The sequence below is a fragment of the Globicephala melas genome, chromosome 1 (assembly GCF_963455315.2).
Source record: "Globicephala melas chromosome 1, mGloMel1.2, whole genome shotgun sequence".
In the NCBI taxonomy this organism is placed as follows: domain Eukaryota; kingdom Metazoa; phylum Chordata; class Mammalia; order Artiodactyla; family Delphinidae; genus Globicephala; species Globicephala melas.
Window position 1 is genome coordinate 74,380,003 of NC_083314.1, and position 115,971 is coordinate 74,495,973.

General features: G+C 46.3%; 1 protein-coding gene across 8 annotated transcripts; it reads left to right on the forward strand.

Moving 5' to 3' along the window:
- The first annotated feature begins 5,305 nt into the window (after positions 1–5,305).
- ARHGEF11 (Rho guanine nucleotide exchange factor 11) lies at positions 5,306–115,193 on the forward strand. Of its 8 annotated transcripts, none has more exons than XM_060297721.1 (43): positions 5,306–5,565; positions 64,729–64,761; positions 65,936–65,950; positions 66,280–66,368; positions 67,359–67,457; positions 70,938–70,987; positions 71,333–71,390; positions 71,964–72,142; positions 72,988–73,059; positions 78,662–78,781; positions 80,477–80,522; positions 81,136–81,212; positions 82,687–82,824; positions 85,979–86,053; positions 86,259–86,360; positions 87,455–87,553; positions 89,095–89,137; positions 90,250–90,346; positions 90,507–90,629; positions 93,253–93,276; positions 94,379–94,523; positions 94,792–94,891; positions 95,679–95,708; positions 98,698–98,824; positions 101,515–101,694; positions 101,783–101,830; positions 102,053–102,240; positions 102,493–102,639; positions 102,921–103,000; positions 103,105–103,230; positions 103,795–103,912; positions 104,792–104,970; positions 105,544–105,619; positions 105,939–106,106; positions 106,936–107,026; positions 108,152–108,277; positions 108,724–108,785; positions 109,728–109,946; positions 110,289–110,645; positions 111,698–111,826; positions 112,736–112,983; positions 113,230–113,419; positions 114,007–115,193. In XM_060297721.1, exons 1-43 carry the CDS (start codon positions 5,534–5,536, stop codon positions 114,063–114,065), a joined length of 4,764 nt encoding a protein of 1,587 aa, XP_060153704.1. In that variant the 5' UTR covers positions 5,306–5,533; the 3' UTR covers positions 114,066–115,193. The 8 variants fall into 8 exon arrangements, with proteins under 8 accessions (XP_060153704.1, XP_060153712.1, XP_060153717.1 ...); XM_060297729.1 differs by having other exon boundaries at positions 94,795–94,891; XM_060297734.1 differs by lacking the exon at positions 95,679–95,708.
- Positions 115,194–115,971: the final 778 nt, after the last annotated feature.

Genomic DNA, 115,971 nt, shown 5'->3' on the forward strand with positions numbered 1-115,971 from the left:
TCCCATCTGAAAATGAGGATAATAACCACCTCAAAAGGTTGCTGAGACCATCTAGTGGTTAATACTCATAGTTTGTTTAGAACAGTATTTACATAGTAAGCACTATGTATGTTTTGGGTATTATTATTTGATATTTCTTCATATTAAAATTTTATTGGGAACTCAACAGGTTGAATGATCAGAATGTTCTGAGTGACAATGAAATGATATCTGTAATAGAGGTTTAATATTGGTTATTCTGGCTACCCAGAAGTACTCTAGAGAAATCTAAATCAGCTAAAACATAAACCATAACATTTTCTCACCCTTAGGACTAAACAATATCTTAATTAAGCAAGTCTCTCTGCATCATTTTTCCAACTGATAAAGGTTGAAGAGGGATAAAGGTCTTCAATAAACAGTAGCACTGTCCCTCCATTGGTGATTTTATTTGCTAGGCCTGTCTCCTAACGGCATCCCAGAAGGAGAATGACTGAAACCTGGAGTCTGTCTTTCTAGACTTAACTCCTGGTTTGGGCTGAGGCTGTCTCTGCATGAAAAAGTTGTTTCTCTAGAACTCACACTGGGAACCATTCAAGTTTCTCCATCACAGCTCTCCCTCAGCTATGCAATTAAGTATTAAGTTTCTAGACTCCCTCTCAACACACACACACACACACACACACACACACACACACAAAGTTTTTTCCTTTGCTTCTCTCACCTAAAAATGAGGAGGTATGAACTCAAGCCTAAATGTATCAAACTAATGGGATTTCATGCAAATTACCTAAAACTTCTCTGTGCCATAGTTTCCTTAAGTGTAAATAAATTTAACCTAACAACTAATGAATATAACAATGAATGCCCTACCTATCCCACAGGATGTTGGGCAGAGAGAGTTCATTTATTAATAGAGCTCTTGGAAAAAAGGTAAAAGGACTCTGTCGATTCAAGATATCACTTCTTAACGTTTATCCTGATTTTCCTGCCCAACAATCTGTAGTTTACAGAGCCCATGCTTGACCTTACTTAATCCTTACAACCTGCAAACTGCAGGTCACAAAGCTAGAAAGGAATACAGCCCCAAACAATCTCTGTTCTTTGGATTCGTAGTCTAGTGCTCTTTTCATTAACCAACAGCTGCTTCCAGATTCCTACAACCTAGTCTGTCTTGGGTACAATCTAATATATTTTTTTCCCTGAACTGAGACTGCAGTTCACTTAAATGACCAGCAAACTTCAGGGAGTTCTATCCTGCTAAGGTCACCCCTCCATCCCCACAGTCTTCAAAGTGGAGTATACAAAGAGATACACTGCTCTGCAAGAGGAAAATACTTAAGTGCATTCACAATAGTATTTAACAATAGTAAAAATAACTATTTAAGCTCTATATTAATATTTATTATTATTTATCTTTAATATACGGTCTGACGCCTGACCTAGCACTCTCACCGGGTCACTACTTCAGAGGTCATCTGTCACGTGCAGTATGTGAGATGTTTCCAGGAACCCACAGTAATGCCACACACAGTTCAGACATTCAGTTTCTTTATAATGTATGCCATCCACTGGATGAAAATAAGCCTCTTAATTGCTACAAACTTTACAATTTTTAGTAAAGACAGGGAAAATGACCATGAAAATTCTTGTTTTGCTGAGATTCATTGGTTATCTCCTGGGAGAGGCCTAAAAAGAGATATAGAACAAAGCAGGGATACACATTTTTATTTTAAAAAGTTCTATCAAAAATGGCTGGCAAGAGTATACTATCTAGCACTTATTTTCAAAAACAAAAAACAACAAAAATCCACTTAATCTGTCCCTTCAAGGTGAAGGTGACAGTCTATTAATTAGTGGGAAGGTTACTGCTTTTCTAAAGAAACTCATGCTTATTGAGAAAGCATTTGGAAAATGCCTGGCTGAAATGGTTCCAAAACTGTTACTTTAAAATTTATTTTTGGGTGGCACTGCGTGGCTTGCAGGATCCTAGTTCCCTGACCAGGGATCAAACCCGCACCCCCTGCATTGGAAGCTGGGAGTCTTAACCACTGGACTGCCAGGGAAGTCCCTGTTATTTTTTTAATCATCAAAAACAGTGTATTTCACCTGTAAAACTTTTGTCTGCACACTTGAAAACTAAGAAACAAAAATTTTAAATCTGTTAAAAAAATCTAAACGACACTTCCAAGGGGGTTTGGACCCATTTGTTAAAAATATAAAATGTAAAACCTTCCAGTCACTCAAGAAGGACTGATTGACTTCAGCTGTAAATTTACTAGTTGAATTTCAATTAAAAGCCTTTGCCTCGTGGTGAATGGGATAGGAAGATGAGTTATCATAATTTAATAAATGCAATCAAGAATGCACTCCTTCTGCTTGACTCTACCTCTTTGACAAGCATCTTTTCCAGTCATGACAGCCATTAACTTCCACTAAAAAGTACGATTTTAAAATGCACTTCACCTTTATTTTAATCTTTTAATATTTCTACTCTAGAGCAAGATTTATAACGTATGTAATAAAATACATGTAAATAATTGTTTAAAAATATTACATAGATTAAGAAAGCATGATAAGAAAAATGTTTGGTGACCACTGGTCTATCACCATAGAACAAGTGTCCACATTTGGGAACATCATTTTTGCAGGTAGTATAGGAAGGGAATAAGCAACAAAGTCAGTAGAAATTTGAACTGTGGTGCCTCAGATTCCGGGCAGACCACCTGTCTTTGGGGATTCTGGCCTAGGGGTTGGTGGAGATGAAGTGAAGTCCTTTCTTTTATTTACCAACTTGTACCTGGTATAATTCAGAGGAAGGTTCTAGTTCATTCTGGGTCCTCAGCGGATGCTTGTTAGTTTCTTTTTCCTCTTGCTGTTTGCAAATTCATCACTTCTAACACTGCTGGGGTCACTCAGATCCCGCTTTACTGCTTATGGATGTGTGTGGGTAAATACACATATACGTGTATCTTCCCCCAGAACAATCAAGGTGGTGTGGAAGGGAGAGAACATATGCAAACACACCACCTCCGCAGGGTATTTTACAATAGCATTTACCCAGGCAAGAAGACAAAGTTCACTCCCCAGTCCTAATGAAAAAATTTCCTTTTTGTCTTAATTATTTTTAACCGTAACGCTTGGGACCTTCTGACTAATGTCATGCTACTTGGAAAGATTTAGAAACCGTGATTCTTTGAGAGGGGGTTATGAAAATAGAACTGTCCTTGAAAGGATTTTCCATCGAGTTCAAAAACACTTTACCCAGCCTGGTATTAAGATGCCCAAACAACCGGAGCGGGAAGAGCAGAAGGGTCTCTTCCCGCAGTGTCGGTGGGTGTTAGAAGTGAGGAGGACCACCGAAACGGGAGGAAAAGGTTAAAAGAGCTCCTGGCATCCAGGCAGGGGGCCGCGACAAATTTTTGAAAAATAAGATGAGAAAAGAGGTGGAGGTAGTGTGAGCAGAGGCGGTGGGAGAGCAGGCGTTAACGATGGTGAACGCAAAAACCAGTCCACGTGGGGAGGGGGCCTAGGAGCGCCGGGCACCGCATTAGGGTGGGAAGAGGGGGAAGAAACAAAGGTCAGGTCTTGAGCTCAGGGCAGTAAAAGGGGGAAAAGCACCCAAGGGAAAGCAGCGAGAAGGCGGCCGGGGTGGTGACGGCGGCGGAGGCGGTGCCGTGTGACTCGCGGGGTCCGGGCCGGGGTCGCCGGCGAGCCAGGCCGGGAAAAGCCAGGGATCCGGCTAAGCTCGGGATCGGCTAGGCCGCACCGAGGGGCAGGGCCAGCGACTGTGGGGCCGCGGAGGGGACCCGCCGAGAACCGGCGGCGAGGGGTCGCGTCGGGGTAGAGCGCACACGGAGACCTAGAGAGGTGCCGGGGGGCGGGAGCCGCGGCCTCAACACTCAGGGAAGGGAAGGGCGGTCGGCTTCCCGCCCCCGCCCCTAGCCGCGGCGTGGGGGGAAAGGCCGGCGGGCAGCGCTGGGAGGAGGAGCCTGCGGCCCCGCCCCCGCCGGAGCGAGGGAAGGAGAAAGGCTCGCGGGGAAGGAGGAGGGAGGGCAGCGCGGGGAGGGGGCGGCCGGCCGGGCCTGCGCCCGAGCGAGCGGCGAGCCGGGGGGGAAGGGGCCCGGAAGGAGGCGAGCGCGGCCGCGACGCCGGGAGCCGGACGCCTGCCCGTGCCGGCCTGCCGCCGCCGCCGCCTTCCCTGCCTGCGCCCGAGCCCGGAGTCCCGCGGCCGTCGAGACCGGAGCGCGGCGGTCGGGCGTGGGGCGAGCGGGCGAGCGGGGCCGGGAGCCGGAGGCCGCCCGCGGTCCTGCGCCAGGCGCGGTGGGCTTCTGCCTGCGAGATTAGGCGAGGGGCGGAAAGGGAGGAAAAAGAGAGGCCGAGCGAGAGAAGCCAGGCGATCGGATTGTCCGGGAGGCTGGTGTGGAGGAATATCCCACCTCGAACTCAAATCCACAATAATAATCTAAACTATTAATAATAAGGGAGCAGTTTTTCTGGCCAGGCGAGAGGGAGAACAGGGGGAACGGGAAGAAGCGAAATCTCCGTTTCATGGAGGCTGAGGCAAGAGAAAATTTCGGATCCTGGATGTGGAGGAGCAAAACAGAACTAACTCAGGAAATTGTCTTTCAGAAAAAGGCCGAACCTAGGCTGGGAGTCAGGCTGGGGTAGGTGGAGAAACCTGCAAGTTTAAAGGAAAAAGAAAAGGAGAGAATATTTTCAGAGATTTTTCTCTGGTTTGTGGTATTGCTACCATTTTAAAGGTAAAAAGCATTGCATTTCAGGTGTTCTTTGATTTTTTTTTTTTTTTGGTGCGATTGGCTCATTTAAGAATTTCAAAACCTTTCATATAAAAGCTTTTTTTTAAGGAAATTCATAATTTTGGTTCCCAGGGTTGCACTGGACTTGGAAGGAGTGCTGTTGTGTACATACTAGTGTATGGTTTTATTTATTTTTTTACTGTGCAAATCAGCTGGAAGATTTTTTCCAGGTGTCAATTTGGATTTTTTTTTTTTTTTTTTTTTTGGTCCCTCAGTATATTTGTTGTCGTTTTAAGCATTGGAGACCAGAGCATTATTTTTTCCCCCTTTGGAGCTTGAGGCTGTCTTGCCAACAGAAGGACAGCTAGGAAAACTAGATTAAAAGGATGGTTTTTATCTATATTTTGCAGTTAAGATTGATATTTTGAAGGCACATTCTTTCTGTGATTTTTTTTTTTTTTTTTAAGCCCATAGCGCTAACCTTGAAGAGATTTGTGGTTGGGTTTTTGGTTTCTAAGAAGGTCATAGTTTTTTCTCTTCTTCTTTCGGGTTTTTTCTGGTTTTTTTTTTTTAAGGGGGGGGAGGGGAAAAGGGGGCTAAGAAAGGAGACCATGTTAACTGGTAGAAGTAGAATGGAGCTTCAGTTACCAGGGTCCTGAGAGCTGGAAGAAAAAGGATTCTGTCTTCAAGTTGGGAGGCCATCCTCTCACCTTTCTTAAAAATTGCAAGCGATTCAGTCCTGATCAAGACATCAAAACTACAGGATTCTGGAACTGTGGAGACACTGAGAAACCATGAGTGTAAGGTTACCCCAGAGTATAGACAGGTAAGTTTGCTAATAATGTGGTTTTTCAACACTTACTTAAGGAAGGACTGGGAGGGAAAGTGTTGCATTTTGATAAAGGGTTTCAAAAGAAGGGTCTCTGTTGGGCTGTGGGAATTGGTGGGGTCTCTGGGGGCTCTCCAGGCATGTGTGTTTATGTTCCCTCTGTGTGTGTCCGTGTTCAAAACATATCTCCTGATTCAGTGTTTTTTAAGTATAAACAGTAGGCAGTGACGCCAGAAGTGGGGAAAGAGGGGGAAATGCTTTCCAGCCGCCTTTGACTTTTGCCAGGCCAGAGGCTGAATTTGAGTCCCTAACTTGCCAGCCTAAGGGTGGGAGGCGGGCACAGGCCTGGTCACGTGAGACCCCAAGGGTGATTGGGACCGGCTTTAGGTGTCGGAGCTGCTGGGGGAAGGGCCCTGGCAGGGGCGTGGGCCTCCACCGGCTGGTTGTTGTGGAATGGTGGGGCTTGGTGATGGGGTGGATCCCATTTCTAGAATGAGGAGGATGTTCTTGGCCTGAATGATGGGACAGAAACAGCCTTTGCACCCATACAGGTCTGGATTTTTACCGGTGGTTGATAATGGCCCCCAAAATGCATAGGTCAGCACTAGAATTTCTTCCTCTCCAAGCTTGGGGTTTAATGAAATCTGCCAAACAGCTGATGCCCTAGGTTAAATCTTCCAAGCCGTTTTTAATAAGCTTGACTCTGCAAAATAGGCCTTCCCTCTGCCTAGAGCCCAAAGGAGTTGCTTTAGGCTCTTAGGCCTGATGGGCAGAGGCACTGGCCCTTAGAGTCGGAGCACAGGATGCCCTCCCCCACCCACCTCCCCCAAGAGTCTGCCCAGTCGCCCCATCACCGGTAACACTACAGTTTACAACTTTGTAAGGTGTCTGCCTTTTCCCTTCCTCTCCTGCTCAACCTTTTCTCCTTGAGAGTCTTTAGGGTAGTTTTGTGGGTGCTGGATGGATGGTTGGTTGGAGGACTGAACAAGCAAATGGAAGGACTGGGCCTGGAAAAAAAGAAATATATTGGAGAGATAGGGAAGAATATTTGCAAGGGAACAATTGTTTTCTCCCTGTCCAGTTAACCTCTGATAATAATTTCTTTTGGGCTGTGGAATGTGGCCTAAAATGATACAATCTCTCTCTCCCAAACACTAATCTCTGTATTGCCTCAGAGTCCCGTTTAGATTAGTTCAGGAGTCCCCAGATGGGGACCTGACTTGGCAGTGGAGAGAAGGCAGATAGCCACAAAGGACAGATAGTATATGTGGCTGCTTGGACCTCCATCCCTTCCCCTTTTTGTTGGCTTCTCTCTAGTTTGACTCTTGTAAAGGGAGAACTGAAGCGTGTGTCAAGGCAAGAAGTTGAAATGGTTACATGGCTGCCCTTCTCTTCATCCTCTTGGAATTCGGGAATTAGCGCACTTGCCTTTTTGAGATTTGGGGGTGAACTGTTTCTCTGAATTCAGAGATATAAGCAGATGGAAACCCAGGTGTTGGGGGTACAAGAAAAAGGCAATGAAGGTTCCTGGGCTATAGTGTAAGATGCTCCTCTGGGAGTTTGCATACCCTCACAGTCTCTCAGGATTTGTATAGCGTGGTTTTTCTGAGTGCTTTCATAGGAATGTATCTCATTTGAGCCTCCCAATATTTCCGTGAGGCAGACAAATCAGAGGTTATTCTTCTCATTTTACAGAAGGGGTGATTGAGGCTCACAGGGGATACCTGGCTAGCCCAGTGCCACCTTCCCTGACTATTGGCAGAATCTGGACTCAGTCGCAGGTCTTCTGATTCTGAACCCGAGGCTCTTTCTCTTGCCCCACCCTGTCTAAGTAGGTTTGCATACTGGTCCTGTGGAATAGGGGCGGGGGCCCCGTTTTATTCTTTCTGGCAGTAGGGTAAGATGCTTTTCAGAACCCCCTTGCACTTGGGATAATGGAGCTTCGCAGGGTGAGAGTGTTCCTCACCTCTACCACTACCCCAATTCTCTTCCCCATTAAAGGATCAGTTCTGGGACTTGGGTCCCCTTCACGGTATCTCCAGTTGTATTGGATGGTACCCCTTTAGCAGTAGGTTCATTCTATGGGCTATTTTGACATCTCAGATTCAAGACCCTGTGGATTTTAAATAATTTACAGTTTTACACAATTTTACACCATACTGGAGAGATTGAGTGGAGGGATTTCAGATTATAGAGTCAGGGATTCTCTTTTAGTTTATCAATTTGCTGTTTAGAGAGCGTAGTGTAAGGTGCTGTGCTCAGTGTTTCAAAAAATTTAAGTATGCAGTTCTTGCTTACAAAGATCGTGCAATCTACTTGAGGAACTAGGAAAGGTTTAAGACTCCTGAAGACCACATAAAAGCAACACTGGACTATAAGCTCTGTAAAGGTAGGAACTGTGTTTTGTTTGCTCAGTTATAGCCTGCACGCCTGGCTTAGTGCCTTGCATGGGGTGAGTGCTCACTAAATATTTGACAAACGAATATTGGATTGAGTGAACATGTCAGCCTGTATAAATTCATCCGTTTCAGATTTTTCAACATTCATGTGTTAATTTCAAGTGTAGTCAAAGTAAGGTCAATTACAGAAGGCTTCCTAGGTGATGCGTGTTTTCTAGGACATATGCATGGAGGACCATGTCTATGGAGAGAGATTGTGGCTCGAAGAATAGAAGGCTGTGGAATATTTATCCAGCAGAGTCTTTAATCCTCTCTTGGGAAGTGACTTCTGGGTCCAAAGAAACATGAAGTATTTGCAGCTCATCTTGATCTTACAGTGTTAATCAGTTGTTAGCGAAAGATGGGCTAAATTGTAGCTGTTCATGTCCTTTTCAGTTTTTGTCCATGGACAATTTATTGCCTGTTAATGTGTGTTTGATAGTGCAAGCAGAGGTAATAATACTGACGTATTTTTATAGGAATGGTAATGAGTTTTGCTAAGCCATCTATATCCATTTGCCTAGTTCTCCATGGCAAATGTTTTTGAGATGGCCAGATGGGTTAGGAGTTTGCATCCATAAAACAGCTTTTCTCTGTTCAGAGGTAGTTAGCTTATGTGAGGACCAAAGCAAATGGAGAAGTACTAGATTTAAGCTGAGAGTTCTTGGTTTGAGCCCTGGCATTCCCCTTAACTGTGTGATCTTGGGCAAATCACATGCCTCCTTTGGTTTCCTCATATGTAAGGCAGTAGCTCATTTATATGAAATGCTTTCCGGTTCACAAACATTTTCACATAGCTTGTCATTTGAGGATTGTAACACTTATTGTGTCTTTCTCACGGTGCTATTGAAAGGAGCAAATCAAATTAGATAGGGACTTCCCTGGTGGTCCAGTGGTTAAGAATCTGCTTTCTAATGCAGGGGACACAGGTTTGATCCTTGGTGGGGGAACTAAGATCCCACATGCCGAGGGGCAAGTAAGCCTGTGTGCCACGGCTACTGAGCCCACATGCTCTGAAGCCAGCGTGCCACAGCTAGAGAGCCCGAGCATCACAACTACTGAGGCTGTGCGCTCTGGAGCTCATGTGCCACAACTAGAGAGAAAAGCCCGCACGCCACAACAAAAGATCCCGAGTGCCGCAACTAAGACCTGATGCAGCCAAATAAATAAATAAAATATATTTTAAAAAAAACAACATTAAAAACAAATCAAATTAGATGATATATTTCAAATTGCTTTCTAAACCAAAACTCTATAACTTTTAGATGGTAAACTCATGGATTTGATTTAACATCATGCACTACTTTCTGAACTGGCCCAAAACAAATTAAGAGTGACTGAAAGATCTTTCCATTGTTTTGAAGAATTTAACCAGAGCGAACAGGCATTTTTGTTGCAGAAGTGCATGAGGTTAGAAAGAAGGCATACTTTTCTAGTGGTCAGGGTTGGGTGATGATACTAGAATATGAGAAGGGGAAGGTTATTGAATCTCCTTCCCAGGAATTTTGATGAATGGGAGAGGCTTGAGCTACCTTGGCTTCCTTAGATGGGGATAGAAAGGATTTGTTTTATGATCTCTGGCTGTTCCTTGTTTTAGAAGCATATGACTTGCCTAATTCAGAATAAACCCAGAGCCAGCAACTGTTCCTTATCAGGGATCTGAGATTGAATGTAACTTTTCCCTAGCCTGTAGCCTTTTTTTTTTTTTTTTTAAGAAGAGGCAAAATCTTTCATGAAGTGTATGGAGGAGGAGGGAGAAAAAGGCAGAGGAAGGGGGAAAGAGCCTTCAGGCTGAGTGGATGTTTGTAGAGAAGAAAAGCTGGTAGCCTAGGCTGAGGAGACTGGGCTTGTCTGAGAAGGAGGTGGGGGGAGGTTCGTCCCACCTCAGGCTCCCCCTTTGCACTTCAGGTTCTTACTGAGCCCTGGGAACAAGAAACCCCCAGACATTCAGCTGAGTTTCTGCCTAGTTTCGAGGTTCGCCTCCCAGAACAGTGACAGGGATCCAGAACTACAAAGAGTAAGTCCCCTGAAATGCTGAGTCTTCTCCAGAATGTACCCTTGTGCTCTCCAGGCGTGAGATGAGAGATGGCAGTGGATTTGCAGATGAAACATTTGGTGATTAATCACCATTATGAGCAGGAAAAGGCTGAGCTTACCTTCACATACTCAAAAACATTTCTGAAAGAGCACCCTTTGATGAACAAATTGATTTAGCTTTTTTTTTTTTAAATAGTCAGAGTCCCTTTTGTTCTGTTTAGGAGGGTAGACAAAAAATGTGACAAGTTAAATGACAATGAGTTCATCAGAAATAAAAAAGATTCTGTGAAGGTCACATGGCTAATTCCCAAATTGGTATAAAGACAAAAGAGTTCTGGAAGCTCGCAACCTTCGTGGAATAGAGTTTGGAAACTTTTGGATAGTGTCTTTTGGATAGCAGTGATACTGCTTTAAAGATCTGGGAATCTGATGTATGTGAAAGGGCTGAATGCTGAAGTTCCATAAAACGTAAGAGGAATGGTTTTAATCTATACTGACTGAATTTGCTTCACATCTTCATAGTGGCACTGCCTTTAAAAATCCATTTTATTGGTTTATTATTTTTAAAACTTAATTTCAAGATTTGTCATGTGGTTTGGAAACCCTTTTCCCCATGGACTGTGCATTCTTCTTTCCTCAATCACCGTATTGGGAAAAGACCCAAGCATAGACCTGCTAGTGGCATCCAGGGTCACTCCTTTGCCCCATGGAGGGAAGCAGGACTACAGAAGTTGCAGATTGTGGTCTCAAAAGAAAAAAGTAATCATTACTTTATGAAAAGTTGTGTTAGATCCCCTATGAAAAGAGGTTTGGAGCCCTGATGGAAGACCCCCAGCATCCAAGTAAATAGATGAGTGAATTAGGGTAGCCAACTTCTCAGATTTGATTCCTTCTAGCTGTTATGTTCTTTGAGCCTCTGAAAACATAATGCCTGTGCCCTTTCCTTCAGTTAGCCAGGACTTTTTTTTCAGGAATCCTATCTGCCTTCCTGAAAACCAGTGAAAACGAAAGTTTGAAAAAACCAGGGAACAGAGCTGTCTGATGAAATGGGAGGGGAAAGTGGAAGAAGCACAGTGATGTGGAAGTGTGGGGAGAGGCGGGGAAACCTGTGGCCCCCAATAAAATTGGAGTAGGATTTGGAAGACATTTTCAAGGCCTGGAAGAACACCCAGATTTATGGTCCTAAAACAATTGGACAGATTTGAGGGGAAAATCACAGAAGTCTTAAGTCTTAGGGGATCCTCCTCTTCCCTTTCCTCTTGACTCCAAATAGGGCATCTCCTGAGCTGGTCCAGAAGGTTGAGGGGCTCCCATTTTCAGTGATCTCTTGTGGTTCCATGAGTTGAACAGTTGTAAATTCTTTTGAACCCCAATTTTTCCTTTGCTACAATTTTTTTTTTTTTTTTGGCTCCACTGTGTGGCTTGCGGGATCTTAGTTCCCCGACCACGACCAGGGGTTGAATCCAGCCCAGTGAAAGCGCCGAGTCCTAACCACTGGACCACCAGGGAATTTCCTCCTTTGCTACAATTTAAGTCCATCTTCCTGTCTTTTACTTCTGATTTCAACATAGGCCCTAAAGTCACTGGTATCCCTCTGTCGTCCTCATTGACTTCTTCAGGATTCTCCTCATTCTAAAGAATAGCAAACTAAGACGTGAATGTGTGAGAAGGGAGCTTTGAAAAGTTAGGGTGAAGTGATTTCAGAGGGCTGATTTCCAGCACTTTGTCCTCCAGTGTTTAAAGCTACCATAAAATGGTGCAATGGGATCTATAGTCACCAGTCGTGGACTGGCATCAAATCACAGAGGGAACGGGACCAGTCTCACAACCTTCCAGATGATGACCTATGATCTGTGGCACTTGCAATCAGTCGGTTGGACGGCCGATATTTATCAAATAGCTCCATGCACAGCTCAGTTCTTAGTGTTCTGACAGATAATTTGCAAGAATGTGGAGCTTACATTCTTGTTGGGAAATGTAATTAATGAAGCAACACAAAACAATAAAAAGGTAGTACATCATTACTGAATCTTGATGTAGACCAAAAAGGTACATTTAGAGACAAGTAGAAAGTTGGCGCTAGTGAGAAAAGCCAGGGGAGGGGTGGTTAGAAATTATTTAGGTTGAAGAAAGAGAGGAAGCTGTTTCAGACCAGGGGAACAACATAAGCAAAGGTTCTGGGGCAGAACCAAGCATTGGGTGGTCTCAGGATGGTAAGAGTATTGGTCTTTGTAGAGCAGAGAAATTAGGCTGTCAAGGTGAGTATGGTGGGAGCGTGGGGGGGATAAAGGTATTCAGACTGGATGTGGTAGGAGAAAGGGAACCAGCAAGGTTTGTGTAATATATGGTGATAAAAGGAATGTTTAAGGAAAGAATTCTAATATTATTATGTAGGTGGGAAGAGAACAAAAGATAATGTGAGAACAAAGAAGGGTAGGATTTGAAAGACATTTTGGAAGGAAAACCAACAGGATATGTATGTTAAGGCTGAATCAGATTTGGTTCCCAAGTTTTGGAGACTGGCTATTGCTTGAGAGATTAAGACCATCATTAAAAGTCATTCTGCCTCCCATTGGTACCCAGCAATTCACTGAACATAGCATATCGAATGATACTTATCTTGCTGAGGGCCTTAGGTTAGGCTGTTTCTACCAAATAGATTTAGAGGTCTTCAGTGCAGTCTTCTAAAGAGAGGGAGAGAGGCAGTGAGTTCCGAGAGCTCCCTTAGGAAATGGGGTCATGATTTGAGGAGATTAGCATATATTTGATATCCTGATTAATTAATCATACCCCACTCCCCCACTGCAGACCAAACTCCAGGGCTCAAGGGATATCTCTGCAGAAACCATCCTAGTAGCATGATTATAGAGAGTATAGGACTTGAAGTGAGAAGAGCTTTGTGTGAGTCCCAGCTTTTCCGCTAACTAGCTGTGTGATCAGGACGATTTGTGTAAAAGCATTTTGTGAATTCTGTAGTGCCAAACATTTGGTGAGTGTTGTTGAGGCATTTGGTTTGGCAAGGACCCCAGATTGGCCTGAACTCTCCTCAGCTGCCGCGAGAAGACCTGTGCTTGGGTGCTGAGACCTGTGCTGATTCTAAACTGAGGACTGACAGGCATGGCTCTGGGAACACATTGAGCAAACACAGGACGGTACTAGTTAAAAATAAGGTGCGGAAGATCTCGTCCTAAGTCGATCCTTTTTCACTGGAAACCTTCTTTGCACAGTGTCTTTCCTTTCCAGCTCGAACTCCCCAGCTTGGAATCCATGTCTTCTTGCTTCAGTTCAGCCCACATCTCACTAATTGTAGGTCTTATTACTGTCCCCTACCATCCCGCTTCAGGTAGGCTAGCCTGTTTCCCAGGCCCACATCACTCTTTCCACATCTTTATATGAGTGTTCTCTTTCTCTCCCCAACTCCGGCTAGTCTTAATTCCTTCAGGGTGACCTTTTCTGGTTAATATCATCAAACTCTATAGTATATTTATATTATTCAACATTCCTTTTGCACATACATATAGCAATTGGACTCATTATCTTTCGTATGTTGGTATAAAATACTTTATATAAAAGATCTAGCAGAATCCCTAGCACGTGGTCGACTATTATAAATAAATGTTGGTGTTCTTCCATTCTTTGCATGTTTTATGTTGGTTATTGTGTCTTATCCTGTTTCTCAGGGTTCAAAAGCGATGTCTCTTCATTTTTCTAGATTGTCTTCTCGTGCTCAGTAGAGTTCTCTCTATACGAGGTATACTCCTCCCTCAGTTACCTGACTTGAACTGTAGTTCATTCTTGACATTTCCAATTTCCTCCATGCCTACCCAAGGGATTTCAAGAAAGCAACTCTAAACATTGCTGCTAGGAAGGGAGACCAAGAATTCCCCTTGTTCTTACTGGGTGCTAGGTCTTGGGCACTTGGTATTTCTTCTTGGGACAGAGCAGCCTTGTTGCGGTTGCTTGCCTTCAGCTTCTCCCAGCTCTCGGGGGGATTTCCCCATTGGCGGCCTGGTTTCCGGGCTGCCGTTCCCTGCAGGGGTCTGACGGGGCACAGGGCCCGCCCTGCCATTGTCCTGCCTGCCCCAGGCTGGCCCCATTCATTTCCCAGAGCACAGCCCTCAGAAGCTTCCTTCCAAGAGACTGCTGCTGCAGAGAAAGGCCACTGTTGTTCTGGGGGGAGGTGGCTGGAGAGAGTGTAGTAAATAGCTTTGTGAATGGGACCTTGTATGAGACTAGAACCGCAGACCCTTTTCTCCGAGCCCTAGGGATGGGGGCAGAAAACCACTTGGGCTTCAGTGGGTTCACAGGAATAGGGTCTGAGGTTTAGAAATACTCATGCTATCCCTCAAATAAGGGGATTGGTCCATTTAACAAGTCTTCACTGGCTGGTGCCCCTCAAGCCACTAGGATTCAACGTGAATAAGTTGCTTACCCTGCCCTCTGGGAGCCTGTGGTGTTTTTTTTGTTTTTTGTTTTTGTTGTTGTTGTTTTTATTTAGCAGTACGTGGGCCTCTCACTGTTGTGGCCTCTCCCATTGCGGAGCACAGGCTCCGGACACGCAGACCCAGCGGCCATGGCTCATGGGCCCAGCCGCTCCGCGGCATGTGGGATCTTCCCAGACCGGGGCACGAACCCGTGTCCCCTGCATCAGCAGGCGGACTCTCAACCACTGCGCCACCAGGGAAGCCCGAGCCTGTGATTTTGTGTGGGGAGCCGGCGGGCAAGCAGGAGTTGTATGATACCACCCTGAACTCTTCTGTGATATCAGTTGAAGCAAATGGGAGGGACGATAAAGAAACTTTCCTGGAGGAAGTGACCTTTAATTGAGGCCAGAAAATGAGAGCCAGGCTTGAGCGAAGGAAAGTCCAGGCAGAGGGAACAGCATGTACTGAAGACAGAAGAAAAGGAAGGACATGGTGTCGCGGGAGCTGAAAGTAGCTATGGTCTATAGCGAGACCTTGGAACAGTTAATTAAATGAAACAGGAGCGTACAGGAGCTAGAGCCTGGGAATCATGTAATCCTCCCTATTAGGAGTTTTGGACTTTATCCTGAGAGCAGTGAAGCACCATTGCAATACAAGTAGGGAGTGACATGGTAAGATAGGCTTTTAGAAAAACAAGATCACCCGACTGCAGTGTGGACATTTAAATTGAAAGAACAAAAGAATAGAGAGGGAGGACAAATTAGGAGCCCATTGTGGTAATCTGGGCAGGAGGTGAGGGTGGCCTCTACTAGGGAAGTGACAGTGGAGATGGAGAAAAATGAAGGATTAGAAGACTAAGTAGTTGGTTATGGGACGGGGAGGGCGAGAAGGCGGGGGCAAGGCTGACAGCCTTTTCCTTGGCTTGGGCTGGCGGGTAGTACTATTCAATGAAAAAGGGAACTGAGGAGGAAGAGCATGATTGAGGAAAGGAGTCCCTTTTGGACATGATGAGTTTGAAGCGCCTGTGGGAGATCCCAGGGAAGCTGTTTGGTAGGTTGGCAGCCGGTTATACAGGCCTGGAGGTCAGGAGGGCGTGCTGGGATGTGGGTCATCAACATCTGGACCGAGTGGTGGAAGTGTGAGGCTGTCCAGGACAGGGTGTAGAGTGAGAAGAGGGCCTTGGACAGAGCCCTGAGGGACACTGCATTCAAAGGTGAGGCAAAGAAAGAGGATCCCACACAAGAGACTGGTGGGGAGTGGCAGGAAAACAGGAGCCAGGGCAGTGTGGAATCTCAGAAATGAAGGGAGGGAGTGGCCAGCAGTGTCAAGTGCTCCCAAGAGGCAAAGGATGGAAAGGATAGAGAAGTGTCTGGATTTAGTAACTAGGAAGATTTTCACGGCCTTGGGGGGACATGGGGAGGAGCCAGTTTGCAGTGAGTTTAAGAGGGAAGAGGCAGTGAGGAAAGGGTGATAGTCTGGTCAATTCTTTTATGAAGTTTGGTCAGAAAGAAGAGAAAAAAATGGAGCCCCTTAGTCCCCATCAATAGGCCTTTGAGTTCATTTTTTTCCAGGTAGAACTAGGTTGTCTTAAGTCAGAGGTTAGCATACATCAGAGTCTGCTGTGGGACAGGCAGGAGGGGAGATGTGTGACAGAATTGAAGGAAAGATTAGACCCAAGAGAAGAAGTCAGCTTTTAAAGTAGGGGCGGACACAATTGACAGGGAGAGAAAGATGGAAGGTTTATAAGGCCGAGATAACAGTGCCATAATGACGCCGCTTCTTTGTATTTCTGCGGTATGATATGTAGTTTGCAAAGTGTTTTTGGTCTGTTATCTTATTGAGGTAGTCCAGGCAAGTATTTGCATTCCCATATTAGAGGTGGGGAAACAAGCTCAGGGAGGCTTTAATGATTTGCCTAAGTCTGTAAACTAGTAAACAATGGGATTGGGATTAAACAAAAAAAAAATCTGTGTTTACGGAGCCCTAGCCTAGTGCTCTTTCCATTTTCCTGTCCCCCTGGCCAGGTTCACTGGTAAAAATGTGTAAATCTTTGAGGGAGCCAGACATCAGGTTTGCTTGACACAGGTGAAGGATGTCCTCCAGGAAAAGAGATTGGTAAATCGGGAATCAAGACTCTTGAGTATGTAATCTCTTCCCGATAAGCTTTCCTTGCCCATGGCCTCCCCATAGGACCTGAGGTTTGCATTCACTGTCCAAGAGGAAGGAAACTTCCCTCCCTCTCTGCCTTCTGGTTGGTTAATGATGGGGAAAGAGTGGCACTCTGGGGCCGGGTAAGTTCAGTGACTTTGGGAAGAATAAAATCTCAGAAGTGACTGAGCATTCTTCCCCTAAGCAGTGTGGCACCTTTAAACTACTCAGGGGCCTTATCTGTGTGTACCCCGCGGTGCCTGGACTGTGTAGTGAATGGATGCTCAGTGAAGTTTTACTAAATGAATGAATACAATATTTATTTGGCCACAGTGCACAGCATGCAGGACCTTAGTTCCCTGACCAGGATGGAACACACACCCCCTGCAGTGGAAGCGCGGAGTCGTAACCACTGGACCACCAGGGAGGTCCCTGAATACAAGTTTTTAATTAACAGCTTTATGATATATAATTCACATACCATAAAATTCATAACTTTAGAGTGTACAGTTCAGTGGGTTTTAGTATATTCAGAGTTGTGCAAACATCCCTATTATCTAATTCCAGAAAATTTTCATCACCCCAAACTAAACCTCCTATCGGTTAGCAGCCACTCTCCACACCACCCAACTAGCCCCAGGCAACCATGAATCTACTTTCTGTCTCTGTAGATTTGTCTGTTCTGGACATTTCCTCTACATGGAATCATATAATATGTGGCCTTTTGTGCCTGGCTTCTTTCACTTAGCATGATATTTTTCCAGGTTCATCCATGTTGTAGCACATATCAGTACTTTATTCCTTTTTATGGCCAAATAATATTCCATTGTATGGATACACTACCTTCTGTTTATGCATTCATCAGTTGACGGGCATTTGGGTTGTTTCCACTGCTCGGCTATGATGCATAATGCTGCTATGAACATTTGTGTACAAGTTTTTGTGTGGATGTATCTCTTCATTTCTCTTGGGTATATACCTAGGGTGGGAGTTGCTGGATCATATGCTATGTCTGTGTTTAGCATTTTAAGGAACTACCAAACTGTCTTCCAAAGTGGCTGCACCATTTTACATTCCCATCAACAAACTGTGAGAATCCAGTTTTCCCACATCTTCACCAATACTTGTTTTTTTGTCTGTCTTTTTGATTATAGCCATCCTAGTGGGTATGAAGTGGTACCTCATTGTGATTTTGATTTGCATTTTCTTAATGACGTTGAGCATCTTTTCATGTGCTTATTGGCGATTTGCATGTCTTCTTTAGAGAAATGTCTATTCAAATCCTTTGTCCATTTTTTGTTTGTCTTTTTTTAATATTTATTTATTTATTTGGCTGCGTCAGGTCTTAGTTGTGGCACACGGGATCTTCGTTGCTGCATGCGGGATCTTTCACTGCAGCCCTCGGGCTTCTCTGGTTGCAGCATGAGGGCTCTAGAGCGCACCAGCTTAGTTGCCCCACGGCATGTGGGATCTTAGTTCCCCAACCAGGGATCGAACCCGCGTCCCCTGCATTGGAAGGCGGATTCTTAACCACTGGACCACCAGGGAAGTCCCTGTTTACTTGTCTTTTTATTGTTGAGTAATGGATACAGTTTTAAGCTAAGTCACTTAACCTCGCTAGGCCTCTCAGTTTCATCAGTCGTAAAATAGGAAAGTTGGATTGATCTCTGAGATCCATCCAACTCTCATGTTAATCTGTGGAACTTCGGTCACTCCTTTAAGGTTCTACTCACCATGTTGCAGTACAGACTAGTTGTTAGGAATATGACTTTTGTGTCAAATAGACCTGGGTTTCCTGTTACTCCGTCCCTCTCAGCCTCAGTTTTTCCTTTTGGAAAATGAGAAAAAGTGTATTTCTCTCGTAGGGTTCTTGCAAAAATTAAGTAAAAGTAATGCATGTAAGGTGCTCAGCAAAATACCTGACATAGTTAAGAGTTCAGTATATGCTAGCTATTATTATTCTCATTACTACCTCCTATCTTATAGTCTCTAGTTGGATGAGCCAGGTCCCCATCCCTTAGGTGTGACTTAGCTGTCCTGGTCATGGAGGCTTTGCACAGATCAGTAGTGTTCAAAATATCCATTGCTGCATAACAAACCACCCCAAACATTGGCTTAACATAATACTAATTATTTTGCTCAAAATTCTGGGGGTTGACTGGGTTGAGCTAAGCAGTTGTTCCCAATTGGGATCTCTCAAACAGGTGCAGTTATATAGGGGCCGACCTGGCCTGGGCTTCAAAGGTCTCTCTCTCTCTCTCTCTCTCTCTCTCTCTCTCTCTCTCTCTCTCTCTCTCTCTCTCTCTCTCTCTCATCTCTCATCTCTCATCTCTCATCTCATCTCTCATCTCTCATCTCTCATCTCTCATCTCTCATCTCTCATCTCTCATCTCTCATCTCTCTAGATTCTTAGCCTCAGAGATCACATAGTGTCAGTTTTGCCCTACTCTTATTAGTGGAGGGAGTCACAAAGGCCTGGCCAGGATTAGGGAAGGGATATGGACGCCACCTCCTGATGGGGAGTGCATGAAGAATGGGAAATACTGTCGTGGTTACTTTTGGAAAATTCAGTTTGCCACAGTCACTTAATTTCTTTATGGTTAATTTTTGTCCCTCCTGTCCTTCAAATACCACTTCCAAACTTACTTCCTAGTGAGGTCTTACCTGATTAACCGCGTGATTCAGGTTTCTCCTTTTTCCTGTATCTCTCACCACATAAATCCCTGTTGATTTTTATGTCGTATCTGCTTATCTTTTCTGGCATCTGTAATACTCCTGTAGTACTTACAACTGAGCTCTGTCCTCTTTACGTGGTGCCCGCTAGTGCCCTAAATTCTCCAGTTGGGGTGTTTCCAATAACTTTAATCGGCGAGTGTTCAAGTGTTGACTGGTTCTCTCTTGGTTAAAAGTTCTTGCAACTTTTCAGACTTACTAACTGCTAACTCTAATCCATCTGGCCCTGTAGGGAAACCCAAGTCCTACACCCTTTTGTTCTCTCATATGACGCTACATCCAACCGTATAAGTATATAGAAGGGTGGATAGGGGAAGATCCGGAATAACAACTGGGGTTTGTCCAGCACTTTACTATTTTTTGGAAAGTGCTTTAACAGTCATTCTGATATATACTTATTACAGTTGTTTTTCTCCTTTATATACGAGAACACGGAGGCTCACGGGAGTTGAGACTTGAAATCACAACTGTAGTGAACCTAGGTCCCTGGCTCTAAATCCTGGGCTTCCTCTCCTTGGTTGAGGAGGGTGTCTGGTTTGGGCCCTGTTTAACACTCTTAATCACCCAGAGCTCCGGGGAGCCCCACAGGACTGATCTCAGAAATCGCTTTCCACCTCCTAGTCTTTGCTGAAGGAGGTAAACGCAGACAAAATCTTCTACCATTCTAGCCCTACCTTCTCTGTAACAGCCATACAGTGATCTGGGACTCGGAGCTGTGTGTTCCTCCCATGGTCTCGCCCCTGCCGCTTTTATTCTTTACACCAGAGATTGAGTTCCTTGGGAGCCCTGTGAGCTTGGTTACTTTGGAAAAGGATCCTCCCAGTTGGGGAAAGTGTGTGTGTATGTGTGTGTGTGTGTGTGTGTGTGTGTGTGTGTGTGTGTTTTCTAGCAGGAGGGTCTGAGAAATAGTGCTTATAGGCTAGGAAGCATGGAATGAGCAAAAGGATGGGAAGGTAGCTAGAGAAGATAGAAAAAAAAAAATCTCCCAAAGTGGTTAAAGTTCTCTTGTCTTCAGTTGAGGGAGAGTAAAGTCAGATGCAAAACTGATGCTTTCTCTGCATCTGACCCTGCTGGTGATCTGCCACGGCCTCCAAATTGATGCTTGTGTCATCAGGGGCTCTTGAGTGAGAGTCTGCTTCATTTCATTTCCTGTCTTGGTGATCCAGTGCTTGGGGAGTTTTATTAGGGTACTGTTGGAAGAACTAGGACACAAACCAGACAAAGTAAAAGAACCACTTAATATAATAATCCTTGCAGTACCAACCATATACAGTGCTTTTATTCCTCAAAGCACTTGCCATCTATTGTTGTACTCTAACCTCACTATATACTTGTGAGGAAGAGCCTAGGGCATGAGGGAGGCATCTCTCTTCAGCTGGCTTAGTTTCTGTTTCTTCCTCTCCCTCCTTGGAGGCGGGTTCCCCCAGGACACACTGTTTCGATAGCTCTTTCCAGCTTTTGGAATTGCCTCCCCTCTGATACAACTTAGCTCGTCCGTCTTTCCCTTGAATGGGGTGCCTTCCCTCCCTGGTGTTTATTAACAGGGGAGCCTGCTCATCTGTGGGGCCATCCTGTCTGTCACCATCAATCTCATGGAGAGCCTTTTATATGAAAGCTACAAGATTAGAAAATAAATTGGCTGAGGCAGGATTACTGACTCAGAGGGCTAGGAGCCCACAGCTTCAGGAGGGCATGGAGAAGGGGTGGTGAGGAGGGAAGGATGAGATAACAAGCGGGCAGCATGAATCCCACTGGAAACTGAGGTTCTTCTTGCCTCTGTAGCAGATTTATCCCCCATCTCATTCTGGCTGCCATCATCTCCATCAGCATCTACTCCTGCCCTGTATTATGTGCTTACCCCTCTTCTAGATACCTTGGGGAAGATAATGGAGACTGGTGGTCCCTGACTTTAGGGAACCTAAAGGCTAGTTGGGAAGGCACCTGCAAAAGATCTAAGCACCCTTAAGCAGCAAGGGTGGAATAAAGGCATCACAGCTCACAGCCAGGGAGCTTACTGGCAGCTTGGTAGAGATAAGGAATCTCCTCTGCTTCCTGATTTTACCTTCGAGTCTTATTTGGCAATTAATTGACTTCAACAAGAAATGTGTATTGATCCCAGGTTGGTATGTCAGCATTGTGCTAGAGGTTATGGGGATTTAATATTTACAGGCAGATATTTAACCTGAGATATGTGTTCAAAAACTATGAAATGAATAATAAAGGAATAGTCACTCAAGATGCCAGAGAAGTGACGTATCTGATGCACCTTTTAAAAGATTTTCTCTGGTATTACGAATAGACTAGGGGTTCAAGAGAAAAGCAGGAAGGACTATTGAGCTCTTGCAGTAATCTAGGCAGGAGATGATGGGCATAATTACTGAGTTAAAAATCACTACTGTTTTTACTGTGGCACAGATACAAACATCTTTTTTTCCCCCTTAACCAACAGACTGTGCTTTTATTTTTAAAATTGAGGTAAAATTCACATAATATAAAATTAACCATCTAAAATATATAGTTCAGTGGCATTAAGTACATTCACAGCGTTGTACAACCATCACCTCTATCTAGTTCCAAAACATTTCATCTCCCCAAAGGGAAACCCCTTACTCATTAGCCGTCATTCCCCATTCTCCCCTCTCCCTTACCCCTACAAACGTCTTAAACTTAGGAATAGGGTGGGTTTCTATGGGATTTTGTTCCCTTCCCCCATACATCTTAGCTTTAATATATCTTTATTGGTCAGAGGTGAAAAGCGAATTGTTTATAAATGTACCCTAAAGTCAAGAGATAAATACATTAGATGTAAAATACATAGCAGGCTGGGCACCTCCCATACCTGCAGACAAGATTTTTGAGGGTTAGTGAATTGGCTGATTTAATTGCTACTTCATCTAACCTTCATGACTTCACAATCCACAGCCATTTATTTGCGTCATAATAATCCCTTGTGTTTGTGCATTACTTTGCAGTTTTACAGTTTGAGTGTTCTCACATATATTCTTTTTTTTGTAACAGATTTATTGAAATATAATCCACATGCCATAAAATTCACACTCAAGGTGTGGAACCATCACCATTATCTAATACCAGACATTTTCATCACCCCCAAAAAGAAACCTTATACCCATTAGCAGTCACTTTCCATTCCCCTCTCCCCACACCCTCGGGCAACCACTAATCTACTTTCTGTCTCTATAGATTTGCCTATTCTGGACATGTCATGTAAATGGAATCATACAATATTTGTTCTTTTGTGTCTGGTTTATTTCACTTAGCGTATTTTCAGGTTTCATCTATGTTGTAGTATGTGTCAGAGTTTTATTCCTTTTTATGGCTGAATAATACTGTATTCCATTGTGTATATATACCATCTTTTGTTTATCTATTTACTTATTTGGCTGTGTTGGGTCTTCGTTGCTGCATGTAGGCTTTCTCTAGTTGCAGTGAGCGAGCGTTACTCTTCGTTGTGGTGCGCGGACTTCTCACTGCAGTGGCTTCTCTCGTTGCAGAGCACGGGCTTCCGTAGTTGTGGCTCACAGGCTGTAGAGCGCAGGCTCAGTAGTTGTGGCACACGGGCTTAGTTGCTCCGTGCCATGTGGGATCTTCCCGGACCAGGGCTTGAACCCGTGTCCCCTGCATTGGCAGGCAGATTCTTAACCACTGCGCCACCAGGGAAGCCTCACATTTTGGTTATTTATGAATAATACTGTTGTTAACATTGGTGTACAGGTATATGTTTGAGTCCCTGTTTACAGTTCTCTTGGGTATATACCTCATAGGAGGATGACTGGATCATAGGATAGCCCTGTGTTTAGCATTTTGAGGAACTGCCAAACTGTTTTGCAAAGGTGGCTGCACCATTTCACATTGCCACCAGCAGTCTGTGAGGGTTTCTAATTCTCCACATCCTCTCCAACACTTGTCATTATTTGTCTTTTTTATTATAGTGGGTGTAAAGTAGTATCTCATTGTTTTGATTTGCATTTTCTTAATGACTAATGATGTTGAGCATCTTTTCACGTGCTTCTTGGTCATTGTATATCTTCTTTAGAGAAATGTCTTATGCTAAACCACCTTGCATTCCTGGGGTAAATTCCACTTGGTCATGGTATATAATCCTTTTTACATGTTGCTGGATTCAGTATGCTAGCATTTTGATGATAATTTTTGTGCATATAGTCTTATTTAATCTTTAGACTAGCACTATGAGATTAGGGTTCCCATGAAAAACTGAAGCATAAATTAAGCAGTTTTCCTGTGACTGCATAGTGTCAGGACTAGAATAGGAAAGTAAGACTTGAATTTAGTCTAATTTTCTTACCACTGCTTTACTTTGCCCCTCTTTTTAGCATAGATAACCAACAGTTGTTTTCATTTATTTGGGCTGTTTTCCTTTTTTGAAATCCTATCATTATTGCTTAGATTGAAAACTCCCATTACATGGCCACACAATTAAGACTTAATATTAGATGCATTTTGAATGATAATGAAATTTATATCCTTGATGGTTATTAATTTGATTTTAAATGTGTCCTTGTCATTGTCTCCTTTTTGAATAAGAAACATTGCAGAGGAAGGACGTATCTGTGATTCTTCTCTCTTTTTTAGTGCTCAGCATTTGCTGTGCCCAAATAAATACTAAATAAAGGCTTTAGGACTGGAAGGATGCATCTCTATAGTGCCCACCTGAAAGCATCTAAGAACAGCTTATTCTGCTGGCCTAAAATCCTCTTGAACAGCTCTCTTCTACCTGAATTGTGTACCCCATCACACCTGTCTCTCTCCCTCCTTCCTAAGTAGCAACTGGCTCATCAGAGACTGTAATTGCTGAGAATTTACTGACAGAATCTCAGCATTAAATCTTTGGCTTTTGCCACCTTTCACACTGAGGTACAAGCATTTAGAGACCCAGAAAAGCTCTTCTGGAGAGCTCATGAGAGTGAGTGGGGAGCACGTGGGCAGACATTTCCCTGTAAGTATATAACATTGGTGGATATGTGTGAATGCTTTTAATTCAATTGCTTTATCCATGTCAGCATTGTAATTTATCCTTGCCGCCTCTGAACTCCTTAGCTCCTGCTCTAGTAAAAAATAGGGGGGGAAAAGAATTTATTTTAACGTTAGTCAAAGCCCAACATCCCTAGATATATCTTCTGAAAAACAAGACCACGTGTTCGATTACAAAGGCAAATGAAAATGCTTTTTGTATTATACGTTTTTGCTGAATACTTGTGCTGCCTCTCCATTAATGTGGGTATTTAGGACTTGCCTGTGCACCAATTGATTAATCATTTGTGTGTGTAAAGAGATAGAATGCAAGTGTGTATGTACATATTGCGATTTTCTCCTGTTTTAAATCCAGAAGCCATTGCCTCATTTTACGGTCTAGCAGCACTGTGACCCGGAATAATGAACAGAATGTCTTGGGACACACTTGTGTTACCAGTTAATAGAGACTGCCTGCATCTCTATAATTGAAAAGGGCAATGTTTAGTTTCCAGTGTGGACTCAGAATTTTTTTTTCCCTTAATGCGTTTTTTTTCCTTTTAATAGTTCTATTCTGGTATATTTGATCTACAATCAATGTATACATTTACAGTATATAATTTGATGCATTTTGCCATTGTGTACATCTGTGGCACTATCCCCACAATTAAGACAAGAAACATAGCCATCACTCCCAAAAGTTTCCTTATGCCCCTTTGTAATCTCGTTCTCTCTCTTCTCTTCTTTCCCATCCCCAGGCAACTATCCTCAGGGATTTCTTTTCTATCACTGTAGATTAGTTCACATCTTCTGTAACTTTATATAAATGGAATTATACTCTATGTCCTTTTTTCTTGCCTGACTTCTTTCACTCAGCACAATTATTTGAGGTTAATCCATGTTGTTGTATGTATCAGTAATGTATTTTTTTATTGCTGAGTTTTATTTCATTTTATGGATAATCTATGTATCCAGTCTCCTGTTGATGGACATTTGGGCCACCACAAATAAAACTGCTATGAACGTTTATGTACAAGGCTTTGTGTGGACACATGTTTTCCTTCTTCTTGTGTAAACCCTGGGAGAGGATTGGCTGGGTTATATGGTAAGTATATGCTTAGCATCATAAGAAATCGCCAAATTATTTTCCAAAATGGTTTTACAATTTTACATTCCCACTAGACAATGTATGAAAGTTCCAGTTGTTCTACATCTTGGCCAACACTTGGTATGGTCAGTCTTTTTAATTTTAACCATATTAGTGTGTATGTAGTAATATGTCTTATTGTGGTTTTAATTTGCATATCCCTCATGACTAATGACGCTGAACATTTTTTATGTGCCTATTTGCCATGCTTATGTCCTCTTTGGTGAAGTGTTTGTTCAGGTCTTTTGTCCATTTTTTAAGTGGGCATAATTGCTCAGTATTAACTCAGTTATTAAATTGTAAGAGTTCTTCGTGTATTCTAGATACAATTTCTTTGTCAGATATGTTTTTGCAACTATTTTCTCCCAGTGACATGCTTTTTCGTTTTTGTAACGATATCTTTTAAAACTTGTTTCACATTTGCATGCAGCAAAATACAGTGTCTTTGAAGACCAAAAGTTCTTAATTTTGATGAAAGCCACTATATCAATTTTTTCTTGTATAGTTTATACTCTTTGTATTGATTAAGTAAATCTTTGCCAAATTCAAAGTAAGATCTTCTAGAAGTTTTATGATTCTGGCTGTTACGTTAGATCTGTGCTTTATTTTTTAGTTATTTTTTGTATAGGGTATAAGAATTGAGGTTATTATCTCTTTTGGCTTATGGATATCTAGTTGTTCTAGCACTATTTATTGAAAAGAGTATTCTTTCCTCATTGAGTTGCATTGGCACCTCTGCTGAAAATCAGTTGATCATATGTGTGTGGCCTGGACTCTACTTTGTTCCCTTAATCTGTCAGTAACACTGGTTTGGTTATTGTCATTTTATAATAAGTCTTGATATCAGATGATACAAGTTTTCTAGCGTTGTTGTTGTTGTTGTTTTGGTCGCGCCACACGGCTTGTGACAGCTTGTGGGATTTTAGTTCCCTGACCAGCGATCAAACCCTGACCCTCAGCAGTGAGAGCGCGGAGTCCTAACCACTGGACCACCAGGGAATTCCCTCTAGTGTTCTTTTGTTTTCAGAATTATTTTGGTTATTCTAGGTCCTTTTCATTTTTATGTAGATTTTAAAATCAGTTTGTCAGTTTTTACAAAAATGCCTCTTTGGGGTTACAGTTGAGATTGTGTTGAATCCATAGATCAGTTTGGAGAGGATTGGCATCTTAACAATATTCAGTCTTCCGATCTCTGGACATTGGATATTTCTCCATTTAGGTCTTTAATTTCTCTCAGCAGTGTTTTGTAGTTGTTAGTGTACAGGTCTTACACATCTTTTGTCAAATTTATCCCTAAATATTTCATATTTTAGATGCCATTTTAAATTATAGTTTTTAAATATCAATTTTCAGTTATTTTTTGTCAGTATGTATGGATATTCATTTTTATGTAGTTATCCTGTATCCTGCTACCTTGCTAAAGTCAATAATTCTCATAGCCTTTTTGTTAAAAGATTTTAGAACCGCTTGTTTGATTCTAAATCATGTTGTTGGCAAATTATGAGCTTTGCCTCTTCATTTCTAATCTGTATATTTTTTGAGTTTGGGAGAAAAATCAGGATTTTATAACTTTTTGCTAGACATGTGAAGCATATGTTGGATTCTCCCTCACTAGGGATTCTTTAAAAATAAATAAAAAGGGGATTATTAAGTCCTTCTATCCATTCCTTTATTCATTCAGTGAACATTTAGTATCCACTGTGTGTCAGTCACTATCTATTGACTAATGGAAGAGACAGACATATAAACAAGTAATTTTAATTTAACAAGTAAGTACAGTAAGTGCCATAGTAGTTATGATGCAGAGTACGTTGGGAACTTCGAGGCAAGGCGATTCAGAATCAGGGGAGAGAATGAAATGATCTCTGCAGGCCTGCTGCTACCCTGGATGGGTATGATTGATAAAAGAATACTCAGAGATTATTGATAGGAAAATGTTTAAACTACACTGTCCTGAGAAGTTCTACATCCTCCCCATCCTGATTGTTAGTTACAGTCGGCCCTCTATGTCCTGGGTTTTTGCATCCATGGACTCAACCAACCTTGGATCAGAAATATTCAGAAAAGGGCTTCCCTGGTGGCGCAGTGGTTGAGAGTCCGCCTGCCGATGCAGGGGACACAGGTTCGTGCCCCTGTCCGGGAAGATCCCACATGCTGCGGAGCGGCTGGGCCCGTGAGCCATGGCCGCTGAGCCTGCGCGTCCGGAGCCTGTGCTCCACAACGGGAGAGGCCACAACAGTGAGAGGCCCGCGTACCGCAAAAAAAAAAAAAATTCCGAAAAAAAAATTCCAGGAAGTTCCAAAAAGCAAAACCTGAGTTTGCTGTGCACCAGCAACTATTTACATAGCATTTACATTGTATTAGGTATTATAAGTAATGTAGAGATGATTTAAAGGATATGGGAGGATGTCAGGGGTTATATGCAAATACTTTGCCATTTTATATTAGGGACTTGAGCTTCCGGGGGTGGCAGGTGGAAGAGCCCTGGAATTATTCCCCCTTAGATACTGAGGTACAACTGTATTTACTTTATTATTGAAAGTCTGAAAGGACTACATCTTTATCTATAGTTAGTTCTTTTTCTCTTTCTTCTTCTTATTTTTTTTTTAATCTTACATGAAGGCAACAGCCTTTGCTTCTAGCCTTAAATCTCACTGACCTGAGACCAGGAGCCATGGGAGCAGGGATATTTGATACCATGTTACTCTTAATAGTAAATTATGCTGCTGTGTTCTTAAGAACCCTATGAGTTCGGTACTATTGCCCCCATTTCTGCAGGTTTTTTTTTTTTTTAATAAACTGAGCCTGATCTTTTTTTAAAAAAATATTTTTTTTATTTAGTTGCACCGGGTCTTAGTTGCAGCAAGCAGGCTCCTTAGTTGTGACACACAGGCTCCTTAGTTACAGCATGCAAACTCTTAGTTGCAGCATGCATGTGGGATCTAGTTCCCTGACCAGGGATGGAACCCGGGCCCCTGCATTGGTAGCGTGGAGTCTTAACCACTGGACCACCTGGGAAGTCCCAATTTCTGCAGTTTTGTTTTGTTTTTTAAAAAGCACTTTAGCATGTATCCTGTTATTTTTTAAATTCTCATAGCAGCTCCTGAGGTCTTTACATTTCTCCTGTCATGTACATTGAAGGAGAAGTAAGCTTCTGACTTCGTAGCCCCAGCATATTTCTCGGAATCTGGTGAGTAGGAGGTGCTAAATAGACACTGATGTGTGTGTATTGGCATAATTTCTCTTTAGCCTAGTTGTCATGCTTTAGGCTCCTCTAAATAATATAGGATCATTCCCATTTTATAGATAAGGAAATTTCTCCAGGCCACCAGAGAGTAAATGATCGTAGGTTCTTCTTCTTCTCCTCCTCCTCCTCCCCCTCCTCCTCCTCCCCCTCCTCCTCCTCCTCCCCCTCCTCCTCCTCCTCCCCTCCTCCTCCTCCCCCTCCTCCTCCTCCCCCTCCTCCTCCTCCCCCTCCTCCTCCTCCTCCCCTCCTCCTCCTCCCCCTCCTCCTCCTCCCCCTCCTCCTCCCCCTCCTCCTCCCCCTCGCCTCCCCTCCTCCCCTCCCCCTCCTCCCCCTCCTCCTCCTCCCCCTCCTCTTGCTTCTCCTCCTCCTCCCCCTCCTCTTGCTTCTCCTCCTCCTCCCCCTCCTCCCCCTCCTCTTGCTTCTCCTCCTCCTCCCCCTCCTCCTCCTCCCCTCCTCCACCTCCTTCTCCTCCCTCTCCTCCTCCCCCTCCTCCTCCCCCTCCTCCTCCCCCTCCTCTTGCTTCTCCTCCTCCTCCCCCTCCTTCTCACCCTCCTCTTGCTCCTTTTCACCCTCCTCCTCCTCACCCTCCCCCACCCTCCTCTTGCTCCTCCTCCTCCCCCTCCTCTTGCTCCTCCCCCTCCTCCTCCCCCTCCTCCTCCTCCTCTTTTTTCCTCTTCTTCTTTCTTCCTTCTCCTTCTCTTCCTCCTCCTCCTTCTTCTTCTTCTTCTTCTTCTTCTTCTTCTAGAATTTAGTATTTTATTCGTTTGTAAAATGATATAACTTAAGAAACACTAACAGCACTCTTCATTTTAGAGGTGAGAAATCTTGCTTGCTATCATAGAGGAAGGCTAAAAACTTAGACATATCCACACTCCTTATTTGTTTCTGAAATGAGTCATGACTTCATTCTTCCTGTCACCCTGGCAAAAAGAATCTCTCACTTTCCTGAATTGAGAACTCCCAGAGGGCAGGGACCAATATAGCAAAGCGACTGGCACATGGTAGGAATTGAGTAAACATTCTTGACTGAGTAAATGAGTGTATCCAGCTCACCATGGGAAACACGCCCATCGGACCAATGCGCTAAGAATCTGGTGGCCAATTTTCCATTCCAATGCTTCTTCCTCCTTCGGGGGTAAGAAGAAGTGAACTGCACATACCTATGCTGCATGTGTTAAAGCCCTCTGTGATTTTATGATCGTTAGCAGACACACCCTACGCCTTAACGGAGGGCTACAGTGCATGTGTGACAGTAGACCTTCAGGCTGCAAGAGTGAATAAGACAATCCCTGCCTCAAGTAGCTGACAGACTATTAAATAGATAACTTAGTGCAGGGTGAGTGCAGTGATGGGGATGTGCACTGTGAGTTAGGGGCACAGAATAAAGATAACTGACCCAGTCATGGGAGCAAAGTGAGGTTGCTTTTTGTTTGTTTGTTTGTTTACTAAAAACGAATACAGTGTTTGTATGTGCCAGGCACTGTTCTAAGCAATTTACACATAAGAACCCCTTTACTCCTCGTAAGAAATTGTTCTGAGCAATTTGCACATAAGAACCCAAGCTAGGTTCTGTTAGTGTCCCCATTTCACACTGAGGATAAGGAGCTACAGAGAGTTAAGGTCACACAGCTGGTAAGTTGTGGAACTGGGATTCAAACTCAGGCACTGCGGCTCTAGCGTCTGTGCTCTTAAGCACAGTGCCAACTGGGTCTCTTGTAAGTCCTGAAGTAGAGGGGGAAATAATGAGAAATATAAACATTTGTATCCAACTGACAGGATTTCTTGTTTGACTGGCTATGGGGTTAGAGAAAAGGAAGAGTCGAGATTGATTGCCAGAGGCTCTACGTTGGGTGAGAGAGAGAATACAGGAGTGGTAAAGAGGTGAGGTGTACGGAGATGAGGTTTTCAATGGATTGAGTTTGAGTGTTTACGGGTCGAGGTGTCTCCCCAGAAAGTTACATATAGAAATCAGAAACTTGAGAGAGTCTAAGGGCTGAAAAGAAGCTTTGGGAGTCGTCAGTGTTTTGAGAGCTGGTTAAAAGTACCAGAGTAGACACTGTCTCCTGTGAAGAGAGTGGCAGAGCCGAAGGAGAAAGAGAGAGAGAGATCAGCATTGTCAGATGCAGAGAGAAATCCAGTTTGATGAGATCTAGAAAAGAAAATCCTTCAAACTTTCAGTTAAGGGACTATTAACAGTTCAGGGTCAGCAATCTTACTGAAAACAATCCCATCCGTGTCCGGAGGTAGAAGTCAGATTACAGTGGGTTGAAGAGTAAGTGGGAGGTGAAAACGTGAAGATAGTAAGTGTAGACTACCCTATACTTTCCAGAAGTCTGGGTGAGGAAAGAGGTTGCTTGGTAAAAGCTAAAGGAGCTTTCTGGGTGAAGGAAATACTTGCTCCTCAGGTTAAGAGAGATTTGGATACATTTATGGGTTGAGGTGGTAGAGCCAATAGTATTAGAGGGATCCTGAAGATTTAGGAGAGGAGGAGTTCCTGAGGAAGCAGAGGGGAGTGGAGTCAGGGACCTCGTGAGAGGGCCTTGACTAGAGGAAAGTAGCTAAGATGTGTGTGAATGTTGATTGAGGAGCTCATAGGTAGAAGTAGGAAATTGAAGAAGAATATGCCTGAGGACTCTAGTTATTTCAGTGAGGTCAGAAGAAAAACAATTTTAGGATAGCTTGAGGGCAGGCTTTAAATACAGAACTTGAGGAAAGCCATGAATGTTTGGAGTGGTGGTGGAGAGGGTGTGAAAAAGAGAATTGGGCTAATAAAGCCCTGACTAGAGGCACTAAAGGCCTGACAAAGGTTGGAGACCTTGGATCTGCACGCAGGATTGCATGGCAGTGTGGTTTTTCCCCAGCTAACTGGCAATAGGAGCAGAGGCCACAGATGGGAGTTTTGCTGCAGTGCTGGTTTGCTGGACACATTTGATGGAGGATCGGAGGTACAAAGGAATCAGGACTGTGACTTCAGGTGATCAACTACAGAAGAGAAGCCAAGAGGGGGCTGACACCTGGAAGGAAAATAGAAGGGTCTGGTGAGGTCACTTATAGGTGAAAGAGCAGATGTAGCGGGACTGAATGTGAGAGTGAGGGAAACTGGAGTTTGTGTCTTTGAAGGTGGAAGTATTCTGGACATAGTCAGGATCCAAAGTGTGTAGTTCTGGGAGTGAGTAGAGGAGATTGAGTGGAGGTGAAAATCTTAGGAATTAAGGGATGAAAAGAAAATACATTCAGGGAATTCAGTGTGTTGTATGAGACCCATAAACAGATTTGCTCTGCAGAATAAGAGGTACTGTAATAGAGGGAGGGAGGATGTGAGCAACTGTGCTGGGGAAGAGGCAGGGAGATGCTTCACCAGGGTATTAACATGTTTGATCTGAAGCTTGAGGAATGAGCAGGAGTTTGCTAGGCATTCAATGAGTGAGCATGGCGAGGCATGGCTGTGCTATGTAAAGCAGGATAGGGAAAACCAAAATGACTGCGCCTTTGAAATAAACCCACCCACTGGACAAGGCTTCTGATGTGTGTGGGTCGGAATGGGAGATGCAAGGAGTTGGGAACAGACCCAAGTACAGGTGATGGCAGGGAAACGTAATTCAGTCCTGGAAATAAACCCCATTTCTCTAATGTAGAGCAACCATGGCCAGTGATCCAGGCATGTAGTTAATTACAGACGTTCAACGCTAGATAGCAGAGCATAGGATGGGGAGTCCACATGAATATTAGCCTGTAAACTCCAGGTTCCCCCTCCCGTATCACTGCCTCATCAACCACCCAAAATGGCACCCTTATCTAAAGACCCTCAGTGACTTTGCATCAGACAAGGAAGGAGAAACTGACTTGTGTCTTATTTTGCTTTTGAAACCTAGCAGTGCTTCTTCATACACATTAGGCACTCAATAAATTCTGTTGAATGAATGGCTCAGAAATGATGATGATGATGGTGATGATGATGATAGTAACTTAAAGCTTAAATAGCGTTTACTATATAAAGCACTGTTCTAAATAGTGCTTAATATTCAACAATAGTACTGTGAAATAGGGCTTCCCTGGTGGTGCAGTGGTTAAGAATCCTCCTGCCAGTGTAGGGGACATGGGTTTGAGCCCTGGTCCCGGAGGAAGATCCCACATGCCATGGAGCAACTAAGCCCGTGTGCCACAACTACTGAGCCCGCATGCCACAACTACTGAAGCCCCTGCGCCTAGAGCCCATGCTCTGCAACAAGAGAAGCCACTGCAGTGAGAAGCCCGAGCACCGCAGCGAAGAGTAGCCCCCTGCTCGCCGCAAGGAGAGAAAGCACACGTGCAGCAATGAAGACCCAATGCAGTCAAAAATAAATAAATAAATCTATTTTTTAAAAATACTGTGAAATAGGTTCTCTTTTTATCCAGATTCAACATAGATGATTGAGCAAAAATATCAAATTAATACCTAGACAGAGAAACTGTTTACTTTGGATATATGAAGGATACATATCCATCTGGAGTAGAGGATGTGGAAAGTAGTCATATGAGAGTTCTAGGAAAGATCTTTTCTTCTAATCAGTAAACCCAGGAAAGTGTGGGGGTGGATGGCTGTTTGTTTTTTTGTTTATGTTTTTGTTTTACACCTTTATTGAGATATATTTCACATACCATAAAGTTCACCCATTTAAAGTATACAGTTAATTGGTTTTTAGTATATTCACAGAGTTGTAAGACCATCACCACAATCTAATTTTAGAATTTTTCAGTACCCCAGAAAACACCGCCCTCTTCATTAGCAGCCCTTCCTCTTTGCTACTCCCCGCCCTTCACCCTAGCCCCAAGAAGCCACTAATCTACTTTATATCTCTATGAATTTGTCTATTCCGAACATTTCACATAAATGGAATCATACAGTGTAAGGTCTTTGTGACTGGCTTCTTTCACTTAGCATGTTCATCCATGTTGTAGCAGGTATCAGTACTTCATTCCCTTTTTTCTCGCTGCTTAATATGTCATTGTATGGATACACCAGCTTTGTTTATTCATCCGTTGATGGACATTTGGGTGGTTTTCTCTTTTTGACTTTTATGAATACTGCTGCTATGAACATTTGTGTACAGCTTTCTGTGTAAATATATGTTTTCAGTTCTCTTGGGGATATACACCTAGGAGTGGAATTGCTGTGTCATATGGTATTCTGTGTTTAATACTTTGAAGAGCTGCCAAATGGTTTTTCGAAGTGACTGCACTGTTTTACATTCTCACCAGCAATATCCGAGGGTTCCAATTTCTCCACATCCTCACCAGCACTTGTTATTTACCATTATTTTGGTTCTAGCCCTCAGGGTCAGTGTGAAGTAATATCTTACTGTACTTTTGATTTACATTTCCCTGATGGCTAATGATATTGAACATCTTTTCTTGTGCTTATTGGCCATTTATATCTTTTCTGTAGAGAACTATCTATTCAAAATTTTTGCCCATTTTTTTAATTGAGTTATCTGGGTTTTTTTTTAATTAATTAATTAATTTGGTTCCGCCGGCTCTTAGTTGCTGCAGGTGGGCTCCTTGGTTGCGGCAGGTAGACTCTTTAGTTGCGGCTCCAGGGCTCCTTAGTTGTGGCTTGTGAACTCTTAGTTGCGGCATGCATGTAGGATCTAGTTCCCTGACCGGGGATCAAACCCAAGTCCCCTGCGTTGGGAGCATAGAGTCTTATGCTCTGCACCACCAGGGAAGTCCCCTGGTTTTTTTGTTTGTTTGTTTGTTTTTTATTGTTGACTTATACAAGTTTTTAAAAAATATATTCTGGTTACAAGTCCCTTATCAGATATATGAGTTGCAAATATTTTCTCCCATTGTGTGGATTGTATTTTTAGTTTCTTGATGTTGCCCTTTGAAGCACAAGTTCTTAATTTTAATGAAGGCCAGTTTGTTTTTTCACTTGTTGCTTATGCTTTTAGTTTTATATCTAAGAAGTCATTGCTTAACTCAGGATGACAAAGATATACTCCTATGCTTTCTTCTGAGAGTTTTACAGTTTTAGCTCTTACATTTAAGTCAATGATCCATTTTGTTAATTTTTGCGTGTGATGTGAAGCAGGTCCAACTTCATTCTTTTGTTATGGATTTCCAGTTGTTCTAGCACCCTTTATTGAAAAGACTGTTCTTTTTCCATTGAATTGTCCTGGCACCCTTGTCAAAAATCAGTTGACCATAAATGTGAAGATTTATTTCTGGATTCTCTAGTTTGTTGACCTATATGTCCATCCTTAGGCTAGTACTATTCTGACTTGATTACTATAGTTTTTGAAATTGAGAAATATGAATCCTCCAACTTTTTCAAGATTGTTTTAGCTGTTTATTTTCATATGAATTTCAGGATCAGCTTGTCAAGTTCTGCAAAAAAAAAACAAAAACCCCTGGGATTTTGATAGAGATTTTATCGAATCTATACATCAATTTGTGGAGTATTGGCATTTTTTTTAAAGGTTTCTGTTTATTTAGAAGACACAGACTAACATTATTAGATGGTAAGGTTCACAAATGGGTTCATTTCTTTCCTTAGCTTTTTTTGGCTGCATTGGGTCTTTGTTGCTGTGCGCGGTCTTTCTCTAGTTGCGGTGAGCAGGGCCTACTCTTCGTCATGGTGCACGGGTTTCTCACTGCAGTTTCTTATTGTAGAGCACGGGCTGTAGACGCAAGGGCTTCAGTAGTTGAAGCATGTGGGCCCTAGAGCACATGGGCTTCATAAGTTGCAGCACATGAGCTCAGTAGTTGTGGCTCTCAGGCTCTAGAGTGCAGGCTTGGTAGTTGTGGTGCATGGGCTTAGTTGCTCTGCGGCATGTGGGATCTTCCTGGACCAGGGATCGAACCCGTGTCCCCTGCATTGGCAGGCGGATTCTTAACCACTGCGCCACCAGGGAAGTCCCGAGTATTGCCATTTTAACAATCTTAAATCTTCTGACCCACGAACATGGATATCTTTTCACTTAATTTCTTTCAATGGTGTTTTGTATTTTTCACTCTACAAGTCTTTCACTTCTTTTGTTAAATTTATTCCCAGGTATTTTATTTTTATGCTACTATTAAAAAGGAAATGTTTTCTTAATTTCATTTTTGTATTGTTCATTGCTGGTGTATAGATATATAAATGTTTTATATCAGCATTGTATCCTGTGGCCATTTATTAGTTCGAATAGTTTTTTGTGGATTCCATAGGATTTTCTATATACAGGGTCACATCATCTGTGAAGAGAAGTAGTATTACTTCTTCCTTATCAATCTGAATGCCTTTTATTTCTTTTTCTTGCCTGATTGCCCTGGCTAGAACCCCTAGCTCAATGCTGAAAAGAAGTGATGAGACCAGACATCTTTGTCTTGCTCCTGATCTTGGGGAAAAGGCAGCCAGTCTTTCACCTTTGATATTAGCAGTGGGTTATTTGTTTGCTTTTGAGGAAAGGATGAGATAGAATTTAATAGGTGCTCCAGGAAGCAAATTCATGTTGGGAGAAGGCAAGAGAGGTTGAGTAAGATTCAGCCACTGAATATTGAACTGGGGGTGGCATGCTTTTGTAGTGGAATGAAATGGCTCAGAGCTGGACTACTTAGCGTGTTGAGGACTTTGTAGCCAGGTAGACGAGCTTCACCCCTGTAGAAGTTTTCCACCAGCTAGCTCAGACTAGCTAATGAATTTGCGTTGATAAGGAGTCCCCTTGTGTTTAGGTCAAATCATGGTTCACTTTGGTTTAGAAGCTAGGAGAAATAGAAGAAGGGTGTTTATCCCTTCTGGCTGCCCTTTAAGAGTTTAGTGCAATACCAGTGACCTCAGGTTACTCTTCTTGAAGAGCCCCATCTTCTGAACACTGTATTTGTTACTCAGTACTGTTTGTAAACAGTTGGCTCTTTGTGGATTTGCACTTAACTTCTCTTTTGCCTTTGTCTTCCTAACTCCTCAGATTGTAAATTTCCCAAGGACAAGAATCATGCCTCTACCTTAATATATGCCTCAGATGTCTAAATCACTTCTGAGTACCAATAAATAGTTATTAACTATCGATAAAGATAAATGTGATTATAAATACAAAGATTTCTGAGCCGTTTGGGAAGCATATTAAGTATAAATCCATTTTATACTCTATAAGTGGACTTTTGGAAGAGATAAAGGAGGTCACCTGAAAGTCACGATTTTAAAGTTTAATATACACCCACTTGAGTTTTTAAATATGTGCACAAGTGATATTTCTAACCTGCCCCTAGAATTTATTTCAGTTCATTTCCACTTACCTACAGGTGACATACCAGGCAATCTGACTTTTCACTTCCTATGGACTTGGCCTTTACTAACTCCCACTCCTGAGTGCAACTTTGTGACTCAGCAACAGCTGGGAGGAAAAGCCTTTGAAAGCAAAGCTGTGCCTTGCCTTTTGTTCCTTTCCCCACCTTGTGAAGGAATGAAGCAGGACTTAGGAGAGTAGCTCTCTTTTTCTCTCTCCCAGAGGCGAAGCCATTGGCTCTAAGTGTAGAGTGAGAAGCTCTGAGGAGTTGAATAAAGGGTGAGATAGAGATGCTGCTGAACCCATTTTTCTGGCTTCTCCCAGTGTTGTTATCTCCAAAATGGCCAACACCCCTACATTGATGTGCAAACACATTCCAAGGCCTTGGTGTAATAGAAAGCACCAACCTGGGATAGGAGCCCTGGCTTCTAATTCTCACCCTGTCACTAGAGGACCCAGAAAAATTCAATTAAAGGCCTTCTTACTCAGCATAGGCTGCCATAACAAATACCATATATTGGGTGACTTAAAACAATAGAAATTGATTTTCTCACAGTTCTGGAGGCTTGAAGTCTGAGTTCAGGTTACCACCGTGGTTGGCCTCTGGTGAGGGCCTCTTCCTGGCATGTAGACAGCTGCCTTCTCATTGTGTGCTCACTGGCCTTTCCTTGGTGTGTGCACCTGGAGAGAGAGAGGGGGCCAACTCTCTGGTGTCTTTTCTCATAAGGGCACAAATACCATTATGAGGGCCCCACCCTCATGACTTCATTCAACCTTCTTTATCTGGCAAAGGTGCATCTCCAAATACCATTACACGAGTGTTGAGGCTTCAAAATAATAATTTGGGGTGAGGGGGGAACACAGACATTTAGTCCATAACAAAGGCTCCAATCCTCAGTTTTCTTGTCTGTGAAATGAGGATGTTGAGATTCTTTCTAGCCCTTAACATTTATGATTCTGTGAGGTTGCATTTGCATTATTTTCTATTTTGACTTATTTATAATGTTCCCCGTTACATTCTCTCAGGCAGCTGAATGGGTTTAGATTTAAATGGAGTTAGGTTTATTCTTTTATTTAATAAGTATTTTTTTGAGTATCTGAGCATCTTCTTTGTGCCAGGAACTATTGTAAGCACTGAGACTATAGCAGTGAACAAAAGAGACAAAACTTCTTGCATTCCTGGAGCTTACATTCTAGGTGAATTAAATAAGGAATAAAAGGATAATGTGTTAGGTAATAATTGCTAAAGAGAAAATAAGAAGTATCAGAAACGCAGGGTTGCAGTTTTAGATATGGTGGTCGGAGAAGACCACCTAAGGTGGCATTTGAGTAAAGAGGGAAGAGAGTGTGTTTATTTTATTATTTTTTTAATTTTATTTATTTATTTATTTATACAGCAGGTTCTTATTAGTCATCCATTTTGTACACATCGGTGTATACGTGTCAATCCCAATCTCCCAGTTCATCACACCACCCCCCCCCCACCCCTGACGCTTACCCCCTTGGTGTCCATACGTTTGTTCTCTACATCTGTCTCAATTTCTGCCCTGCAAACCGGTTCAGCTGTACCATTTTCTAGGTTCCACATATATGCGTTAATATACTATATTTGTTTTTCTCTTTCTGACTTACTTCACTCTATGGCAGTCTCTAGATGCATCCATATCTCTACAAATGACCCAATTTCGTTCCTTTTTATGGCTGAGTAATATTCCATTGTATATATGTACCACATTTTCTTTACCCATTCATCTGTCGATAGGCATTTAGGTTGCTTCCATGACCTGACTATTGTAAATAGTGCTGCAATGAACATTGGGGTGCATGTATCTTTTTGAATTATGGTTTTCTCTGGGTATATGCCCAGTAGTGGGATTGCTGGGTCATATGGTAATTCTATTTTTAGTTTTTTAAGGAACCTCCATACTGTTCTCCATAGTGGCTGTATCAATTTACATTCCCACCAACAGTGCAAGAGGGTTCCCTTTTCTCCACACCCTCTCCAGCATTTGTTGTTTGTAGATTTTCTGATGATACCCATTCTAATCTGTGTGAGGTGATACCTCATTGTAGTTTTGCAATTGTTGTTGCATTTCTCTAACAATTAGTGATGTTGAGCAGCTTTTCATGTGCCTCTTGGCCATCTGTATGTCTTCTTTGGAGAAATGTCTATTTAGGTCTTCTGCACATTTTTGGATTGGGTTGTTTGGTTTTTTAATATTGAGCTGCATGAGCTTTTTATATATTTTGGAGATTAATTCCTTGTCCGTTGATTCATTTGCAAATATTTTCTCCCATTCTGAGGGTTGTCTTTTGGTCTTGTTTATGGTTTCCTTTGCTGTGCAAAAGCTTTGAAGTTTCATTAGGTCCCATTTGTTTATTTTTGTTTTTATTTCCATTACTCTTGGAGGTGGATCAATAAATATCTTGCTGTGATTTATGTCAAAGAGTGTTCTTCCTGTGTTTTCCTCTAAGAGTTTTATAGTGTCTGGTCTTACATTTAGGTCTCTAATCCATTTTGTGTATGGTGTTAGGGAGTATTCTAATTTCATTCTTTTACATGTAGCTGTCCAGTTTTCTCAGCACCACTTATTGAAGAGACTGTGTTTTCTCCATTATATATCCTTGCCTCCTTTGTCATAGATTAGTTGACCATAGGTGCATGGGTTTATTTCTGGGCTTCCTATCCTGTTCCATTGATCTATATTTCTGTTTCTGTGCCAGTACCATATTGTCTTGATTACTGTAGCTTTGCAATATAGTCTGAAGTCAGGGAGCCTGATTCCTCCAGCTCCGTTTTGTTCCCTCAAGACTGCTTTGGCTATTCGGGGTCTTTTATGTCTCCATACAAATTTTAACATTTTTTATTCTAGTTCTGTAAAAAATGCCATTGGTAATTTGATAGGGATTGCATTGAATATGTAGATTGCTTTGGGTAGTATAGTCATTTTCACAATATTGATTCTTCCAATCCAGGAACATGGTATATCTCTCCATCTGTTTGTATCATCCTTAATTTCTTTCATCAACGTCTTATAGTTTTCTGCATACAGGTCTTTTGTCTCCCTAGGTAGGTTTATTCCTAGGTATTTTATTCTTTTTGTTGCAATGGCAAATGGGAGTGTTTCCTTAATTTCTCTTTCAGATTTTTCATCATTAGTGTATAGGAATGCAAGAGATTTCTGTGCATTAATTTTTTTAACATCTTTATTGGGGTATAATTGCTTTACAATGGTGTGTTAGTTTCTGCTTTATAACAAAGTGAATCAGTTATACATATACATATGTTCCCATATGTCTTCCCTCTTGCGTCTCCCTCCCTATGTGCATTAATTTTGTATCCTGCAACTTTACCAAATTCATTGATTAGCTCTAGTAGTTTTCTGGTGGCATCTTTAGGATTCTCTATGTATAGTATCATGTCATCTGCAAACAGTGATAGTTTTACTTCTTCTTTTCCAATTTGAATTCCTTTTATTTTTTTTTCTTCTCTGATTGCCATGGCTAGGACTTCCAAATCTATGTTGAATAATACTGGTGAGGGTGGACATCCTTGTCTTGTTCCTGATCTTGGAGGAAATGATTTCAGTTTTTCACCATTGAGAATGATGTTTGCTGTGGGTTTGTCGTATATGGCCTTTATTATGTTGAGGTAGGTTCTCTCTATGCCCACTTTCTGGAGAGTTTTTATCATAAATCGATGTTGAATTTTGTCAGAAGCTTCTTCTGCATCTATTGAGATGATCATATGGTTTTTATCCTTCAATTTGTTAATATGGTGTATCACATTGATTGATTTGCATATATTGAAGAATCCTTGCATCCCTGGTATAAATCCCACTTGATCATGGTGTATGATCCTTTTAATGTGTTGTTGGATTCTGTTTGCTAGTATTTTGTTGAGGATTTTTGCATCTATATTCATCAGTGATATTGGTCTGTAATTTTCTTTTTTTTTTTTTGTATCTTTGTCTGGTTTTGGTATCAGGGTGATGGTGGCCTCATAGAATGAGTTTGGGAGTTTTCCTTCTGCAGTTTTTTGGAAGAGTTTGAGAAGGTTGGGTGTTAGCTCTTCTCTAAATGTTTGATAGAATTTTTCTAAAAATGTTTGATAGAATTCACCTGTGAAGCCATCTGGTCCTGGATTTTTGTTTGTTGGAAGATTTTTTTTTTTTTTTTTTATTTGCGTTACGTGGGCCTCTCACTGTTGCGGCCTCTCCCGTTGCAGAGCACGGGCTCTGGACGCTCAGGCTCAGCGGCCATGGCTCACAGGCCTAGCCGCTCCGCGGCATGTCGGATCTTCCCGGACCGGGGCGCAAACCCGTGTCCCCTGCATCGGCAGGCGGACTCCCAACCACTGCGCCACCAGGGAAGCCCCTGTTGGAAGATTTTTAATCACAATTTCGATTTCATTACTTGTGATTGGTCTGTTCATATTTTCTATTTCTTCCTGGTTCAGTCTTGGAAGGTTATACCTTTCTAAGAATTTGTCCATTTTTTCCAGGTTGTCCATTTTATTGGCATAGAGTTGCTTGTAGTAGTCTCTTAGGATGCTTTGTATTTCTGCAGTGTCTGTTGTAACTTCTCCTTTTTCATTTCTAATTTTATTGATTTGAGTCCTCTCCCTCTTTTTCTTGATCAGTCTGGCTAATGCTTTTTCAATTTTGTTTATCTTCTCAAAGAACCAGCTTTTAGTTTTATTGATCTTTGCTATTGTTTTCTTTGTTTCTATTTCATTTATTTCTGCTCTGATCTTTATGATTTCTTTCCTTCTACTAACTTTGGGTTTCTTTCTTCTTTCTCTAATTCCTTTAGGTGTAAGGTTAGATTGTTTATTTGAGAGTTTTCTGGTTTCTTGAGGTAGGCTTGTATTGCTATAAACTTCCCTCTTAGGACTGCTTTTGCTGCATCCCATAGGTTTTGGATCATTGTGTTTTCATTGTCATTTGTCTCTAGGTATTTTTTCATTTCCTCTTTGATTTCTTCAGTGATCTCTTCGTTATTTAGTAACATATTGTTTAGCCTCTATGTGTTTGTGTTTTTTACATTTTTTCCCCTGTAATTGATTTCTAATATCATAGCATTGTGGTGCTTGATGCTTGATATGATTTCAATTTTCTTAAATTTACTGAGACTTGATTTGTGACCCAAGATACGATCTATCCTGGAGAATGTTCCGTTCGCAGTTGAGAAGAAAGTATAATCTGCTGTTTTTGGATGGAATAGCCTGTAAATATCAATTAAATCTATCTGGTCTATTGTGTCATTTAAAGCTTGTATTTCCTTATTAACTTTCTGTTTGGATGATCTGTCCATTGGTGTAAGTGAGGTGTTAAAGTCCCCCATTATTATTGTGTCACTGTTGATTTCCTCTTTTAGAGCTGTTAGCAGTTGCCTTATGTATTGAGGTGCTCCTATGTTGGGTGCATATATATTTATAATTGTTTTATCTTCTTCTTGGATTGACCCCTTGATCATTATGTAGTGTCCTTCCTTGTCTCTTGTAACATTCTTTATTTTAAAGTCTATTTTATCTGATATGAGTATTGCTACTCCAGCTTTCTTTTGATTTCCATTTGCATGGAATATCTTTTTCCATTCCCTCACTTTCAGTCTGTATGTGTCCCTAGGTCTGAAGTGGGTCTCTTGTAGACAGCATATATATGGGTCTTGCTTTTGTATCCATTCAGCAAGCCTGTGTCTTTTGGTTGGAGCATTTAATCCATTCACATTTAAGGTAATTATTGATATGTATGTTCCTATGACCATTTTCTTAATTGTTTTGGGTTTGTTTTTGTAGGTCCTTTCCTTCTCTTGTGTTTCCCACTTAGAGAAGTTCCTTTAGCATTTGTTGTAGAGCTGGTTTGGTGGTGCCGAATTCTCTTAGTTTTGCTTGTCTGTAAAGGTTTTGATTTCTCAATCGAATCTGAATGAGATCCTTGCTGGGTAGAGTAATCTTCGTTGTATGTTCTTCCCTTTCATCACCTTAAGTATATCATGCCACTCCCTTCTGGCTTGTAGAGTTTCTGCTGAGAAATCAGCTGTTAACCTTATGGGAGTTCCCTTGTGTGTTATTTGTAGTTTTTCCCTTGCTGCTTTCAATAATTTTTCTTTGTCTTTAATTTTTACCAGTTTGATTACTATGTGTCTCGGCATGTTTCTCCTTGGGTTTATCTTGTATGGGACTCTCTGTGCTTCCTGGACTTGGGTGGCTACTTCCTTTCCCATGTTAGGGAAGTTTTCGACTATAATCTCTTGAAATATTTTCTCTGGTCCTTTCTCTCTCTCTTCTCCTTCTGGGACCCCTATAATGCGAATGTTGTTGCATTTAATGTTGTCCCAGAGATCTCTTAGGCTGTCTTCATTTCTTTTCATTCTTTTTTCTTTATTCTGTTCTGCAGCAGTGAATTCCACCATTCTGTCTTCCCGGTCACTTATCCATTCTTCTGCCTCAGTTGTTCTTTTGTTGATTTCTTCTAGTATATTTTTCATTTCCGTTATTGTATTGTTCACCTCTGTTTGTTTGTTCTTTAATTCTTCTATATCTTTGTTAAACATTTCTTGCACCTTCTCAATCTTTGCCTCCATTCTTTTTCTGAGGTCCTGGATCATCTTGACTATCATTATTCTGAATTCTCTTTCTGGAAGGTTGCCTATCTCCGTTTCATTTAGTTGTTTTTCTGGGGTTTTATCTTGTTCCTTCATCTGGTACATAGCCCTCTGCCTTTTCATCTTGTCTGTCTTTCTGTGAATGTGGTATTTGTTCCACAGGCTGCAGGACTGTAGTTCTTCTTGCTTCTGCTGTCTGCCCTCTGGTGGATGAGGCTATCTAAGAGGCTTGTGCAAGTTTCCTGATGGGAGGGACTGGTGGTGGGTAGAGCTGACTGTTGCTCTGGTGGGCAGAGCTCAGTAAAACTTTAATCCGCTTGTCTGCTGATGGGTGGGGCTGGGTTCCCTCCCAGTTGGTTGTTTGGCCTGAGGCGACCCAACACTGGAGCCTAGCCGGGCTCTTTGGTGGAGCTAATGATGGACTCTGGGAGGGCTCACGCCAAGGAGTACTTCCCAGAACTCCTGCTGCCAGTGTCCTTGTCCTCACAGTGAGGCACAGCTACCCCCCGCCTCCCTCCAACACTAGCAGTTAGGTCTGGTTCAGTCTCCTATGGGGTCACTGCTCCTTCCCTTGGGTCCCAATGCACACACTGCTTTGTGTGTGCCCTCCAAGAGTGGAGTCTCTGTTTCCCCCAGTCCTGTCGAAGTCCTGCAATCAAATCCCGCTAGCCTTCAAAGTCTGATTCTCTAGGAATTCCTCCTCCCGTTGCCAGACCCCCAGGTTGGGAAGCCTGACGTGGGGCTCAGAACCTTCACTCCAGTGGGTGGACTCCGGCGGTAAAAGTGTTCTCCAGTTTGTGAGTCACCCACCCAGCAGTTATGGGATTTGATTTTATTGTGATTGCTCCCCTCCTACTGTCTCATTGCGGCTTCTCCTTTGTCTTTGGATGTGGGGTATCATTTTTGGTGAGTTCGAGTGTCTTCCTGTCGATGATTGTTCAGCAGTTAGTTGTGATTCCGGTGTTCTCGAAAGAGGGTGTGAGAGCATGCCTTTCTACTGTGCCATCTTGAACCTGGAAGAGAGTGTGTTTAATTTTGCACAGCCAGATTGGAAACTGAGACCTTGCTAGGGAAAGCTCTGTAATCCAGAAATCCTGCAGCAAACCTGGTTCTTGTTTGCCAACTACCCACTTCTCTCTCCACTAATCCTTCTCCCCACCACCGCGTCATCCTGTTCTCTGCCAGACACTCTGCGTTAATTAATGATTTCACAGCCCTTTTATAAATCTCAACCCGAAGACTGTAATGAGTTCCATTTAACACCCCTGCTGTCACAGTCTGGGAGAATCTGGCTGCCTTAGAATCTCTACCAACTCCTGAGCTAGTTTGATGTTTAAATAGTTCTACAACTCCCTTCTCTCCCCTTTTGAATGCTTTTTCTCTTTTGCCCTAATTTCCCCTCTCCTTTCTCCACATCTTTCCACATAGCCCTTGATCCCAAATCCTTTTATCCTGTCATGCTCTTGCTTTACTCTCCCCTTTCTTTTGTAACTTCCCTACTTCCTCCCCTTCTTCACTTTTGTTCATCTCACATCTGCATTTATTCCATCTCTGACTCTTCCCGTCTGCCTTGTATTCCTTCCCATCCTCTCATTCTCACCGTGCCCTGTGATGTGTGCAGAGAACAGGCTAACGCAAGGTGAGGAGCTCTCTCCTTTCCTCACAGAGTAAGTCACATCTTGGCCTCTCTCCTGTCTCCCCCTCACTGCTGCCTGAGCGCACAGGACCTTATAGGGGAGAAATTCTAACACAAGTCAGTTAGGATTTAAAGGGCTGCTAATCTCAGCCAGGCTGTCCCTGCAGGAACCCCATCCTCACTAGGCCTGTGGCATAGGCCTCATCCTACAGGTCTGTGGCTGCCACTTCATCTTCTGGCTCTGGCCCTTGGCACATTTACAGTTAGTGGATTATGGGGGTGGTTTCACATATCAGTCAGATCATTAAAGGTTCAGCATGATCCAGGGAAGGAGGTGCCAGCAGGTGGTGAAACCATTCATCGGTCACTGCCATCTTCACTGCCTTTCTGACCTGACCCCTGTCCAAGTGCCTCCTGACTTCCGCTGTGTTTCCAAGAACCAGAGCACTGAGTCCCATTCCAAAGCAGACTGCTGCACCAGAGGGCAAAAAGGATCAGAGAGGTGTCCACTTCTTGCCCTCAGAACCCTTTTTTTCTAAGCCCTGCAAAGAGTGACAGAGAGACTAAATTCTATCCTGTGGTTATAGTGCTTTTGATGGGATGCATCCTTGCTCCCCACCTCCCTCCCTCAGTCCCACTCTGTCTTCAAATCAGAATCAGCCTCAGGATTGGAAGGAATCTTGGTAGTCATCTAATTAATCCAACCCTCTGATTCTTAGCCCGTGTGGTTGTGTAGCTCCATCTTGAATATCTCTAGTTTTTCTTTGGCTATCTGGTCCCTTAGATATTTGACTTGTGTCAGTGGCCATTTGTCAGCTGGTTTGTCAAACAAGTGGATCAAGCAGTGCTTTGTAGAATCCTGTATTTTGTAGTGGATGCTGTGTGTGTGTGTACGTATGTGCTTGTGCAAAAAAACCCACCTATTTTATCCAGGTGGCTGACAGAGGGGAGAGAATACAAAGATATTTCAAAAGTGGAAGACACATCCTTTCCTCTTAAGGAATTTACAGCTTAGTTGGGGAAACCAGAGATGTGGAAGTATATTGATTGAAGAATACTTAGAAAAAGAGTGTCAAAACAAGTGTCATTTAATGCACAAATGAGGTCTTTGTGGAGTGAGTTCCACAGAGGTGTTCGTCTTTGGTCATGCTGGATATGACAAATATAACTTGAAATAAATGGTTTGAATGGCTGTTTGTTTTTCACCGAGGTTGTTGTAAGTAACTAACCAATAATACAGAGTGAATTTATGAAGGCTTAGGTTACGCCTGCCAAAGGGGAGAGGTTGGTTAGGAGCAAATCAAGGAAAGCTTCTTGGGATTAATATGTTTTCTTTTTTAAACATTATTTATTTATTGGCTGCATTGGGTCTTCGTTGCTGTGCGTGGGCTTTCTCTAGTTGCGGCGAGCGGGGGCTACTCTTCATTGCGGTGCACGGGCTTCTCATTGCAGTGGCTTCTCATTGCAGAGCACAGGCTGTAAGGCGCGTGGGCTTCAGTAGTTGCGGCTCACGGGCTCTAGAATGCAGGCTCAGTAGTTGTGGCGCATGAGCTTAGTTGCTCTGCAGCATGTGGAATCTTCCCGGACCAGGGATCGAACCCGCGTCCCCTGCATTGGCAGGCAGATTCTTAACCACCGCACCACCAGGGAAGTCCCAGGATTAATATGTTTTAAGTACGGTTTTGATGGGTGGAATTGGGTCAGTACCGGTCTGCTTTGGGGCTTTTCTCGGTTTGCTCTGTCAACCACAATTGTGAGGGCTCTGGACTGGCCTCAAGAAACTGCCCTGACAACCTTCATTTCTGGCCTCTGAGCCATAACTGTTCAAAAGCCCTCTAGGATGTTGAGGTCCACTCCCTATTTGGGATACCACCCCATCCCTATCCTCTGCCCTATGCCACATTCACTTCACCTCCTGAGAGTTCCTGGAGGTGATTCTAGGGTACTCAGACCCAGTGAAAGCCTTCAGCATTGTGGGGGCAGGAAGTAGGGACAGCCCTGAGACCACTGGCAGCAGTAGGGGACAGCATTCTGTTCTGTAATGGTGTATCCAGAGCAATCATCAGAGCTAAGCTGAGCAAATCCACCACCCAAACAATGGACGGTGACAACAGAAGGGAGAAGGAAGGTACTACATAAAGTACCCTTGTGCTGGAGTTTGAAATAACTGGAACATCAGTCCCATGTTTCAGAATAGAAGAGCAGCAATTTTAGAAAAGAAGGCGAGGTCTGACGTTCTTTCCTGTTAGCCAAGATTAGGAGGCACTCTGGGAGCAGTAGATTTCCTACAAGACTTTTCTAGGATCTTAGAGATAAGAGTTAGAGTTCTAGATCCCTTTGGCCTTCTAGATGTCATCTTTTTTTCATTCTGCGTCCAGCCAAGATTGTTCCGTCTGGAGAGATTGAGGTTACTGTTTCCTATTCCACAAGATCCCCTTCATTTTCACATTTGGGGGTCTCACCCACAGAATTCCTTCCCGACGTCACCTTTGTGGGAAATTGGGGATGGATTGAGGGGAGGGGCCTCAAGAATGCTTCTCTTTCTGTGAAAATAACTTTCAGCCCTTGCTGCCATTCAGCATTAATTATATCCATGAGATGGCTTCTTTCCCCCCTCACCCCACCCTTCTTTGGTTTTCTGGAAATGGAGCAGGGCTGGAAGAAAGAGAGGATGGAAATTCCCATTGCATCTCTCTGCACTGAGCAGTGGTTGAGATGAGATTTGGGTGAGGGGGATGGGAGAGGTAGAGAGATGGAGTCAGCCCTGGAGGGAGAGGCCAAGAGACTGCTGAGCCGATGGTATGGGCGTAATTACTCCTCTGCCTTGAGCTTGCCTGTAATTGTGGTTTCTGGGAGCCAGCACGTCCTGGAAATCTGCTGGAACAGCAGAGATTTGGGGTTTCCGCCTGGGATGGAGTTGAATTTTCCACTTGGAACAACTTGCCCAGCACCCGTGTTTGCTTGGGGGGTGGGCAGGGTGAATCCCTAAAGCTCTAAAGGGGCAATTAGGATAGTCTTAGGACTACAAGGCCCTCCTTTGGAACTGAACGAAAGGTTGTATATTCTGAAATTCTGGACATTAGAGAGGCAGCAGATAGCCAGATCTGGTGAAGAGTTGTATGCCGAAAGTTAGGAGATGAACTCTGTTCCTAACCTTGGGTAAGGGGCTTAATGTCTCTAGACCTTAGTTTTCCCATCTGTCATTTGATTTGAACATGTCTTTTTTTTTAAAATAAATTTATTTATTTATTTATTTTTGCCTGCGTTGGGTGTTCACTGTTGGGTCTTCATTGCTGTGCGGGCTTTCTCTGGTTGTGGTGCGTGGGGGCTTCTCTTCATTGTGGTGAGCGGGCTTCTCATTGTGGTTGCTTCTCTTGTTGTGGAGCATGGGTTCTAGGCATGCAGGCTTCAGTAGCTGTGGCATATGGGCTCAGTAGTTGTGGCTCGCGGGCTCTAGAGCTCAGGCTCAGTAGTTGTGGCGCACGGGCTTAGTTGCTCCGCGGCATGTGGGATCTTCCCGGACCAGGGATTGAACCCGTGTACCCTGCATTGGCAGGCAGATTCTTAACCACTGAGCCACCAGGGAAGTCCGAACATCTGTCTTTTTTACAGGGATCTTCCTAAATAATACATGAGGAAATGCTAGACTAATGTAAGGGAGCAACTCATGGTGTGTTGATAAGAGTAAAAGGTAATAATGCATTTTTGGTATTTATTGTGTACCCTGTGCTAAATGCTGTAAGGAATGCACCATTTAATCTCATAACAATCCAGCAAAGTAGTTACTAACCTCTGTTACAGATGGGAAAACCTGAGGTTGAGAGATTAAATATCTTGCCTGAGGTCACAGAGCCAGTGTCAGCGTCAGGATTACTAACCCTGGGATCTGATTGCAAAGCCTGTGTGTTTGGCCAGCAGAAGTATAAATGGTAATCCGCACTGTGTTTTACGCTTGTGCCAGGAAAAACCCAGAGCCAGCCGGGCTTAATGAGGACTGGCTATTGGACTTGGAGACAGGGAATCTGAGTTCCAGTCCTGGCACGAGCCATCACTAACCTTGGGACCTCAGGCAAGTCCTTTATCTTCTCTGAACTGTAGCTTCCTCATCTGTAAAATACTTACGTTCAGAGTTCTGAGAATCAAATGAAATACTATTTAGCACTACACCTGCCACCCAGCAGATGCTTAATAAATGTTAGCAGAATCTAAATTCATATATGGAAAAATAAGCAGCCAATCCCTGTCATCTTGAATCTGTGATCTGAGATTTCAAGAGAACACTGACGTAAGTTAAGGATGGATCTGTGGCAAAAACAAACTTATGGTTACCAAGGTTCGGGGTGAGGATAAATTAGGAGTTTGGGATTAGCTGATACAAACTACTATATATAAAATAGATAAACAACAAGGTCCTACTGTATAGCACAGGGAACTATATTCAATATCTTGTAATAAACCATAATGGAAAAGAACATGAAACAGTATATATATCTGAATCACTTTACTGTACACCAGAAACTAACACAACATTGTAAATCAACTATACTTCAGTTAAAAAAAAAAGGATCTATGGTAAAGTAAAATAGGCGGTAAAAACTGTCTCGAACTAGAAAGCAAAGCATTAGCAGAGAACAGGCTCTGAAGTTAAACTGGTTGGATTCAAATACCAGCTCCATCTCCCTCACTGGAGGCATGAAATTAATCAGGTTACTTAACCTCTCTGTGCCTCAGCTTCCGACTATAAAACCACAACATTAATAGTACCAATTCATAGGGTGGTTGTGAGGATTAAATAAATAAGAATGGCTGGGGCTTCCCTGGTGGCGCAGTGGTTGAGAGTCCGCCTGCCGATGCAGGGGACACGGGTTTGTGCCCCGGTCCGGGAGGATCCCACATGCCGTGGAGCGGCTGGGCCCGTGAGCCATGGCCACTGAGCCTGCGCGTCCGGAGCCTGTGCTCCGCAACGGGAGAGGCCACAACAGTGAGAGGCCCGCGTACCGCAAAAAAAAAAAAAAAAAGAATGGCTAATATTTATTGATTATTCTTACTGTGACCAGGCCCTGGCCTAAGCATTTTAGTTTTACATTTTAAATAATTAAGTCCTAACAACAGTTCCAAGAGATGGGTACTATTACTATCCCCATTTTAAGGATGAGGCACAGAGAGGTTAAGTAACTTGTCAGGTCACGTAGCTAATAAGTGGCAGGACCAACATTTACATCTGAGAGAGGAGCTCAGGAGCCTACACTCTTAATCATACTGTCTTGTCTCAGTAAGTGCTTGAGAAACATTCTAGCTCTCATCATTGTAGTCATCACTGGTATCTCATCTATCAATCAGTTACCTCACAATTAGTATTTACTAAGAGTACATGGTTGCACTGTGCTCGTTACTGTGGGCTCTGTCAACAAGGAATATAACAGGATTTCTGCTCTTAAGTTTATTATCTATTTGGAGGGAGACATGATCAATATGGATGAAAAAATTTGAAAACAATCAAGTGCTAAGTGATAGAGTATGGACTCAAAATGCAGCAGAAATGAATTTAGTAAATAGTAAAAAGGTCATTGGAGAAGTTGCACTAGTTAATGAGAAAGCTTCCTAGAGCAGGTAATACTTGCCTTCAGCCATGGAAGACTGGGCCAAAGGACAAGGGTAAGCTATTTGGAGCACTGGAGTTTGGGAAGAGTTAGAATTTCAAGGTCGGTCATTCACCGTTCAACACATTTTCATTGAGTATATACTACGTGCATGGATAAAATCAACACTAGTTCTCAGTTGCCATTGTTTCTCTCCTGGTCAGTCCAGGTTGGATTCCTAAAGATTATGTTTTGGAGACTGGCGATTTCCAAGTTGAAGTACTGTTACTGCCCTGCTCAAGGTGGTCTCTTGTTGACATAATAAAACTTCATTATGATATGACTTGTGCCTGGATAGAATAAAGAGTATGTTTTCCAGGCCCCTGGAAAGGCGCTTCAGGGAACCATCTGGTTCATCCATTCCTCTCCGCGTTGCTCCCTCCACATGCGCATGCCACTACACTCTTTGCTCATAAGGAAACGAAGGCCTAGAAGTACGATTATAATCCAGAGCCCCCAGGATACTTTATTTAAACTACCCTGTGCTGCCTGATAGTAAACTGAGTCAAATTATGTGCTCTAAAATGTAGCTGTGTAGAACAAATGCTTATCATTTCTGTTCACCTACACAGGGAGTTATAGTTACATTTCCCAGCGCCAGTGATTTTTGTCTTTTTTTTTTGGACCGTGCCGCGAAGCTTGCAGGATCTTAGTTCCCCAACCAGGGATTGAACCTGGGCCATGGCATTGAAAGCGCCAAGCCCTAACCATTGGACCACCGGGGAACTCCCTAATTTTTGTGTTCTTAATATCTCTTCCACTGTTGTGCAGCTCCCCACCCCACCCCAGTATGAAAGGTTTCATTCAGTAGGAAAGGGTATAAGAGGCAGCAGCACTTGCTGGAAGTGGTTAACAGCCATTGCTCTAAAAACCCTTGTCTTCCCACAAAATGACCTGGCATCTCCCCCAACAGAGAAGGCAGCAGCTGGTTTCCTCTCTTTGCGTGTATGAGCTAGATCAGCAGACTCAAGAAGTACCCAGCTAGGCAGAGCCAGTGGAGTGTTCTCGTTTGTGGTCTGCCCATTCTACCTCCTTTCAGGCAGGCATATACCTGAGTTGTTGCTTGGAGTTGTCTTAGGCCAAGTTTATGTTTTAATAACAGTGGCTGGTCCAGCAGTCCCGGTCCCATCAGTCAACATGAGGGGAGGGAGTAAGGGTCAGAGAGGTCTTAAGTGGATCACTTGGCGATGAAACTGCGACGAGAGCTACGGGGATCTGGCTACTAGGGAAGCTGACTCACATGTTCTCTGGCTGGCTTTCTATCAGCTTCCTACCAACTATGTCTGTAAAGTACCCCTTGTAGAGCTCAGTTATTGGTTGGGGGGCCCAGGTTAGGTGGCTGGAGATGCAGGTGCTAACGAGACACAAAAATAGAAGATAGTGAGTCCTTCCTTCAGAACAAGTATTTTATTAGACAAAACACAGAATACTTGAGTTCCCTTTTAAAGTAATACGGAGGCAAGGATATATGTGTTTATAGCACAAGTCAAATGCTTAAGGGCTAGCAGGATGCAAAGAATAGGAGTGGTCATCATTAGAGAAAGCTGACACTTAGAGGTGTTATGTGGCTTGTCCACTGTCACACAGTGGGCATGATGTAGGCAAGGAAGAAACCTCCTTCCATAGATGGAGGCCCTCTCCACTCCACCCTCCTAAGCCTTGGGCCTTATGACAGATGCTTCTTCTTTACCTTGTGAATTCTAGGCTTTGCTTCTTGTTCCTTTGCTTTTGTGAAAACTGGGAAATGAATAAAAATATTCTTAGCCATCTTGTGGGCCTCATTACCAGTGCAGACCTTGAAGTGCTTCTAGATGATTGTTGGTGAGGGTGTCGACTGTCTTCTCCCAGTCGAATGAATTTAGTTCTACCTGAGCCCCCTCTGGGTGCAAAGACCTGATATGCCAGAGAAACATGGTGAGGGACAAAGAATCATGCAACGTTAGTGTGAGAAAGGACGAGAGATAATGTGGTCCAGCCCCTTCATTGCAGGAGAGGAAGTCAAGGTGCTGAGAGGGGAAGACTGGACTTTGGTCAGGCCAACTTAAGCTCATGTTCCTGGCTCTATCGTTTAGCACCTGTGTTCTTGGGCAAACTATTTAACTTCTCTGAATCTCATTTTCTCATCTGTTAAGGAAAATAACAATGTCTACCTCACCAGGTTATTGTGAGGATTAAATGAATGCCTGTAACGTATTAGGTGCTTGTTCTATATAATTTTCTTCTCCTTTTTCAAGGGTAAACAAAAAAATAGGGGCAGATTTGGTCTAGAACCCAGATGTCTAGACTGTCAGTCCTGCCCTCTCACCACTTTGGCCTGTTCCCTCCCTGCTGCTATGGCAGCCTCCATGATCTCCATGATTTCCCTTTCTGTGTGCACCGCCACACCCCCAAACCACACACACACACACACACACACACACACACACACACGGAATTACACAGCTAGTGAATGGCAGCATTAGCACTGGTATCCAGGTCTCCTGGTCTCCTCTTTCTGTCCTGAAGCACATTATTTTTATCAAAGGTAGCAGTTTGGAGGATACTTAGACAAAAGCAAATGAATGTCAACTGATATAACAGCAATAGGTCATTTGCTTCCGAGGAGATCGGTGAGATGGTTGCGCCTGTATTAGATAACTCAAAATTTGTTTATTTTGTGCTGTGAGGCAGGATATGATGGCTTTAGCAGTAGCTTACTAATTATGTTTGACTTAGGGTCTCATAAATAACAAGAATAACAATCATTTTTTGAGCATTGCTCTGTGCCAGACATTGTGCTAGAGACTTCACTTACATTACACCAGTTCTTACAACAGCCCTGCAGGACAGGTAGCTAGTACTCCAGTTTTGTGGATGAGAAAACTGAGGATCACAGAGAGCAGCTTTGCCTCGGTCACACAAATGATCAGAGACAGAGCTAGGACACACGCCCGTTCTAACTCCACACTCCCCCACGCCGCTCCTCAATATCAGTTTGAATTCCTGGGCATAGCCTGAGCGTTGAGCTTTTCCTGAGGCATGTGTGACAACTTGTAGACATCAGATGTGCATCTATACCTGTGCTGGTAGAGCCTGGGAGGCTAGTGGTTCTGAGTGAAGAGAAGGGTGCACAGCCAGAGTCGTGTGGCATTGTTCTCTGCTTAGCACTGCAGACGGCCGCCCCCAGAGCAGGGCTCACTGCTTCCTCACTGGGGCTCCAGAGATGCCGTGGCGCACCCTCATGGGCTCACAGTCCAGCAAACAAGGGAGAAAGGTCGGTGCCCATGTACGAAGTGCTTTGGCAGAAACGTGTAGCAGGTGCAGTGGGAAACAAAGGAGCGTGGGAGGAGTGACTCTGGGCAGATTTCTAGCTTCCTTTGACTGGTCTGAAGGGCACGAGGCCCTGCCATGGGAGAGAAGGCACAGTGCAGTACAGCTGTGGCCAGAGGAGGCCAGACCAGCACTGTCCAATAGAAATAGAGTGCAAGCCTCGAGTGTAACTGAAAATTTTCTAGTAGCCACATTAGAAATAGTAAAGAGAAACAGGTGAATTAATTTTAATGTGTATTTCATTTAACTCAATATATTCAAAATGTGTTATTTCAACATGTAATCGATTAAGAATTATTAATATTTTACATTCTTTTTTTTTTTGTACTTAGTCTCTGAAATCTTGTGTGTATTTTGTACTGACAGTGTCTCAGTTCAGACTAGTCACATTTCGGGTGCTCTGCGGCTTCCCTGTTACATAGTGCAGGGCCGGAAGGTACTCCTCATGTCAGCCTCCAGCAGCCACTCTCAGTGGTCTCTCTCTCTCCTGCCTTTGCTATTATATCCCAGCAGCTGGGCTCTCATTCAGGTACACATCATCTCTGCCCCACCTGTTCTCTGGGCCTCCAGCCTTAATCTCTTGTCCACTCTACTCACTGCAGTCAGACCTGTCTTTTTTTTTTTAAACATCTTTATTGGAGTATAATTGCTTTGCAATGGTGTGTTAGTTTCTGCTTTATAACAAAGTGAATCAGCTATACATATACATATATCCCCATATCTCTTCCCTCTTGCATATCCCTCCCTCCCACCCTCCCTATCCCACCCCTCTGGGTGGTCACAGAGCATCCAGCTGATCTCCCTGTGCTATGCGGCTGCTTCCCACTAGCTATCTATTTTACATTTGGTAGTGTATATATGTCCATGCCACTCTCTCTTTGTCCCAGCTTACCCTTCGCCCTCCCCGTATCCTCAAGTCCATTCTCTAGTAGGTCTGCGTCTTTATTCCCGTCTTGCCCCTAGGTTCTTCATGACCTTTTTTTTTTAGATTCCATATATATATGTGTTAGCATACGGTATTTGTTTTTCTGTTTCTGACTTACTTCACTCTGTATGACAGATTCTAGGTCCATCCACCTCACTACAAATAATTTCGTTTCTTTTTATGGCTGAGAAATATTCCATTGTATATATGTGCCACATCTTCTTTATCTATTCATCTGTCAATGGACACTTAGGTTGCTTCCATCTCCTGACTATTGTAAATAGAGCTGCAATGAACATTGTGGTACATGACTCTTTTAGAATTATGGTTTTCTCAGGGTATATGCCCAGTAGTGGGATTGCTGGGTCATATGGTAGTTCTATTTTTACTTTTTTAAGGAACTAGATCTGCTCCTGTTACTCCCTTCTAGAAAACCTTCAACAGCTCCCCTCTGTGAAGAATAAAATCCGTAACCTACCCTAACCTTTTCCTCTGTCTTTGTACTTCCTAACATGAATATGTTGTTTCAGTTTTGAAAACCTTTGATATACCCTATCTCATTTAATTCTCACAGCAGCTCTATGAGATAGGTAGAGCAGGGCAGGTGAGTTATCCACATTTTTTAGGTGGAGAAACTGAGACTCAGTGAGTTTGAGAGAGTTTCCTAATGTCCACCAGCTGTTAAGTGGCAGAACCAGGACGAGAACCCATGTCTTTTCAGTTTTATCTCTTGTTCACTCCTCTTGTCTGGCCCTTTCCTCTTTTCTCCCCTGTGATGCACTGACAACCTCACCAAATTCGCTGTGTTCTTGACCTCCTTCTGTGCCTCTGCTTATGCTGTTTCCTCCCCCTAGCATGTCCTTGCACAGCACAGCTTCCCATCAGAATTCCACCCTTCCCCAGGCTCTGGTTAAATGTCTCCTCTCTGATTCCTCCTTTGGCCATCCCCTCAACCAGATCTACTCTGTAGTTACCAGCACATCCTAACATGCATTTTCTTGTTTAGTGAATGCTTCGCTGCTTTGTGTACAGAATTGGATTCTAGAGATCTGAGAGATGGAAGACTTTAGGAGCTTAACCAGTTCTTAGAGCCAGGTTGATGTCACTCCCTGCTGTAAGTGTATGGAGAGGCTAACACCTTCCTACTTCATTTAGCCTTTGTTAAAACTGTGAAACTGTGGGTTTAACCCTAACATACATGCGTTGTGGAGGTTACTCAGAACACTTTTGATGGTAAGTATGTGCTTACGATATTTTGATGTCTGTAAAGTTCTTTTGTGTGTATTATCTGATTTCATCTTTCAACACGTATTTATTGAATGTCCACTATGTACTGTGTTCTGGAGCTGCTGCGTGCTCTAGAGAATAAGAGACAATGAAGTTTATCATTAAATGAGGAAAGTAGACATTAAACAATCAGGAAAACACCCAAATAACTAGTTACTCTTGAGTTAGACATTGCAAAGGGAAATTTCAAGGGAGATTCAGCTTCTTGGGTATCGGAGAGAGCTTCGCTGAGAAGAAGCATTTACGCTGAACCATGAAGAATGAGTGTGAGTTAGCCTGGCTGAGGTGGGAGAGAAGGCCCCTAGGTTTGGAGTATAGTGAGCAAGGTGGGGGGCAGCGGGGGAAGCACAAGAGATGAGAACCTGCCAGGCCATGCAGAGGATTTGGAACTTTATACAAGGACAGCGGGAAACCACGGAAGAAACCCCCCTGACTGTGTGTAGAGAATGGGTGAATTCTAAAGGAGTGGAGGCTGGAGGAGATGTGAGGAGACCAGTTGTTCTAGGTGAGAGGTGTCTTCCAACAGCGTGTGACAGGAAGGGGCAAAAGTAAGTGGATTCCAAAAATAATAGTAGGTAATATCAGTAGGACTTGGCGGTTGGTTAGATTTGAGGGGGTGTCAAAAATAACTCAGGTTTCTGGCATGAGTGACTGTGTGTGGCCCTGTTTCCTGAGGAGGAACTATTTGCTCAGGAGCCAGGGTCAGGCTTGGGCTGGGGAGATTGATTTCAGTGTGAACATTTTAGCTTCGAGGGATCTGTGATGGTGATTTGGTTCCGCCAGTCACCCTTTGAGGAAAGTGGAATTACCCACATTTGTTATTGAGAAACTGAGACTTGGAGAGGTTGGGTGGTTTGCCTGAGACTACACAGTGAGGACAAGGCTGAGCCTGAGCTGGAGCCCATACTTTACCCCTAAAGCTGTGCTTTCCAGACCATGCCACATGGGCCGCGTGCTACCCTGTCGGCATACCAGGTCTCTGCCTCCACACAACCCCGTCTGCCAAGTTGTCTGCCCTGATCGTCACACAAGTCCCCAAGCCTCTTGTTCTCCAGGAGTCCTTCATGGAAGTGCAAAGGAGAGCTTTCCTGGCTCTGCCCTACCTAGAATTAGAACACACCAGGAGTCATCCCCACTTTTCCACGTATTGTTCACTCACTCAATCTTGTACTGTTCCGCTCACCTCTGACACCTGGACCTGGACAAGACTTCAGAAAACACAGTAGAGCCATTTGCATAGGACTTTACACTTCCAAAGAACTTAACAAATATTACCTCTTTGATCCTCACCTCAGCTCTGGGAGAAAGAAAGGACGTGTACATTACTTCAGCAAACATTTTGGAGCAGGTGCCCACCACACACAAGACACTTTGCTGGACCTTGGCCGGTGTTACAAGGATGAGTAAGATGCCGTCCTTGTTCTCAAGGGGTTTAAGGTCTACCAGGGAAAATAGATGATAGACTAAGAAGTTAAGGAACTTGTTTTGAGAGTTCCTCAAAGTTACTGTCCTCTAAATAAGGAATCACTTGGACTGCCTGTTGAAATAAAAATAGTATTCATACCACAGACCTGCTGAGTCGAACCCGCAGGGTTAGAGCCTCAAGTAATGCATATGCTGCTCCTCAGCTAGTAAGTGATCCACTTGAGATGTGAGCCTTTTCTGGCTACATTGCCTACTTTCCCACTCCATTGTTCTGCCCTCTGCTTTTACAGATGAGAGAATTGACACGTGTAGAAGTCAAGTGGGTGGTGGCCCACAGTGAATTAGAGACAGAATTGGAATTAGCACCTGAATTTCCCTGATTTCCAAGCCCAACGCTTTTCTGCAACATCATTTAAAGTGTTAACTCTGCACTCTGGTTCTGATTGAAACCACTGCTTTTACTTGATCTGTACCCTTTCTTCCCTCTTAATGTCTTCAGTTATATAAGCTCTTAGGGAGCATTTATGTCATATTCTGTCAGCAAGGATTGTCTGCAAACTGGCCTCTTTTATTTACTATAGGGATGTGCTATGTTTCCAGCCTCAGACCATGGGGAAAATTCTACCCAGAGGCAGAATCCTTGGAAAGTTAGGGTGCCAGGAAGCTGCTTAAAGCTCCACCCTGGCAGATAAGGGAAACCAGACCAGTAGGACCAGGTCAGGGTTCAGTGAGTGTGGACTTTATCTAGAACTAAGGTCCTGGCAAGGTAGCTCTTTCCTGGTTACTACTCCTCGCTTTGGGCAGGGATTCAAGAACATTACTTTGCCCCAGACTCAAAACACCTAGGTCAGCCTATGTATGGTGTACTTTTTATATCTATCTGTCTATCATATGTGTTCTATATCTTTATATACATGTATCGCATATATGTATTATGTATTTGTATCTCATGTATATATCATCATATATATTATATATGTGTGCACATGTAAGATGTGTATATTATATGTGTGTTTGTATATGTGTGCATGTGTGTACGTATGTATGTAAAAAAGAAAATAGAGAAAGCCCAGTAAAGACCAATTAGGTCTGCATACGGGCACAGGTCATACAGCTTTTTGTTTAGGAACACAGACCTTGAAGTCAGTTACTTAACCTCTGTTCACTCATCCGAGAATGGAGATGTACTACCTGCCTCACCAGGCTTTTGTGATGGTTAAATAAGATAATGTATGTCAAATGGTTAGCATGGTACCTGGTAGCTAGTAAGAACTTAAATAATTATTATCACAGAACAGGGATATTCTCGGCTTTTCCCTCATTTACACATTTGTGGTGGAGTGGGGCTGAGGATGAAGAGACCTCCCATTGGAAGGGGCTGATCCCACCCAGCTTAAGCCAGTTGTCACCATATGAGACTAAAGCCCCAGTGATGCCAGAACTTCTGCCTTTTCAAGAGAAACCAGAAACCTGTATTTTTAAATATGAAATTGCCTGATTTTTAAATTTTTTAACAATTAATTTTAAACACACATATATACATATATGTGTGTGTATACACACACACACACACACACACACACACACAAATACCATAGGCCAACAGCAGGGACTTGTGGGCTGGTACCAGTCTTCAGCTTTGCTGTCTGGAAGGTCACCAGAACTTTCCCTGCTTCCTCACACACCCTCTAGGCTGGGATGAGGAGGCTGTTTCACCATGTATTTGCAGAGCGCCCATCCTGTGTCTGGTGCTGGAGAGCATACCAGGAAGAACACCCTGTAACCATTGCCCTCTGGCAGAGAGGCAAGACTAACACAGCAGATGATAGGGAGCAGTGTAGGAAGGAGGAACATTTGTGAAAGAATGTGGGTTGCATTGTAAAGAAAAGGATGAGGAAATGGAAGATTTCTGGGAACTGATACGGAGTTTCTTTGAGGGTATATTAAGTGAGAAATCAAAGTGTAAAAGGTGTAGGATACTACCTGTTGTGGAAGCAAGAAAGGAAAATAAGAGTATTTATATGTGTTTGCTTAGTTTTTACAAGAAGAAACACAGAAAACCAAAAACAAATGAAAGTGGTTACTTGGTAAGGAGTGGGATGAAGGGACAGGGACACTTCTGAATATACCTTTTAAATTGCATTTTGAGTTTTCAACCATGTAAATGTTTGACAGATTCAAAAAATAAAATTAAATAAATAAGCCTGAAAAAGCAAACCCTAAAATTACAGACAAATATAAAAAGAAACCTAGGGACTTCCCTGACGGTACAGTGGTTAAGACTCTACGCTTCCACTGCAGGGGGCGCAGGTTCGGTCCCTGGTGGGAGACTAAGATCCCACATGCTGGATGGTGCAGCCAAAAAAAAAGTAACCTAAATGCATTTCAAATTGATAACATAAAGAAGAATTAATCCAAAGTAACCTTCACACACAGTACTGGCTGTATACCTTTAGTGGGATATAGTCTAAGGACAGAAAGAATTGCAAGGAAATGCTGAACTTTGCTTAATAAGTTTGCTGTTGCCGGTGTTACTGATGTAGGAACTCTGAAAACAGTATTTGATGTATTACAGAAGAGAGCAAATGAGTAAATGTATTACTGTTGTTTGTGAACAAGGTTCTCACTATGGGAAAAGGAAGATAAAATATGGAGTTGGGGAAGATGAGGAAGAACCCTGTAGTGTTGGAGTCGAACAAGATTTTATTGTGAACTCACAATTTCTTAATCAATTTATTTCCTGGCTCTGTCCATTGAAAGGGCCTAGAAGCAGTGACAGCTTAGCAGCAATGAGCACCTAGCATCCAGATCTTGTTTCTAAATACATTTCCTACTAAAAGGAACCAGGGCTCCTTAGAGAAATGTTTGAGTCAAAGTCTGACATAGGGAAAATACAAGGTGAGCCTGGAGTATTTGTGTGTGTGTGCCAGAAAATAAGGATGCACTCAAAGACAGATAGTGACCTTTAAAGGACACAGCTGGCTAGTAGAAGCTCCCACCAGCCAAACTGGGACAACTTTAACATTTTTTTAAAAGCAGTAATGGATTATAATGCATTGCATTGGGGGGAAAAAATTCGTGAGTTCATAGCACTATTCCAGAAAAGGGACAAAATGACCTTCTTTACAAGTTTGCCTGCTAATAGATATAGAAGGAATGATAGAATTCCTTCACCTCATCATGCTGCCCCTTCAACTTTAATGTAGGTTTGAAAATTTTCCCAAAATGCCATTTTGCAGCCACCAGTGCAGTAAGTGGTTCAGGCCAGGATCATCAATGGATAGTAAAACTATTGGGTGGGAAGCTGTTGGACAACAGGATATTCACCAGTCTCAAAATATCACCCCACAGATTTCCCACTAATTCAAATGGGAAAATATACTTTTACCATTGAGAAATCTTAGGAGCACCAACTTATCTAAGTAATCAAACATAGGATCACCAGAAATGGGCAAGTTATGCTACATCACTTATCTAATATTATTTTAAAATGTTTAATCTGAATCTAATCCTGAGGAGACAGGCAGATCTGTTACAGGCCATTCAATAAGACAACTGGCCTGAACTCTTCTACATGTCAGTGTTAGGAGAGACTAAGAAAAGTGGGCAGGCAGGGGGTGATATTCTAGATTAAATGAATCTAAAAACCATGAATGAATGCAATTCTGAGATCTTTGACTGGATCGTGTATTGAGGCAGTTGGGGAACAACTATGTAGGAGATTAATGAAACAATTAGGGAAATTTGAATAGAGACTATATATTAGATAATATTATTATTTTTTGTTTTTATTTTTTGGCTGTGTAGGGTCTTCGTTGCTGTGCACGGGCTTTCTCTAGTTGCGGCGAGTGGGGGCTATTCTTCGTTGCAGTGCGCGGGCTTCTCATCGTCGTGGCTTCTCATCGTTGTGGCTTCTCTTGTTGCGGAGCATGGGCTCTAGGCACGCGGGCTTCAGTAGTTGTGGCTCGCGGGCTCCAGTAGTCGTGGCTTGCGGGCTCTAGAGTGCAGGCTCAGTAGTTGTGGCTCACGGGCCTAGTTACTTTGTGGCATGTGGGATCTTCCCAGACCAGGGATTGAACCCGTGTCCCCTGCATTGGCAGGAGGATTCTTAACCACTGCGCCACCAGGGAAGCCCTAGATAATATTATCGTATCAAAGTTAAACTCTTTGGGTGTGCTGATGGCATTGTGGTTATATAGAATTCCAAGGGTCTTGGGGGACATATGCTGAAATATTTAGGGGTAAAATGTCATGATGTGTGCAACTTTCAAATGGGAAAAAGTGTATAATCATAGAAAGATAAAGCAAGTGACAAATGTTAATTGGTGAATCTAGATGAAGGGTATATAGGTGTTCATCATGCTGCCCCTTCAACTTTAATAATAGGTTTGAAAATTTTCCCAAAAAATGTTGGGGTAAAAGAAATGTGAGCTGCAGTGGCCAGGGAATACTTCATGGAATCAGTGCCGTTTGACCAGAGCCTTGAAAAAGGAGTAAAGGAGGGATAGAGAGGAGAAGGGATGGAGGGCTTCATAAAGCAGAGGTGAGAATGAGCACAGAATCTTTTAGGATCCAGTAGAGGTAAGGAAAAGTGAACAAGTAATAAGAGTGAATTTGAAAGGTACTTGGATCCACTTGATGAAAGGCCTTTAACACCAGGCAGATGCACGCACATCCGATCATATAGAGAGTAAGAAGGGAAATCATAGGTTCTTGACCGGGGGGGACCCAAAGAAATATTGTTTGGGAAAGTTAGTCCCTTGTGGTAGAATGCTGGAGGGACTGGAGAGTGAAAACAAGAGGTGGTTTTTTTTGTGGTTTTTTTTTAAGTCATCTAGACTTGAGGCAATGGACATGTGGCTTAAAGTGATGGATATCAGTGATAATGTAAAGGAAGGAGCAACTCTGGGAAAACATAAAAGGACTTACCAGTCTCCATAACTGACTGGATAAATATGGGGGTTACTGAGAAGTTGATTCAGAAGATCTATCTCAATGATGCTGTTTAGAGAGCCACAAATTTTGCGAGAACTTCTCTACTCTCCTGGGCCTTCTCCATGCCCATCAAATTTAGGCTGATTGGAATCTGACCTCTGCTGCCCAGTTTTGATGGGAATATCATCAGGAAGAGGGAGAGCCCACCATTAAAGTCTTGATCTGCTGGTACAGGCATTTCTTCCTCCTCTAATTCAGTGGTAGTTTTTCCTCCTTTAAGCTCTCAAAAAGAAAACAAAATTTTTTTTGCATCTGTTAAAATTATACTTATGTTGTAATCCCCCATGTCCTCCACTGTCACTGCCCTAGCCTGTGATTTTTTTTTTTTTTTAGAGGAACTTTCAATGGCTGCTGAAATGATCCTTGTCTTTGCCCCTAACAGTCCTCTACAGCCAGGTACACAAACCTTGGCTTCATGTGCCTTGAGTTTCGTTGAACAGCTCACAACCTAGCTCAAATGCAAAACCAAACCAGGTTAAGTTACCAGACCATTCCTTCTAAGCTTAAATGTGGGCATAGGAAACCAGTTTCCTGCAGAGTCAAGCAGAACAAGGCAAGGAGGAGGCCCAAGCTGTCCCAAGACAGAATGGGCTTTCTCCTGAAGTAGTAAGGAGGGAGAAGTGCAAGCCCATTCTGGGTAACCCAGGGGTGGGATGTTGTGGATCAAGCCAAAGACAGCAGATGAGCAGCTGGAATAAAAAGCCTTTAATAGTTCATTCTGAGAATCCCTCACCGATGTGGGGAGTGGAGCTGTTGCCCTTCAGTGTTTATACTAAAGTTCTCTATGTATATCTCATCCATTACCTGCAAGTGACTGTATCTTATTCATTTTTGTACCCCGTAGTGCCTGGCATAGTATGTAGTGCGGCGCTGTGCAATTGAACTTTCTGCAGCGATGGAAGTGTTTTATTCTGCACTGTCCTGTATGGTAGCCACTAGCCATAGTACAACTGAGAAACAGAATTTTAAAATTTAAATATCTACATGTGGCTAGTGGCTGTTGTATTAGATAGATAGCACGGGTCTGGAATCTAGGACTTCTTTTTTTTTCCATTTTATTGAGGTATAATTGACACACAGCACTGCCTAAGTTTAAGATGTACAGCATAGTGACCTGGCATCCATGTATTGCAAAATGATTACCACAGTACGTTTAGTTATCATGCATAGATTCTAGGACACTTACTAAATGATGAGCTAAGTTGAATCTTTACCTTGGATGAGGAGGTGGGGGGTGGCAGGGCATGATGGACTAGGGTAATTTGAAGAAAGCCAGAACTTCTGGAAGTTCACCTTCTTGTCTGGCTGCCAGGTGTAGTAATGGGGAGTAGAGTGAGAAGAATATCTAGGAAGAAGGAACAGTATGGGCAAAGACAGGAGCCGGAAACCATGGCAAGAGAAAGAACAGTGAAGAGCAGGGACCAAAAATAGGACGGAGCATTCACTGTGCCAGGCACGGGGGTGCTGATCAACAAGACCACCCTGACTTCGTGGACCTTACGGCCCTACGGACAAGCGCACAAGCAGCTCCACTGATTGTATGCAGTAAGGATAGGTACTGGGAGCTGTGGGAGACAGCGGAGGGGCATCAGGCAGTACTTCCTTTTCGATGCTGTGCCTAATGGCTTCGCTTGAAGACAGGGTGACCTTTCTCCCAAGTACAATGGGGAAGCTCTAAAAGGTTTTAATCAGCAAAATGGCATAGGTAAATCTGCATTTTAGTAAGGTGGTTCTACTGCATTGGCCAGTTTCCACCCCGGGTCCTTCTTAGCTTGATTGTGGTTTTTCTTTTAAACCAACCACCTCCAGTGTCTTGTCTGGTTTATGTCTTGTTTCGTTTTTCTTCCCTGCTTCCTCCTTTCCTGCGTCACTCTCTCCTGGGCCCCACGCTCTCTTCTTCCTTGATGTCCTTCTCTCTCTGATCCAAAGATCAGCCAGTAAAAAGCAGTCTCACCTGTCCAGGTAAGTGGGGTGCCAGGGTGAAGGGGGAAGAAGACCCCTCTTTTAAATTTAAAAGTTATTTATTTGTACTGTGTTGTATTTATTATTTGAATAGTTAGTACCTTCACATGACTCAGAATTTAAATGGTACAAACAAGAAGATAAGGAAAAGATTCCAACTCCATCCCTTTGCCCCGGCACAGTTTCCTTCCTCAGAGGCAACCAGTGATCTATGTTTTCTTTTGTACCCTTTCAGAGGTATTTTACACATTTTATATATATGTAAGCAAACATATAAACAAATCGTTCCTTCTCTTTTACCGTCTACATAATTCTGCATCTTCCTTTTTCCACTCAACAGCATGTCTTGGAGACTATTCCTTATCATATGTAAAGAGCCCCCTCATTCTTTTATATGACTGAATACTGTGTCATTATATTGATATACTGCAGTTTATTTAACCAGTCACCCCTTATGAACACTTAGAGTCTTGGCAGTGTTTTGTCACTGCACACAGTGCTTACATGAAGCCCCTTCTACATAGTCATTTGCTAGATACGAATAGGAGACACCCTCTGGAGGGGCAGCAACTATTGATTAGGAACTGGCAACTTGTACACTTTTCTGAAAAGGAGAGGCATAGCAATGATCTGAGCTTCTCCTGTTCCTGCAGGGGCCCTATTATTCGATCTGGTTTGGTGATCCGTGGTACCTTGAGGTTGTAGGGCCTTAATAGTTTCTAAGCAGGGTGCCTCGAGCTGGCTGTAGGAATGGGGTTGCAATACTACCAGCAAACAGACCAGATTCCTGTTCTCCCATGGTACACACAAAATAAATGGAATTTCAGAGGCTTGGGTCATCATTGTACGCCTCCTTTCTAGAACAGGGTACAAGCTGCCAATTATCCAACAGGTAAAGTTGCCAATTACCCGACTAAAGGCCTAGTTACCCTCCTAGAGACACTTGTTTTGGAGAGGGACGAAGAGACGAAGCTAAAGTGAGAGTGTCTCTGATACAGCCACTGCAGTCCTCTGCTGTGTCCCTGCAGGCTTCTGTGTGTTTGTGACCCTCCCATCCTTGCCTTCCAGTCCCCCCTTCCTTACAAATCATCACCTAAAACTAACTAGCTGTTTGTTTTTTTCTTGTCTTTTTCTCGCATTCATTTTCTCTGCTGCCTCCGTTCTGTTCCATCAGCCCCATTGCAGCCTGGTAAGACCCAACAAGCATGTATATTTGTTCACACCCTGTTCTTGCTATTGTCTCTTTGTCTCCTGACTCCAGGAAGGGCTATTTCCCTTCATGCCTTGCTGGGTATTAAAGAGATCATGCTTGCCTTGCCAACCTAGGATTCCAGATAGGTGATGTTGCCAGTGGGGTAGATGTGGCTGATCTCCCACCAGATTGAGCGGGTTACAGGGTGAGAGGGTCGGTCTCTTGTTACCCAAGACTCAGGGCCCCTTTGACAGAGCTTCCTTCTGCTACAAGGCTGGTCCCTCCCTGCCCAATTCATTGTTGTGCTTTTCTTACTCTTTCTCCAGGTTAAGTAGCCTGTCTTTGGGAGATTCAGCACCTGAACGCAAGTCCCCTTCCCACCACCGCCAACCCTCCGACACCTCTGAGACAACAGGTAACCTTCTCAGGGCATTAACACGTAGACACAGAGGTGTTTACTCATACAGACAGATCTGTATACCCCAGATGTAAAACAACTTAGCCTTTATATTGAGCTCATAATGTGTGCTAGGTATTGTGTTATATGTTTTATACAGATTACCTTATTCAGTCCTTTTATCAATTGTGGAAAGTAGATTTTATCATACCTATTTTGTGGATGAAGAAACTGAGACACAGAGTGGTTAAAAAATTTGCCAAGTGTACAGGCTTGTAGGAGACAAAACCAGGACCTAAAACCAGTTGAGTTTTAACTCTAGAATTCATGCTTTCTCCATCACAGGAAGCAGTCACACATACCTGCAGACGTGCACGATGTCTAGTACATGCCCACAGGGATGGAGTCAGTTAGGAGTTATAGTCTCTCTTTCTTTTTTCCTACGCTCTGCATATGGTTGTATGTGTGACAAACAGGGTTTTCTCTTGTCATTTATCCTTCCCTGGATTTTGACAAGGGGCCAGCCCTCAGTCACCCCACATGAGTTACCCAGCTCTGCAGGACCAGCAAGCACTGGTGTCCCACCTGCTGTATTCATTGGACGTAATTTGATGGAAAACTTCCAGTCTCACTTAGGCTTCAATCCCAGGGCTGCTTCTCTGTAACACTAGCCTTCAGGCTGGAGTTGGCCATGCCCCTTCTTCGACCAGTCTCACCCAAACAGGCCTAAAAAGACAGACATACATGAGAGAGACAAACATCTCAGCACCTCAGAGAAAGGAATTTCTTGTATAGCATACAGAGTAGATGACCGGGTTTTGTCGATCCCTGAGGAAGGCAGGCATTGCAATAGTGTGTGTGGGCAGGAAAAGTCTGGGGAACCTGGAAAGGCTTTCTGGAGGAAGAAACACACTGGGACCTCCCTGGGTTGGTCTGGCTTGTGTGCACTAACTTTCTGATGACAGTTCCTACCGAACTCCCTTCTTTCTCCTCCTTACCTCTCACCAGGTCTCGTTCAACGCTGTGTCATCATCCAAAAGGACCAGCATGGCTTCGGCTTCACCGTCAGCGGGGATCGCATTGTTCTGGTGCAGTCTGTGCGGCCTGGTGAGTGTTGCGTCCCTGCCACCTGCAGTGTACAGTTCTTACAAAGCCACCATGTATGCGACAGTGCCATAGGACTTGAAGGACTTGCATGTGCTTTCTCTGGAGGCCTGGGCATCCTGGGGCATGAATGATTCATTCTAGAACTGGTTCCCCAGGGGCATCTGGGGAAGTCTCCACAATGCTAAGCTTCCAGGCAGAATTTCTAGGGATCACACTCCAGGCTTGTTTCCCCTGTTGGAAGTGTGAAAATGGCAGAATAGCCTTCAGGTCATCAGTCTGGTGCCTGATTGCCCTCCAGGGGAGCTCCTCGTCCTGGGTTGGAAGATGCCGTGGAGAAATCGAAGACCCGCTTTCTTCTTTCTCACCTTCACATGACCTTGCTCCGTGCACGAATGGTCACTGTGCTGCAGCAGTTCACAGTTGAGACAGGCACACTGGTCTAAATGTATTTGCAGATATATTAACACTAAGTAATAAATGACCTAAAGATGTGTGTTGGACAGTACGTGGGAGGAAAGGGTGTTTGTAAGTTTGTATTTGGGTAGTTGGTGGTTCGAAGCTAAGTATTTCCCTTCTGATCAGTTTAGGAAGCCTCCTTAGAAGAAAATAGGATTTCAGGAGTAGTTTGAAAGATGGCCATGGAAAACACATTGGCAGGATAGAAATTTGGTGGGAAGGGAGGGCATTATAAGCAAATCGATTGAGTAACCAGTGATGTGTGAAAAAGCTTCAGATATTTCAAAGCACTATCATATGTTAGGTGGTAGAATCATTGTTGTTAAGTGACCCAGACTGAAGAAGATGATCAGGAAGGAGATGGGAGTAGGGGAAAGTATGAAGCAAGTATCCCTAACACAAGCAAGTATCCGTAACAGGAGTGAACTTCAGTGTAGCCAGTGGGATTGGGCCTGGCAACGTGGTGCGTCATAGGCTTGAAGAAGAGTACAAGGAAAGGGGTAGGGGGCAGGCCAGCATTTTCCCACTAAGAACAGTGCAAAATGGGAAGGAAATATACTTACATAATTTGGGAGAAATATTTGGGATTTATTTAATGGGAAAAGTGAAAAGAGTATTTCAAATTTATGACCAAAATGAGGTATGTGGATCATACAGGGATATAAATAATTATAGCTCCTTATGTTTGGTAGTTAACTTTTGTCAGTGAGAGGTTTGTTTTTCATATCCTAGGGTAGAGCTCTGAAAAGATACTTTTATTCTTTGCTTCCATATTCTCTCAAGGTTCCTGGACTAGGGTGAGACAGAGCAAGTGGGACTGCCAGTAACTTGTACTTTGCCTCTATGGTCTGTTTGATACAAAAAGTATGGGGACCCCCTCCAGTGAAGTGTGAGTTCAGCACTCTTCCAATTTTGCCTCCTCTCAGACCTGGAGAGGAAAGAACAAAATGATGGCTTGCAGTAAAATACGAGTTTTGAAAAATCTGTGTATGTATGAGTACTTCGGGCAGGAGAGAAGAAGAGACTTCATTTGGATTGGCATTGAAATCACAAGAGCAACAAAGCAGTTGTTGTCTTTTCCAGATTTTAGGCTTCTCAGTTCACTGTTTCTCAAAGTGTAGTCTGTGTTCTGCCTACATCAGAATCACCTAGGCCCTTAGGATGATTGAAATCCTCATTCCGGGGCCCAGTCCCAGAAGTACTGAATCACTTGCTAGCAAGGGGGTCAAGGAATATGCTTTTTAACAAGTTCTCCTGGTGAGTCTCATGCTTACTGAAGTTTAGAACTTCTGCTCTAATTCCGTTACTCTGAAAAGTTTAATTTCTTTTAATCCCTAAGTTATTAGAAGTCACCTCATGTGTTTCATACATTCAGGCAAAATAGCTCTTTCCTCTCCACCTTTAGTTTCTAGATGACAGTGTAAAAGAGAGTTTTCAAGCTACTTGCAAGTACTTTTCCATAAATAGCACACTTAAGGTGAGGGTAGTCTGGGTCCCAATACTGAAAAGCCAAATTGGAATGTAGTCATCACTGTAATTTCTCTTTTCAGACTAGAAACATCTAGATGTGCTTTGTCGGAGTTTTGTTTTGATCAGATGAATGCAACTTACAGATTTAAGGATCATCTTGGGGCAGATTTACAAGAAACATAATTTTTATGCTTCTCGTGAACTTCTTTCTTTCTTTTTTTTTTAATACGCTTTCTGAATGAACGTATTTTAAATATTTATTTATTTATTTATTTAGCTGCATCGGGTCTTAGTTGCATTACGCGGGAACTTCCATTGCAGCTCGCAGGCTCTTCGTTGTGGCACACAAGCTTCTCTCTAGTTGTGACGTGCAGGCTCCAGAGCACGCAGCCTCAGTAGTTGCGGTGCACAGGCTCAGTAGATGAGGCATGTGGGCTCTGTAGTTGTGGCACGTGGGCTGTCTAGTTGAGGCAGACGGGCTCAGTAGTTGTGGCACGTGGACTCTCTAGTTGAGGCACGTGGGCTCGGTAGTTGTGGTGCGTGAGCTTAGTTGCCCCGTGGCATGTGGGATCTTAGTTCCCCACCCAGGGATCGAACCCGAGTCCCCTGCATTGGAAGGTGGATTCTTTACCACCGGACCCCCAGGGGAGTCCCTCATGAACTTATCTCATCATTAGTGTTTCTTATGCTTCCTGGGTATAACTTAAACTAGGACTCTAACTTATTTAAAACTACATTTGGCCTTCCATATGCACGAGTTTCGCATCTGAGAATTCTGCATCCATGGATTCAACCAGCTGCAGATTGAAATTTCCATCTGCAGTTGGTTGAATCCACAGATGCGAAACCTGCAGGTGTGTACTACTCCATTTTAAGTAAGGGGCTTGAACATCTGCAGATTTTAATATCTGTGGGAGGTACTAGAACTAATCCCCGGTGGATACTGAGGGATGACTGTACGTGGTGATCAAAACCACTGTAGCTCCAGAACAATTTTTTAACAGAAAATAAAGCAGTGATCATTATCATCCGTAATGCTAGGAACCCCCATAATATCCTTGTGAACTTCTCAGGGCTTAGGGACCACAGTTTGAAAACGCTTGTTGTAATCCTTTTCTCATATTCCTCTTAAAAATGATTATTACTTCAGCAATTATTTAATACAGTGAACTCGTTCTTCCCACTGGATAATAGAAATAACTCTTATTTGACCTTGGAACATCTAGACACATTCAAATAAAGCACACATTACTCTCCCCAGAGCATGGCCCTGCCTCTCTGCCACCTTGGCCTGGCTCTCAGAGGAGAAGTCTGGCTTCTGAGCCAGGTGGAGGAAAGAGCAAGAGATGTGTCCTTATACAGTCCAGTCCAGCTCAAAGGTAGTTGTGTCACTGGAGCAGAATAGGATGTACACCCAGCATTTGAGGCACTTAACACAGAGAGGTGAGAAGAGATTTGAGGGGGAAGGTGACCTGACAGGGTTGTTGGTGTAGATTCAGCCACCACTGGAAAGGTCGTGGGGCTCTGCTGACCAGGCCTTCTCCTTCCTCACAGGAGGTGCAGCCATGAAAGCCGGTGTGAAAGAGGGCGACCGGATCATCAAAGTGAGTGACCTTCCCTCTCCGCCCCAGAGGAGGGGGTGCAGCGTCACTTCTGGCCTTGGCCATCCTCCACACTTCCGTTTTCGTACCAGCTGTCATCAGCCACTGAGTAGGGGGGTGGTACCATGAGAGTGAGTAGTATAATGTGACAGAGACTGGGGACTAAGATAGCTGGGTTCCATATTCTAGGCCCTTCTTGACTCTGACCAAGCTTCTGTAATGTTTTACTATGCTAGAGAACATTGATAAATGGCTCCCTAAAGGAGTGGCGATTGACCACTGACCAGGAGAAGGATCCCCTGGGCTTCCACTGCCATTAACTCAATAATGTTGTTTGTCCCCCAACAGGTGAACGGCACCATGGTGACCAATAGCTCACATCTGGAAGTGGTGAAGCTTATCAAATGTGAGTTGGGGAGAGCTGACAGTGAAAGAAATTAGGGGATCAGATGGGGCACGGGTGGAAGCAGGCCTGTTGCCCCAGGAGGCTTCCTTTGTAGACGTGTGAGGCAGCCGAAGTCTTTCTTCTGGGCCTGATCATTGTAGACTACCACAGTTCCCCACTGTCATTTCAAGTGGAGACACTATTAGTCTCTCATCCGACATCTTTATTTTTCCACCCATCTTTGCCCTATGTTTTAGATCATATTCTACTAAGACCAGGTCTCACTCAGATACCACTCACTCCCCTCTCCCAGTCCCAGGAAACAAGGGACTGGGCAGGCAGCTCCCACATAGTTACGGGTGGGATTTTGGTTGAGGTCTCTGCATGAGGAAAGGAAAGGAAGGGATACTTGTGTTGATGCAGGATGGAAGGACAGGAATTAGAGGACAGGTGGGGCATTAAAAGTGAGGAGAACTTTACCTGCAGAATTATAAGCTTAATGGAAGGAGAAGGGAGAACCCCCTCCTTTGTACCTTGAATGTCTGCTATTGAGAACAATACCACTTGAGCAAGCCTCTCTTTGCCTTCCTCCAGCTGGTGCCTATGTTGCACTGACCCTCCTGGGCTCTTCACCCTCGTCCATTGGTGTTTCTGGGCCCCAGCAGGACCCAGTCCCAGCAGGAGCTCCCCGAGTCACCCCTGTGATCCCACCACCACCACCCCCTCCACCTCTGCCACCTCCACAGCGCATCACAGGACCCAAACCTCTGCAGGTAATGGTCTGCCTACTCCTCTTCTCATTCTGGTGTCCCTTTGAAGAGCTCCCCATTGGAATGAAAGCAGGTTAAATCAAATGGCAGGCTGGCAGAAAGAGACAAGCCAAAGAGCTGCATGAAGGCCATCAAAAAGTAGAGCAAAATGAGAACTGCATTAAAGGGGTGCTCCATGCCTTAGTGTCCTCTTTCCATGTAAGTGCATATGCAGTTTATCAGATAGCAGCATGCAGTGTGTTTCCTGTGTGTGTGCAGGACTCTAAGGAGGCCCTTTGAGAGTTCTCCTCCCCGTCGGGGAGAAGGTGCACACCTCCAGCCATCGTCAGAGGCATCTGTAAAGACTGTTGCCAGTCATTGTTACAAGGGTGTGGAATAAGTCAAGGAGTAGGGGAAAAGGCTTCCTGGGGAGAAAGGCTGCTTGGAGGAATGAAATATGGAGCCTAGTCTGTAGGGGAGAGAGTCAGGAAAGGACAAGAATAGTAGGGAGAGAACCCAAGGACCAGGATAACCTGTGTGAGGAGTTAAAGAGGACAGGAGGCAGATAGGAATAGGGAACAGGATTTTCTGGTTGGAAAGAAGACCGACCAGCAAGTCCTGGGAGACTTCAGAGAGCAATTGATAACAGATGTAATTACAGCCAGGGTTTCTAGGAAATTAGGAATGAAATCAAAATCAGATTTTATGTTTACTGAATTTCAGTCAGATACTGAGTGTTATACAAAACATTCTTACGACCTAGGCTCTACTCTCATAGCTTTCCTTGACCAGGAATCAGCTAGTAGACGAGAATAAAAGCTATTGATCTGGTCCCCAATTCTCACAACTATCATATTTTCCATTCTTAGGATCCTGAATTTCAAAAACATGCCACCCAGATCCTTAGGAATATGCTGAGGCAGGAGGAAAAAGAGTTACAGGTAAGGTCACTGCTGAGGGTAGATTGGCCATTGCCTTAATGAAATAATACTTTATCAGAGCAGTCTGCCAATGTGTACAACTTAATTTGCAGGCCATATCCTATCACAGTAAAACCTTAAAAAGTCAAACTTCAGGCCTACTAAAGAATTGTCATAGGCCAGTGGAATTTGTTAAAGCAGAATTTGATGGATAGAGTGAATAGGGTAATAGAGCTTATGGTAATAGATTAGAATGGTGACTATGTAGAGAAAAGACAAACAAGTGATGAGACAGGTAGAATAAAATGAGGGAACATGAGAACTGAGGAAAATCAGTTGGAATTGATCTTAGAGGTTCTGGGAAGGGAAGGATAAGAGGGAAGGAAGGTGGGGGTGGGAGGTGAATGCCAGGCCAGGCTGATGGAGGAGGGGATGCAGAGAGATTTCCAGGCCTGGGGAATGATGCACAGGGAGAACAGGAAGAAGATTAATTTGGCTGGACGGGAATAACCAGATTCCTATAACAGCCATGGCTTACAATGGGCTCCTTGCCCCTTCATTTCAATTCAACAAATTTCTAAGTTCCCACTGTTTGTAAAGCATTGCTTTAGTTCCTACAGTATACAGAGATTAAAACGATTAGACAGTTCTTGCCCTCAACATGTTTACAATCTCATGGGGAAAATTCACATTACGGTAAGAGAGTGGGAGGAACAAAGAGCTTGCAATAAGAGAACAAAGAAGAGAGCAGTTAATTAATAATGGGAAATGTGAGGGAAACTTCACTGAGAAGATTGTATTTCAGCTGGGCCTTGAAGGATAGGGCTTCAGTAGGCAAAAGAGATGAGGAAGAGAACGCTGGTAAATGGACAGCATAGGTCAAAGGCACCAAGACATGAAAATATACTCATTTATTTAACAAACATTGAGTTCCTGCTGTGTGCTAGGTACTGTGTGTGTGCTGCAGTGGAGGCATGGGCCAGTGCTAGGCACAAAGGTTAGAATGGTTATAAAGGTAAGTGAGAGATGAATCTTTCCCTTAAGGAGTTTATAATCCAGTAGAATATCAATGGATGAATGAAGATAAAGTTATACTGCACTATAATAAGTGCTGATACTTGCATTTTGATGCAAGTCATAGAATAATCAAGATAGTGTGATACTGGTATAAAGATAGACCTATAGATCAGTAGAATAGAATTCAGAGTCCAGAGATTAATCCATACATCTGTGGTCAATTGCTTTTTGACAGTGTCAAGATAGTTCAGTGGAGAAAGAATGGTCTTTTCAACAAATGGTTCTGGGACAACAGGATATCTATATGCAGAGAATGAATTTGAACTCTTACACAATAAACAAAATTTAACTCAAAATGGATCAAAGGGCCTTCCCTGGTAGCACAGTGGTTGAGAGTCCGCCTGCCGATGCAGGGGACACGGGTTCGTGTCCCGGTCCAGGAAGATCCCACATGCCGCGGAGCGGCTGGGCCTGTGAGCCATGGCCGCTGAGCCTGCACGTCCAGAGCCTGTGCTTCTCAACGGGAGAGGCCACAGCAGTGAGAGGCCTGCGTACCGCAAAAAAAAAAAAAAAGGATCAAAGACTTAAATGTAAGAGCTAAAACTATTTTTAAAAACTGTAAGACTCTTAGAAGAAAACACAGGTATAAATCTTTATGACCTTGGATGAGGCAATGGTTTCTAGGCTGTGACACCAAAAGCATAAACAACCCCCACAAAAAGATAAATTAGACTTCATCAAAATTAAAAACTTTTATCCATCAAAGGACACTGTCAAGAAAGTAAAAAGACAACCACAGAATAGGAGAAAATATTTGCAGCACATATATCTGATAAGGGTCTAGTACCAGAATATGTAATAGACGCTTAAAACTCAACCCAATTTAAAAGTTAGCAGAGAATTTGAATACACAGTCCAATAAAGAAGACATACAAATGGCCAATAAGCACATGAAAAGATGCTTAATATCATTAGTCATTAGGGAGAGGCTAACCAGAACTACGAGATACCACTGCACACACACTAGGATGGCTAGAGCCAAAATAGCAGTTATTGGTGAGCATGTGGAGAAGTTGGAGAAATGTTTGTTTATATTTTGTCTACATATCCGCTCTCCTAATCTACTCCCACCGTAGTGCAGCCAGTTTGGCAATTCTTCAAAATATTAAACGTACAATCTGTCAATTCCACACCAAAGTATATACCCAAGAGAGTTCAAAGCATAAAAGCTGTACATAAACATTCATAATAGCATTGCTTAATTGCATAATGGCCAAGAAGTGGAAACAACCCAAATTCCCATTAACTGATGAGTAGATAAACCAAATGTGTTGTATCCATAAAGTGGGATATTATTCAGCCATAAAAAGGAATGAAGTACTGATACATGCTTTAACATGGAAGACCCCTGAAAACAGACTAAGTGAAAGAAGCCAGACACAAAAGGCCACATATTGTATGATTCCATCTGTGTGGAAGTCCAGAAGAGGTAAATCCATAAAAACAGAAAGTAAATTAGTGGTTGCCAGGAGGTGGAGGAAGGGGAAATTGGGAGTGACTGCTTTCTTGTTGGGTTGATAGAAGTGTTCTGGAATTAGATAGTGGGGATGTTTGTACAACTCTGTGAATATACTAAAAACCACTGAACTGTATACTTTTCTTTTTTAATATTTATTTATTTTCTTTATTTTTTTGGCTACGTCGGGTCTTAGTTGCGGCCTGCGGGATCTTTTTCGTTGCCGTGTGTCGGCTCTTGGTTTTGGTGTGCGGGCTTAGTCGCCCCGTGGCATGTGGGATCTTAGTTCCCCGACCAGGGATCAAACCCGAGTCCCCTGCCTTGGAAGGCGGATTCTTTACCACTGGACCACCAGGGATGTCCCCTAAATTGTATACTTTAAAATGGCGAAGTTTATGTTATGTGAATTATATGTCGATAATAATTTTTAAAATATTTTTTAAATGCCATTAAAGCCCAAAAGAAGGATTAATTAATTATGCAGTGATCAGAGGAGGCTTCATGAGATGACATTCCAGTTGGGTTCAGTCTTTTTCACTCTGGAATGTGCTTTGGGCCTTCAATACCATGATGAGCTTGAAGTTTATTCTGAAAGCAGTGGGAATTGATCAAAGGATTTGAGTAGGGGAGTGATCATATCTTCAAATCAGTTTTCTTTAGAAAAGTGTGTTAAGTGAATTGACACATAAGGAAACTATCTCGGAAGCTGTTTCAGTAGATAAGAAATGATGAAAAAAAAGTTTAAAAATAAAGTTAATGAGAAATTTAAAAAAAAGAAAGAAATGATGACCGATTTAACAAGAACAGCAGGAGTAAGAACAGAAGGAGGGATGGCAATGTGAGACACATTGAATTCCCTCCATTCCCTGGCGGTCCAGGGGTTAGGACTCTGCGCCTCCACTGCAGGGGGCATGGGTTCGATCCCTGGTCGAGGAACTAAGATCCCTCATGCCACTCGGTGTGGCCAAAAGAAAAAAGAACAGAAAGGATTGGCAATGGGAGACATCTCAGGGGTCAGGTCAGTAGAACATATCAACTGGAAGGGGGAGGTAAAGAAGAAGAAAGCAAAGATAGCCCCAAGTTTGTGTGCCTACATAGATGGTGATACCATTGATGGAGTGAGGCGGAAGAGAGGAGCAGGGTTTAGGGGAAAGGAGTGAAGGTGATCTTTGGATGTACTGAGTTTAAGCACCCATGGGAGGTTCAGATAAAAAGATCATCCACCAGGCGCATGGAGATAACAAGGATGAACCTCAGGAGAAAAGATTGGGTTGAAATAGAGATTCGGGTGGCCTCAGCATACAGGTGGTAGTTGAAACTGGGGACTAGACGGTATCACCTAGGGCACCACTGCAGAAAAGAGGAGAGAGCTGAGGGCAGAATTTCGGAACACCCGTGCTTCTGTAGCACACCGCACCAACCTCTAACATCACACCAGTTGCTGTTGTATTTGTATTTTAATTATTTATTTGTCCTCCTCTATTGGGCTAAGTTCCTTAAAGGCCAGGACCATGCCCACATTTGCATATTCCTCCTGCACAGCTGGCACAGGGCCTGGTGTGTATCAGCTCCCTGTAAATGTTTGCAGGGCTGAAGGCTCACCTAGATTGAAGAGAGGAGGAGGGGGTAAAGCTGTGGTTGGGGAGAGGGGTGTGAGGTGACCCAAGACGGTGTTGAGTTAAGAAGTCAAAAGAGGATAGCATTTGGAGGAGGTGGGTGTTTAAAGAGGTCTGGAGAGATGAGGACTAAGAAGAGACCATTGGATTCAGCCAGTGGGTCATTTCGCCTTTGGAAGAGCGAGGTGATGAGCGGAACTCAGCTGTGTATGCTGAAGAGTGGCTGGAAGGCTATGAAGTCTGGGCTCTGCATAGAGACTCCTGTTTGGAAACATGTGGCTGTGAAAGGAAAGAGAAAAGACTGAGGCGGTGGCTTGAAGAATAATCAGACTTGATGGAAAAGGTTTTGTTGTAGTGGCTTGTTTTTGTTTTAAGACAGGAAACGAGCATTTTTGTAGGGTGAGGGGAAGGAGCCATTGGAAAGAGGAGACTTTGGAGGTACGTGAACGATGCCCAGGAGGAGCCCGAGGCAGCTGGAGGCACTAACCTTGTGGAAGATTTAGACAGAGTTTCTATTCTGAGAAAGAGGGAAAGGGTGGCTGCAGATGCCTTGAAATGGAGTAAAGTTGGGAAAGTTCTTACCAGCCGATACTATCTGCAGAGACTAAGAGGAGGGTTGGGGGCTTGAGAGGCGTGGAGAAGATGAGACGGCAAGCATGGCCCCAGACGATCTTGGAGAAAATGTGCACCTGACGTCTTTATTTAACTACTTAACCCGCCAACTTCACTGAGCATTTCATTTGGTAGTAAAACGATAATAGCTGCCATGTATTCAGTCAAGTAATTATGCACCAGACATTCTGCTCAGCACTTTCCATACATAATCTCATTCAGAACGTACAGCCATCCCCAAAGGCAGGTACCGTCGTCTCCATTTGATCCATGAGGACGTAGTAAAACTTGCCCAAGTCTACACAGCTAGTAAGCCAGAATTCAGAGCCAGGCCTCCCTGACTGCAAAGCCCAAGCCCTAAACACGCATGCTGTGCTCTGCCGTATGCTGGGAGGATGCTAGATAAGTCTCAGAGTGATTCCCAGCTACAGGGCTGGGGGACGGGGGTGCTTCTTCATCTCATCTCCTGTGGTTCTCACTGTGTGTATGTTTCCTCCTTAGCACTTTTTTGTGTGTGCTGGTCTGGCCAGTCACTTAAATATCTAACCCTTCGGCAGCAGTCAAGGAAGACCTCATTTAGCAAGTAGGCCTTAAGAACAGGTCAGATTAGGACGGGCCTTTGTGTCATGTCTTCTTTCTCTAGTTGCCTCGTGTTCTTTTTCTCACCATTTATACCTCTTTCTGCTCCTGAGTGATGGTGAAATAACATGTATCTCCTAGGAGGCAGAGATCTCCTTTCTCTCCTCTTTGTTTTGGGATAACTGCCTACTCTCCCCACTGGTGAGTCGTCCATTCTCTACTAACCACTCCTCTGCCTTTTCCCTTCCTCCTTGTCCTCCTTGCCCCCCCCCCCGCCCCCCAGCGTATCTGTGAGGTGTATAGCCGGAACCCCGGCAGCCTGCTGGAAGAGCAGATCGAAGGCGCCCGGCGGCGAGTCACTCAGTTACAGCTGAAGATCCAGCAGGAGACTGGTGGCTTAGTGGTGAGTGATGATAGGCGTAGCTCTAGGAAGGGCACGTGCAGGTGGACGGAGGGGAGAATAAGGGAGAAATCTAGGACGGAGGCTTCCCGAGTCATACAGGACCGCAGGGCTGAGCCAGTGAGTGTTTAGTGTTTTACAAAGAAACAGGTCAGCAGTTCTTTATATAGCACCACAGAGACTGAGCACTGTCCTGACACTTGGGATCTCATAAAAAGAAATAGCCTGTTTCTTGCCCTCCAGCAGCTTACAGTTGCAATAGAAAGAAATAAATATGAAATAAATCAGACTGTCGGCTTTAATCTCCTAATTATCCATCCCCTTCTGGGTAGTTTCCTCATAGCTGATGTATATTCTGACACTAATTTTACTCAGTATTCATCTGGTAGCTTTTCCCATCACCTCTCCCTTCAGTAATGGGTCTTCTCAAAGAAGTACGAGCACTTTTAAAAGTCAGCCTAAGTAAAGGATCTCCAGTCAGTTGAGAGGGGTCTGTAGCAGTACTAACCACACTTTGTGGGAAATCCCAGAGAGGAGGCACTTCCTTATCTGTTCTAGTCAGGGACTTATTAATTAATAAGTATTAATTAGTGTCTTACTTCTCTCCGTCAGGCCTTAATTCTTTGGGTAAATAAGTAACTCTCCAAAAACTTTAAGATCTCCAAGAATAATATTTGCCAAAGCCAATAGAAAATTATTTGAGGATTATCTACTTTCTCTTTCAGAACATCCAGATCAAAAAAGTCTGGGAAACACAGGCTAATCAAATTTAAACTTTTATTTTCTGAAGGACTTCTCGGTATCACACGGTTGATAGGAGCTCAGGTTTAGGACTTAGACCGTCTGGATTCACCTCCCAGCTATAGTGCTCACCAGCTTTAAGACTCTTGGGCAAGTGACTTAACCCCTGGGAGCCTTGGTGTCCTCATTTATGAAATGGAGCTACGGCAGGATCTGCCTAGTAGTGGTATTGTCAGAATTAAAGGATGCCCTCAGCACGGGGCCAGTGCATGTTTGCTGCTGCCGCTGCCTCTGCGCTCGTGTGCTCTGTAAGTGGTTGAGTCTGAAACATTCAGCTTGGAATCTAGGGGTCTGAGCGCCAACCCTGGCTTTATAGTTTACCTGCTGTGTACCTTGGGCAAGTTACTTAAAACCTCTGGGCTTCTGTTTCCTCATTTATAACATGGGAGTACTATACCTGCCTCAGAGTTGTTGAAAAACTCAGTGAGATATAGACTAGAGTGCATCATAAACAGTAAAGCACTGGCAACGTAATTCCCTCCACAAATGGCTGGTCAGCCCCAGTCCAGCGCCTGTCAGTCTTCAAAGATCTTTAGAGGCAGAGCTTTCCATCTGCTAGAGCTTTTCATACTCCTTGATAGTTCGGAAGTTCTTTCTGTGTCCAGCCCAACTAAGGCAATAGACGCTTTGAGGTCCAGGGTGAGAAATCAAGTAAGTTTTTAGAATTTTGCTAATAGTAAAGCTCCCTTTTCACCATTAGGGGTCACCATTCTCCTCAAACTGTACAAATGAAGCAATAGCTCTTCCAAAGGGGCATTTTTCAGGCAATGAAGCAGAAGAGGCCACTAATTGTAAGCAGATGTTATCTGCTGAGACTGAGGGAAGGGTTGATTGGAGGAAAACAGTAGGGGGAGAGGTTCACAGCATATGTCCGCCCTCCGGACCTTTCTTTTTTAGGACATACTTCCGCTATATGGTGACACCAGCCAGAGATCATCAGAAGGTGAGTCCCGTCAGCACGCCTTTTCTCTCTGGCACATCTCTAGTCTACATTGCTTATCTATTCTGTTGTCCCATCCCTTTGGGGCAGATTCAGGGGGTAAAAAAAAAATATACCTGCCTCTGAGAAATAGAATAATGAGAGAAAGCAGTACCAGTGACAGGGAACTTGGATACAACTTATTCAGTAGAAATGAGTGTATAACCAGTAGCCCTGGATAGATAAGTGCCAGGAAAATACTAGAATGATGGTGGTCCAGACAACAGCATGCCTACCAGCACCTAGCAGCTAGGAGCTCAAGAGATGCTGTCATAAGAGGAGATGGATGGGAACCAGAAGAGGGTTGGGATGAGCTTGAGGGCTAGCACTCGTTGCAAGGTAGAGCTATGGAGGATTATTTTAGGAGGTGACACTGCCTGGGCTCAGGTGTACAGGTAGGTAAAAGCTAGGTTTAGAGGTTCTCGGGGAGTCGTGTAAGAGAGATGAAGGGAAACTGGGAAAGAAAGGCAGGTGGCAGCTTCGCCCTCCTGCCCTGGGCACAGGTTCCCAGAATAAAGGCCCTTCTTTCCCCCCGGCCACAGCTCCTTCCTCACTGTGTAAACTCCTTTATTCTCAGGCCGACTCTCTCTGGATTCCCAGGAGGGGGACAGTGGCCTGGACTCTGGCACAGAGCGCTTTCCTTCCCTCGGCGAGGTGAGTGCCAAAGCGGGGGGAGCCCCTTTTAAAACCATACATTCAGTTTTCCTTCTCTGAACACCTAAAGGTTCTGTGCTCACTGCTTACACCAAGGCCTCTGGCCTGTCATCTGTGGCCCTCTGGTATAGTTCCAGTTCTAAGGGTTTTAGTCATTCTGCTCTGGGATCCAAAAAAAGGGGGTTCAGTTGCATCCTGCACTCAAGATCAGCGAATCTGGCTTCTGTTTTATCATCGTCAACTCTGTAGTACAGAGTCGGGTGGAGAAAGAGGCCATTTCTTTAACTGTAGCAAGCCTTTTTTGAGTGTAAGGGAGCAGAGACGAAAATTCTCTAAAACAGTGACTGGACCAGAAACACATTGCCAGCTGGCTGCGAATAACACCATCTTGGAGTAATCGGAGGGGGCAGCCTCTCTTTCTTTGTCACAGATTTTTCTGTACTTGAACAACTTATCTTTTCTGGAGTGGTCAGAAGAACTTCAGGCTTTGGCTTCAAAGGTTGTCTTCTAGGTGTTCTCGGTCTGCATATATTAATTGCAAATATAAACTTGCAATATAAAAATAAGAGTGAATGGAAGAAGTAATAATGGTGTGAGCAAAATATTTACTTAGCCAGCTTAATTAAATACATGAATAAGTAATTGAAAACATGTTTAAAACCTAATTTTAAATAATAGTGGGAATTTTATTTCTTTACTGCTCCTGTCTATTCGTGGGAAGATGATGAATGTACGTGGAAGGATCAGTATGTCAGAAAGACACCAAGAAGGGGGAGGAGGGTCCTAAATAATCCACAGTTGACATTCCCCTGCGGGCTCCACATCTGGAAGCAATGCAGCCTAGTGGGCAGTGGGTTGAGACTGCCCAGGTTGCATCCAGGGAACACCACATTACTAACTATTCGACCTTCAGCAAGTCCCAGAACCTCTCCAAGTCTTAAGTTTCCCTGTGTGAGAAGTGGGAGGAATAATAGTTTCTACCTCAAAGGGCTATTGTGAGCATTAAATAAGGTGGTACATAACCAAGGGCTAGTATAATGTCAGGCACAGAGTAAGTACTGGACTTTTATTAGCCAACGAGCAGAGCCCTGACGGTCTTCTGGATGAGGTTTTTTTGGTTTTTTTTTAATTTTTGGCTGCGTTTGGGCCTTCGTTGCTGCATTCAGGCTTTCTCTAGTTACAGTGAGCGGGGGCTACTCTTCTTTGCGGTGCGTGGGCTTCTCACTGTGGTGGCTTCTTTTGTTGCAGAGCACAGACTCCAGGCACGCGGGCTCAGTAGTTGTGGCTCGCGGGCTCTAGAGCGCAGGCTCAGTAGTTGTGGCACACGGGCTTGGTTGCTCTGAGGCATGTGGGATCTTCCCGGACCAGGGCTCAAACCCGTGTCCCCTGCATTGACAGGCGGATTCCTAACCACTGAGCCACCAGGGAAGTCCCTGGACGAGTTTTCTTCTCACAGAATTCTCTGTTCCTCTAGTCATTGGTGAATCGGAACTCAGTACTGTCAGACCCTGGGCCGGACAGTCCTCGAACCTCCCCTGTGATCATGGCCCGGGTGGCCCAGCACCACAGGCGGCAGGGCTCGGATGCATTGGTTCCCCCCAGCGGTGACCAGGTGAGTGATCAGAGCCACCGTGCGCTTTTGCTTTCCCTGTTTTCAGAACTGGGTTACCCATACGTGGCCTTGAACGATCAGACTAAACCCTGTTTTGAGATAGACACTAGAGGACAAATAGTAAAGGAAGAACATGGTTTAAATGCATACATGGAAGTAAGGCTATCTCAGTTTCTGGGTGAAGAGTCCGTGAATGCATCTGTAGGGAAGTGATGTCCAAGGAGCAGATCGCTGGTCTTTCTCTTAATGTCTGTATAGAATGGGAAATAGGTTGGTTCAGTGTTTCTCCAGAACACTAATTTTCAATCTTCTCTTTCTTTAGCAAAGTCCTTTTCTTGAGCAAAATCTTATTATTTGGTACCCTAATACAGAAAACAAATAAATGCTCAGCTATCTGGGACTTTTCCTAATCAATCTCCCCACCTCGGCCCCCACCTCAGGGGCACTTCTCCAGAGCCCTAAGGTTCTGCAAAGCCTGATTTGAAAGCCACTGCTTTCAAGGGTAGAACTAGGTCCAGGGGAGATTTCAGGAAGACAGTTTTTGGCTCCATACAAAAAGCTTGCAAAGAACCTGAGCTATCAGACAATGGAATGGGCTGACTTGAGAGCCCGGGAATTGCCTGTCATTGTTCAGGCAGAGGTTAGGTCATTCCTTGTTAGAGACAGTGGCAAGAAAGCTCCGAGTTTTGTAAAGCAGTGTTTCTTAAAATTCATCTGCTACCACCATAATTTTTTTTCCATATCCTCATACCAACTATATAATGTTACTTAATATTTTTCTTTAAGCTAACTCACTTTTTAAAACTTAAATTTTTTTTAAAGGAAATTTGCCATTATATTAAAACCAACATCATACGCCGTTTGATGCGCTAGTTCTCCCCATAGGATAGAGTTTAGTTACTTTCAGATCTTGGAGGGGGAAAGGCAGGGAAGTGGATCTCACATGTATTAAAATGCCTAGTGTACCAGCTGCTGTGCTAGATCTTTTAGGAACAAATCTCATTTAATTCTTACCACCAGAAAAGGAGATAGGCATTAGAACCTTCATTCAGTGAGAAAACTGAGGCAGAGACAGGCTAAGGGACCATTCAAGGACTCAGCTTGCTAATGGCAGCATCAGACTAGAACTTAGTTTTCCTGAGCCCCAGTGCAGGGCTGCCTCCTGTCCTAGATGCTCTTTGATCACCCCTCCCACTCCTCCACCACCACCACCACCACCACTCCCCCTTAGTAGTACTATAGGGCCAAGGTCAGGCTGCCAGGCAGGGTCAGGTGCACATGGTGTTCTCTTTTTTTTTTTTTTTTTTTTTTTTTTTTTTTTGGTTTTTGGGTTTTGGGTTTTTTTTGCAGTACGCAGGCCTCTCACTGTTGTGGCCTCTCCCGTTGCGGAGCACAGGCTCCGGACGCGCAGGCTCAGCGGCCATGGCTCACGGGCCCAGCCGCTCCGCGGCACGTGGGATCTTCCCGGACTGGGGCACGAACCGTGTCCCCTGCATCGGCAGGCGGACTCTCAACCACTGTGCCACCAGGGAAGCCCCCACATGGTGTTCTTAAGGGAGGTTTTCATTTAGGTGGCTAATAGAGGCAGGTGTAGAGTAATTGGTCTTGGAGTCCTTTTCCTCCTTCTCTGAATTTGTTTCAACTTCTGAAAACTATTTAAATTGTTATTTTTGAGTGATAAGAGCAAATATAGTATAGTTCCAGTTTCTTAATAATAATCTATGTTAGTAAGAGCAAAGGTGGAAACCTGTACTATCCATGAAACTTGCAGCAGCTGGGGGATGGAATCATAGGGAATTCGAACTTTGTTATGTAATTCTGCAATGTTTGATTTTCTTATGATAAACATATTCTGCTTTTGCAATCAGAAAAACTGTATGTTTGTAAAGACTTTAAAAAAATAAATCCTCCCGCCCAAACAAGCAACAACCTAGTGCTTTCAGGTTTCACTAGAGAGCCAAGCAGAGACAGAAGTGATCACCCCACACCCCCTGGGCATCCTGGATCCCAAGGGATTCAGAGACTAAGGTGTTAGGGGAGAGGAGGATACTCAGAATGCGTCTGAGGAATTCAGGTCCAGCGCATCAGGCCTGACTCTGCAACTTCCAGCATGCCATTATAAGTGAGTGCTAGACTCTGATCTCTGAGATGCATCCTGGGTCTCTCAAGTTCTATACTCAGTCATTCTGAGCATAGAGTCTGTAAATACCCAGGAGAACAAAAATGAGTGAGGTGTGTCAGGGAGGAACCGTCAGGAAAAGCCCCTTGAGGAGGTGGAATAGGAGGCTGTCTTGGGCCTGAGAAAAAGTGGGCATGAGAAGTGCCTCCTCCAGATGGGTTCCAGAGCAATAGTCCTCGATGAGGAATCACTGCAAATGGGGTAGAGTGCATTGAGTGAAAAATATAGTTGGTAGGAAATCTTTGAAAGCTCAAGGAACCTTTAGGAGAAAGGCTTGTCCAGTGAAGCGTCTAAAACGTTTATTCGGTATGAACTCTCTCATCAGACCTAATCGATGGCATAAGGGGGAAAGAGAGAAAGCCAAGCTGAGAAGCTTGGATTTTAGACTGGAAATGGGGAATCTACCATAGATTCTTGAGCAGGCAGAGAAGATGATGGAGACGGTGTTGGAGAAGGCAAAGCTCCATTCCCTTTTGCTCAAGGAGGCAGAGATGGACCACAAAGCTCTCCTCCAGCAGGGGTAGAGGGCACACCGTAACTGTAAAGGAGCGCTGTGGAAGACACTAGGTTTGGAGGGCGTGTTTTTGGGGTGGGGGGCGGTCTGTTGAGGAGAACAGAGCCCCCGCCCACCAGTCCAGCAGAAGCTCTAGGTTCTTATTTTGTGGGCTGACACTCCCTCCTCAGATCTTTCACAAACAGGAAGAGAGCACTTTCTCTCACTTCCCATCTTCATACGTCATGTGACCAGGCTGCTCTGAGTCTGCCCTGCCCCACCCAGAAGCAGTTGCCTTCTTGCAAGTGGAAATCATTCTTTCTGTTCTCTGAGATTTGGGGGGTGGTAGTGAGATGCCGGTGTTTACCAGCCCCGTGTGGCCTTCCACTTCAGTGCCATGCTGTCACTAACCAAACTCCACTGAGGGGGCTGGATCCCTGTCCTCTGACCTCTCATCTCTACAACTCGACTCTCTCCCCCAGGCTGTAGATCAAAGCCCAAAGCCTTTAATTATTGGCCCAGAGGAAGATTATGACCCGGGTTATTTCAACAACGAGGTAACAGTTTCCTGATTTTCTCCTTTCCTCATTCTCTTTCGTACCTGCTGCTCTGGACTAGAAGCGCTTGGACTGGCACCAGCTGTGAGGGAGCGTACGGGAGGGGCCGCGCTTATCAGCCCTGGCAGGCAGGGAGCATGGGGGCTGAGCTGGGGCAGGCAGTGCTTCTCTGCCCCCCAGCCCTGCCCATCCTTCTGCCTTCCAGAGCGACATCATATTCCAGGACTTTGAGAAACTTAAGTCACGGCCGGCTCACCTGGGGGTTTTTCTACGGTACATCTTCTCTCAGGCGGACCCCAGTCCACTGGTAAGTCGCAAGTATCTGTCTCGATTGAGTACCTCCTTGTGCTTGGCCTCTGTCCCTGCTCTCTAGATGTCATAAGTCAGATCCATGGGCGTGGTCAGGCATCTCGAGGACAGAGACAAAACAGAAAAGAAGGTGCAACCTAGGTGGAAGGGATTCTTCACTGCTAACTGCATCGATAGCACAGGGAGGAACAGGAGAGCTGGGCCAAGAAAGCTGTCGTTCTGGGTCTGCTTGGAGGAGATGGTCTTTCTAGGTTTTTGGAATGAAGGTGGATACAGACTGACAGTGGGGAGTTGAGAGAGCAGCCCTTTGCAAGTATACAGTGTTACTGCAAGAAAGCTTGGCAGAGGGGGAAGGTGGTAAAAGGTCTTCAGTCTGAAGGTGATGACAAGGAAGATCGTGACGGGATGGAGGTCGGGGTGCTCTGCGACAGTGCCCAGAGCCAGCAGCCTTGCCAGTTTCTGTCGTTCTGCTCAGCTGCTTAGGAAGGGGGATGAAGGAGAGAGGCTGCTGTCATGTTCTCCAGAATAAACTTGTTGCCCGTGGCATGCACTGCGGCTCTTCCTTTCCGGGGCTACCACTGTTAGAAGCCAGAGTCAGCATCCGTTTGCTCAACAGGTGTTCAGTGAACACCTGCATGTACATCCCAAGCGCTGGTATCTCAGAAGCATTCCTGAATGAAGACGAGGCACAGCACAAAGAGAAATAACACCTGAACCCTTTAAAACAACAGATAAACAAGTACAAGACAAAATGTCAAGTGTGGAGAGGATACAGCGTTGAGGAGAGATTGCGTTGGGGGAATGTGTGTGCGCGCGCCAAGGGGTGGGGATGACTTGCCACAGGTTTCTGAAACGTGCTAAGCCAGGGTTTCTCAACCTCAGCACCACTGACCTTTGGAATTCTTTGTTGTGCGGTGCTGTCGTGTGCACGGCAGGATCTTTAGCTGCATCACTGGACTCCACCCAGTAGATGCCAGTAGCACCTCTCCAGATATAAATCAAAAATGCCTCCAGACATTACTAGCTGTCCCCTGGAGGGCAAAAGCACTCCTGGTTGAGAATCGCTGCTCTAATCCATTTTCTCTCTCCCAGCTTTTTTACTTGTGTGCAGAAGTTTATCAGCAAACAAACCCCAAGGATTCCCGAAGCTTGGGAAAAGACATCTGGAATATTTTCCTAGAGAAAAATGCGGTAAGGCAGTCATAGACTGGATTACAATTTTCAATTTTATTATATTGTTTGACCATTCAGAGGCAGAGGAAAAACTAAGCAAAACACTCAGGCCGAGTGGAGACAGTTTTTTTTGGTTTTGGGTTTTTTTTAATATTTATTTTATTTTTATGGCTGCATCTGGTCTTAGTCGCGGCACATGGGATCTTCACTGAGGCATGCGGGATCTTTTGTTGCGACGTGCGGGCTCTTTGTTGCTGTGCGTGGGCTTCTCTCTAGTTGTGGCGGGTGGGTTTTCTCTCTCTAGTTGAGGCGTGCGAGCTCGGTAGTTGTGGCACGCGGGGTTAGTTGCCCCACGGCATGTGGGATCTTAGTTCCCTGACCAGGGGTCGAACCCATGTCTCCTGCGTTGGGAGGCGGATTTTTTACCACTGGACTACCAGGGAGGTCCCTGGAGACAGGTTCCTAAAGAGGATTCCTGGATTCTGTTCCTAGCTCCACTCTAAAGACTGATCTCCTCTCTGGACCTCTTTTGCCCACATGTAGCAAGGTAGAGTGCACATTGCCTCTCTCTGAAATGTTTGGAGAAAAAGAACTTGCACCAAGTCCTAATTACTCTCCCCTGGATCAATGCCCTGGTTCCCTTCAACTCTCCTTGCCTTGCCCATCCCTGGGATGCAGAAACAGAGACCCAGAGACATCAGATGATAGAAATCAGTGAGCCAAGAGGCGAGCCCAGATTTCTGAAGTTCAGCCTGACGTGCTCTTACTGCCCCGAGGCAGGGTTCAGAGGGAGGGGACCCCAGAGTGTCTGGGGTGGATGAGCACGCTGCCTCTGGACACAGCTCCCAGGGATGTGTCAGGGATCCCCCCGGCGGCAGCACCTCAGCCTGCAGAGGGCAGTTCCCATCTTAGACTTCCTAATCTGATCAACTAAACTAATTCCAAAATGACTTTATTCATCCGGCAGTAAGCTACTAGGACTAATGAGACTGGGGAATAAACGGCTTTTCCCCAGGATTTTTATTTTTGTCCCCTTCAGTGGGTCTTGAGTAAGGAGGTTAGAGCTGCCCGTTGTTCCCTGTTGGCTGTTACGGAACCGCCGCAATGTCCAGCTGGTAGGTAGCCATAAAGCAAAGGCCAGGCGCTGTGCTCACTGGAAGCCTTGGTAACATGAGGCCAGTTTTCCCTTGGGAGTGAAGGAGCGGGGAAGCCCATCAAATCGCCTCATCAAGATTTCTCCCATGCTACTAAATTGGTACCAGTCCACTTTTGGGAACCTCTCCATTCCATGCCTCTTGACGTCCTTGAAGTAAGAGTGGGAAGAGTACAGGTGCCACCCTCGGAGTAGAGTCCCAGCTTGCCTTGCCACCTCAGATTCCACTTCTCAAATCCCGAGCCTAGAATTCAGCTGGAGAGAGGTGAATGGAGGGTAGGGTAGTGTAGGGAAAGGGGGAGAGAAGCTAGTGTTCTGGAGCCCTCCTTGCCTCTGCACAGTATCTCCCACATCCCCCGGGGTGTGTGGATCTCACCACTTCTGCCCCCACCCTTCTGTCTTTTAGCCTCTGAGAGTGAAGGTCCCAGAGATGTTACAGGCTGAAATTGGTAAGTTGGCTCCTAGGACGGTTAGTCTCCTCTTGGTGTCCGCCTTGCTGTGCTGGGCCCTCGGGAAGGGGCGGGGGGTCGGGGGGACATAGTCCCTGCCTTGGGCAGCTGTTCTCAGATAGGGGGAAATAGGGACAGTTCCTCCAGAACTCCTCGCGGTAGCTTATGGACAAGCACAGACAGAACGGACCCTGCCTGGGAGCTTGTCTCAGGGAGACAAGGCTTGGTTAGGAGAGCGGGGTCGTTCCTACCAACCTTCCATGTGACCTCTCTGGGCCTCAGTCGGCTCATCTGTACAAAGAGGAAATTGGATTCCTAAGCCTGGTCGAGCATCAGGATCCCTTGGGGAATTCTTCTTTAAAAATACAGAAACCAGTGCCTCACTCCACCCCACCTGAGAGTCAGGATCTCTGGAGTATTTTTGTTCTTTTGGTTTCGTTTGCGTGAGTTCCTCAACTCACACAGAGTGAGGAGGCAGGGAACGAGGCAGTTGCTCTGCTCCCGTCTCACTCTCAAGCCACGACTAGAAGAGCTGAGGAAGGTGGTAGAAAGAGGATATTAGTCTGAGAGGCTAATCATGGGAGCTTTCTAGACGTAATAGTTTGAAGCTGCCTTGGAAAAGAGGCACTTTACAGGCCCAGATGATAGGAAAGCTTATGGGCACAGGCAGAGGGTGAATGTAGGGACAGGAGAGACACCTTCCAGTTTCCGGTGGGGAGTTGGGTTTCCTTGCCTTTTTCAGCCTTGTGAGCTGTCCCTGGGTCAGTGGAAGGAGAATGAGCCTCTCAGAGGTTTGCACATGATGTCAGAGGGCAGCAGAGTCTGGACACATCCAGAGAGGGACTTTAATATTTCCCCACTTAATGGAGTGTAGAACACCCTGAAAATGTTTTTGTCCTTGCCTCGGGACTTGGATGTCAGGATTCCAGTCCTGAATTCAGGAATGACCTGGTAGGTCCAGGCCTCCACTTCCCTTGGTTAACAGGAGGGCAGAAAGCCAGCTTTCCCTCGCGGTACCCCAGGGAGCTAAGAGGCTTGAAGATGCTCAGCAGATATAACCTCCTCCTCTTGACATCCCTCCCCTATCTGTCTCCCCTCGGCTCCCACCGCAGACCTGCGCCTGCGGAATGGTGAGGACATGCGCGCTGTTCTCTGTGAGGCTCAGGAGGCAGCCATGCCAGAGATCCAGGAGCAGATCCATGACTACAGGTGCCCGGCGCCCCCCCTCCTGCTCTCTCCCCTGCCTCCTCGCCCGTTTTCTTTCCCCTGCGGTGTATGTGCATCTCTTGTGATGTGTGTATGTGTGCCTCACTCTCTGTCCAGCAATGATGTACATGTGTTTCTTTCTCTGTGTGTCTCTCTGGCTCAGAACAAAGCGCACTCTGGGGCTGGGAAGCCTGTATGGTGAAAACGACCTGCTGGACCTGGATGGAGACCCTCTCCGCGAGCGCCAGGTGGCAGAGAAGCAGCTGGCTGCCCTAGGAGACATTTTGTGAGTCTCCGATCCACTTCTACCCCCTGAACATGCTGCACAGATTGACGTTTTGTGGGTCTGTTTCCCAACCTCTCCCCCTCTTCCACTGCTTGCCTGATCCGTCTTCCCCTGAAAGATGAGGAGAGTCCAGCCCTCTTGCTTCATTTCTCAGGCTGGGGCTGCAGGAATTTCAAGGGAGTTGCAGAGCCTGGGGCTCCTGACAGTAATTTGGTGATTATGACAAACCACGGGCTCCAGGAACGCAGGGAGCTTTCTGCTTCCCCTCCCTAGCCTCTTCTTGACGGGTCTCCCTTTTTGCTCTAAGGTCATATCTGATGCTGAGTGTGAGAACCACGCTGTGATTCTCCAGGGAATAAAGTTCCTTCAGGAGGCAGGTGGCTCATGGGAAATTGGGCTCTTTTTAACTAATCACATCAGAGGACTAGCCTAACTAAACTTATTAAGGAACTTCTGGCACAGCTGCTGTGGTTGCATCTCTCCAGTCTTATTTTCTAAAAGTGTCCCAGGTGCCTGGGATGACTTTGTAGGGACACTTGCAGGCTTAGAGGTAGATTTTTCACCCCAGTACTTCTTTCCACTCAATAGTTGTATGACTTTTTTTTTTTTGGCTGCGCTGCGAGGCATGTGGGATCTTAGTTCCCTGACCAGGGATCAAACCTGTGCCCCCTGCAGTGGAAGCGCAGAGTCCTAACCACTGGACTGCCAGGGAAGTCCCGAGTAGTTGTGTGACCTTGATCAAGCTATGTCATCTACCTTGGTCTCATCTAAAATGACAGAGATTGGGCTAGATGATCTCGATAGTCTCTACTAACAGTGATATTTCAATCCAGCAAATTTCTGTGGAGTCCCCACTGACGCTAAGCAGTGTTCTAGCTCCTGGATGCATTAATAAACAAACAGCAGTGCTTGTGGGGCTTATGTTATCGTGGGAAGAGAAAGCAGTATGTAATAAATAAGTAAGTTATATACTATGTTAGAAAATAAGGCTGGGGGGTGGGGGGGAATAGAGCAGGCTGAGGGGAGTCAGGAGCACCTGAGCTAGTGGGTTGCAATTTCAAATAGAGCCTCATCCAGAAAGTTACATTTGGGCAACTGAAGAAAGTGAGGGAGTCATCCTTGGAAATATCCTGGGGGAAGAGCATCCCAGGCAGAGGGAACAGCCAGGGCAAAGTAGGAATGTGCTTGACGTATTTGAGGAACCGTAGGAGACCAGTGTGGCCAGAGAAGATTGAGAAGCTCAGTGCTGAATCAGAGAGGTAACAGAAAGAGCAGCCTTGCAGAGCCTGTGGACTGTTTTAAGGTCTTTAGTTTTTTTCTCTCAGTGAATGAGGAGCCACTGGAGCTGTGAGAGACTCGAGGGTGGGTGGAGGGTGGTGAGAGAACAAGGAGGGGTTCGAAACAGGGAGATCAGTTACGGGAACCCACGCTCCGACCAGAGAATTGGCGATGGAGGGTGTGAAGAGAGGTCAGCTCCAAGTATATTTTGACAGTAGAACCAACAGGAGGATTTCCTAAAAATTGATGTATAGGATGTGAGAGAAAGGAAAACCAAGGAAGACTCCACAGTTCTTACCTAAACCACTAAAAGGACAAAGGTGCCATCAGTCTAGTTAGGGACAGTCGTGTGAGGGACAGTTTTGTGGTAGAAAACCGGAAGCTCAGTCTCGGACATGTCAAAATCTGAGATCTTTAGACATCAAACTGGAGATTTGAGTAGACAACTGCATAGATGAATCTGGCATTTGACAAGAGATCCGGGGTGAGATGAGACCAGATGAGGTCCCACAGGGAGGGTATATTCTTTGAAAACAACCCTCTGGCCCTCAGCCAAACCCGGAATCTTTCTGGGCCTTAGTTTCCCTAGGAGTCAGATGGCACTAATCACCCCGACCGTGCCAGGGATGGCGGCAAATCCTGACCGAGCCTATTCTGAGGTCATAGGCACCACAGAGTTCTGTGGGGTTATAATGGACAGCACAGGCACCCTGCTTATAAAGGCTTCTATTTAAAAGAAGGAAGTGCTAGCCTCATTAAATGGAGATATGGGACCTATTATTTTGAGTAATAAATTATACGTGTAAATATTATATGTGTAAATAGCTTAGAATAGTGCCTGGCCCGTAGTGAGCACGCAGTATTAGTTGCTGTTACCATTAACCTCTTTTAAATAGGTTCCTCTGAATCAGGTCTCAAGGTATTATCTCTGCGCCCTCATCTTCTTTCCTCTTGCCTCAGTGTCAGCCCAACCCTTCTAATTTAGTTCTAGGTGGACACAAAGAGGAGACTTTTCCTCCGTGGTAGCTTCAGAGGCTGAAACAGATACCAAGCGAGAAGCTGTATTTGCCTCATTCCCCTTCCTTTTAGCTGGCTAAGGACACCATCATCACCATCACTCTGTGCTAATTGAGCCCCTCGGAGGAATGAGAACCCTCACCTCCTGAGCCCCAAGCTGGCTCCAGAGCTGAGACCAGGAGTCTGAGTCTGACCTTTTATCATCCTCCTCCCTTTCCTCACCCGCTCCCTTCCTCTAGGAAAGAACTTACCCTCCTCCCAGTATTGCACAGGCGGACGAGCCTCTGCCTTTGCAGTCTGAGTCATCTGTTCTTTTCTTTTGTTCCAGGTCCAAATACGAGGAAGACAGGAGGTGAGTGAGTCTGTGCGGTTGAATCAAGGTGGGAAGGAGTGGGGTTGAGCTACTGGGCGTTGCATCTCTGCCCATCATAGGCGAGTCCCTAGCTCCAGAGGATCACCGTCTGTCCAAGTTTAGTTTCCAGATGTCTGTGTAACCACAAGGAGGTCACGAGGCCCAGGCCCTGGTACCCGGGGATCACTGCCTGGGACGTGGGTCTGCTCCTCAGTGTGAAGACACCAAGCTGCCAGCACTCCCCTTCCTGGCCTCGTCTTCTCCACCCACATTAGCCCTGTGTCTTTCTCGTAAACCACCGAAAGAAGGAGCAGTGACAGCATCAGCCTGTGTTAGCAGCGCCTGCAGAGGGGAGCTAGGGTACAACACATTTCCTCTGCTGACACGTGTTTTTTTCCTTGAAGCCTATATACATCCCTTTGTTTCTCAGTAGCCAGTGTTAAAATGAGGGTGCATTCCTTGAGCATACATGCACTCAATAAGGGAGAGAAGATGGGGTTAGAAGTCTGTTTCAGAGAAGACGAAAGCCAGGGCCGAAACATTTGCTTCATTGAATCCACAAAGTGGATAATCTGTCTACCGAATTGAGAGGCAAATACAGTTTTAAACACAGAGCTCTGGACAGTTTCATCTGTGGCAGTTGGAAGCTACTTGACAGATCATTTCCATCTCTTTTTCTCCTTGTACTTGGGGTGGGTGGTGGCAAAGGCAGCTTACCTGGACTTGCAGGGGCCGGTTGGCGTTTCTCCGCATCCCTTTGCCACCCCACCCCTGTGTATACGCTTGAGGACATTAGCTGTGGGCCTCAACCGTCGCCCATGGCTTATTAGTTGCTTATATTTTGGGGAACTGACGCATCCTTCCACTGACCACTGTCCCCTCGTTAGGGAGCGTTCTGCATAGGAGAAGAATACGATTTCTTCTGGGAGTCATGCCAGCCAAGACTTTTCTCCCGCTTCTGCCTGCTGTCCCATCTGAGTATTCTGGGCCTCCCGCTGAATGCCCTGGCCCTTCGCCACCCCACTGGGTGGTGGTGAGGAGCTTGTGTAAAGCAGTCCCTGCTGGCGCTTTCCGATTCACCACCCCCATTCCTCTTTTACAGTGCCCCCATGGACTTCGCCCTCAATACCTACATGAGCCATGCGGGCATCCGTCCTCGAGAAGCACGACCTTCCAACACGGCTGAAAAGGCCCAGTCCGCTCCTGACAAGGACAAGTGGCTACCCTTCTTCCCGAAGACCAAGAAGGTGACAGAGCTCCCCTAGAAAGAATCATCTCTTGGCACGGTTCCTGCGCTGAGGCAGACCGGGGAGAGTCATTGAGAATCCCCAAACTAGAGCAGCCCTCTCCCTCCCTGCAGTCCCAGACCAGAAGCAGATGTGCGAGATCAGATACAAGCATGAGTCTGCTTTCCCACTGCTTGTTTAGGGCTAGTCATAGAGGCAGTAGCACGGTGACCAGTGGCCCGGTCTGGGTACTGGGACCTTCTCCAAACCCTAGTGTCTCTTATCTCAGCAGAGCAGCAATTCCAAGAAAGAAAAGGATGCCTTGGAGGACAAGAAGCGAAACCCCATCCTCAAGTACATCGGGAAGCCCAAAAGCTCTTCCCAGAGCAGTGAGTATTTGGGGAGCAAAGCCTTGGACAGGGACCTCGGCCCCTTCACAAGCCAGCATGTTGGCAGAGGGCCTTCCTGTGCTTCAGGCAGCCAAAGGCCCAAACAAACTCTGAGGTCGCAGCTTCCTCTCGGTGCTATTGCATTCTCCCCTTGCCACACCCAGTGACGGCCCCTGAGGTACAGGGAACTGCTTCAGAGCCAAGGAGGCCAAGCCAGTCCCTGGGTCTAGGAACTCAGAGACAGTTGTAGACACTGAACAGCCATGCAGAGGAGTATTTCCCCCTTGGCAAGATTGCCCTGTTGACAGTCAGTGCCTCCTTCACCTTCATCCATGGACTTGTCTGTCCTCCTGAGGGCCTGTGTGTTGGGAGCAATTATGGGCCCTTGATGGAGGGTTTCAATTAAGCAGAACTAGGTGGAAAGGGAGCAGGTTTGGGACCCAGAGGCTCCCCTCATGCCATCAGTAATCCAGACCTCCATGGATCCTGTCACCGATCTCTTCCCAATTGTGTGTCATCTGTCTGGACATTGCTGCTGGCCCTCCCAGTCATTATCTTAAGGCCCCAGTGTTAGTCTTGGGGATCTGGGAAGGGCCACGGCATGGGCCTCCTGCCTTTCCCGAAACTGCTGCCTTGGGGGAAGGGGAGAGGAGGGGACTCTACTAGATCAGCCCTGATTTTTGCCACTACCTTTCATTTTCCAGCTTGATGTAATTTTTATTTTGACTCTTGAAACATTAATTTGACTTTTCATGGTTTACTTTTGTTTTTGTTTGTTTTCTTTTAGCATTTCATATTCCCTTGTCCCCTGTGGAAGGTAAAAGGACCAATTTTCTTTGGGTTTTTCTTTGCATTAGCATTGAGTTTCCATTTCCCAAGTCCTGTCTGCCCTTCTTCCCCTCTCCTTCATCGCCTCCTGCCCTGGCTCTCTTTCCTCCCTCCCTTTCCTCACTCCATTACTCTTGTATGTTCCTCCATGCTGCTAAAGCTCCCCATGACACAAACGCCTGCCCAGGGGTGCCTGCCCAGGGGCTCCTGCGCTCACGCTGGGCGCAGGACTCTGCCTACCTAAGGCAGGGTGGGAGGGGCCGGGGCACTGCCCCCCGGCACCGTGCAGCTCCTCCTGGCAGTGCTGGCAGAGGCCAGCTTCTAGGCCCTCCAAGACTGGTCCACGGCCTGCGGCCTTTCTCATTCTGTCAGCTCTCCGTGGATGCGGCTCCAAAAGTCCAGGGCTCTATGTAAATGAGGGAAACCCTCGCATGTTGAAATGTCCTGTACAAGTTCCTCAGATTTTTGTTTTCAACTGAAATAATAGAATCCTCAGTTTTGAGTGTTGTATGGGGTTGTTTTTAGTACCTAATGGGTCTTCAGCAGTTTTGCCTTGGGGTATTTTCATTTCTATCATCTCCTTTGTTTAAGTCCTTCACTGTAGCACCTTCATCTCCTGACTCTTACCTTTGCCAGCACAGCGTCACTGCAACAGTTAAAGAGAATGACCCTAACGTATGTATGTTAGAGGCCTAATATCTTCTAGAATCTATGTATCAAAAATAAATACATATATAACAGACATTAACCCAGAGGAGCTTAGAACCCAGAAGTGGGCAGGTTCATTTCCCATCAGTGAGGTCCATATGCATACAATTAAAGTGATTAATATTTTCTAGGTTCTGCAGTAAATCAAGGGGAGAGATAGCAGTGAGGGGCAATCAGGAAATCTGTTGCTAGAATTCACTTTCTATAAAGTGACAATTAAAGATAATGATTTTCAAAATAATTTTTAAAGTTAAATTCCTAGACTTGTTATGCTATTTTAAACAATATAAGTAAAGAAATATTAGGGGGGGAAAGTCTATAAAACAATGGAGAAACTAAAAGAATGGCCTTGAAACCCAGGCCCTTAGTTTTTAACACATACTTCCTCCCATCCACCCTGCCCGAGGCAGGCATGAGGCAAGCAGCAGGCCTGAGACGAGCAGCCCTGCCCAAGCCGCTTGCTTTGTGTCAGCCTGAGAGGCAACAGGAACACCCAGGGTAGGGCTGCTGATCCCCAGAGAGGATAAGCATGCTGGGTATTCACCATCTCTTTGAGTCATATCTTTCTATTGTCATTTCATGGTTTGATTGGATGTTCTCAAGTTCCCAGGACATCAGACAAGTCTGTATGCGTATCTAAAGACCAAACACCCACCAAAGCTAGAAAGCCTCAGCACTGAGAACCTTGCTGTTTAGGGTCATCCGCTAGTGCCCCTGTTTATTAGTGAAGGCATCTGATTGTTAGTGACATATAATTCACTTTTGTTTAGTTTCATTGTTATTCAGAGAATGGAGGAAGGGAGAGCAAAGGTTACTGATGAAAACTTTGCCCTTTTCAAAAACGCGTTCCTTTCTACATGTCTTTTTCCCCTGTTACTCTGGGTTATTCAGTTATACCAAATCTCAGGGCCACACCTGTTCCTTGTCACAGCTAGGGTGTAACTATATCCCAAGAACTGGGCCTTTTCCAAGTGGCCCATGGGAGAGGGAACAATGGGCTCTGCCCGGAGGCCTTCTATTATAGGACGTTCCCAGGCTCCCACGTCATCACCCAGCCAGGGATGCTCCGGGCTGCTGCAGTTGCCCCAGGGCCCAGATGCACAGTCTGGGACAGGCAGATCTGACTCAAATCTCCAAAATGGGAGTGATGGTAACAGGCCCTACTCCTAACATATATACACAGCCTCCTATTTTGCAGTTTTAGAAAAACATTACCTGCCTAAAGGATATGAAATCGTGACCTTTGAAGAGACCAGCTAAATGTTTTTCTGTTTCCTCTGGCTTGGAAATTTTCTTACGGATCTCAAGTTTAGATACACAGGGAGATTTATACGTTTGTATATGCCGATGTCAGAATCCCTGGTTAGTGTGGTTAGGACCAGGGCCTGGCGCCCGGGGCTGTTTGTCTTGCCTTCCCCATCCCATTATCCTTCCTATTGGTCCGGGCAGAGCAGCGTCTTTAGCCCAACTCCTGTTCCGACATCCTGGACCTGGAGCTGAGCTAATCGACTGTGAAGATAGGAGCCACTGAGCCCCTGGGCCTGAGGTCTCTTCTCCAGGGTCTCCACATGGCATCAGCTATGCCTTTTTTACTCTTTTACCTGCCTTCTCTACTTTGAACAAGAACAGCTCTCTTTTGTCTTAGCTTTGAAAAGCATCTGGAATTTGAATGCCGGAGAGTGACATCTCTCCTCTGTTCCTCCTAAGACCCCCCTCACTGGTAATGGAGGGTCTGATTCTTTAATGATGGAGAGGAAGAGGTGGGGGTGAGGGCAGAAAGAACAGGAAGAACAGAAAAACCAGAAATAGTGAACTCTAAAAGTAGTATAAATTTGAGAAGTGCTTGGTAAAGTTGGCAACCTGGCCAAATTATACCAAGGTTGATGTGTTTTTGGTCTTCCTGGCTAACTTTTTTTTTTTAACACATATATGGCTCTTGGGAATAACCTAGTAACGATTCTCAAGCATGAGAACCACTGTAATAAAGAATGTGAGAGCCAAAAGAAATACCCGTAGCAAGTGCACTTTCAAACCCTCTCATTTTGCATCCCAGGAAAGAGTAGCCCCCAGAAAGGGGGAGGGACTGCCCGTGCCACGCCACACAGTAGAAGAGCCAGGGCTCACATCATGTCTCCTGACCCTCAGCCCCATGCTGTTCTCATCCGTGCTTGCTCATCGCTGTCTTCTGGGCTAGAGGGGAGCGAGGGCCCCAAGAAGTCACTCCTGAACAGAAAGCAGAGTATCTTTCATTATCTTTCTTCCGCTTCCAGTCAAACCAGGCAACGTGAGGAACATCATTCAGCACTTTGAGAACAACCAGCAGTACGATGCCCCGGAGCCTGGGATGCAGCGACTCTCGACAGGAAGCTTTCCCGAGGACCTGCTGGAGAGCGACAGGTAGCAGTGGCTGGCTGGGGCCTGCTGGCTGCCCAGGGAGGGGAGCGTGGGCAGGGTTCAGGGCTAAGGTTCAATGCCAGCTACTTTACCCCCCACTAGACTGTAAGGCTCCCTCTATAGAGCTCTCTCCCTCTCCCCCAACCTTCCCGCCTATGTGTTGGTGATCAGGCCAGCGGGAGAGAGAGCAGGGCCTCTGACCTTCCAGTCCAAGAACCATATGCCTTTAAAATTTCCTTTGGATTCACCCCCTGGCCACGCAGTAGCCTCCACCCCAAGAATGAACTAGATTATGTTATAAAGCAGCTAGTCAGGAAACCCTAAATGACAAGGCTAGAGAAGAGTACAGAGTGGGGCGAAGGGAAATCCTGGCAATAAGGAAGTCAGGCTAAAGACAGTCTGGGGCATCCGTGAAGAAGAGAGTTAGAGATGAGGTTCTGCTGGCTAGTTTAAAGGCAGACGGTGTAACTTGGGCCTCAGATGTACATCTCAGCGAAGAAGTAGAAAGGTCATTGATGCAAAACAAACTGCAAACTGCTCTTCTTTCAAGAAGCAAAAGGGGAATGGAGGCTGTGACATTGCTCACATTCTCCACCTCTGGCCGGATTCTAAGAAGAGCCCTTCTCTGGTGGTGAAATGTACTCTTAGACTTGCTCTTGACTGTGGCACGACAGCCATCAGGTCACGTCTAAAATTCTGTAGCCAGCACTTCAAGTGAGAACTGCCTGTAGTCAGAAATATCCCTGCAAATTCCTTAAGGCACACTTGAGGTACGGTAAATGTGGTCTTGTGTATACAAAACTAGTTCCTGTGTACACTGCTGAGCTGGACTAAAGGCAGACCCAAAGGCAAGTCAGCATGCAGCAGCCTGACTAGTCAAACCATTTTACCCCTGAAATAACTAATTATCAAACTGTAAGTCAAACATTCCTGCTTGTATGCAGGGTTACTCCTTTTTGTTTATACTAAGCCTTTATAAGCTTAATACTCATTAAAAGATTTTGCCATAGTGAGAATTAACCAAGATTTAGGCAAGATAAAGGTTAGATGTGTACTGGGGTCAGAGGTTGAGTTCTACTATTACTGAGTAAATTAAACATACAAATTATATGATTGCTGGGGTAGGTGTGATCTCACAGATGTATCAAATATACAATTATAAGATATACTATCAACATTTTGAGGCAATATTTGAGACCATTTGTAAACGTATTTTTCAAGTTGTTAGGTAAAATTGCCCTGAGACATTCATTGGGATTCTGAGTCTACTCTCAGCAGAAGCCTTTGAATTTGATGACAATCTTTGAATTTCACTGACAATCTTAGAAGAAATGGCATCGGCAGCATGGTGGGTCAGAGGTTGTCGTAGAAACTAAACAGGTGTAAGAAGCCCCCCATTCTAGACAGCAGTGGTCTAGGAATTTTTGGCCAGAGGTGGGTTGTATGCCTCACTTCTTGGTGGGATCATTACTCACTTCTGGGTACTTGAAAGAAGCCCCAGGAACCTCATTGCATGAGGTTTGTTGTGGTGCTAAAGTGACCCATTGTGGGGCACTGGTGAAGGTGTTTTGAGTTAGTCTGTGTTGGAAGTGTTCTGTCAGACGTCAGGGGGTGAGTTCAGTAGGGCATCAGCCGGCAGTATGGTTTCTAACCCTGCAGACGAACCCCCAGGACCTGGGCGGGGGAGCGGCGTTGGGACCCTCTGGCAGTTCAGAGAGACTTGATGAATGGAGACCAAGGCATTTGGCTCCTTCTCCGCAGCAACCTGCTGTGCTGTTAAGAGCTCTCCAGACTCTCCAGGCCTTCTGTTGTCCTAGAGGCAGAGCAGGATGTAGATTAGTAATAATGTCAGCAAAGAACTAGCCCAGCAGGACCATGGGGGGAGGCACCATCCTGGGGCAGCCAGGGGTCAGAGATGCCAGCTGTCACAGGGCTGATGCACTGCAGGACTCAGAAAAGAGCAACACCCAGTCGTCAGCATCTCATCAAGCCCCACAGATACTCAGTGGCCAAGCACGGTAGGCCAGGGAGCAGGTTCCTGCCCATCAGTAAACAGGCCCCTGTAAGCACCCTCCCAAGCTGGTCTGCTCCCAAGAGGGGACTGGAAGCCTAGGAAGGATGCTGTCAGGATAAGAACAGAAGAAATCCACATCACAACTGGAGGGGTGGGAATCCAACAGCAGAGAGAATTTTCTGACAGGCAGTGTGGAGAATACTAGAGTGTGTGAAGAGGGTGCTTCTACTTCCCTCTTAAAAGATCTTGTGAAAGGAGACATCCGCCTCAAGCAGAGCCCAAGGTGGGAGCCGACCTGTCCCAAAGCAGAGGGCCAGATGAGCTGGCCCCGAGAGGGCCAGGGGCGGGGAAGGTGGGACCTTGCTGTCCCTGATGAGGGACTCTGGTGTCCACAGCTTTCCTGACGGGGACTTGGGGTCTTTGGCATCCGGACACCCCACAAGTCTGATTCTGTTAGTCCCAGATTTCACCTTCCTGTTGGGTTCCCTTCCTGACCAGTCGCAAGGAAGTTGAGAGGCGCTCTCCATCCAGCTGGGCTGGGGAAAGGAAGGATTTTGTAGAGTTGGGACCCTTTGGGTCTGGTGTTTGGGGTGGAAGCGCTGAGGCACCCCTGAGATGGAGCAGCAGGTCAAAACTGGCCAGATATAAGACCCCAAGGTCTTTTGCCCTCTCCATCCAGTTCTCGCTCAGAGATTCGCCTGGGCCGCTCTGAGAGCCTGAAGGGCCGGGAGGAGATGAAGCGGTCCCGGAAGGCAGAGAACGTGCCCCGTTCTCGCAGCGACGTGGACATGGACGCGGCCGCAGAGGCCGCCCGCCTCCACCAGTCAGCCTCGTCCTCTGCCTCCAGCCTCTCCACCAGGTGGGCGGGGCTCAGGGGCTCAGCCCGCTGATATCTTGGGGGCCGGGTAGGAGCAGAGGGTTGCTGAGAGTTGACATTCTCTCCACAGGTCTCTTGAGAACCCAACCCCTCCCTTCACCCCCAAAATGGGCCGCAGGTGAGTGATGGGTGCCGTAGCGCCTCTGTTAGGTGTCCGTGTCCCAGCCGTGCTCAGCTGCCCCCGCTCCGCTTCCAGGGGCCAGCTGGTGGTGCAGCTCCTCTTCGTGGCCCACTGGCTTCCCATGGGCCCTGGGCAAGCAGGGTGGGCAGGAGGCGGAGGGACAAACCCCGTGTTTGAGTTTTTGCTCCGTGTGACGCTGAGCTGCCTGTTTTCCCCCAGGAGCATTGAGTCCCCCAGCTTGGGGTTTTGCACAGATGCCCTCCTCCCCAACCTCCTAGAAGATGATCTGGGCCAACTGTCTGACCTGGAGCCAGAGCCCGACGCCCAAAACTGGCAGCATACAGTGGGCAAGGATGTGGTGGCTGGGCTAAGCCAGAGGGAGATTGACCGGCAGGAGGTCATCAACGGTGAGACTCAAGCGGGAACAGGTGCAGGGCGCCTCAGGCGCAGATGGTGGTAGAGAAAATAGTGGGGGGCCTGGGGCCGAGAGCGGCTGCATTGTGGTCCCTGTAAGGGCCACCTCAGCTCTGGCCCCTGGGGAGAGAGAAGTTGACGCACCATCTGAAACCAGCACCAAAGGTGGTTTGGAGGTCACGAGATCCTTGCTGACGGGCTTTCCCTCTGTCTTTCTGCCCCTTCTTGTCACTGCCCCCGCTCAGAGCTGTTTGTGACAGAGGCTTCCCATCTGCGCACACTCCGGGTGCTGGACCTGATCTTCTACCAGCGGATGAAGAAGGAGGGCCTGCTGCCCCGGGAGGAGCTGGCACGGCTCTTCCCCAACCTGCCCGAGCTCATCGAGATCCACAGTGAGGAGCCCACCCCGCCTGCCCCCTTCCCTGGCCAGCCTTCAGGTTTCTGCCCCAGCTCTGCCCGCATGCCAGGACCCCCCGAGCAGATAGCCCCCAACAGTCCTCTTTGGTGAGAGAAACTGACATGCAGCCTGAACATCGGCATTCCAGCCCCCCACAAGTGAAATGACTTGAGACCCTACCCCACGGCCCTGCCGTCAGATCCCTCTTCTCTCGTCATGAAGGGCCTGGCCATGCGGCTCAACCCCAGGCACTTCTGTCTTTTCTCCTTGCCCCAGATTCCTGGTGTGAAGCCATGAGGAAACTCCGGGAGGAGGGCCCCATCATCAAAGAAGTCAGTGACCTCATGCTGGCTCGGGTACGGCTGCCCAGGCCTGGAGGAGGTGGCAGAGGAGGTGGGGGGGAGCTGTCCCAGGCAGGGATGTGAGGCCGGGGCCGTGTGGTGTCCCTTCTGCCTTGCAGTTCGATGGCCCCGCCCGGGAGGAGCTCCAGCAGGTGGCCGCGCAGTTCTGCTCCTATCAGTCCATCGCCCTGGAACTGATCAAGACCAGGCAGCGCAAGGAGAGCCGGTTCCAGCTATTCATGCAGGTACGCTCGGCGTCGCCTCATCGCCACTGAAAGCAGCCAGTTCAGTCATAGCTCACCCAGTAAGGCGGAGGGGGACAGTTAACCGGGTTCACCATCTCCTGGACTGCCCTCCTGGCCCCCAGCTCCAGGCGCTTGGCCTCTTCTCTCTACAGGGGAGGGTAAACGGCAACTTGCTGCTCCATCCACGCCCTCCCCAACGCCCCCTCTTCAGAAACACTGACACATACTCGCTCTCAAGACGGAGACACTGGACTGGCCATCAGAAGGCCCCGCTCACCTACCAGTGCCTGTATTTACTTAGATGGATCTCAGTTTCCTTGTCTATAAAGTGGGAATAATACCTGCTTTATGTGGCTTATTTGACCACATCCCCTTCTTGGGCTACTGTCTTCCTGCCTCCACCAACCTTTCCCTAAATATTTAAGCACGAAGCTGCCACCTCTGTTTCTGAGTGATCCTCTGGGATTAGGACCTATTCGGCGTTCGCACAGTCCTCCGTGTCCTGAGCTCACAGCCAGCTCGTAATCCAGGCTGTCGTCTTCCTCTGTTCCTCCTTGTGTCTAGGAGGCTGAGAGCCACCCTCAGTGCCGGCGGCTGCAGCTTAGAGACCTCATCATCTCTGAGATGCAGCGGCTCACCAAGTACCCACTGCTGCTGGAGAACATCATCAAGCACACGGAGGGTAGGGCTCCCAGAAGGCTGGCATTGGGAGGCAGCAGCCCGCAGCTCGGACCCTGGTTCTAGCGCTGACTTGCTTTGTGTCCTTAGCAAGTCGCTTGACCTCTCTGGTCTTCAGGGTCTTCGTCCTTGTGTTGTTGTGGTCACTCTCGAAGGTAACGATGGTCAATGTGCTTGGGCAAAACTCAGGTACTGAGCAGCAGGAGGAGGTAAGGGCTGCCTCTGGCCTGTGTGGGGCGTCTGTGCAGATCAGAGGGAAGCATCTGAGGGACACAGGTTAGCGCACAGAGGGCACGTTGGCTCCTCTGAGGATCGTGGTCCCACGCCAGAGGCTGTGGCCGGATTTTAGCCCTGTTGATCCCCCTGCTGGACGTCTCTGTGAGATGCACAAAAGATACAGCCATGTGTGCTTACTCCACGGGAGTAGGGGACCGTGCTGAACAGGGGGGTCTAACCCCAGGTTGTCACTGTCCCTGGGATCCTGAGCAGCTTTCACCACCTCAAGTGTGGGATGCTGGCGTCAGTGTGTAGAAGTGGGAAGAGCCACAACCTGATTTGAACAGGTGTTCCTAGAGGGAGACACACACCATCACTGTCATCACCCACAGTCCCTGTCCCCGTTCCTGTCCTCCACACCCGTAGAGTGGCTGTGGCGGGAATTCCCAAGAGCTATCGGTGTCTTCAGAGCCTTGGTCTGAAACACAAGGACCCTCAGTATAAGTTGTCCTTACGATTGAGGTCCAAGTTAGGCAAGGGTGGCATATCTACACCCATCCCTGCTGGTTGGCGACTGGCCAGCGGCTATTGGTAGCCAGGCACTCTCAGGCTCTGACAGACTTCTCGGGCAGGAGCCCTCACCACCTCCTCTCTGCCCCGTGGGTAGGTGGCACCTCTGAGCACGAGAAACTCTGCCGGGCCCGGGATCAGTGCCGGGAAATTCTCAAGTACGTGAATGAAGCAGTGAAGCAGACAGAGAACCGGCACCGTCTAGAGGGCTACCAGAAACGTCTGGATACCACCTCCCTGGAGAGGGCCAGCAACCCCCTGGCAGCGGAGTTCAAGGTAGGAGGCTGAGGCTGCAGCGTCGTCAGCCCCACATGGCGCACGTACCTCTTGGGCACCCTTAGGAGCAGAGCTCCGGTCAGGACCTGGAGAAGGTGGAGGGGAGGAGACCTGGGCCCGTCTGTGATAGGATGGCGCGATGGGGACCCTGGAATACACACAGCCCCGGTTACCATTGTCACCCCATCCCGAGACAGACAAGGGCAGACAGCCCTACCATAAAGGCCAGATGTTCGAACTCAGTCTGGGAGAGCAGGGGATGGGAATAAACTCAAGGTAAAGGTGAAGGTCATTCGGGAGAACATAAAGCTGAGGGAAAGGGCAGGTGAAGCAGAGTGATCCTAGGAGAGTACACAGCACGTAGTAGCGGGTAGAGAGACCCCTGCCAGAACCATCGGCATATCCCCCAGCACAGCACGTGGCACGTGACTCTGTAGTCGCCTTTTTACTTGTCTGCATCCCCCACAGGAGTGTGAGGGCGAGGACTGCTCTTGTTCACCACTGGTGCCCAGCACCTTAGCACAATGTCTAGGTTTTCAGATACTTGTTGAATATATGGTGTCTTCGTAACAGAGTCTGGATCTTACAACCAGAAAGATGATCCATGAGGGGCCCCTGACCTGGAGAATCAGCAAAGATAAGACCTTGGGTAAGTGCCAGGGGACTGGGGCCAAGAGGGAACCTAGGGCACTGCCCCTGGGCTCTTCCCTCTCTGGACCATAAGCCCTGTACCCGGTGCTCTAAAGGGATGGTAAGGAGGCAGCTTGAAACACGACTGGGGACGAGAGCTCAGGGCTCCTTAAGCACAGCATGGGGAGGAAGGACCAAAAACAAAGCAGTCAGAGGTCACCAGACTCCAGGGCTTCCTAGATCCTGGAGATGCCTGTCCAAGAGCCTCTGGTACCCCACGTGTTAATGGGGGATGAGTGGGCCACAGAGAACACCTCACAAGCACCGCACCCCTCCAGACCTCCACGTGCTGCTGCTGGAGGACCTCCTCGTGCTGCTGCAGAAACAGGATGAGAAGCTGCTGCTGAAGTGTCACAGCAAGACAGCCGTGGGCTCCTCGGACAGCAAGCAGACCTTCAGCCCGGTGCTCAAGCTCAATGCTGTGCTCATCCGCTCCGTGGCCACAGGTACCCGTGAGGAGACAGTCCCAGCCGGCCCACACCCCGGGGCCGTGAGCCCTGTTACTCGGGTCCAGCGAGCACTGGGTGATGCGGGGCCGATCTTGGGCTGTACAGAACTTATCAGCCCACCTGTGTTCCTTTCCTCCCAGCCCTGACTCACTGAAGCAGGAGGATGTGGTCCAACGTGGGGTAGGGTGATGGGTAGGAGGGAGACCAAGATGAGGGAGGACAGCGTGGTTCCTGTCCTCTGAGGCAGGATGGGATGTGGGCACTGAGGATGAGGTAGCAGAATTGGGCAGAGAAGAGCAGGACAAGCCTTCCTGCTGCAAAAGTGACGGGCAGAGCTCCCTTGCAGAAGACGGACGCGCCCACCGTCCAGAGCCTGGTCCAGTGCTCAGAGCATTTCAGTGAGAAGCAGAGTGTGTACAAGAAGGGCTCTGGAGCAAGAGCCAGGCAGCCAGATTCTCTGGGCTCATCGCTTCCTTCATCTGTAACACGGGGGGTGAGGTCTGTCTCTTGGAGGGGGGTGTAAAGGGAGGATGGGTGTGATGCAGTTTTATAAACCCTAAGCACCGTACACCCCTCAGCCTTCGCTGTTCGGAAAGCGAGAGGTAATGGGGGTGGCTGTGAAGATGGCATTAGGGGACCCAGAATTGCCTCTGTCCTCTGTAAGCGAGCCCCAAGTGCTTCTGAGGACCCAGGTCCGCCTGGCGCTGCACTCTTAGCTGGCCGAGGGTGAGGACTCCAAGTCCGCACTCTGCCGCCTCGGCTCAGGCTGCAGTCATGCCTCTGCCGCCGCCAATGCAGACGCTTCTGCCTTCTCTCTCTCACACAGATAAACGGGCCTTCTTCATTATCTGTACCTCCGAGCTGGGCCCACCCCAGATCTACGAGCTGGTGGCATTGACATCATCAGACAAGAACACGTGAGGATTGCCTGATTGCGGGGGGGGGGGGGTCCCATGTAACCGCCGTCCCCTTGGGACCAGGGTGGTGTATGAGGATGTGAACAGGGAGGCCAGGGCTGCGCCCCAGAGCATTCACGGGACGGGGCCTTGAGGGGAAGTGGGAGATAAGACAGGAGTAGAGAGGTTTACCGTGTCACCTCCCCTGACCCCATGAGCAGGCCTGCCCTAGGGAGGAGGAGTCCCCAGCAGTCTTCCAGCCTTTCTGAGGCTGCTTTCCTTTCTCTGGCCCCCCTTCTTTCCCCTGGGGTTTTTCTTCCCTTCCCCCATCAAGCGTTGCAAATGCCCACATTCTTCAAAGGCCTTTGCCTCCGGGACCCTCATCCCCACCCAGGGCATTCAGTCACCCGTATTCCCAACAGTGGCCAGCCAGAGGCAGCGTGGCACGGTGGGAGGAGATAGGTTGAGTCAGGCAGTTTCTCAGACTCCGGGTTTTCATCTGCAAAATGTGGATAATGCTACCTCTTGAGAGTTATTTTGAGAGAAAGAAGAGAGATAGAGGGACTTCCCTGGTGGCGCGGTGGTTAAGAATCCGCCTGCCAATGCAGGGGACACAGGTTCAAGCCCTGGTCCGGGAAGATCCCACATGCCGCAGAGCAACTAAGCCCGCGAGCCACAACTACGGAGCCTGCGCTCTAGGGACCGCGAGCCACAACTACTGAGCCCGCGTGCCTAGAGCCCGTGCTCTGCAACAAGAAAAGCCGCCACAATGAGAAGCCCGCGCACCGCAACGAAGAGTAGCCCCCGCTCGCCGCAACCAGAGAAAACCCATGCACAGCAACGAAGACCCAACACAGTCAAAAATTAATTAATTAATTAAAAAAAGAGAGAGATAGATATAGAATGCTTAGCACAATGAGTAACAGAGCGTTGGTGTTCAGTAATTGGTAGGTGCGAGTAATGTAACCCAATGTGAGCAGCCAGTCAGATCTGCAAGGAAGGGGACCCCGCTGGGCAGAGGGGGTCCTCAGAGCAGGGCCTGGCGAAGGGCTTCGCAGCTCTGACGCAGGGGGTCGGTAAGGGGAGAGGCCGTGTGCCTCGGTCCTGTTCTCACCACCAGTCCTCTCTGTTCCTGCTGAACAACAGATGGATGGAGCTCTTAGAAGAGGCGGTGCGGAACGCCACCAGGCACCCTGGAGCCGCCCCAAAGCCCGTCCACCCGCCGCCCTCAGGCCCCCAGGAGCCAGCCCACCAGAGCCCCACACCCAGCAGGTGCTTAGCCCTCCAGGCCCCCTCACCATCCCCACTCCAGGCCACTCGTTTGCTGCTTCTAAGCCCTTCACCCCTGGGGATGGGCAGCCTCAGCGGCAGACGTTAGCGGGCAGGTGGCGGAAGGTACCCTCACATCTCTGCCTTCCGTCGCCGTCTGCTCTCCCCCTGCAGCCCCCCACTCGGCTGTAGTAGAGACTGTGCCTGAAGTGGGGTGGGGGGTATAAAATCGTGACCAGGAGAAGCTTGGCCGACACCCACCCTCCCCTCCAGGTTGCCAGCCAGACGGCAGGTGCCGGAGTCTAAACCCCTCCCTCCTTGGGCCCTGCTCCTTCATTGCCCATCCCAACTCAGGAGGCCTGAGTGGAATTTCACCTCCTCCTGGCTGGCAGAGAGCCAGACTTCCCAGCAGGCGATCCTCTCTCACCCTGGGCTGTTTCTTCCCTCAGGGAAGGACTGGATGACTCCGAGGTGTTCCGTAGTGAGCCAGAGCCTGAGACAGTACCTGGAGGTAAGTCCCCTGAGCTGTCTTTTTGGGAGCCCAACCCATTCCATTTTCTGTAGGCACAGTAGGGAGGTGGTCAGGTGTGCCTGTGGGGGTGATGGGAGAGGGCTGTCGGGGCCAGAGGTGTGAGGTTTTGATAAGGGTAGAGAAGAAACAGTGAGGAAGAAAGAGTCTGGAAGAGGAAAGAGAACAGGCTGAAGCGAATGTGGGCCAGCTCACTTGAACAGAGCTCTCAACCTGGGCTCTCTGGGTGCCAGGTATCGAGCAGGGGAGGAAGAGAGGGGCGGTCAGGTCCGGGGGTGCCTAACGGAGAGCAGAATGCACTCACATCTGCAGACACAGGAGTCTTGTGGGGGCAGGGATAGGGAGCCCAAAGGGCTGAAGGTACAGTCGCCGGGATGGGATTGGCAGGGGCAGAAGGGTCTCAGACAGAATTCTCGTTGAGTTTTTATGTGAAATAACTTAGGGTCTCATGTTTAGAGAGAAATCTCCCCGGTGGGCTCCCTGGCTGGGTCCCTTTTCTGTTTCCTTCTGCTTAGAATGCTTCTAACTCCCGCACACCCTTCAAGTCTTTGTGCAGGTGTCAGCTTTGCACCAATATACCTTCTCTGACCACTCGGTTTAATACCAGCGTTCCTGACCTCCCACACCCTGCGCCATGTTTTCTTCTTTCCTGTAGCACTTCTCTAATTTATGTAGACAGTTTACTTATTTTATTTTTCTTTATGTCCGTCCACTAGAATTTAAGTTCCGTAGGGCGGGGATCTCTGTTTTATTTACGGATGTATGCCAAGAGCCTGGGACAGTGCCTGGTCATAGTAGGTGCTCAGTAAACATTGTGGAATCAGGCAGTGTTCCCAGCCCCTTGAACCCAAAGCTGGGCCTGGGATCAACCCATACGTAGCTTCCCTCTTTCCCTGTCTTACACTGTCCTCCCATCCAAAACAGGCACTGGGCCCCAGCAGAGGGTCAAAGGGAAGCACCCGGTCCTGCTAGAGGGCCCCAAGCAGGAGGGCAGCATAGAAGAAGAGGAGCTGGGTACGCTGCCTCACCCTTCTGCCTCCCTGGATGGAGAGAACAGGGGCAGCAGGACAAGGGACCCCATCCTCCTGCCCCTCCCAGGCCCTCTGTTCATGGAAGGACTCGCCGATGCAGCCCTGGAGGACGGTGAGTGCCTCGTGGCCCCAACCGTCAGCCCCCCGGTGCCCCAGTAGCATGGCCATTGTGAACACCATGGCAGACACCCCACTCTCTTACCTGCTCAAAGGCTCTCCCTGTTGTGTTTGAGGAGAGATGGATGCAGAGAGACAATTGTCATTCCTGTCCCCCCACCCACCCACCCAGCTGGTTGGCCAGAGTCCCACAGCTCCACCCTGTGACTGGAGAAGTTTCACCAAGATTGCTGTGGGAGAGGGGAGCAGTGGCCCTCCTGCCACCTCTGCACCCTCCCCCGACTGGCGAGGTGTGTAGTCCTGTTTCCAGGAAGCCATCGCCCTGTTTCCCCTCCAGTGGAGAACCTGCGGCACCTGATCCTGTGGAGCCTGCTGCCAGGTCGCCCCATGGACCCACAGACTTCTGGGGAGCCCGAGGACAACCTGACACCTACACCTTCCGTCATCAGCATCACTTCTCACCCCTGGGACCCAGGCTCCCCAGGGCGAGCTCCCACTGGGGGTGAAGGGGACAGTGCCCCGCTCTCAGGGCCAGAGCGGGGCCAGCAGGAGGACACGGCTCTCTGTTCTCTGGAACACCTGCCCCCAAGGACCAGGAATTCTGGGATCTGGGAATCTCCTGAGCTGGACAGGAATCCAGAGGAAGAAGCTTCGAGCACAGAGGCAACAGGAAGTTACAAAGTTGTGAGAAAAGGTAAAAGACATCGGGGTGTCCACTGGGGAGACACACGCCCAATTTTGCTCGGGTAGCGCTGAGTCTTCCAGATGGCTACTTCCTTCCCCGCCTCTGTCCTGCAAACCATGTGTGCAGAGGCTCGTCCAGATCCTGGGGGAAGGAGACATGTTGCTATCACGCAAAGGCTTTGGGGTCGGACGGCTTAGGTGCAGAGTCCTAGCTCCGTCGCTTAGTACCCGTGTGACCTTAGGCAAAAATCTGAATCACCTCTGGACTCCATTCTACAATATAAGGGTATTACGACTGCTTGGCACAAATCAACTGTCAGTAAAAGTTTCTGCTAGCGTTTGTCACTGCTTTTCCAGTTCTGAGGAAAAGTGGGGCTCTTCTCGGGAGCTTCGTTCCCAGGTGACTCCAGATAGCAGCGAAGGAATTGGCGTGTAGGATGGAGGTGGCAGCGGGGCTAGAGGTGGAGCCAAGACTAGGGGCTGAGGACAAGGCTGGGGAGACGCATGGGGAGTGTGGGGCTGTGTTGAGTGAGCAGGGACGTAGGGAGGGCGCCCGGCTTGTGGAATGCCGTGGGCTGTAAGACAGGAAAAGCCAAGACTGGCCGGGATGGGGACTCAGGGCAGGTTTGTCTGGCCGGAGCTCGGGGGAGGGAGGGAAGAGTAAGCTGAAGAGAGGGCAGCCTGGTCTGAGGAGTGCAGCAGGAAAGATGAACTGAAGCACGGGATGCTTTCGAGGGGTTGAGGTGGGGGGGGGTGGGGGGTCCATGTTAGTGCTAGGGGGTCTCCTTTCCTCCCCTAGTGCCCAGCTCTGCCTCCTTTTCCAGGAGCATTTTTCTTTCCATCTGCCCAAGGTGTGTGCTCTCTCCTGGGTTTCTGGGACCTGGCCTCCCTGCTCTCTCCTCTGGTGAATTGTTGGAGCGGCTGTCTTCAGCTCCCTGGGGTATAATCATGTGTGATCTTGCGTTCACTTTGTTCTTCCCTTTTTCTCCACCCCTGCTCCCTCCCCCCTTCCTTCTCCCTCTCCTTCCTGTTCTCTCTCCCTTCCCTCTCCTTCTCTCTCAGTCTCTACTGTCCCTGGTGGTGGTGTCGGTGCAGCTGAGGTGGCAGGCAGCAAAGTTGTCCCTGCACTACCAGAGAGTGGCCAGTCAGAGCCTGAGCCACCCGAAGTGGAAGGCGGAGCAAAGGCTACGGGTAATGAACTTCTCCTTGGAGCCAGAGACAGGCCAGGGCTAGAATGCAGGCCCACGGGGGCAGAACTGGACTTCAGGTGTTAGACCCTTGCCTGCAGTCACGTGGCCACACACCTGCGTCCATACTCCCTGAACCGTCTGGAATGGGTGAGGAGTAGGACGTGGGCCTGAAGACGGAAGAATGGACCCTGTGCCAGCCCCTCGCGAGAGCGGCTCAAAGCAGTAGGGTTAAGCAGCTCTGCTTAGTCACGAAAGGGGGCGGGGAAGCCTGGCCCAGCGCCCAGGGCCCAGTGTCCTTAGCCCGACATTCTGAGCCACCTCTCCCCGACACTAGCCACCATCCAGTGTCACTGTGGAAAAGGGCTTACGTGGCCTTGCAGGCTCCTGGGCACTTAGCTATGCTTACTGCCCTGTCAGTCAGCCTTACGTCCTTCTCTGTGTGTCCCCGACCCCCTCTGATGAGTTGAGGTACCTCGAGGATCGTGAAATAGGTGGCAGTTGGGGCAGGGCACCGTGTCGAAGTTCAGCAGCAGAGCCTGAGATGGGGCAGAGGGAAGGAGGCTAGTGCCTAAAACCAGCCCACGCCCTCTTTACCCTTCCTTCAGGGAATGGGAGCCGCTCCCCTTTCCCAGAAGAAACACAACCACGCTGCCCCTTCTCCGTTAGCTTCCACCACTAAGCATCTCCCCTGCTCTGGGCCAAGCTGAGCAAAGTCGCCATCTCGAAGGCTCTCTGGCAGAGAAGGGCTTTTGGGAGACTGGTAGGCAGCACGAGGCCAGCCTACTCCGAGCTCGTCTGCAGGATGGCTTCCCTGGCCCCGTCAGCCGGCCTGGGGAACACCAGGGGAGCGGAAGATGGTTTAGACTTCCTCTCTGTTTGCCTCCTAATCGCTTTGTCTTGCTGGGGACAGGAAACTGCTTTTACGTGAGCATGCCGGCAGGACCCCTGGACTCAAGCACTGACCCCTCAGGGGCACGCGTGGGGCCCTCCCAGCCCGATGGCCTCCCTGCCTGGCAGCCGGCGCCTCGGCCCGCGCTGCGGGAAGGCAATGAAGATCAAAGGCGCCTGGGCCGCTCTCCCCCTAGCCTGGCCCTCAGGGACATGGGCATGATCTTCCGTACCATCGAGCAGCTCACCGTCAAGCTCAACAGGCTCAAGGTAAGGGCTTGGGACCCTGGAGGCCTCAGTCCACTGCGCCGAGACCCATCACCCACACGAGTGAGCTACACGGTGTGTCTCCATGGGAGCCCTAGATCCTGGCCTGGGGCTCTACCCTCAGCCCAGCCAGCCGCCCTCAAGCACAACCCATCCCCTGGACCCCACGGAGAAGAGGGCATTGCCCCTTCCCCAGGGGCTCATGAACAGAGCGGCTTGAGAGCAGATGTCCCTCTACAACTCTTCCAGGACATGGAGCTGGCCCACAAAGAGCTGCTCAGGTCCCTCGGGGGAGAGTCGTCTGGTGGTACCACGCCTGTGGGCGGTTTCCACACAGAGGCAGCTAGATGGATAGACAGCTCCCTGTCCCCTCCAGCCAAGGAGCACCTGGCCTCTGACTCCAGGGACAGCTGCGAACTGGGGCCCTGCCCTGAGGACGGTGAGTGAAGTCCTCCGGGGGTGGGGTGGGGTGTGCAGGGAGAAGACCTCCGGCTCCTGAGGAAGCACTGCCGTGCAGTGTGAGGACGCGGGAGTTCTGAGAAGGGGCCTCGTCTCCCCCTGAGTACAGTTCATTCATTCGTTCCCTCAGCTTCAGAAAGAGGTCATTTTAGGGAAGGCGCACGGAAGCTCCCCTAAAACTGGGAAACTTATAACTGAACCCTCTTTTCCCTTGGGTTATGGAGATAACAAACCAGGGGGAGCCTCGTCTCACATCTGAAACCTGTTCTTAAGAAGTGGTTCAGAAGCAGATTGCATGGGCCAGGGCCATGGCTGTGTTCCAGCTTAGGAAGACAGACCCATACCTACCCGTGGGCTTTGGGGGCCGACAGAACAGAAGTGGGGTTCAGTACGCAGCCCTTTCCGGGTCGCACAGGGAACTCCAGGGTTTCTGGAGGAGGAGAATGCCTTGTCACGGAAGGATGGCACTGAAGAGCTGCTCTCACAAGCCTGAGGGCTTTGCAGGCGGAACACAGGGAGGGTCATCTCAGAGGCCAGCCCCTCACTGCCATCCCCACATCCCTGCAGGCCACAACGCCCCGCTGGAAGACGGCCTGGCGGACTCGGCCACTTCCCCAGGACTGTAGCTGTCCAAACCACCGAATCCTCCGCGTCCCGACTCCTCCTCTAGGGACTGGCCTGAGGCAGGGCTCCGGGGGGGGGGGGGGTAGCCCAAAGCCCAAACCTCCTCCCCGCGGTGGAGGCAGGCGGCTGAAGAGACAGCTCCAGCCAAGACCGGGGGGAGATGCGCATGTTGCTTGGTCTGCTCAGATTGGAGTCAAGTTTCCGTGTCTTTTCCCCTCCCTTCAGCCCAACCCTTCGAGGCCTTGTGTCTCCTAAGCATGCTGACTGCATCTGAAAGGCCCCCCTCGTCCCACGGATGTGCACGCCTGTGTGTGTGGGTGAAAGGAGGCGGCTCCAGTGTAAATGCACTTTCTTCCTCCCCTCCCTTCTCCACAGAGCCCAAGGCTGGGGCGGGTGTCTCCACCTCTCCTCTTTGTCACTTTGGTTTCCTATAAATATGTATGTATTGTATGTGCATCTTTGCTATTGTAAATAACTTTGACCTTTTTTGTTTCTGATCCTGGCGTGCCGAAGGCAGTTACAGAGGGACTGCTAAGGGAAGAGGAGGTTCACTTGTATCTCTTTGTCAGCAGCCCAGCTCCAGGATCAGGGCCCAAAGGTGGAGCCAGCCCTGAGCGCTCCGCCCCCCCACCTCCCGTGGGCAAGGCGGCATCCAGCTTCCGGCCCCGCCTGGCCAGAGAGCCTAGCCTCTGCAGCTCGGTGCTGAGCTACTCCCTCCCTCCTAGGACTTCTCATCTTCAGGGGAACTTCTTACCCCACCTGTGTCCACCCTGCCCCACCCTCTCCCTATAGAAAACCAGTGTATCAGGTACAGAGCTGAAAACTGGGCCCCAGGGAGGTGGGGGTAGGGGTTTGAATGCTGGAGTCCCTAAACTAACCTAGGACCATCCCCAGGGGCCACCACAGCCTTGGCCCCTATTACCACATCCACTCCACTCCCCACAGACTAATAGAATATACACACTGTGCTAGGTGTATATATACATATATATATATAAATATATATAATATATATAAAATACAGATATGGAAATGACTGTTTTGCTGTTAAAATAATGTATACTCTTTTATTTTCTTCCTTTCATGGTTAAGATTTTTTTTTAAGAAAAGTTAAATATTCTTCAACTGTGGTGGTGTGTGTGTGATTCTTGGAACTGCTGTGATCAGAGATACTGTGATATTCCCTCTGAGACTGATTGGAATTGAGTAGAGGGAACAGAAGGCAGCCCCAGACCCAGGCCTTGCCGTATTCTCTCCCGAAGTTCCAGATGTGCACTTCACTGAACTTCAGACTAAGCGATACAGCCCCCGTGGCCAGAACACAAAAAGACAACGCGCGCGCGCACGCACGCACGCACGCAGTGGCCCCAGAATCAAGAGCCCTCGTGAGCTGCCCTCAGTGAGCTGCCCTCAGTGAGCTTCAGGACTTTAAAGGCAGTACACAGGGGAGGGTCATCTCAGAGGCCTGGCCAGCTGCTGTCATCGGTCCTCCGCGTCCTCCCACAGGCACCCCCTGGAAGCAGCTCATCAGACGTGGCCACACCCCCAGGACTGTAACCACTCAAACTGCTGCTCTTTGCTGTCGTTGTTGGACTAAGGGACAAATTCTCTTTCGCCCCCTAACTGACGTTTTCCCTCCTAAACCCAACATGATGCTGAGTGCTGACCTTGGGAGCTTACGGTCTAGTTGGGCATCAGAATTAATACACGATTCGTTCTTGATAAAGTGTAGGGGTGCGGACAAGAACTGTACGGATCCCCTGGAGCTTTAGAAGGCCTCGGGCAGGGGTAACTGAGAGGCTAGACGTTACTGGAGAGCGCCTGCTGTGTGCTCAGTGTTGGGAATTCAAAGAGCTGCTCCCTGCAGAAGCCCAGCCAGCCACCGAGAGGCTGAGCAGCAGCGCAGGT

Coding starts and splice junctions, on each gene's coding strand:
- ARHGEF11 (XM_060297721.1), top strand. CDS start 5,534: ATGAGTGTAAGGTTACCCCAGAGTATAGACAG. Junction 71,391..71,963: donor AGTGGTGAAGCTTATCAAAT/GTGAGTTGGGGA, acceptor GCCTTCCTCCAG/CTGGTGCCTATGTTGCACTG. Junction 101,831..102,052: donor ACCCCCAAAATGGGCCGCAG/GTGAGTGATGGG, acceptor GTTTTCCCCCAG/GAGCATTGAGTCCCCCAGCT.